Here is a 144,179-nt window from a genome sequence, read left to right as displayed (position 1 = left end):
AGAATAATAATAATTTAAAGTTTTTAATTCAATAAAAGGTTTACACTACCTAAAAAATTACCACTGTTTACAACATCGTCGCCAATATTAAATAAAAACAAACGTCAAATATAAGCACGTGACTATGTCAATGTGACGTGACATAATCTGGTAAAATGTAATGCATTTTATGCTTTGAGAGGCGGATCAAATGAATTTCAAAATGATGTGTATTCAAACGTCATACATATATTATATTGAATCTTTTAACAATGTTTTGCGTATGTTCTGTTTGGCATCGAGAAAACGCCGTCTAAGAAAAGTACCTTATTGTTAGCGTAAAGAAAACAAAGTAATGCTGTCTTGGGGTTTCCCGTAGGGATCCGGGTTAGAATAGGTCATCAGTATCCCTTCCTTATCATCTTTCGGATGAGACTGCAAAAACCGAGGCCCCATGTCATAGCAGGTGTGGCACGATAAAGATCCCTCCTTACTCAAGACCTTTAGCACCGAGCATAGGCCTAATGTTTGCAGCCTTTCACCGGCAATAGTGACGTCTCCATGATTGATTGATTGATGTTTTCCGCCACACTCAACAATTTTTAAGCTATCTGGTGGCGCCCAGTTTTTATTGATGGAACAGAGAACCCAGATACAATGTACCTGGGAAGAGACCACCGACCTTCCGAAAGTAAACTGGGAAACTTTCTCACTTACGGGCGCGAGTGGGATTCGAACCCGCGCCGACAGAGGTGAGAGGCCATGTGATTTTGAGCGCGATGCTCTAACCACTCGGCCACTCTCCACAATTGAAAATTTCTCAACCGGAACGTTAAATAATATACAACCAACCAAAAAAAGCATATTGTACACTATAAATGGTTTTGTTTTTCTGAGTGCTTAGCCAATTAAAGAAGGTGTTGCACAGAAGCGGGAATTTTCCCTAATCGGAGCTCCGTGCCAACATTCGTGACGTAGAACTGACCTTCATTCATATTTATACTCATTGCGCATTTGCCATTTAAATACCTGAAGGATTCCCCAGTACTAGGGACAAGCCTAATATATTTTATGTGTCAATACATTATACATGTAGTCTAAAGATAATTTTTGAAATCGTGAAAATTAAATTGTCTTCTTTTTTTTCCTGAGTATCAGATACAATGTATACGGTTACATGTTACGAGTGTATCATAAAATATTCTATACTACTACAGTCCAAAAGCTCTTGCCTTACCAAAATGTAAAGTTTGCTGCAAATTTGCCGCAAGTTTGCGGCAAACAAATCAGTGTGTCAGAGCTGTTTGCCAGAAATGTGCAGCTAATGCCACTAGCGGCATACAGTGTGCCATTAGCAGCACACAGTGTGCCACTAGTGGCACAGTGTGCAAGAAGTGCACCACAACTTTTCCTAAATGAAACAGTTTGCCAGAAGTGCACCACAACTTTGTCTTTGGTATTCAGAATCAAAACTGTGTGCCAGAAGTGCACCACAACTTTTTCTTTGGTATTCATAATCGTGTGCCAGAAGTTCACAACTTTTTCCTTAAAATTTTAGAACTGAAACAGCAAAGGCACCAAAGTTCATGACTTTTTCTTGAATATTTAGAATAAAAGAGCCATTTCAATATATCCATCACAACATTTTCTATAATAGAACATAGGCAACATTTCTTGCACCCCTTCCATCTTATTGTCTTAATGGGAATTAGTGGTCATTTTGTCACCAAATATTGAATTCAATGAAAGTTGCCCTATAATAGATATTATATATTAAAGTAATAATTATGTTCCCCAAACAAAGTTTGGGAACATATTGTTTTTACTCTGTTTCTTCTTATTTTCTTCTTCTTATTCTTATTATTCCTCTTCTTTAGTGAGAAATTTATCCGACCGATTTTGTGAAAGTGCTTCGACAGATCCACTTCAAACTTTGTGAGCTGATAGGGGGTCACTAGGAGGGGTGCATTCAACTTTTCAAATTTTCAAAATGGCCGCCGTTTCAAGATGGCGGTCAAAAAACGTCAAAAACTCAAGGTTGTCGAATTTCAACCAAATTCAATTTCTAGGGTACTTTAGTGACTCCGAGTCCATTTCCACCATCAAAATTATTTTTTGAGTCGCCATTTTCGAAATGGCCGCCATATACCGAAATATTTCAAAGTGTTGAAATTTTTACAACATTTGGGTTCTGGGGTGAATTGAGGGTCCACAATTCATTTCTAACATCAGTATTTCCTTCCAATCTATTTTCAAATGTTTCAAAATGGCCGCCATTGAAGAAAATGGCGGCCAAAGTCCGTCGGATTTCAACCAAATTTAGTCTCTAGGGTTTTTAGAGGATCCTGAGTGCATATCCGGTATCAAAAACCATTTCTGACATGGGGAGGTGTTCGGAGACATTTGTGTTGGCATCCCAACACAGTTATAGCTCGTTATTATTATTATTTTCTTCTTATTTTTCCTCTTCTTTAGTGAGAAATTTGTCCGCGCGATTTTATGAACATGCTTCGACTGATCCACTTCAAACTTTGTGAGCTGATAGAGGGTCATTAGAAGGGGTGCAATCAATTTTCAAAATGGCCGCCGTTTCAAGATGGCGGCCGAAAAACGTCAAAAACTCAAGTATGTCGGATTTCAACCAAATTCTATTTCTAGGGTAATTTAGTGACCCCGAGTCCATTTCCACCATCAAATTTTTTTTTGAGCCGCCATTTTCAAAATGGCCGCCATATACCGAAATATTTGAAAGTGTTAAAATCTCTACAACATTTGAGTTTTGGGGGAAATGGAGGGTCCACCGTTCATTTCTAGCATCAGTAATTCCTTCCAATGAATTTTCAAATGTTTCAAAATGGCCGCCATTGAACAAAATGGTGGTCAAATATGAAGTCCGTCGGATTTCAACTTAATTTACTCCTTAGGGTTTATGGAGGATTCTGAGTGCATATCTGGCATCAAAAACCATTTCTGACATGGGGAGGTGTTCGGAGACATTTGTGTTGGCATCCCAACACAGTTATAGCTCGTTATTAAGGTCTTCCGTCTCAACGGAAGACCTTATAGTGATTCTTATGTTTCTTTTCCTCTATTATTAAGGCCTTCCGTCTCCTGCGGAAGACCTTACTATTATTGTTCGCGTTCTTCTTCATTATTATTATTAAGGTCTTCCGTCTCCTGCGGAAGACCTTACTATTATTGTTCGCGTTCTTCTTCTTCATTATTATTATTATTATTATTATTATTATTATTATTATTTTCCTTGGTAGTACACGCGTTTTTCTCAGCCATTTCTCGATCGATTTTCACGAAATTTTCAGGAAAGATGTCGTTTGGTGACGAGACTTTGCTTGCAAAATTTCGTGCTTGACGTCACTTCCGGTCAGGAGTTATCTCTCTTTTAGTGACTTTTTGAAGGGCCTTGTTGTCCACGCATCTCCTCCGTTAGTTTTGAAGCTAGAGTCTTGAAATTTCTACACAAGATAGAGTAAACATTTTAGAAGATTTGTGGGGGATTCGATTTTACCGGAGGCGATTTGCCTAAACGCTCGCCTGGACCTGAAAAAATGGATGCCAAAATTCTTCGCCGATTTCGGCCATTTTTGACCTTTGATCTCCAATATCTTTTTTCTTGCAAATATTTTGTTAAGACATGTAGAACAAAAGTTGTGCACATTTACGAGATCTTTTCGAAAATATCAAGATTTAGGGGCTAGCCCCTTAAATTAGGGATCTAGAAGGGCTCAAAGTCTAGATCAAATATCTCAAAAATCGTTAATATTTTGGTATAAGTCAAAGAACAAAAAATGTTCATCTCAACAATCCAAATCTATTCATATAAAAATTTAGGTCATATGTTACGTAATAAGGGATTTTAAGGGCCAAAACCATAAATTTTTTACCCCTTGTATCTCGAAAACGACAAATATTTTGAAAAGGAATAAAGAACAAAAGTTGTTCAGAATGATGATCTGAACAATATGCATATTTCGTTTTTACCCTATGTGGCCCCGTTAGGGAGCTACAGTTTGGCCCCTAAAAATTACTTCTAGAAATAACTCGAGAACGGTAAAGAATTTCCAAATACTTGTTGAACAAAAAATGTTTGAAATGTCATGACCTTTCTTACGATATCAAGCAAAAGGGGCTGACCCTTTAAATTAGGGGCCCAGAAGGGTCCAAAGGTTTAGGAGAATATCTCAGAAACTATTAATATTTTGTAATAAGTCATTGAAGCGGAAATGTTCATCTAAACGAGCTTGTTCTTATCAAATCAAAAAGTAGGTCATATGTTACGTAATAAGGGATTTTAAGGGCCAAAATCATAAATAATTGACACTTCATATCTTGAAAACGACAAATATTTTGAAAAGCATTATTGAACAAAAGTTGTTCAGAATGATAATCTAAACAATATGTACATTTCGTTTTTTCCCTATGTGGCCCCGTTAGGGAGCTACAGTTTGGCCCCTAAATATTTCTTGTAGAGATAACTCGAAAACGGTAAAGAATTTCTAAATACTTGTTGAGCAAAAAATGTTTAAAATGACAAGCCCTTTCTTACGATATCAAGCAAAACGGGCTGGCCCTTTAAATTAGGGGTTCAGAAGGGTCCAAATGTTTTTGAGAATATCTCAGAAACTATTAATATTTTATAATAAGTTGTAGAAGCGGAAATGTTCATCTCAACGAGCTTGATCTTATCAAATCAAAAAGTAGGTCATATGTTACGTAATTAGAGATTTTAAGGGCCAAAATCGTAAATATTTGACACCTCATATCTTTAAAACGACATATTTTTTGAAAAGCATTATTGAACAAAAGTTGTTCAATGTGTCATAACCTATCGATCAATATCAAAAAATGGGTCTGTGGGCCTCATGGCTCGCCTGTCGAGTCGATTTTTGTCGATATCAGTCGATTTCAAAAACTTGTAACTGGTAAATATTTTGTAAGGACATATTGAACAACAGTTGTTCAGTTTATCGAGATCTATCGATTGATATCAAGAAATAGGCCTATGGTCCTAATGGCTCGCCTGTAGAGTCGATTTTTTGTCGATATCGGTCGATCTCAATAACTTTTTACAGGTAAATATTTTGTAAAGACATATAGAACTAAAGTTGTTGAGTCTATAGAGGGCTAACAAATGACATCAAGAAATAGGCCTGCGGGCCTTATGGCTCGTCTGGAGAGTCGAATTTCAAACGAATTTCACCGCAACTTTGCTTCAGAAGCTTATGATATGAAAAATTGATTATATCTAAAGTGTCTTAAAGTTGGAAACTAAATTGGGACTCATTTGTCTTTTTTTTTTTTTTAACTCCGAGTGCATCAACAAATCGGACGGAAGACCTACTCGTTGCTCGCAACGAGATCGTGTCTAGTTATTATTATTATTGTTCTTTTTCTTACCGATTTTGTGCACGCGATTTCTCAAAAACGGTTGGATAGATTTTCATGAAACTTTCAGGAAAGATGTAAAATAGGATTGTCTAGAATGGTCTTTCTTTGGTTTTGCTAAAATCACTTCCGGTCGCAAGTTACGGCTGTATTTCCGTTTTTCAAATGACATTTTGTCCGGGCGTTTTCTCATAAACGGTTAAAGATTGAGTCTTCAAACTTTTAGGGATGATAGATGGTGACTTGTAGCTCTGTAATTATTATCCGTCACTTCCGGCCGTTACCGGAAGTGAACAAAAGAAACGCCAAATTTCAAAATTATGCTTTTGAAACAAAACTTGCATAGATTAATTAGGTCTCTTGTGGCGTTTCAGAAAATGTTAGTCTTACCGGAAGTTTAACCAGCAACTTCCGGTTTTCAGAGAAAAACTTCGGAAAAATGGTTTTTCTTTGCTATCATATCTCTCGCTTATAAAGGAAGTGTTTTTGTGATTTTCAAATATATAATTGACATTATCCATCTTCAGAGTATAGTGAATTATTGTTTTTTTTTTCAAAATTCACTTCCGTTCGTTAAATATGTACGATTTCCGGGTTTTTTTCTCCAAGTGTTTTCTCATAAATACTCAAAGATTGAGTCTTGAAGCTTTCAGGAAAGTTAGATAGTGACTTGTAGATGTGACATACGTGTTTCAACTTTCTTGCTGTCACTTCCGTCATCCGCCGGAAGTACTATAAAAATATGTAATATTTCATTTTTTAAATTCTAATCCTCATAAAATTATTTAATAGAGTGTAATAAGTCATATCATTTCCACCGGAAGTTGGTTGTTTGAAACCGGAAGTTGGTTGTTCGAAACCGGAAGTTGTCCAAAAACTCAGTATTTTTTATGGAAATTTTTAGTGTGGGTTCCTACGTGGTTCAATTGGAATTTTTAGTCGTTTTATGGACTACTGAGATACTTGAAAGTGAATGAAATAAAACTGAAATTGTTTACAATTGATAAATCACGTCTTACATGTATGTGTTTATTTCTTTCATGTATAGTCGTTCTTCACTAATTCACAAATTGAATTCTTCCAGTCAAGGTCCTATCTCGTCAGAAATTGGACGGAAGACCTATTCGTTGCTCGCAACGAGATCATTTCTAGTTATTATTATGTTCCCCAAACAAAGTTTGGGAACATATTGTTTTTACTCTGTTTCTTATTATTATTATTATGTTCCCAAAACAAAGTTTGGGAACATATTGTTTTTACTCTGTTTCTTATTATTATTATTATTATTCTTTTTCTCCGGTACTTTTTTGTCCGGTAGTGTTCTCAGAAACTACAAAAGGGATCGATATGAAACTTTCCAGGATGATAGTATAGCGTTTGTAGATGTGCATGGTGATAGTCATTTTGTCTGCAGGCGCATGCACGCGCGCGCACGTGCATTGCAATTTTGGTACAAAAAATGGAAAATCAGAATATTGAAGAAATCGATATAAAACCTAAATAGGATGATAATATATCATTTGTACATATGAAAAATAATAGTTATTTTGTCAGCACGCGCACGCATGCGCGTGCACGCGCATTACAAAATTTGTACATTAACTTTGGAATCAGTCTAACTTTTTTGTTGTTCATTGAAATGGCTTGAAATTTATATCGTAGGTAGATATTGAGACCCTTAACTGATTTGCATGGTCAAAATTACCAATTTGCACGCGCATGCACGTGCGCTTCAATTTGATTGGATAATACTCAAACGTTTGTAACTATCTTATTTATGAAGCGAATGAGATGATATTCACAACATACGTAGACAATATGTGTATCGACATATTGGTTTAACAAAAAAATGCCAACGCACACGCGCATGCGCGTGTAACGTTTTTTAAATGTTCAATTTTTAAAGGACGACAACGTTTTTGTTTTTCATCAAATTCTATTGATATTAGGGGTTTTGATGTGTCTTGGTACTCCTTACAAATTGCTGTGGTTAGAATTACTGCTCATCACGTGCATGCACGTGTGCTGATTTCTGATTGGACGATTTTAAACTCGCTATAACTTCCTTATATTTGGTGGAAACGTTATGAAATTCATACTGTGGGTATATGATACAAATGCATGTTGAACGACATCAACAAAAATTCGGAATCATACAGGTGTGCGCGTGTATGCACGTGCAACGCTTTCTTTCATTTCTTGGTACTGAAATGACCATATTGAACGTACTACATGTAATTAAAGGCTAAAATAAAATGATTTTTTGCTATAGATTCACAAGGACATCACTTTTTAATTGGGGGAGGTTTGGGGAACATCTGTAACGGTCCCCGTTACAATTAGAACTAGTTATTATTATTATTATTCTTTTTCTCCGGTACTTTTTTGTCCGGTAGTGTTCTCAGAAACTACAAAAGGGATCGATATGAAACTTTCCAGGATGATAGTATAGCGTTTGTAGATGTGCATAGCGATAGTCATTTTGTCTGCACGTGCATGCACGCGCGCGCACGTGCACTGCAATTTTGGTACAAAAAATGGAAAATCAGAATATTAAAGGGATCGATATGAAACCTAAATAGGATGGTAGTATATCATTTGTAGATATGAAAAATGATAGTTATTTTGCCTTCACACATGGGAAGAAAAATCCTATAGAAAGATTTCTCCCATGGGATTTTTCATGGGACAGCTGATAGGAGTGAAAATCCCACAATAATCCCATGGGGTTTTATGATTTCAGGTAAAATATCTTAAAAACTACAACAATTACAGGTGTAAATTTTGGTGAATGTCTTGAGGGCAGAAAATCCAATCATTTTTTGTGAAGGATATACTTGTATCCTTGATAAAAGGGTTGGCGAAAGTCCGGACTTTTGTCGTGTCCAGAGTTAAATGTCGCACTGTTTGATACTTTTTCACTAGTACTCAAGTGACCGATAAGGCCTGTGAGCCTCTTGTTAGAAAATTGAGGTACAAATAACTTCCTCATGGATATATATTTGAGCAAATAGTATTTTTATTCAATAACTCATTACCGTATGTAGTTTACAATCATTGGTGGAGGAAATTGTCCATAATGTTCATTGCATGTTACGCGTTTCTCTTCAGTTTACACTGTACTCATTCAAAAGCTGGACTCGGGGTAGGAGTCTGCGGTCGGTAAGTAATGATTACCAAAAATAAAATGTAACTAAATAACATGATTGAGATTTGATAAAACTTAGAAACAATCAACCTTACATTTAGAAACAATCATGCTTATATTTAGAAACAATCATGCTTACATTTAGAAACAATCATGCTTACATTTAGAAACATTCATGCTTACATTTAGAAACAATCATGATTACATTTAGAAACATTCATGCTTACATTTAGAAACAACCATGCTTACATTTAGAAACAACCATGCTTACATTTAGAAACATTCATGCTTACATTTAGAAACATTCATGCTTACATTTAGAAACATTCATGCTTACATTTAGAAACATTCATGCTTACATTTAGAAACATTCATGCTTACATTTATAACGTCAGACACAAGTCGTGTTAATACCGTGGCTTATTTGTAGTGATCCTTTGAGATGTTGTCCGAATTATCGACAGTGGGATACATTCTGCAATCGTAAGCAATTCACTTTTGTTTTTCAATATTTTAAAATCATTGTAGTGGGTAAATATGTATTGCTACGTCATCCTATTTTCATTCCCTCGACAAATTCATTGCGAAACGGATATATTAACGGGACCGTTCGTGAGTGTGTGAGTATCTGTAGCCATATTCATGTTTGAGAGAGTGTGTGTTTGTGTGCAACTCTCCAAATAAATGCTGGATTCATACTTCACATGTAGCTTTATTATCAATAGAAAAACCCTTGATTTTCGATCAAATGTTCAATACAGAACTAAATATCAAAGGCTTGCGCACTCCATGGGCTACATTACTTTACACTCAATTGATTTGATACATCACTTGAGAAGTAAAATCTCTTTCTAAAGCCTTCAATGCAACATTTTGATATACATTTATCTACTACGTTTTATCTATTAGTAAAATTCATATTCATTCATATTTGAATCGGTATATTACAGTGAAGTCAACGTAAAAGTCACCACAAAGTCTATCACACGTGCTTCATATTTGGATATTCTATAGCACATAAATTTTATAGACAAACTGACAGCTCAACTTCATGACAAACGGGATGTCTTCAGCTTCTCCATCTTCAATTTGAACCGATTGTAAAGTCGAATGCTCACTTGTTTCATACCAATTGTTAGACCCTTCTTTACACACTGTTTATAAGTACGGGTTACTCCGTTTACCTGATCAAGCTATAGGCTCACGACGGATGTGACCAGTCTACAGGGGATGCTTACTCATCCTAGGCAACTGATCCCGCCTCCGGTATATCCAGGGATCCTTATTTGCTCAACTCTATTTTGTATTGCCTATATTAGTTATGACTTGTGAGATTGATCACTGTTCGTTATCTTCATCTTTCATATAGCAATATTCTATTGTCACCTGCATGTAATGTATTTGTCTGAGCATCTCCTGTGTGTGACCAATTTTAAAATCGAGGCAATCTACTGACAAAAAACTTGATGTTAATGTGGTTTCAATAATCTCGTTGGAAGTCAGCATTTCGTTAATTCTCTTTCGTTAGAATGATCTTATTTGCAAACACAACATGTTGTAAAGTTTAATGCTTACTTGTTGCATAACAATTGTTAGACCGTTCTTAAATCACTGATTTTGAGTACGGGTTACTCCGTTTACCTGATCAACCTATAGGCTCACGGCGGTTGTGACCGGTCAATAGGGGATACCTACTCCTCTAAAGCACCTTCACCCACGTCTATTGTGTCAAGGAGTTTGTATTAGCCCTACTCTTAATTATTGTTGAATTTAAGAGATTCGTCTATGTTCATTATCATCACTTTTCTTGTAGCTTTGTTATCAAGAGTGAAAAACACTATTGAGTTAAGGATAAAAGGGCAAGATCACTACGATACCTCATAGCGAAAACTTGTAGACACTCATTGTGAAAACTCTTCTTATTGTTTTATGTCCCATTCTCGACATTTTTAACACATAAAGATACGTCACCAGCCTCTTGTGAAATACCAGCAATTTTGATCTATGCATGACGTTTACCTCATGTCCTACTGCAGAGAAAAATCTAAGCATTTGATTGCACGACAAACCGGAAATATAAGGCCCTATATTATACCCTGCGAAGAATAGATGGAGTACAGAATGGCTTTTTCGATAGATCTAGATATATACTTGACCGCTTCGTCAAATAAACATCTTTTTAAAAAGATATTTTTCGCAGTTTCAGAAATTTAATAGTAAAATCACATTTATTTTCGTTAAATGATAAAAGTAATCGTTACGTAATAACGATGTTTACCAGGTAATGTGTGTTACCGGTCACAAATCCCTCTCATCTTTAGCTGTGTACCAACGCATATCCAGCCGTGAGAAAGGAAACTATGTGATACACTATTTCTAGCAAGTTTACACGACAATCCACATCAGCATTCTAACATTAATAGAAACGCCATTTATCATTCCACCATCAACTCAAACTCTACTTTCACTCCACACACATCGATATTTGCCTGTACAAAATTCACAACTCGATGACATAAAACCTCGCTGGTATTGTACCCGATTTCGGACGACCCTTTATCCAGCACCGACTACCAAATATCCCATCCTTGAAGGGATTTTCACAGTTCAGAATCTAAACATAGATGCCGTAAGTTCATGAATCAAAATGATGGCGATCAACAAGTTTACTGTGTGTGACGTCACAGCTGCTGCCGCATCGTTTGGGTTTAGGCTAAAATGATAAAGGCCTATACATGCATATTATATACATGTACACGTATATAATTGGTAACTTTCTCACTTCAAATGTAAAGTTAAAATTTTTAAAAATGTAATTGTTCTTTAAAAGTTGTTTCTTAAATTAGTTCTCAAATGTATAAAAAAAATTCTAATAATTTCTGTCCAGCTTTGTTTTTCAGAACGCACCCCCATCTTCATTGTCCGATTTCTACATTGATCGCTCTGCAGTAAGACATATTCGTTATATGGATTCTTGGCAGGGTATATGGACTCACATTTCCTGTCAACGTATATAACAGCTTGGGAGAATGTTAACTTTGACAGGGAATGCGAGTCCGTACCAAGAATCCATCTAATGAATAATGTATCGTGTCAAAGCCTTCCGTGACACTAGAACTCTAAGGTCGCTCGCAACACTTTTCACATTTAAAGCTGGTGTTGTTAATAAAGACTTTTCTCCCCCAAAAATGAGCTAAGCATAGCATTTCCCCTATGAAGAATAAACCCAGACCCATCTTTTGCCCTAGGTAGAAGCACCCCAATATAGAATCTCACAACTCTCCGTTTCCAGCAGAGTAGCCTTTCCCCACAATAGTTATCCTATTCTCGGATTATATACATGTAGTAGGAAAAGTACTAGATAATAGACTCTCCCCATAGTTAGGTTTCGCCCACCCCATTTTGGATTTAATTTTAGTAATATGTTCTTCGGATAACCAATTGCGTTGTCAACTATTACTTATATATTGCGTACAAAAGTATGAGGGTTTTTTTATGAAGAAGGATTTTGATGTTCATCCTTCCGTCTGTGTACAATACTTCCAGATGATATCCTTTATAGATATCGAGTCTTTTAATGAAATTTTATGTCATGAATACTTCAGGTCAGATAAGGCTATTGATTTTGAGAGAGTTAGATAAAAGATCAAAGTAAAATTATTGTAAGTTAGAGAAATTGAGGACTGATATCAGAAATTTTTGTTCATGAAATTTATGATGATGTCTCTGTGATACTTTAGAAAAGACATGAATGATGCGTAAACTAAACTATTAAAGAAGTTAGAGTAAGACTAAAATATTTTATATGCACCATTTCAAAAATATTTTCGCGAATCGACTAGCAAAAATCAAAGATAATTGAGATTTACATTGTTTATTTTGCAATGGACGATGCTTTTTTAAATCTATAATGTGAAGTACCCGTGGAATTCCAAGGGATACAGTTAATTGATAAGACCTTATTGATTTTGAGGTCAGATAATTGAATTAAAGCCCATTCCAAAATTGTTCTTCCGCAGAAAATCAGCGGTTATGGCAAAGGAATGTAATAAAACTCAAATATCACAAATAGCAGCTTACATGCAGAAATTTGGAGGAATGATTTAGAGTCTCTGAAAAGGGAGGAATTCACTATAACAAACCTCAATTGGGAACAGGAAGCACCGATTCCTTTAAATAAATACCAACTAATTAATACTTTTTCACCTTAAGCCGCACCTAGTGAAGGCCAATGAGCTTGTACATTTTCCTATAGAGTAGTTTCGAAAAAAGGGACGGACGGTTGTGTATGACTTTAAATCGGATTTAGTCTTATCTACTGTCGCGTGTGCATGCACTTGCGTATGTGTGTTTGGTTTTCCTAGCTATTTTTGCTTTATTCATTTCTTCCGATAACCAAGTAAATATTTTAGATACTATTGCTGGATCGAGTAAATGTTCTATCAACCCCCAATCTTTGCTACTCATGAAAATATTAACAGCTGTGAAAGAGACACTTTTAACGCACTGTCGCGCAACATATGCCAGAAGTGGGGTAAATCAAATGCGGATTCTAAAACAAATCTACAGAACTTTGAGTATATTTAAAATCTCAAAACCCTTTTCAAATTAACAACATCAAAATGTATGACTTTTCAACTATTTACCCCACCATTCCTCACGCTAAATTAAAGAATAGAATTTGACATCATAGACAGTTGCTTCGTCTACAAAAATGGTAAAAGGAAATATTCTGATCTAGCAATCAGCCACACCAAAGACTACGAAGAATTGTCAACGAGGAACTCCAGCATCTTTCAATATGCTTGTGCGTAGAATCAGAGTTGTGTTTGACAAAGTGATTTAATCAATGACTGATCTTAAGATATGAATATTTCCCTTTTCCATGTTTATTGAACAAGCAACTGCCTATGATGTCAAAATGTCAAGTGTGTGAAGGACTAAAATATTTAGAAACTGATGAGGGTTTTTATCACAATACACGCAAAAAATCTATCAGTTTTTCCAGGAAAATTTCAGGTTTGATTTAACATTTCAATCGACTCAAATTAACATCCTCATTTCGAAATACATGTAGCTGCTTAATGAGAACAGTGGGTCACGTGATGTCGTGAATTCACATATAACAATTGCATCTCTCACCAATCAGCTTATTATGAAGAAATCCAGTATTATTCAACTTCGTTTGATACCACTGTGATATATGTGTTTCTTTTACATCAATGCTTTTATTAAATACTATTCCTCTATTAAAACCCTAACATTTTTTGTCAACACAAAAACGAGGAATGGAATTAAGAGGATTCAACTATAGAGCCTACTGCATATCGTGCAAACTAATGTACACGCACCTATTCGTTTGTTTGTATTATTTATGATTTACAATCATTCAATTAATTAGTTATGTTCCTCGTTTATATTACTTAAAATAAACTATTTCGTATCTATCTGAATATTTTCCTCCATAATCCATTGAACAGTCAAGGATCAATCGAACAGATGTTCAGGGGAGAATGATGTAACCATGGCGAGATCAAAGTAAAAGCAGTTGCTAAAAATAATACCTGAATTAGGCAGATGTTTTTATTGTCATATATGATATATATTTAATCTTTAATTATGTATGTTGTCATAGCTAAATTAGACACAATGACCCCTTCCTAAAAATGTGTAAACGACGTTGCTCAATGAGGATTCAATTATCTGTCTGAGAAAACTTTGAATATAATGAATACCTGTTTAAAAATCACGCTTTATGGTTCAATCGAGATTTTACGTTCTATGTAGGAAAGAAATATGGATGTTTCTCCACAGAGATAGATGCAAGGTGAAGATAACGAACAGTGATCAATCTCATAACTCCTACAAGCAATACAAAATAGATAGTTGGGCAAACACGGACCCCTGGACACACCAGTTATTGTATTTGTAATAATTACAGTAGTGGTCTATACCATACCACCCCCTAGCAAAATAAAACTATAAACATTTTGTCAGTAATAATTGTAGTAGTTGTCTGTATCATAACCACCTGTTTTACTAGAGGTGGTACGGTATAGCCAGTACTATTACTATCACCTCCAGGAATTCCTCGTTGATCAGAATACAAACAACATCAGGTATGTATCCAGTTTGAACTTCACGCAAGTGATTTGAAAAGAAACACTAAAGGACATATTGTAACATAAAGAAATATTTAATTTGTGACAATAAAAATCGCAGCACATCACATATGCATAATATTGCAAACCACAATTATAACATCATCACATTCCGTGGGGATCCGGATTGAAATAGGTGCACAGTACCCCTTGCTTGTCGTAAGAGGCGGTTAATGTTGTATGGTCAAAATTACGACAATTTTTCCCATCTTGCAAAAACGCTATTAAATCATCGCACGTATGTAGTTATGAGGATGTATGACATGTCATACATAATTTCACCTGTTTTAACTAATTTTAAATCTGTATTTACAAATAAACGCGTCACTCTGCCATTTCAAGTGACAGTCACGTGATCAGTTCAAACTTTCAAATTATCAGTGGTCTTGTCTGTGTAAATATGTGTATTTTGTAACAACAGTACCTTGCCATAAGTTGTAATAGAAATAAAACTATAAAATAGCTCTTAGTAATTCATTGTTTTACGCTCTTTCAACCTTCAAATTGTACAGAATACGGCATGTTGGGATTCCACTGACGCGCGTGGGGCTATTTATAAACACCTAATAATTAATAACTTATGCGTCATCCGGAACATCTCGAGCCTTTCACCGTAAAACACCGTGTTTTCGGTGAAAAGCCCGAGGTGTTCCGGATGATTTTATTTTATGTATCCTTGGACGAATTTGACTCCAGTTTTGGCACTCTAGTTTTCCTTTTAGCTCTTACAAATTTTTTGTTATTTCGAATTTCCAAAATTTCGGCTTGAGCATCACTGAAGAGACATTATTTGTGGAAATGCGCATCCGGTGCATCAAAATTGGTACCGTATAGATTTTACATTACGACCTCTTGGTCGAGGTATCTGCTGGTGTACTGTTAGTTTCCGAGGGTCTCTACAGCCTAATAGCCAAGTACTTCGTTACTAGCTTGGAAATACGGATGTATATTTAATTTCTGGGATGAAATTTAGAAATTCATTTTAAAATTAAGGATTATCTCCTATATGTATAACTCTTATCTTTGGACGAATTTGGCTCCAGTTTTTTTTTGCACTTTAGTTTTCCTTTTAGCTCTTACAAACATTGCTATTTCGAATTTCCTAAATTTCGGCTTGAGCATCACTGAAGAGACATTATTTGTCGAAATGCGCATCTGGTGCAACAAAATTAGTACCGTATAAGTCTTACATATACCACACTTGTTTACTCTCTAAATAATCTAATCACTGTTTTCAAACAAGTAATTAAGGAAAAGTTAATAACTTTTAACATTAATTGATCTGCTTGAAAGTAATTATGTACAAAAATGATACATGAACATCAGATCATACAGCTTTAACTTGGGTGAGAACACAATAAACGAGGTCCCGTATCACAGCAGATGTGGTATGATAAAGAGTCCTCCCTACTCAAAGGCCGTAAGCATTGGTCATATGCCTAAATTTGCAGCCCTTCACAGGCAAAGATTAGTGATGTCTCCATATCAGTGAAAGATTCTTTTAATTTCATCAATAAAATATGTTCAAAACAAAACAAAGATTCTCGAGAGGGACGTCAATCATATAATCAATCAATATATCACCATCAAGAAATGTCTCCGTGGTTTGATGCTTAATACTTAGGTCGTCAACAGTCACCAAACAGTAACACGTGCAAACCTGGTCCGTCTTGTGGAAATGAGTTAATTTTTATTTAAATAAGCGAAGGAAGAAGTGGTGGTCTATAAAGATATGCCTCTGCTGGACAAGAGGGAAACTGAAGACGGCGTTCCATTAAGTTGGTGCGCAGAATCTCCTATAGTCTGAAGATGTAGTGAAAATTCTTATTGAAAATATAAGTAGCATCAAAAGATTTTATATTAATTGAATATTATTTATATTCATTAATCAAAATTAATAGAAGTACAAATTGTATTTCAACAGCATATAAAAGTATGGTGATGACTTGAGAATTATAAAAATGTAGGTGTATAATAACTTATCATAGCTAATTGGAGTTTTGTCAGGTATCACGACTATGATATCCCCTTAAACTCAAATGCCACCGTGCTGCTCCAGTCGTCCTAGCTTGTTATCAGGTGCCATTTTCGTTGGAGTGTAGGGTGGCGACACAGAATCTGAAGAATATACATTAGAACATGTTGATATTGTTCCTATCATAGTGCCCTTTGTAATATTCAGATGCCAATGAGAGTTCATGTAGAAGCTTTCCTAATCTTGATTCTGATACAAGGAACATCTTTTGGCTTCACTTTCAGTCGCAATGGGAAATATTGGGAGTCCTCATTCTCACTATCACTTTCCTCGGGAGCATCATAGTAGGGATCTTGATAATCACCCTCGTCACTGTCAACATCTTCATCACTGATTTGATCTGACTGGTGGACTGTCTAGACTGTTGATGTGATGGTAAAAGACCAACAGCCACTTTTAAAGGCATTTCATCAAACAGACTCGAACACTGAACAACAGTATACACTGTAGTCACAATTGATGATAGAAACGGTACTTGAATGTGTCTTGTCCGTTGAGAAACTGGGATGAAATCTTGACACCACTTGCAGCGGGTTTCTATTAACCCTTTCTCTACCGGTACTTTTTAGAGGTTTTTAAAAACAAGATGACAGTGTCTTTTAAATCGATTTAAATCAATATGTGCCTTCATTTGATGTAGGCATATGACATATAATTTTGTTCACAATTGGACGGGGAACAATTTTCTAAAAATGTTGTCAGGATATTCCATGACCTTAAAGAGGTCTACAGGGTCAAAGGTCAAATAAGTGCAGATTTTTCAAACATTTTTTTCCAGAAATATATATATCATGACCCCTCTCACTAGATTAGAACCAAAAATAGGAAATTCTAAATGTATGAGCTGATGTGCCTTTTAAAATACTACAACAACATTACAATCAAATTAATTAATTTTATTGACATATAAATATTTTTGGTTGCTAAGTAACAACATTCGCAGTGCAATTTTGACCAAAATTTGCCTTTCTGCAGCCATTTAATACAATTTAAACATAATTGCATATCATGGTTATTAGTAAATGCCACATTATTTTGAAAATATAATATGTAGACAGATCTTAATGATTTTAATTTTTTTTTAACAAACATTATGAACACATGGGAGATAATTAAGGTCAAAGGTCATAAATTCAAAAGTTGTACGTAATGTACATTGACATCGTTTTTTAACAATATGATATTCTGTGAATATCTTCCACTAGATAGAATACTGCAACATGAAAAATAAAGATCTTTAACTGTTCATTCAAAATAATTTGATTTTTTTTACATCAAATATATTTGGTTGCTAAGCAACAACACCGTAACAAATGTTATCATAAAGTACTACCCGTTTTTCCTCTCCACGTAGGAATGTTCAAGTACATGTACATGTACTTGCTTTGAATCACTATATCTAACTGCACTTGCATCATGTTTAACAAGAATGTGCTTATCATATGCAACCTTTTAAAACCTCTGGTGGTTAATTACACAAGCCATTTAACATATTGAAACAAAAATGTACATGCAGTAAAATATTCCAGATTTTAAGAACTACACACATTTTATGTGTATTGCATTACATTCACTTGTGATAGCTCTGACATCAGAAAAAAATATGCATTGAGAACACAGTATATTCATAATTTTCTCTTTTTACATGACAAATTTGCACAATTTCTAACATGTTCCCCTTCTTTACTGTGCCATTTTTTAAAACAATTTCTGTCATTTGATAAACAAAGAGGAACTTGACATGATACACAAAATACAGATGTCTTATAACTTGGAACCTTCTCATTCATAAAAATTGCCTCAGCATTACAAAATGTACAGTCTTTCCTTTTATCTAAAAATTCAGGTATACATGCAATAGGACTTTCTTTTGATACACACTTTTCATTTAAACCCATCAGTGACATGGCAAGTGATTCGCGGAATTCAAGTTGTCCATATACAGAAGAACAATTTGTAAACTGATTGGCATGTAATTTTCTAAATTCTTCAAAAATAATATAAGAATTAACAACCATGATATCAAGCAAATGAAAAAACAGAACTTTCCACCAATGATACTGTGTTCTAATATAAGACGGATATTTACTTGTAAACTGGTTTGAAAGATCTACAGCTCCCATACATTGATTGTAATCATTAGCAACTACAGGTTGTACAAGTCCTTTTTTGTTCCAAGTTAATCTAGATTTCATAGTGCGTTCACAAACAGTTGTAGCTGAGCCATGGTGTAATGGCGACATAAAAGTAACTACCTTACAATCTTTCCATTGCACAAATACAAATTCATCAACTCTGTGCCATCTAAAATCACCTCTAGTGGCTACTCTTTCCCACATTTTCACATTTCTAAGTTCATCAGGTATAGACAAGCTATTAGATTTCAGTACACCAATAAGATAAATTTTCCTAGCAAGTAATTCTTTGCCAAGAGCTATAGATGTATAAAAACAATCAGTAAACAACCTATATCCTTAATCAAAAAGAGGTTTACACAATGTAATAGTGACATTAAATCCAATACCCTTTGTTTTATCTGTAAAAATAGTATTATTTTTACCAAGATAGACAAAAAAGTTGTATGTATAGCCAGACATATTACATGCTACAACCCAAAGCTTTATTCCAAAGCGAACAGGTTTGTCTTTAATGAACTGACGAATGCCCGAGAACTTATGCTTAGAGGCGACCATTCTCTCATCTACCGCTATTTCCCTGTAAGGCTGGTATAATTCCTTCGATTTCTCACAAACATGATCAACCAATGACTGTATGCGTGTTAACTTCTCAGCTGATGAAATAAAAAAATAAAACATAGCATTGTAATACGTGCTTTACTGTACAAGAAATCATTAGAAATGATATACAATATATTAAATATAAAATGCAATAAATGTAAATGCATTTGACAAACACCAATGCCTTTTAATATCAGCAAAGTTAAAGTCACAAAGTATAAACATTTGGTAACACCGGAAAGTTCTTTCCAAATGCATACAAATGTAAAATTGTTACCCATTCAAAAGCTGTGGCTTTTAGCATAGACAAACAGACAGACCAAAAACTATATGCCATATAAATTTTTTTGCCGATACATTTTCGAAAAGAAATGTTACCAATTTATATATTTGCGTTTTAGTGTATGCATGAATCTCATCATATAATATATAACGAATTATTCACATAAATCCCGCACATGCAAATATTATAACTGAACATTTCATAAAATGTGCAATAAAAACAGTAGTAGAAACCTTTGTTGATATCAGCTGGTGGAGTTACTTGTAAGAAGGACAAAATAGCCTGGAATCTATTTCTAGACATAATTCCTGGTACTGGGTTGTTCCGATATAGGGCATGCGTTGACCAATACCTATCTATCGACTGGAACTTTACGACAGACATATATAAGATAATGCCCAAAAATCTGAAACAAAAAGTAGTTATCAAAAGTAAGTTTACTTAGCATGAAAATAATTGAATACGCAATTGGCTGTGTAAATGTTTCCTATAATCAACTCTTTCTGAAGATTATACATTTATAAACTTATGATAAAATTTTATCAGAGGTAATTGCAGTACACATCATATGAACATGTAAGATGTATAGCCAGATTAATTGTGGTAGAGGGTAATTTTATTGCAATGCAAATTATAATTCACTTCAACCTGAAAATCATTGTAACAATACTGGTACTTTAGAACTATTAATACCTATACAGTTCCTCTTCAGTGAGAGGCTGCCAACTTCCTTGGGAAGCATACGACAATCTTTCCCCTCTAGATATGGCCATCTCAGCATAATGGTTGGTGGCAACACAGATGGAAAAAACAGCTTCAAAAAATCTACTGGTTCTCTGAACAATCTGGCCCCATATCTAAAAGAAAATTCCAAATAAAATTAGTATTAGCCGTCATTCCCTATTTCATGCTAAAACAAATCAGTTATAGACATCTAAAAATTCTGTGCACATGCACGCACGTGCTGTTGAGTAATTTGACCATGTTGATGTATTTCAAGTCTAAATATACATGTATGACTACAACAGAAGTTTCACAACAGTTCAATGAAAAATGAGAAATTAACAGCACCTCAAAACTACGAGGACCAAAATCAATGCATGTGCGCATAAGTAAGACACATTATTTTTGTTGATGCTATTCAATAGGTATTTGATCGATATACTTACAGTATAAATTTCATATTGTTTCCATCATTTAATATAAAAAAGTTATGGTGATTTGAAAATCGACCAATCAGAATTTAGCACACGTGCATGCACGTGCTGGAAAGTAATTTTGACTATAGATTTGAGTTAAGAACATCAAGATAAATTTTTAACCTAAGTTTCAAAAGATTCTGTTGAAAAACAAAGAAAGTCATGGTCATTCAAAGAAATGAACCTTCAAACGACAATGCACGTGCATGCGCATGTGCATTTGCAATTTTTATTACACCGATCTGTAGATATTTGGCACGTAGACAAAAAAGTCACAAGAAGAAGGAATAATAATACTAAGAAACAGAGTAAAACCAATATGTTCCCAAACTCCGTTTGGGGAACATGATATGTTTTTGTATCTTCTATGTTTCGCATGTACATTTATGTGATATCTAGTAATGCAACAATGGGTTTCACCCTATACACAACCTCAAGAGTCGTCCCATCTGAATGCCAGGTTGTCGTACCGGGTGAAAAGCCACAGTTCTTGGATCCGGTGCCCCTGTGTCCTCTACATTAGCATCCTTCCAATGCATGTCTGGATTTGCCAATGGATCCTCGCTAGCGGAAGATAACTGGGAACTTCCCACTGAGGACTGGGATTCCAATACCCTTTTTAAAGTATTAAACATTTCTGATCTAAGCTTTAAAGCAATGTAAGCTTCAAGGAAGCAGTGGATAACTTCGCTTGGAAGTATTGGTCAATTCATTTACAAATAGAGATGCCCAGTGGCGGCTTTAAGGGGGATGCAGCCTCCCACCCCCCTTAAAATTTTCAAAATTAAGGTAAATCGTGGTATTGTGCTCAGAAAAATGTACTAAAGAATGTAAGAAGCAATAATTTCTTCCACTCCCGGAGAAATAAATAACACAATCTAATGATTTCTTGAATTACTTTATTGGGAGAAGTTAATTTTTTTCAAAAACTATTAAAATTTGCGTCATTTTATTAATTTCACCTCATAAAAAAATGATAGAAAATAGTACAAAAGACTAAATAGGAGATATATTTAGTCAAAATTAGAGAAATCTAGGCAAGATGGGGCACTTGCTCATCATCTCATAGCACACTGGTTTTGAATAATCAAACTATGTCTCAGTAAAGGCCTCGGTTCCATAGGACATAATCATTTCAACGATAGGCCTAGAGCATTCTAATACTAACAGCACACCTGCCACACCAGCACCAGCAGGTATGGATAACATGTGATTTATTGTCATATATGATTAACTACATGGGTATAAAATGCATGTACTTAGATACAATGTAAAAGGGAACCATGATTTTTCTATTAGCCTTTCGAAAATCGACCCCCCCTCCCCCCCCCCCCCCCCCCCCCCGCATTTCGTTTTTGCTACGATATGAAAAAAATAACTCAAATTATGATAATGAATTATATCATCACAATATGATTTTTCCTAATTATTCATGTTTGAATTTTTTTTTTGAGGAAATAGAAAGATAAGATTTTGATCAACATAGAAAATCAGCACACGAGCGCCCATGAATGCCGGACCCGGACAAATTGAACACATTAAATCATATATGTTCAGCTCTTAATAAAGAGTTGTATGTTGCATACTTGGTGTAGATATCATACATATAGATACTTTCTTTCACGAAACGACAAATTATGGCATCATATTGTAAATTTCCATAAAACGACAAAACCACAAACAGCTTTTCGCGCACTTTTTCCTAGTCCTCTGTGACTACATCAACTTACATGTCATTTATAGTGAATGCAGAGTCGCTTGGATCGTCATCAAATGTATCCTGCAAAAGGAGGTCCAATGCATCTTCTTCATCTGACGATATCAGGTCGTTTTCCATAGTGAAGGTTGTATATAAGCGTTAAAGCGTTGAAATCTTAGCGTTCGCTGTGTTGTTTTCAGTCAAACGGAAACACGTGTTACTCCTGCACACTCAGTAAACCCCGGATCCAGATCACGAAAAAAAGCGTCGGACTTGTTAATTTTTTTCTTTGTTTGGCAGAAAAAAATTATAGCTGTACCGAAAAATGTTACATATTTATATCTAAATCTGATGTATTTTTTTTTTCAATGTATACGTACTCTACCGATACATTCTCAATATGTGTTTCATGAACTTACAAATGGTTTGTGTAAAGTTCTGATATATAGATCTACTTGTATCAATAATGGTTTTATTGGGTTTGTTTTTTTTAAAGCAGAGAATACCAGGGTAATTATTTCATACATGTGTGTATATTGATTTAGTGTATCAAAAGCAAGTAACCAATAGAGGTCAATACACATATTTTACACTACCTTATTGTGCGACGCGGGTCGATCGGATTCAGTGACGTCATTTTGTCAGTAATTTTGATAAAAACCGCACCGCATGTCCCAATTTCATTTTATCGTTGTATAAAAACTACCAAGAATTATAACACGAATAAGGGCTCATAAAAAAGGAAATTCCCTCTACTTTTACAGGCTGTATTTACTTTTCCCTATTTCAATATACGAATATAGGTAAAACGCCGATCTGTTTTAAAATTGAGAAATTAAAGCGTAAGAACACGTATGTGTGCAAACAATTGCTATTTTCTTATTACATTGCCGGGCATTATAAATAATTTTTATATACACTGAAGGCAGGGAATATATGCTTTTCAAACATATAAAAAATATTGCATTCAGAGGGACAATAAAAAAAAATGGTATCGAGGGGGAAAATGACCTTGCGACAAAGCGTTGCGTCATATTTAGACGAAGCCATCTTTCACTTTAAATGCTTTTATTGATTTCATGGCTTTATTTACTTAATTAAAATTTACATAGTTAAAAAATAGAGAAAATTTCCAAAAATATGATATATAGATCATATATCTTATGGACGTAGTTTCATAGATTTAGAGGCACTCTTTTTGCGTAGTCTTATTTTTACGCGCCATCGGTCAAATTGACCGGTACGGTAGAGAAGGGGTTAAACCTATTCTTACTGAATTTATGACTACATATTTCTCATTCGTTATTGTTACAGAGTTAGCCTGGACCACACCCGACACTGTGTCTGTAGTAGATACTTTGTATGCGGTTGCCTTAGGGGTACTGAAATGGATGGAATCCAGGTTCTTATCTGTCGCATTTTCAACTACCCCCAACTCTTGGATTTTCTGAAATGAGTTAATAGTGTTTAAAAGCAGACATAAACTGTATATTTATAGATACATGAATAATGTATCATGCCATACAGTTTGCATAGAAAAAGTACGGGGGATACTTGTTACAAATGAAACAGATCTAATCTAATCCCTGTCATATTCTTTATAATTATCAATTTTCTAATGAAATCTTTATAAGTTGTTATCTTAAACTTCAATGTTGTAAGATATTAAAACTTCATTTTTAAAGGGAGGGCAGCCGAAGAAGAAAACGGTGATTTATTTAAGTTACAAAAAGACAAGCAAATAATAACAAACACAAAAAAATAAGTTTTCTCTAATCAAATTTCTAATTCCTAGTGAAGGAGGGGGGGGGGGGGGCAGGATATCCTTATTTCCTTCACAACCTCATTTTGTTCGATTGGGGGAGATAGCACTCGTCCTTTGGTCTTCGAGCTTACATTCTTAGAATTTTCACTACCACTTTTAAAAAGTAAAGGGGTCACTTCAATATCTCATTTCATATGAATAGAAATGTTTTGAAAGGTAGGGGACCCCTTCACTGTATCTACGTGCCTCATTGAGATGGGGTATTTGAGCACTTCACCCCCACCTGCTGACTACGTCTTTAAAAACGGTACACTGCTGAGTAGTACAGCTGTAGGTTTAAAGAATGCTCCTATACCACTTCAAACCCAAACATTCCATTCTTCATTTAAAAAAACTTCCAAACAAAGATACATTCCTGGATCCAGTAAATGTTCTACCAAGCCCCTATCTTTGCACCTCACAAAATTATTAACAGTTGTGAAGGAGAAACTTCAAACGTACTGTGTGACTACATATATGCCAGAAGTGGTGTAAATCAAATGTGGATTCCAAAAATTCTTAAGAACTGTTAGCAAACTTGAAATTGCAAAACTTTTCTCAAATCAAAAACTTCTCTAGAGTGTCCAGGGGTTTTTGTTTGCCCAATTCTCTATTTTATATTACTTATAGGAGTTATGAGATTGAGCACTGTTCGTTATCTTCATCTTTCAGTGATTAACATCTGGGGCAAAATGAAACAGTCTTTCTGATTGATCAGTGTACATACGGAAACCTCATGAACATGTATGTCTAAAAATGGAGGAATGTCGAAAAAGGACGAAGATAACGAGTAGATCAATTGTAAACAGAGTTATCCGTAGTCAAACTGTGCCAAGAACAGCCCAACAATGATACATGTCAGACAGCATTTGACCTAATGATAGGTTGCATTGGCAAACAAAAAGATGCATCTGATGCAAAAACAATGTCAACTGCTTCTGCGACATTACCCCATAATTAACTTTATGCTCAAAGTGGTGTGTAGAAATAAGAAAGAGGAAGAATGAAAATGTAGGACACAAATCAACTGATACCAATCTATACGATGTCCTTTATTCTATTTGCGTTTTAAATGAATTAATTTATTATGATTATCTACGTTTCGTGGACGAATGATAAAATTGCTTTAAATGAAAGGTAAAGATAACAACCAGTGAGCAATCTCATAACTCGTACTAGAAACACCATAGGTGGGAGCAGGTGCCTAGGAGGACCAAACATCCCCTGTCGATCGGTCACACCCGATGTGAGCCCTATATCTTAATCAGCTAAACAGAGTAATCCTTAGTCAACATTAATTTGCCAGGAACGGCCTAACAATCGGTATGAAATACGTCAGACAGCATTAAGCAAATGATGGACTGCATTTGCAAACTAGATCAGTTTAACGACCATGAAAGTTGCTATCAATACTGCGAAATATGATTTGAAAATTATCATTTCGATGATGACTCATCAGCCCAATTTACCCTTTTATGAAATTGTGTCTTCGTTTATCAACGTATTTTGACTTCAATAACGTTTTGTTTATTTTCATTTCTCTGTGGTGTGTTTCTATGTAACGGTGGTGATGAATCTTTGTACAACTTCAAACGATATACATGAGATTTGCATGAACTGACGAGCGATGTTCCATGTCATCATTATAGCACCGTAACCTAAATGAATGCTTTTAGTTTACCTTTGGACTTTCCAATTAAGGCCCGAGCTTATGTTTATTTCCCGGTTTTAGTTTCATAAGGTTACATGTACGTAATACTTGACCCCTTGATTGAAATGGAGGAAAAATTGATAATTTATCATATAGCTCTTTATTTGTGTTGTGTACCTCTTCAACAATTTCTTCTTCAATGATTTTCACTTTATTCATCACATTTTGTTTAAGCGCTTAATCAAACTATTCAGAGAGTATTTAAGCAATATGATTTCTAATCTCAAATCTGTCACGATTATGCCAGACAATTGGTTGAGTATGAAACAGAACTTGATACATTGTCAGAATGGATAACAGAGGAATATCACAATCACGCATAAACACACCAAAACAAAAGTGCGTTCTTCTGTGTTTAGTAAACGAGAAATGATCAGATAGGTGACATGAGGATGAAGTTAAATGTTGACAAAGCTTGTAACAACATCTCCGTTCTTTGTATGACTCATGATTACAACTGTATATTAATCGAACTTGGCATTTTTCCACATTTGGTAGTCGTACATATACTCCAACTTTCCTTTCAAACGATGAAATTTTTCAGTTAAAAAAAAAGATATCACAATTAATAGTACGGATATATGTATGAGTTACCGTACCTATATTGGATTCATAAACTTCCCAAAATCCCTCAGAAGTATAGATGCATTGCAGGATCCAATAAATGTTCTAAGTCCCTATTTGTGCTCCTCACCACAATGTTAACAACTGTCAAGGAGAAACTTCAAACATGTTGTGCTATGACATCTGCCAAAAGTGGTATAAATCAAATGTGCATTCTCAAAATTCTAAAAAAAAAGTTTAGTAAATTTAAAATCCTAAAATGTTTCTCAAATCAGCCACATTAAACATGACTTTTTTTTCAACACTTTACATGATCATTCCCCATGATAAATCCAAGATTTGACTTTTTGACACCATAGAACTTTGCTTCTCTAATAAATAAGAAAAGAGGAAATATTCATATATTGTGATCAGTCGTTCAAAATATTAATTTGTTAATCACAATTCTGATTCTATACACAAGTATATTAGTGTTAGAGTCTTGCATGATAATACCTTCGTACTATTTGGTGATCAGGTCTTCCAATAGTCTATTGGAATTCCCATGAACACGAATTGTGCTGCTTGCCTAGATGGTCGAGCGGTCTAGCGCGATGGTTACATCCTGCTAGGATATTTGGTTCCGCAGGTCGTGAGTTCAACCCCGGGTAGGGGCGGAAGTGGGTATCCAAATAAAGTGAAATTTTCTGTGCTTTATATCAAATATTTCTTCACTTAGGGCAGTTATGTTCATTTAAGAGTTCATTGCTATTTATGTGCTTTATATATATATATATATATAGATAGATAGATAGATAGATAGATAGATAGATAGATAGATAGATAGATAGATATGTAAAACTTATACGGTACCAATTTTGATGCACCAGATATATTTCGAAAAGTATTTTAATGTCCACTTTTTTTGGGCTATATTTAGCTCTAACATTTCATAGTTATTTCGGATTTCAAACATTTCGGTTGAGCATCACTGAAGAGACATTATTTGTCGAAATGCGCATCTGGTGCATCAAAATTTGTACCGTATAAGTTTTACATTATGAGCCCTGGGTCGAGGCCTCTGCTAGTGGACTGTTAGTCCCCGAGGGTCTCTACAGCCCAGTAGTTGAGTACTTCGTTACTAGCTTGAAAATACGGATGTATATTTAATTGCTGTTATAAAATTTAGAAATTCTTTTCAAAATTAAGGATTATCTCCCTCATGCATAGCTCTTATCCTTGGACGAATTTGGCTCCACTTCTTTTGGCTATATTTAGCTCTAAAACTTCATAGTTATTTCGGATTTCAAACATTTCGGTTGAGTATCACCGAAGAGACATTATTTGTCGAAATGCGCATCTGGTGCATCAAAATTGGTACCGTATAAGTTTTACACACACACACACACACACACATATATATATATATATATATATATACTCAGGCTGATGAAAGGTGAATATTGTGGATCAGTTCTTTGAATATATATATATCCTATTTCGCTCCGCTTTAACAATGAAAACCTACATATGTAAAAATCCAAAAACATGTAGTCTGTGGTGTAAATACGTTTGTAGATTAGTGTAGTTGAAGTGCTAGTTGTTTTTATATGCACTTTTTATTGTTTTGTTAAATTCTTTGTTAATATTGACAACATTATATAATTCTTTTCGTTTGTCATGAAGAAGGGAAAGGTCGTCCCGAGACAATTTGGTTGTTCTTGTCGTTGGTCATTTTAGTGCTTTGTATAATGTTTTGTATTTGACCTTGTATCCACATTGTTGATCCAACACTTCTAGGTATCGGGTGTTGTTGGAACGTGGTGATTTACGCTTTCTGAAATACTATATACTAATATTAGTGAATATCAGCCCACACTTAAACGTACGCTTGATTTACGTCTACGAATTTCAGTAAATATGGATTCAAACATCTCACCTCTGGTGTCCCCAGTGGCTGGTGATTGCCCTACTTTCAATTTTGTATTCTAAATAAGATTTCATGAGACTGATCACTGTGGTCTTGAATTTTTCATTTTCGAAATAACTTAATTCAGCGTTAAATTTTTCATTTTTTTAATATGAAAAATTAATTGTTTCAATTCAGACATTCGACGCAGAATGTAAATGTATAAATACAACTTTTATCATTTTATAAACTAAAAATATGAACATGGAATTGTTAAACCAATAACCAATGCTGAATTATAAAACGTAAATACCGGTATGTGAATATAATTATTAAATAAATTGAATTAAAATCACAAACCAATCAATAAAATAAAATTCATACTCAGAAGTTAAAGCGCAAGCTCAATAACTATAAAATTGTTGCACTGGTATCTGTCTATACTATGACTGACAATCATAACAAAAACTTAAAATTCCTGTACATTTTTCAGCTTGTGATACAGGTACCTTTGGACACAATTGCTCTGAAGGTTGTGTTCATGGATCGTATGGATTTGGATGTTCAAAGAAGTGTAACTGTTCACGTGATCAGTTTTGTGACGCAGTTACAGGATGCTCATATAATACCACTGGTAAATATATACTCAACGAATTCGTTTTAGCAATGTATATTAGTTATTTGCATTTTATGTCACCTGAGTCATTCAATTCTTTATTGTCCTTGAGTTATACAATTCATCGGAATGCATCTAGTGCATGTACATGTATATACACAATGTGTATATAATTGTATAAGATAAACAACAGGTGATTGAACAGGAGTTAGGTACCTATGGACACAATTGCTCTGGAGGACGGTGTGTTTATGGATCGTATGGATTTGGATGTTCAAAGAAGTGTGACTCTTCACGTGATCAGTTTTGTGACGCAAGTATAGGATGCTCATATAATACTAGTGGTAAATATTTACCCTAAAATGCTAAAATGAAGTTTAACAATACATATACATGCTATATTGCTGCCGACCAGGCATATACATGTATATCTATTCATGATCATCCATATATGATACTATACTGATAAGATTAGGATTGATTTCTGGGTTAGTGAAGCTTTGTTTGGCCTCCTACAGTCTGTAGACTATGGAGTAGCGTCTGATGAGGTAGCTGTTGGAGTTATCTTTCCATGACGTACCTGGACTGTTTTATGGAGGTGTCGTATCACCCAGAAAACTATCCCTCCCGGTCTTCCTGATATGATCCAGAGGAATGGAAGATCCAATACATCTGGTATCAGGTTGACTGTTGGGACTGCCAAAGAGAGCACCATGTTGATGGGACTATCCGCTTATAGGGCTCTACTCCAGATTTTTCTGTCGGGATTGTCTCCCTTAGCCTGTGGCAATACAACGCCGAACCACAAGGCAGTGTTCTTTCTACTTGACCCAGTAGGAGGGGGTTACTTGATGGACATTAAATTGTTTTCCATCCTGAATTTTATACATTAGGCAGTATTTCCTTCAAGTACCTCTATATCATTATGTTACAAATTTTCCTATCAGTTCCTCTCAATTCTTAGGCAATCAAAAAGCAGTAATACGGCCACTTGAAGCTTTCGCCATTTGTTTGAAAACAAGCAGGATTTTCTCAGCGACGTTTTTACACTTTTGATTGAAGTTTAAAAAATACTACCTATTCCATTTATATTATAAACTGCTTGCGTTTTATCATAGATTAATTGGTGCATACTAAGGTGCATATATAATGTGTGAATTTAGTGCCCTGTAATGTAAAAAATCAGCACCTTTCACGGCAACTTGTTCGCATGTGTCTTTGTTTTGCGGTCTCTTTTGTGCCACTTTTTGATAATTAGTAGTGTTTTTTACATGTATATTGGCTGGGATCAATTTGTGTAATTTACATGTTTATTTGCTCATTTGCAAACCTAGTCATTAGTAAACGGTTGTTTGTATTAAGCTGTCCCAGGCAATTAATTTTGTATATGTTGGTATATTACGTCATTTTGTTTGCACTTGGTTTATTACGTCGTTTGTTTGATCATGATAATAAATCACATGTCGGCGCGGGTTCGAATCCCGCTCGCGCCGATAAATGAGAAAGTTTCCCAGTTTACTTTCGGAAGGTCGGTGGTCTCTTCCCAGATACATTATATCTGGGTTCTCTCTTCCACCAATAAAACCTGGGCTCCACCAGATAACTGAAAAATTGTTGAGTGTGGCGGAAAACATTAAATCAATCAATCAAATGCTGTGTTATTTCATTAGACACTTCAATGATTGTCCAGTAACAAAAACCGAGCTATGGAATGCCAGAGTTTTTGCTCGTGTATGGGTTTTTCTATTTCAAAATTGCGGAATATAAAAATGTTTGTTTTGTGTGTACTTGTATATAACATTTTGAGATATCCGTATGTCTTTTTTTAGTACATTGTTTGTAATAATAAAATATTATGTAATGGTTTTTAGCACAACAGTTTTACCATTAAATAACACACGTCACTGCTATCATGTGTATATCTTGTTGCAGGCGAAACAGAAACAAGTGGAGGTATGTAATATCAATTTCTTTTTCTTAAAAAATGAAATGTAGAGTTAGGAAGAATTCAAATATACTAACCTTTACTCATACTCGGAATTGTAATGATAGTCATTACCTAACGAATGTGATGCAGTTGGGAAAAAGGAGCGTATTAATCTGAATAAATAGTTCGTCTCTAAATTCACGGCTGGGAATCCCCATAGTTTTGAGAGAATCATGGATTGATTGTATGCAAGGTGAAGATAACGAACAGTGATCAATCTCATAACTCCTACAAGCAATACAAAATAGATAGTTGGGCAAACACGGACCCCTGGACACACCAGAGGTGGGATCAGGTGCCTAGGAGGAGTAAGCATGTATCTTGCTTAACGTCTCGCTTGAGAATTTTTAACTCATATGGAGACGTGTATTAAACTGCATTAAAAATCGTCTCTAAATTAATGGCTGGAAATTTCCATAGTCTGAAAGAATCATGAAAGTAGCCAAGTTGATAGTAACTATCAGAAATATATATATATATATATATATATATATATATATATATATATATATAAGCACTAAAGTTCCAACAACACCGATACCTCAAAGTGTCGGATCCACAACATGGTAACAATGTCAAATACAAACATACAAAGCACTAAAATGATCAACGACACGAATAACCAGATTGTCAAATTTTCGGCACTAAATGCACTAAATGCATAGTGATGAAGAGCAGGAAGGCCTCTACCAAAATTGTAAATTTCATGATCCCCGGGGTAGTGGTTCTGACCCCAGGGCGGGGCGAAACTTAGTATATATTGTTCATGTGTAAAACACTTAGATAATATCTTCTTTAGTTCTATTGATACTAAATTGAAACTGAATGGATATTTAGAAAGAACAGGTAGTCCTTTACAAATATCGTGTTTAGTGTAATTAATGTATCTGAACCGATGATTTCAATACATGTAATAGATAAGATTTGTTTCCTTTTAATATACAATAGAGTAGATAAAATGTAATATTTTGATACTTCGTCATAACGTAACCATACGTATGAAATGTTTAAAGCAAGAGAAGGGTTGCAAGAACGCAGTTCTGAATTCTTCTTGCCGAAACAACGCTTAGGAAATAAAGATAAACAGGTTTCTTAATATTTGTTAATCCCTCCATTTTTTAAAAATTGAAATGCAGAAGTGTGTGTGACAAAGGTAAAAAAAATCTCAACAAGTTGTATTAAACGTGTTGATTTTAACTAATTTTCAGCATTCGTGTATAAGCTCATAAATTCTAATATTTTTCGATGATTTGTTAATGACTTATTATACAAGGTACAACCTCGAATCACTAAAGCGTCCAAACTGTTTAACATCGATCGACCAATTAATTAGACAATGAAGAATTTGTAGCAAACCCGCACTTACAGCAAGGAAGCTAGTTACAGGTATACAGACATACATGTACATCCCATTTTGCGTCTGTGTAAACAATAGCTTTACTTGTCGCTCCATTGACCACACATCGCCATTATACTCGCCGCTCCAATGAAGAGATATCGCCGTTACAAATCTTCTAATTTTGTCGACGCCCCTCCCCAATTCCTTCATAAGTTTAAATAATCGTGAATTAAATTTTCTCTATGACTTTGAATTAGTGAAAATTTAATTAGCGTAAATTTAATACACTATTTAAGGTTCCGATTTGCGGGGAAAAAACATGACGTGAAAACCCCCTGATATACGGTAATATCTTCTTTAGTGCTCTTGATTCTGAAATGAAGTAAATAAATGTTTACAAAGGGCAAGTAGTCATTTACTAACATTGTATATTTGATGATCCCAGGGATAGGGGTTTTGGTATCAGATTGGACCAAAATGACCAGTTATTAAATGTGTGAATAATACACCATATTTAACTTCTTTTTGATAAGTACCATTGCAATTCCTTTTAATTTTGGTATGAAGCATATTTAGGACAAGGGGACATAATTCGTAAAATACAGGATTCCTGAACCCCTGGGGCCTTAGGGTGGGCAAAAATTGACAAATTTTCAACAAAAAGAAGAAAAAAACATGCATAGTGATGTATAACAGGAAGGCCTCTAACAAACTTGTAAATTTCAATGATCCTCGGGGTAGACGTTCTGACCCCAGGGCGTGGCCAACCTTGGTACATGTATATAGTGCTTATGTACAAAACACTTAAATAACATCTTCTTTACTGCTATTGATACTAAATCAAATTTCCATGGATATTTTAGAAGGGCAGGTAGTCCTTTACCAAAATTGTAAATTTTATGATCCCATGGGTAAGTGTGTGGAATAGATTGTCAATTTCAGGACTACTGCACCATTGGGACCTTAGGGGTGGGACAAAAATTGACCAATTATCAAAAACCTTCTTTACAACCATAAATGTGTAAGAAAGGTTCAGACCCCACGGTGAGGCTTAGTATTACATGTATATTGTATATACACTGTATGTGTAAAACATTTAAATGATAAGTTCTTTGATGCTATTGATACTAAATTAGAACTATATAAATATCTTCAATGTAGGAGTAGGTCGGCCTTTACCAAAATTGTAAAGAACAAGGGACGTTATTGGCTAAAATTGACCACCCTTCAAAAACCGATCAAATTGTAAATTTCATGATTCCAAGGGGTAACGGTTTTGGTTCCAGGGTGGGGCCAAATTATCATAGTGATTATTGTATTTACCATTTGAAAGACTTCTTTGTGTTTGCTTTTACGGTATAAAAACTATCCGCATATATAGGTAAAGCAGGAACGCGAGTACCAAAATTAAGAATTTTATAACATTAGGGTTTTGACTCTAGGACAGGTCCAAATTAGTCATATCATGTTAATGGTAAAGCCTTTCATTAAAGCTTTTCGAAGAAATTAAGTTTTAAGAACACATCTTGATTTATACTGTTGATAAACATCAGAATTTAGCTTAGATATGCAGAACAGGTTTTCATAGCCCTTGTCACTAGTCAAGTGATACTTTTTAAAATTAATAATCAGGTGACCGATATTGGCCTCTTGTTACTTTATTGTTATTGACACGGTGGCCCAGTTCCACCTTAGGCCTCCTTGGACTTGTGTTCATTGGTAAATACATGTAACACACCGGGAAACACGGAGGACACGATGGACTTCCGTGTATTTTCCACCATGGGATTTTTAAAACTCGTGTCGTGTACTTTGTTATGTTGTATGTGTGTGTGCGTGCGTATCTTGTTACACGTATCCATTTTGTATTTTGGGGAATACCGTATAAGCAAATAGCGAAGACTTAAAGGGAAAGGCAACCCAAAAGCTTTTTACATGATAAATGATAGGATTAATTAAATGATAAAGTCTGTTGTTATACGGCCTAGATAAGCGTCAGTACTAATTTGAAAACGTTAAAAATTGAAATTCCCGCGATCTACAGAGTCTGCCATGATGTGTAACGCTTTTGTGTTCAAGACCAAAAAAAAAAAAATCAGTAATTTTGACGTCACACCGTCTGTTCCGGTTTTTATGAGATTCTAAGATCATCAAAGATATGCATGTGGTAGATCTTACGAATAGATAGATTGATGCCTTCCTGTCAAGCAGTTAATTACACTAATGCAAACGGGAAATGTGAAAAAAGTTTGTTTTTTTCTCTCGAAATTCCCGACCCAACCAAGTCATTTGAAAAGAAAAGACTATGTAAACTGTGGATCCATCATTTGTGTAATGAGAATTTGAGATTCGAAACATTTGTATGAAGAAATGTTTGCCGTCTGCCTGGTTTGCGACTCGACTGAACGCATTTTCTCAATTTCTTCTTGCGAAAGAACGGGCTGAAATCTATACAACTCAAAACTTAACTGTTCGTTACTTGTCATGTTTACAAGGCTACTGATGAAATAAACCGGAACAGACGGTGGGACGTCATAAATTAAACATCAATGGCCGCTCACTTAGCGGCGGGTAATTTAAAATATATGATAGATTAATATTGACTTAATCGTTAAGCAAGGATTTTTGTTGTTAAATTTACGATAGCACGATAGCAATTAGTGATACTTTATTCATAAAAACAACAATGTGATTCAGGTTTTCTTTCCCTTTAATTATGTTCCCCAAACAAAGTTTGGGAACATATTGTTTTTACTCTGTTTCTTATTATTAAGGTCTTCCGTCTCAACAGAAGACCTTATAGTGATTCTTATGTTTCTTTTCCTCTATTATTAGGGTCTTCCGTCTTCAGCGGAAGAACCTTCTGTTATTGTATTGTTGATTTTTCACTTTTCTTATTATTTGCATTCTTTTATTTTTCCTTACCGATTTTGTGCAGAGGATTTCTCGGAGATGGTTGGATCGATTTGCTTTGCTTCAAATTTTCAGAGTTGATGCGTTGCCATCTGAAGTTTATATTTCCGTTTCAATTTCTGAAAATTCACTTCCGGTCGCAAGTTACGTCCGATTTACCGTTTTTTAAAAATGACATATTGTCCAGACGATTTTTCATAAACCGTCAAAGATTGAGTCTTGAAACTTTCAGGGATGATAGATGGTTACTAGTATCTTTGTAATAAGGTATATCATTGCGATCCGTCACTTCCGGCCGTCACCGGAAGTGAACAAAAGAAACGTCAAATTTTAAAATTATGCTTTTGAAACAAAACTTGCATAGATAAATTAGGTCTCTTTCGGCGTTTCAGAAAATGTTAGACTTACCGGAAGTTTAACCAGCAACTTCCGGGTTTTAGAGAAAACCTTCAAAAAAGTAGGTTTTTCTTTGTCCTAGTATATCTCGCTTATTTATCAAGTTTTTAATAAAATGTTTACAGAAGTTATTGGCAATTTCCATATCTAGAGTACCCTTTAGTACTTTTTCAAAATTCACTTCCGGTTGTTCGTTAGAGCTAAATTTCCGTTTCTCAAATGACATTTTGTCCAGGCGTTTTCTCATAAACTGTTAAGATTGAGTCTTGAAACTTTCAGGATGATAGATGGTGACTTGTAGCTCGGTAATAGGGTTTATCATTGCGGTCCGTCACTTCCGGCGGTCACCGGAAGTGAAAAAAGACATGTCATATTTCAGAGTTATGTTTCTGAAACAAAACTTGCATAGATTTATTGGGTCTCTTTCGGAGTTTCAGAAAATGTAAAACTTATCGGAAGTTTAACCTAAAACTTCCAGCTTTCAGAAGAAAATGGGTCTTTCTTTGTTCTCGTATATCTCGCTTATCTACGCAGCTATGTTAAGGCTTCCGGGAGTTTGAAATGCGTTCAAAACATACATTGGATTGCGAGGTCGGTTTTTGGTTTTCAATTGCAATTTATATACTTAAGTACAGACAATTTATATAGAAGGTTCTTTCGGCTATATATTAACATATCTGTTATGATATCACATGACTTTGTTGATCACATGACGGTCATTTATAATTGTTTAAAGTGTTTCACATAAATCGCTTCAGCGAAGCTCATTTAACAATTATTTTTAACTCTTTGTTTGATAAGTGAACTCACCGTATCCTTGTGTACCCGAAATGTGCTTGGGAAAAATGGTAGTATTACTTGCGTACAAAATACACGTATTTCATGAAAAGTTCAACTTACTGACACACTTACCTACACATTTGAGAGTAATCTGTATTCAAGCAAAGCCATCATACATTTAACCAAGCAAGATTCAGATAGAGAACAAACTCCTCTTACGATTTCCGTAATAGATCTCAAATGAATCCTCATAAATTACATGTACCTGCGCTAGACTCTTTTATAAACAAATCATAAATTGTACCTCTTATCACTTGTATAAAACAGAGTACATTTCAAAAGTATATTTTTCGAAAGTATTGTAAACACGCTGAATTTAAATCAAGGGTAATTAAACAAATTATTTTAAATTATTCGGACATATAAGATATTAAAATACAATTCAGACACGTGAATTTTGCAATAGCGTTCTGACATCTGATAGGCAGTTTGAAATAAGGTCTAGAGTTTTTGACACTCTCCCCGTCATAACAGCTCAAGTTTCCAGTGACGACGTCATTTTCCATTATGACGTCATATTGGTAGTTCAGAGAAGTGAATCCTTAACCTACCCGCGTATCAACTTTATATTACGATGTTTACAGATATTATTGACATTATCAATCTCTAGGAAACCTTTAATAATATTTCAAAATTCACTTCCGGTCGCGAGATAGGGCCGAATTTCCGGTTTTTTAATGACATTTTGTCTGGGCGTTTTCTCATAAACATTTAATGATTGAGTCTTGAAAATTTCAGAGATGATTATTGGTGACATGTAGCTTTGTAATAAGATTTATCATTGTCATCCGTCACTTCCAGCCGCCACCGAAAGTGAACGAAAGTAACGTCAAACATCAAATTTACGCTTTTGAAACAAAATGTGCATGGAATAATGTAGTGTCTTTTGGAGTTTCAGAAAATGTTACACTTGCCGGAAGTTTAAACAACAACTTCTGGTTTTTAGAGAAAAGCTTCGAAAAATTGTTCTTTCTTTGCTATCATATCTCTCGCTTATAAATCAAGTGTTTGATATAATTTTCACATATATAATTCATATTATCCATCTTCAGAATATAGTGAATTTTTTTTTAAAAATTCACTTCCGTTCGTTGAATATCTACGATTTCCGGGTTTTTTTTTTCTCTAGACGTTTTCTCATAAATAATCAACAATTGAGTCTTGAAACCTTCAGGAATGTTTTATGGTGACTTGTAGATGTGGCATACGTGCTTCAATTTTGTTGTCTTTACTTCCGTCATCCACCGGAAGTAACTTAAAAATATGTAATTTTTCATTTTTTAATATTCTAATGGTCATTACATTATTTAATAGTGTGATAATCATACCATTTCCACCGGAAGTTGATTGTTCGAAACCGGAAGTTGTCTGAAAATTCAACATTTTTCACGGAATTTTTAGTGTGGGTTCTTACATGTACATGGTCCATTTGGAATTTTTAGTTGTTTTATGGACTCCTGAGATACTCGAAAGCAAATAAAATAAAACCGAAATTGTTTATAATTGATAAATCGTGTCTTACATGTACGTGTTTATTTCTTTCATGTATAGTCCTTCTTCACTAGTTGAATTCTTCCTGTTAAGATCCTATCTCGTCAGGAATTGGACGGAAGACCTATTCGTTGCTCGCAACGAGATCATTTCTGGTTATTATTATTATTATTGTTCTTTTTCTTAACGATTTTGTGCACGTGATTTCACAAAAACGACTGGACAGATTTGCATGAAACTTTCAGAAAAAGAATGTAAAATAGGATTCTCTAGAAGTTTTTTTAGTTATGAAAAAATCACTTCCGGTCGCAAGTTACGGCCGAATTCAGTTTTTCAAATGACATTTTGTCCGGATGTTTTCTCATAAACGATTAAAGATTGAGATTGTGGGTGTATGGTACAAATGCCTGTTGAATGACTTCAATAAAAGTGCGGAATCATACACGCGTGCCCGTGTATGCACGTGCAACGCTTTCTTTCATTTTTTGGTACTAAAATGACCATATTGAACGTAGTACGTGTAATTAAAGGCTAAAATAAGATGATTTTTTGCTATAGGTTTACAATGACATCACTGTTTAATTGGGGGAGGTTTGGGGAACATATGTAAAGGTCCCCGTTACAATTAGAACTAGTTTTGGCATTATTAGCTAGAGTAGTGAGATCGCTAAAATTGAATGATGCTAACAATTTAGTCCATATCGAAGGTAATAGGCATTATAAAGTCGCTAAGATTAGCTCTCACTATATATATATATATATATATATATATATATATATATATATATATATATACATACCCATTTCTACGCAAAAATCGCTAAATTTGTGTCTCATTAACAATACCACTTATACGCCATGCTATTTATATATGTCTCCATATTGTTTGTCTTAGGAATATGGACGGTGAATGTACCCATCATGGCCGTCGGTTTTGCCGGAGCAGTCCTTTTGGTGGCTATTGTCGTTATTCTTGTGAAGAGGTAAGTTGGTCATTGATTAATCTAATGGTCTCCTTGGATGATCGTCTATTCCACTCAGTTATACTTCGAATGGTTGTTAATGTATTGTATTCAAAGTAAATGTTTACAAATCGATAAATAATTGCGTTTTGATAATCGAAATCTTCAACAATAATGTTCATGTATCACATAGATGTACACAACAGTGAAATGTCAGCGTTTTTGTCCTACATTCTTCGTTTCAATTCAAATTGATACTGTGACAATGTAATATAAAATTAGATACTTCGGAAATAGAAAGATAGTATCTGACAAAAGATTTACAACTGAATTGATTACAGGATGAAAGCCCACACATATTTCAAATAAGATATCACTCATATGTTGAATTGATGTATTCCGAGTCGTTCACTTCTGCTTTCATCTTCGCTTGCCAAGGGTTTACGATCCGCTCCGCTTCTCTACAACCCTAGGCTGCGTTACCGCGATTTTCGTGACAACAATTTGCTACATATGATTGGATGCAGGCCAAGTCCATTGCAGAGAGCGTGTTAAGTCAGAACACGTTCAAGACGGAGGAATGTGTAAACAATTACTTAGTTTTAGTTGTCTTCAAAACGCTTCCATTTAATCAGCTTTTTATAGTCTCCATACAACATGGTGGTGTGTAGACTGTGGAACGAGCTTTTGCCTACAAAAAAATGTGTAACTCACTGGTTGCAGCTATTTTTATTTTACAACACACAAAGTGTAGCTGAAAAACGCATTTTCATTGGTTGAACATGATGTAAACCAAACAGTTTGTTTTCTCCATCCGCTAGAGGACGCCACTCAAAGCTAACGCAACCAAGAGTTAGACCTACTTTTTAAAAAAATTAAGCTTGCTAATAACTTTTGATTAGTGCTAGAGCTTTGATATTTCACATAAGTACTCCTTGTGACAAGACCTTAGCGTGGGTACTAACATTTTTGACCCAATGATCTTGGAGTTTTTGAAACCTTCCTAACAACCTTTGAACAGTAAGTGCTAGAGTTCTCATATTTAACATGAGTATTCCTTATGACAGGGTCCCGTGGGGATACGGGTTAGAATAGGTACTCAGTACCCCTTGCTTGTCGTAAGAGGCGACTAAATGGGGCGGTCCTTCGGATGAGACCGCAAAAACCGAGGTCCCGTTTCACAGCAGGTGTGGCACGATAAAGATCCCTCTCTGCTCAATGGCCAAAAGCACCGAGCATAGACCTAAGTTTTGCAACCATTCACCGGCAGTGGTGACGTCTCCATATGAGTGAAATATTCAATCAATCAATCAACCTTTCCGTGGGTACTAAAGCTTTTGACCTTGGTATTTGACCTACTTTTTAAAAAAATGATATTGGTCATAACTTCTAAACGGTAAACATTAGAGTTTCATTTTGTCCATGAGCATTTGTTGTGACAGGACCTTTCTACTGTTACCAAGATATATGTCCTTGTGACCTTGGCCATCTTTGGAATTGGCCATTATCGGGGGCATTTGCGTTTCACAAACACATCTTGTTGAATTTTTGAACTGTACTTCAAGATGAAGAAAATTCATATATCATGTTAATTATGTAAAACTTACACGGTACTAATTTAGACGCACCAGATGCGCATTTCGACAAATAATGTCTCTTCAGTGATGCTCAACCGAAATGTTTGAAATCCGAAATAACCAAAAACTTGATAGAGCTCTTTTAGGGAAAAACAGAGTGCCAAAAAGTGGAGTCAAATTCGACTAAGGATAAGAGCTATGCATGAGGGAGATACTCCTTAATTTTGAAATGAATTTCTAAATTTTATCACAGCAATTAAATATACATCCGTATTTTCAAGCTAGTAACGAAGTACTTAGCTACTGGACTGTAGAGACCCTCGGGGACTAAGAGTCCACCAGCAGAGGCTATGCAACCTGTTGCAAAATCTCAGAATTAAACATCTGCAATGACATTTTAGATTTTATGATTGATTATTTCTACACATACTTAGAACAAAATCAATATAGATCAAAGGAACGAGACTGCAACTAATGTTGTCTCTTTGAATCTGAAACCAAAGGAGACCAGTCAAGCAAATGAAAATTGATGATAATCAGATTTTTAAATAAAGTTATCAACTGCTGATAAAAAAATAATGAAATATGTATTTATTTCAGACAGAGAGTGATGAATGTGACTACCCAAGGATTTTATCTGGGAGTAAGCAGGCAAGTTGCTGATACCACCTCTGAAAGCTATATGAGAGTGGAAGAAAATATCTACGATGAACCTGAACTTGTTTCTTTGGATTACATTGATCCTGTTGATGATAGCGATAAAAATAACTATATCACGAACAGGCATGACAGACCACGAGAAGAAAGAGAAGATAGGACGAAAGAAAAATCTACAGTACTGTCCCTCCTCATGAGGAAAAGAAAGGAATCTGAATTCGATAAAGTGGACAAGGAATACATAGATATTATGGAAATTGGTTCCGGTACGGATTCGCTTCCAGCATCACCACCACTGAAAACATTAACTACAACATCAACTCTCCCACTACAAACGACATCACAATTAACAACAGAACCACCAGTACGATTTCCACCAGTAGAAAAGAAAAAAAATCAATTGACGACAGCACTTTCAAAAAAATTTCACCAATCAGTAGCACGTGAGACAAACACCACGACACAACCAACTGTCGCAAAAGCAAATACAAGCACATCACCTTTAGACTCAGCAATAGATACACAATCACCAACATCTCTTGGAGTGAAAGTAACAGAACAGCCATCATCTCCAATCACCATCACAACAGAAATAGTAACACGGCCACATTCAGCAAAACCAGAAACAACCAAGCTATCATCAGTAGCACTGATAAAATTACCGTCAGACACCCTATCAGAACCAACAAAAACGACAGATTCAACCACACTACATATACCACGTACGAGAAAAAACGTAAAAACAAAGACGTTTTTGCAACCACAACCTACTACAACAGGACAACCAACGACAACAAGACAAACCAATTCAAAAAGCATACAGCATATGATAGATTTTCACGAAACCGCACAGAGAAAAAAATAAGTTACATTTCATATTTCAAGACTTATAATACATACATATGTGGACGTCTATGTATACATTCATTATGATATGTGTGTACATTGTATATACATGTACAACACTTAGCTTTCGCTTACTGTTCCAGAAATAATTTATGCGAATAGTGTAGAAAAATATTTTCAATTGAAAATACATTTCCAAATCATCAGCATCATCATTAATAAAAGATAGTAATGAGATGGTGGCAAATTGGTTTCGGTGGTAAAATGTTCTCGATAATAGTTCTACCTGTGTGCAAACCTGGCGCTATTTCGACTTCTGTCAATTGTGTTTGGAGAAGAAATTAAACAACGAAATGCATAACGGGGGAATTGAACAAGAAACTACACATATTAAGATTGGTCTAAGCTTGAAAATTCTTATTCTTCTGTTTCTGTCAATCTTTAGAAGGATGACGAGGCCCAGGTCTCACTGGTAGGACAGACACCGTTTGAAAATTGCAAGGAAAAATACTTTTTCCCCCAACAAATTCTAAATTCTCTGCGGTTTTTTCCTATAATACTTTTATCAACTATCTGCTGAAAGTCCGCTGTGACAATAGTAGTTCTGGTGCGTATCAGATGACATATTTGTCATTGGTTGGTGGATGCAAAAAAAGATTTGGTTTTGGAAAATATCCCACAATGTGTAAACTCACAAGGATGAACAGTGGATTTCACACATACAGGTTTATTTCCTTATTTTTGTTTATTACCTGCATATATTCATCCCTTTGTTCTCTGGTTATTATTGGTCATTAACGACATATTAAATTCATAAACTGCTCGTGAATTGTTTTTAACATTCTTGGCTTTTACCATTAAATTTATCACTACTTGGTACAATGTGACATTCATCTCACTGAATATTAGTCACATATTCTAGTGTACATGTTGGGATTGTGGCAGAGGTTTTCCATATAATTTAAAGTATGGCTAAGGTGAAAGGAAATAATACCGCACCATGACATCAATCTGTACTTATAAATTAACACATTTTGCCAATAAACTCCGAAATGCTTTTTCCAACGTTACTGCTTTCACCTTTAATATTGTTTCATATGTGAGGTGAAGTCCCTAAGCTATGATAGAATCTTATTTCATTAGAGAATACCGTAAAATTAATCAAAAATCTAATTTCGTTTTCGATCAACTACCCCGAAATAGCAAAAAAGTGGCGGATTTAAGCCCGTTTCATTTCTTTTGTTATTATGACAACTTAATATAAAATTATATGAAGTTATTCTGTAGTTAATCGATGCTTGATTTTGATGTTATAGAGGATATAAGTTTTGATCATTGTCGAATAAATAAGATATGCCTGTTCGTTTCCTCAATCTGTTATTTTAGTTTTGAATCAGCTTATGGAAACTTCCAGAACGAGGCGAGGCAACATTATACAACCAATCGCACATTCACGGGCCTTTCCGGCAAGCGTAGAAGTTGCGATTGGTTGACAACATGATCAGCATAAAATTTTGTGGGTTTTCAGTGTTAGTTATGATAGTTTTGGCTAGACCCATATTAATTATTTTATGAAGATTTATAGTTATATTATTCATGTATATCTCATTCAACTAATGACCCTTCCTCCCCTCCCCTTTTTGATGTTCTTAACCTTTTCCGTGTTTATAGAAGTCTGTTATAACTGAATTTTTGTAATGATTTATTAACATGTACTGATATGTACAAACAAATGAATAAACACAAAAAAGTTTTTAATTTGGTTGAACATGTTTTGTGATGACATAGATCTTGAAAGTAAGTAATAAGTTGAAAAATATCCAATATGTCAGATATCGAATGATCCGGGACAGTTCTTGGAAGTTCGCGCCTTATAACTTACAAGGTTTTATTAAAATTATGTTGTATACTATCTCACAATGTCTAAGAAATCATGACACTGTTGACAATATAGCAATTTTTCTGTTTGTCAATCCAGTGGCGCATCCAGCGGGTCGGAAATACCCTCTTTCGTCAGAAAACCTTGCTACAAAGGGTAAAAGTCACGCATTGTGATCCCCCTTTGAACACCAAAATTAGTGGTAGAACCCCTTTTTAAAAAGAAAATTTCTGGACACGTCACATGCATTCATATACATGTGGTGCATCATGTTTTTCATTCTTGCATTTGACGAGAAGAAACGACATGAATCCATAATTTCACCCTTAAATTGTTGCACTGGACAAAAACTACCATTGTAAACACATTCGCATCACCGAGTTTGAAATTATGAACAACCGTTTATTTTGTCCTTCGTCAACTATTTGTCATGATGGATTACAAGTGCATTCGTTAAATCATTATCTAATTTTCAATGCGGAGAGAGGTCATCTATCCCACCTCTGGTGTTTCCAGGGGTCCGTGTTTTCCCAACTATCTATTTTGTATTCCTTTTAGGATTTATAAGATTTATCGCTATTCGTTATCTTCACCTTTCATATGGAATATTTAATTTGGAACTCCAAGTGACTTCCTAATAATCAAGTTTTATTTACTGTATATGCTGTCGATAAATACAACATAACTAATGCGCTCAATTATTTAAAAAAAAATTCATTTGAATTAAAAATATCGATCAATCCATTCATGTGCGCAATAATTCTAGCACACATAAAAAATTCCTCTATGCAATATTACTTGATTCTGGGATTTCATACAAGGTGAAGATAACGAACAGTGATCAATCTCGTAACTCCTATAAGCAATACAAAATAGATAGTTGGGCAAACACGGACCCCTGGACACACCAGAGGTGGGATCAGGTGCCTAGGAGGAGTAAACATCCCTTGTTGACCGATCACACTCGCCGTGAACCATATATCCTGATCAGGTAAACGGAGACATCCGTAGTCAAAATCAGTGTGCCAAGAACGGCTTAACAATCCGCATTGCATGTGATGTATTTTGATAAAACATTTAATTTCATATTGTGGTTCCATCCTACTCCTTGGGGCCATTATTTGAGTAAACTTGAATAGTCACCACCTAATGATATATGTATAGTTGCATATTAATATGCAACTAATCCAGACTGCTATTCTTGAGAATTTTTTTTATACTATATCCAATTTGAAACTTCCATCTCTCATTGTTTTTCACCACACATCCGGTAACTGAACAATTTTGAATCGGTATTCTTTAAGGATGTTGTCCATAACATAAGTTTTGTCTTTTGTGGCCCAGTAGTTCTTGAGAAGATGATTTTGAAAGAATGCCACAATATATTCACCATTTCTTAATTATCTCTCTTTAAAGGAGGCGTGATCCTACATATGGACAATTGTAGATTCCCTTTTTCCAATTATGCTTTATGGCAGGTTTGGTTGAAATTGGTCTAGCAGTTCTGGAGAAGTTCCAATGTGTAAAGTTTACGAACACTGGGCAAAATGAGATCAGAAAGGCTCATTTGAGCTTTTACCTCAGGTGAGCTAAACAGAGAAATTTTTTTCTGAAAGAAAGTAACCGCAACAAAACATAATTCCTTCCAAATATTCCGTGAAGTGTAACGTATTATTTCTGGAAGTGAAATATTGGATGAATACATAATTTGTGTACAATGTTAAAACACAATATTAGGTCTTCATTTAAACATCTTACATACGCATACAACACCTTTTAGCAGATAAACTTGTATTAATCAAAAAACGTCCTTGTATGAAATTACATTTTAAAAATATATCACCAACATTCATAAATAACAAATCAATCATTAGAAAAAACAAATAGCCTCGCAGTGACCTCCATGCACACCAACAGCTGGGTATATTTCTAGGGGGAATACTTGTATATTTAAATACCATATTGTAATATTTCTAAATACTTCAGAAGCCTTTTCAGTCACATATATCTATTTTACACATGTTGTAAAGTTGTTGCTCATTCTAAACTTTTTATGATTTCAGTCCCCATGTCCTTAAAGAATTGCACATATATATTACTGTTCCTGATTTTCATCGCATGCATACTAATCAACAAACACAATTTGTTAACCTTGAGAGTATTATTAAAACACCTACCTGCTTTGATCAGAGTAAGGATCTGTAGCTACTGACAAATTTAGTTGTAAAGATCTAGACCTATATGCTATTCTTAACAACAGTCACTGATTGTACAAACTGTACTATATACAATGAAATATGTTGAAGTCTAAGAAAAGTACGTGAATTTGATTTGGAAGACAGAATAATACATATGACAGGAGCAAGGCTGGTTTATAGTCCATCTTCCAAAAAGTAAACACAGACCTAAATAATCGCTAAAATACTTTTGTTTCTAATTTCAACAACGCCTGCCTGCAAAAACATCAACAGCGACAATTTTATCTTATGTATTTTTGTTTCTTTCTTCTTTCTTTAGCACGTAATAATGTGAATGAAAATTTGGCAGAGTGTCATCATAAGTATCCGAACTTTCTGTTTGTGGTGTCGTCAATAGGCTATTGAAAGTACCGTTTGAATTTTGTCCTGTATCCTCCTACTCATTAACAGCTACTGTAATATAGCTGTCACCATCCTTATCATCAGCTGCCTTCGTAGCATAAGAATGTGCATTCTTCTCAAATTCGACGTCGATCATCCTTTGGTTCCGCTGAAGAGCAAGTGTTACGTAGCTGTCCTGAAAGTCATCGTTTCTGTTTCCGACAACAGCGCCACCTTCGTCGTAGACGTCTTCTTCCTCAGTGGCGTTGAAAGTGGAAATTGCGTTGCGCCTATTAAAGTTAAGTACGTTGTAACTGTTAGATACTCTTGTCATCTGAGAGTAGTCTTCCTGAGGCTCGTCCGAATTATGGGTGGCAGAGTTGTTAAAGACACGTCTGGTCCTCAACTCTTTAGAAGTACATAAATTATTAAAATAAATTTCTGTGTATACTTTGAATGCATCCTATTTAAGTATTTGGTTGTACATGTTATTCAACAACTGCAGAAATAATACAAGCCTGATTAATTGCACGGGTAACACACGATGGTCCATGTCGTGACAGGCGTTGACACAAGAAAGAACCCTAAACGTTTATCATAGGTTTAAATCTGTACTCACCTCCAGCTAGTGACGTCGCAATTTGAATGAAAAATTCTGGAAGGGACGCAAAGCAAAGGAATAAATAAACAATTGCACTGTATATAGAAAGTAAATACATTGTACTCTGTTTGATGCCTTTGTGATATAAATTTATAGGGTTCATAATGAACATAGAAACCTGAGAAATATTGTCCGAGAAACTTTAATCTGCAAATAGAAACAGGAATATATTTATTATTCTCATATATTCCGTGACGCACGGTACAGGGATACACAAATGATATCGTGCTAGAACGTATATGTTGATCTTGCATGGCAACGCTTAATTGTATGTGCTATGTTACCAAACTCACTTTCACAAAATGATGTATTTTAAGTATTTCATCAAATAAATTGTGTTATCTTGTTAAATACCATTCCCAAACATGCTGTTCATTTGTCCTGTTTCGTGATATAAGGATTATATAAAAAGAATTAAATATAAAAAAGAATTAACCTTTGATTGTACAGTTCGACGATGATAACTAAGATTGATCCGGCGCTGAATATCACAGCCAATAAAACAGGTAAAATTATGCGTCACTTGGGCAACTCTTGTATTCAAATTAATGATTGCTAAAGACGATGTATTTCTGATACAAAAATGTCTGCCTGATTTGAAAGCTATTTTTCAGAATGAAGTTAATACCCTAGTACCAAAAACATATATTATTGGATTAAATCTATGATGTTTTTTAGTGGAGAAATAACAAAACAGGTTAATAAAGTGAAAGGAAGTTAATAAAGTGAAAGAAAGTTAATAAAAAAAATGTATGCACGTTTGCGGATATTTACTTAATTAGATTTATTATTTTCGTGTCATTAAAACAACGGACCACTATACAATGATATAAATAATCACAATTAATTTATGCATTCATTTCCAGACAATCATGGAGTAACATTTAGCCCCTCCCCCTTTTGGGTTTAAAATTTTGAGGTTTGATCTAAGATTTTTCTCCGTTTCCTACCCATCCCTTAACTTTCAAAATCGACAATAAACTGTGCCTGGGCTCACTATATCTGATACTAATTATAAATAACCCTAAGTGCTCGTCTACTGAAAGTGCCCAAGTTATCGCAAAAAAGGTAATCTCATTGGGCATACTAAAGATAAAAACCGCAACGGAATCGTAGACGAAATAATGGTTGCGATATTCCGTATTACCGTTACGCAATACTGATAACGTGTGATTCCACCCCGCTATTATGTTATTGTGTTACCAGTTATATAAATCTTTAAGCAAGTGAGTCGTTCAAATATTTTTATCTGCTAGACCAGCTTTAACACTACTGTCTACGGTTCCAAATTATTATTATTTACACATACACTGTAACACAATAGTCTCCTAATAATAAAAACACAATTCATCAAGTCATGCTCAGCCGAAATGATAGAAGACTGCATCCGATGTTAACAAACGTTATCGAGGATTCAATGAGTTTTCAATTTAAAAATATTACATTCGTGAGGGTTTTTCTGTTATCAAACATTACGGACCTATTTCTTTCATGGCGATACATAAGGTTTTCTAATATATTCCAAACAGCAATATGAAATCAGCGAACATTCATGAACATGTGTAAGCACTCACGAAAAAAGACATGATAGGTGCCTACATATTGGACGGGCCTTATATAAACAAATTCAAAGTTTACCATCAATAAAACTTAAACCTGTTTGATCCTAGTATTCTTACTCACCTCAGATTCGCATGCAGTCCTTTTCTATATTAACATCAAAACACCATCAAATCTTCTATATCAACTTTTTCTTTATTGACATGTGCTTCGAATGAATGGAAAATATGGCGCCAACTTCTGACGCAATTTATCACGTAATAATAACGATGTCATTAAGCCCGAATTGTCAGATAGCGGTCCATATGTAATTTTGCGCTTTATAAATGAATAAAATAATAATAATAAGATAAATCTGGATGAATCTCATTCCTCTCAAATCCGGTGCATGTGCAGTATTCTTGTTAATTACAAAGCCATCATCTTATGAATCGAGAAAAGTAACATATCATTAATTGGGAATTACCTTCGTGTATATTGATTGATTGATTGATTGTATCTCTCGGCCACCGCGGCGTCTTCGTGTATATAGCACAGATTGTTATTGTAAAGGCTTCAATACCTGCTTATAATCATAAACATTTAATTTTGATAATAAAAACTCAAATGTCTTGATATTCTGCTTGCACATTTCAGCCACTAGGATCCCGTGTATATACAGGAACGCCCACAGGCCCACAGAAGCGGCATCTTAAGACAGTTGCTATAAATAGTCACCGTCTTAAACAAACCGACACATATTCATTTTGTTTTATTGCATGTTTAACCCAATCCGTCGCCCACACTCACATTTATTGCTTTTTAGAAAATTCAGGTAGAAATAACTTCCTGATGGATATGTATTTGAGGAAATATTATTTTTTATAACATAATTCATTACCGTATGTAGTTTACAAGCAATGGTGGAAGAAATTGTGCATAAACCATGATGTCCATTGCATGTTACGTATTGCTCTTCTGTTTACATTTTGTTCATTCAAAAGCTGGACTCGGGGTAGGAGTCTGCGGTCGGTAAGTAATGATCACCATAAATAAAATGTAAACCATTTAACATGATTGAAATTTGATAAAACTCAGATTTGGAAACAATAATGCTTACATTTAGGAACAATCATGCTTATATTTATAACGTCAGACACAAATCGCGTTAATATCGTGGCTTATTTGTAGAGATCCTTTGAGATGCTGTGTGAATTATCGACAGGAGTATACATTCTGCAATCGTAAGCAATTTAACTTTTGTTTTTGAATAGTTTAAAATCACTGTAACCATATTCATCATTTCTCCCACCAAAAAAGGTGATCGGGTATACATGTATCGCTACGTCATCCTATTTTCATTCCCTCAAAAAATGCATTGCAAAACGGATATAGTAACGGGGCCATTCTTGTGTGGGTGAGAATGTTTCAGAGAGACTGTGTGTGTGTAACATTGATTGATTGATTTAACTCTCAACTGTAAAATTAGTTTTGTATTCCTTAGTTACAGGAGTTGTGATCGTTATCTTCACCTTTTCACTGAGCTTGTAAACACTTTACAGACAGCATTTTCTGCTTGATTCATTCTTCACATGTAGCTTTGTTATCAAAAGAAAAATCCTTGATTTTGGATCAAATGTTCAAGATCACTACAGGACTAAATAGCAAAGGCTTGCAAACACTACACAGGCTAAATTACTTTATGCTCAATTGATTCAATACTTCACTTGAAAAAAATATCTTTCTAAGGCCTTTAACGCAACATTTACATTCATTGGTATTTCGGATTTCACATATTTCGGTTGAGCATCACTGAAGAGACATTATTTGTCGAAATGCGCATCTGGTGCATCAAAATTGGTACCGTACAAGTTTTACATGATGACCCCTGGGTCGAGGCCTTTGCTGGTGGACTGTTAGTCCCCGAGGGTCTCTACAGCTCAGTAGCTAAGTACTTCGTTACTAGCTTGAAAATACGGATGTATATCTAATTGCTGTTATAAAATTTAGAAATTCATTTCAAAATTAAGGATTATCTCCCTCACGGATAGCTCTTATCCTTAGACGAATTTGACTCCACTTTTTTGGCACACCGTTTTCCCCTATAATAGCTCTAAAACTTCATTGTTATTTCGGATTTCAAACATTTCGGTTGAGCATCACTGAAGAGACATTATTTGTCGAAATGCGCATCTGGTGCCGTATAAGTTTTACATTTAGATATACATTTATCTACTACGTTTTATCTATTAGTAAAATTCATTTTTATTTATATTCGATTCGATATATTACAGTCAAAGCGAAAGTCACCACAGAGTTTATCACATTTGCTTCATATTTTGATATTTTATAGCACATCAATTTTATCGGCAAACTGAGAGCTCAACTTTATAACAAACGGGATGTCTTCAACCTCTCCATCTTCAACTTGAACCTGTTGTAAAGTCGAATGCTGACTTGTTTTACACCAATTGTTAGACCCTTATTTACACACTGATTTTGAATACGGGTTACTCCGTTTACCTGATCAAGCTATAGGCTCAAGACGAATGTGACCAGTCGACAGGGGATGTTTACTTCTCCCAGGCACCTGATCCCACCTCCGGTATATTCAGGGATCCTTATTTGCCCAACTCTATTTTGTATTGCCTATATCAGTTATGACTTGTGAGATTGATCACTGTTCGTAATCTTCATCTTTCATATAGCATATTCTATTATCACGTTTATGTGATGTATTTGCCTCTCAACGGATTCGATACGCTAGAGCATGTTCTGCGTGTGACCAATTTTAAAATCGAGGCAATCTACTGACAAAAAAGTTAATGTTACATTGGTTTCAACAATCTCGTTTGAAGTCAGCATTTCGTAAATTCTATTTCGTTAGAATGATCTTATTTGCAAATACAACCTGTTGTCAAGTATGCTTACTTGTTGCATAACAATTGTTAGGTCGTTCTTTACACATTGGTTTTGAGTACGGGATACTCCGTTTACCTGGTAAACCTATAGGCTCACGGCGGATGTGACCGGTCAATAGGGGATACTTACTCCTCTAAATGACCTTCACCCACGTTTATTATGCCCGTAGGTTCGTATTATCCCTACTCTTAATTATTCCCTGTGGGATTTAAGAGATTGGTCTATGTTCATTATCTTCACTTTTCTTGCAGCTTTGTTATCAAGAGTGAAAGAACACTATTGAGTTTGGGATCTAAAGATCACCACGGGACCTCATGGAGGAAACTTGTAGGCACTCATTCTGAGAACTCCTATTATTGTTTTATGTCCCATTCTCGACATTTTTCACACATAAAGATACGTCACCAGCCTTTTGTGAAATGCCAGAAATTTTGATCTATGCATGACGTTTACCTTATATCCTACTGCAGAGAAAAATCTAGACATTTGATTGGACGACAAACCGGTAATATGAGGCCCTATATTATATTCTGCCAAGAATAGATGGGGTACAAAATAGCTTCGATAGATCTAGATATATACTTAACCGCTTCGTAAAATAAACATCATTTAAAAATATTTTTTTAAATCCATCGTTTAGTTTTCGCAGTTTCAGAAATTATAGTAAAATCACATTTATTTCCGTTAAATAATAAAAGTAACATAATAACGATGTGTACCAGATAGTGTGTTATCGGTCACATATCCCTTTCATCTTTAGCTGTGTACCAACGCGTATCCAGCCGTGAAAAAGGAAACCATTGGATACACTACTTCTAACTATTTTTACAAAACAATCCACATCAGCACTCCAAGATCAATAGAAACGCCATTTATCATGCCACCATCAACTCAAACTCTACTTTCACTCCGCACACATTAATATTTTCCTGTACAAAATTCGGAGCTCGATGGCAAAAAACCTCGATGATATTTTCCCCGATTTTTGCATGACCTTTTATCCAGCAGCAAATACCAAATGTTCCATACTTCCAGTGATGCATAATTCACAATTTAAACACAGATGCCGTAAGTTAAAGAATCAAAACGATGACGAACAACAAGTTTACTGTGTGACCTCACAGCTGCTGCCGCACCATTTGGGTTTAGGCTAAGGTGTTAAAGGCCTATACATGTATAATATATATATTATTGATAACTATCTCACATCAAATGTAAAGTTAAAATTAAAAAAATAAAATGCAATTGATCTTTAAAAGTTATTTCTTAAATTAGTTCACAAATGTATAAAAAGAATTATAATAATTTCTTTCCAGTTTTGTTTTTCAGAACGCACCCCCGTCTTCATTGTCCGATTTCCACATTGATCGCTCTGCAGTAGGACATATCCGTTATATGGATTCTTGGCAGGGTATATGGACTCGCATTCCATGTCAAAGTATATAACAGCTTGGGAGAGAATATAAACATTGACGGGGAATGCGAGTCCATATACCCTACCAAGAATCCATATAACGAATAATGTATCATGTCAAAGCCTTCCGTGACACTATACCTTTAAGGTCGTTCGCAACACTTTTCACATTTAATGCCGATGTTGTAGATTAGACCTTTCTCCGAAAAAATGGGCTAAGCATAGCATTTCCCCTAGGAAGAATAAACCCAGACCCATCTTTTGCCCTAGGTAGAATCACCCCAGTGTAGAATCTCACAACTGTCCGTTTCCAGTAGTGTAGGATTTCCCCACAATAGTTATCATATTCCTGGAAACCTGGCTGTATACAAGTAGTAGGAAAAGTACTAGATAATAGAATTGCCCCATAGTTAGGTTTCTCCCACCCGATTTTGGATTTAATTTTAGTAGTATGTCCTTCAGATAGCCAATTGCGTTGTCAACTAATACTGTATATTGATTGATTGATATTTTCCGCCACACTCAACAATTTTTCTGGTGGCGCCCAGATTTCAATGGTGGAAGAGAGATCCCAGATACAAAGTACGTGGGAAGAGGCCACCGACCTTCCGAAAGTAAACTGGGAAACTTTCTCACTTACCGGTGCGAGCGGGATATATTGCATACAAAAGTATGAGGGTTTTTATACCCCCCGCAACAAGTTGGAGGGGGGGGTATACTGGAATCGGGTTGTCCGTCTGTCTGTCCGTCCGTCCGTCCATCCGTCTGTAGACGTAATGGTTTCCGGGCTCTAAAGCATTATCCTTTCCACCTACCGTCACCATATCATATATATGGACTACCCATGGGATGAAGATGTTCCCTATCGATTTTGGGGTCAAAAGGTCAAAGGTCACGCGCACTGGACATCGAAGTAGCAATATGGTTTCTGGGCTCTAAAGCGTTATCCTTTCCACCTACAGTCACCATATCATACATATGGACTACCCATGGGATGAAGATGTTCCCTATCGATTTTGGGGTCAAAAGGTCAAAGGTCACGCGCACTGGACATCGAAGTAGCAATATGGTTCGGTTTGTCATGCCATTTGTTTTTTACACTCAGAAAAGAGATAGTTTATACCTATTACCAACACCCTTTGGGAGATTGGGGTAAGCTGGGGGTATTCTTAGTGAGCATTGCTCACAGTACCTCTTGTTTTTAATGAAAAAGCATTTTAAAGTAAAACTTATACGGTATAATCTTTACTCCTTACACCCCGCACTTTTAAATCTACACAAAATAACTACCATATCATCGTAACCCAGGCGAGCTTGTTGGAGCAGCCGGCGTTTATTATGTAACGCCATACAAATGCACATATATACATACAATGCCATATTTTTTATGAACGACGCCAACATATACAGTATTACGAAAATATTTGAAACGAAAATATGAAGTTCTGCTTTGTATTAAGTGTTTAAATTGTTAACCCCATCACTGACATTAAAAACCGCCCAGGAAAAACCATAGATGGTTAACTATGGAAACCTCTGTCCGTGCAAGTGTAAATAACATCTTTAGGGCAATGCCGGACGAGCATTTAAGCGGAACTACCGTAGTAAACATTGAATAATGATAGTAATGTGAGCTAAACTTTGATATTTAAAAAATAAAGCTCGAGCGCCTCGTGTGAAGCGTTGGCTTAGAATAACCAAACACAAGACTATTACTCGAATTCACTAGAATTTTATTGGCCTTTCTATGGCCTCGCCTACTTTTTTGGCGCTTTAATACGTTTCTATCATACAATATTTTCCCAGTATTCTACGGAATGAGGGGAAAATCTAGTATAATTTTTACTCCTTACACCCCTCACTTTTAAATCTACACAAAATAACTACCATATAGCCGTAATCCAGGTGAGCTTACAATTTTAGTCGTCCAAAAGTTAGATATGAAAAGCAAAATGAATAATTTTCCCACAAACAGGAAAATATTAACCATTGATGTCACAAGATTTTTTGAAAATGACATCTGATTTTCAATACTGTCTTTGACATAACTGTCTTTTGATGAATCTGAAATCTGACGTCCGTGCTTTTTTTCAAATTCTGTCATTAACGTTAGAGTTCGCTGCGGTAGTAGCTCCACCAGAACGCAAAAATGCAGACCGATATTGACTTTATAAGAAATTCGCAAAGTTTCTTTGCTAAGAGGGCGTTGTCCGAGTCGTCCAAGGCAAATCCAGTGGAACTCACGATGTCCTCAATGTTCCTCTCCAATCTTAGCTCTGAAAATAAATATATGAACGAAAATAAAGCTTTAGTCAAATAATAATCTTACTATTATCGTATCGAAGATGTTGGAACTCCTAAGTGTTCCGTTTTCTCCCTTGCCCTTTTGGGTAATATAGGACGTAAAACACTTTTTGTTTTTAACACCATTCTCCCATGTATCCCCTTTTTTAAGCATTGACCAAAAAGGTGCAGATTTCCCCAACGGAATAGCTAAACTTCCTCTCCCCAGTCTGATATGAGTTAATTTATCAGTCCCTTACCGACGAAGTCGAAGGGGACTTTAGGTTTGCACTCCGTCCGTCCGTCCGTCTGTCTGTCCGTCAGTCCAGTTTTCCGCACTTTTTTCTATGTTCTTGCAGACATTTATTTTATATTTGGTACATGATATGGCGTTGTCATAACACGTTACTGATCAAGTTCGAATTTGGTCCCGGTCCGTTGATTTTTTTTACTTCGTTATGGACCTTGGACTTAATTAGAGAAATAGTTTGAATTATCAGTTTTCCAGACTTTTTTTGGTTGTGCTTGCAGATATTCATTTGATATTTGGTACATTGCTTTGCTATAGCAAGTTACAAATCAAGTTCGAGTTTCGTCTCGGTCCGTTGATTTTTCATTAAGTTATGGCCCTTGGACTTTAAAAAATAGCATGAATTATCAGTTTTCCGGACTTTTTTTGGTTGTTCTTGCAGATATTCATTTGATATTTGGTACATTACTTTGCCATAACAAGTTACAGATCAAGTTTAAATTTTGTCTCTGTCCGTTGATTTTTCATTAAGTTATGGCCCTTGAACTGAGAAAAATAGAAAAGAGTACTACACTCATTAAAACTTCTAGCACAGTAATACAACATATTGCTAAATTATTCATATCACCTACATGTCAGTTTATTGACTTGGTTAAATACCTAATTAAACCTAATTATAAATTTCTCTTTTTCCCCTGGTCTTGTCTCTACTCGAATAGTAGTTGATTCCTATCCTGGTTTCCCAATTTTCCCTTTTATCATAACCTACATAATGAACTTTGAATTTTGTTGTGGTAGAGTAAATTTTGCAACTGGTAGGGACTATGCATTGCCATGCAATACTCTCAAAATGCTTGTTGTTTTACAAATAAGTCTAGATGGAGGACTACATGTAGCCAGTTATTTTCCTCTCCCCAAAATTGCTTTAAAGCGTCTACCTCACTGGTGTTATGACACCACCATCTTGAATTAATTTTAATATACTTGGTATTATAATCTGTTGCGAACCTGTCGCATGTGTGAGGCCTCCATAAAGTATCCATATCTTTGAAAATGTGATTTTTGATCCCCCAGTCATCAATATCATAACATCTACTCAATGTATCCGCATGAACATTTTTATTTCTTGGTACCCAAACACAGTTAAGTGCGACATTGCTGCGAGAACATTTCTTACGAATTTCTTGTGCAATCCTATGCAAATGAGCCTTTCTACTGCCCACCTCTAATATTCTACTGACATTTTACTGTCTGTGTGCCAATCTACACTTTCACCGTGATTACTTTCTCCTATAGTATTCAATGATCTATTAACCGATTCTAGTTCTCTCCAAGTAGAACTCTCACAGTATTCGTCTCTTGTCCACAATCCTATAACTTCTGAATTATCATTGCCTTCTATAAATGCACCATACCCAGTATCAGATGCATTGCTATAAACGTTCAAGTTCGAGTTACTCTTGTGAACTTGAATATGATCTGAATTAAGGCTCAACAGATTTCAATTCCTCTGCTGACCGTGAATTCAACTCAATATAAGAGTGCCAACTAAAATTTGACAAAATATCTTGATACAAACACCTTGTGTAAAAATTGATCGCGTGTCCTACCGCGGCTTCCATAGATATGTAACACCTCCAAATTGTGTTGTAGTTCTTTATTCCATGGTGATGAAGTATATGTACAGTGTTCCCTAAAATATACATCAAGATGTCATTAAAATCTTTCCCATACAAGTCAATAGCATTCTTGATTAATCCAAAAATAATTCTATACTTTTTTATTGTTTGACTTACAATCAATGACCTCAAACAATATTCATATAACTGTATTATGTATATCACCATTACACAAATATTAAAACTTTGTACACAACACTTCCATCAAAATACACAACAGCAATATGCAAACACATACCCTAAGTAAGGTGCAAACGTGGTGACTAACAGCTATGGGCACTTCCCTTCTGAATAGTGTTGTATCGTACATGTAAGATGTACTATATCAAAATAAAAATATCAAATACAGACTCTATACATATTGCATGACCTTAGACTAATTATTACACTAACTGATTTCCATACATGTGCTATATTTAAAGTAACAATTAAATCATCTCAATACCCTTGTCTGTATAACTTTAGATGTAAACAATGAACTGCTGACACATACGGTGAACATTTAAACATGAAATTTATCTTCATAATTACTTCAAAGAACCGGTGCATCTATACCTAGAAAACTACATACTATGTTACTTGTTCGAAATATACAAAGTGCTAGTTGCATCACTATAATACAAATTTTCACAGTACCTTAGACCATTTCCTGTCAACTAAATGGCCACAAAAATATCACGAGAAATGACCAGCATGCAATGCACTGTTTCATATGACATTATAAATATTAATCAATAATTAGTTTTATGTCAAAGGTTTTCTTTAAATAACATAGCCCGAAATAATTTTCAACAAATAATGAAACTAAGAAATGATTACAAATAAATCCAATATTTCCAAACCTCATCAGCTTATCATTTAATGTTACATAATTTCACCCAATATGCCAACACTTAAAATAAAATGGTCAAGAGATAACGACCTCGACCCCAAATAAAGAGGTCCCCGGTTCAAATCCAATCATCACACAATATTTTGTTAAACTTGAAATTAAATTTCCTCTCTCTTAGAAATATAAGCTGACATGTGGCTCTAGCAATAGCCCTAACGTAGAACGTGTTTTGACCTGTTTGAATTAGTTTTAAAACATTTTTATATACTTCATTACCATCTTAATTCGCTCAAAAGTAACTTTCAAATTACCTGTCTCTGTATTCCACTCCAAACCCAACCAAACGGGGGTTTTGGATGCCATTCACACTTAGATTCAACGATCACAAAACCCAATTCAGAAAGATCCTTTCTTACAAGTCTACTAATAGACTCTGCCTCTGAAAAAGTTTTAGATCCTGCCAAACCATCATCCAAATATATGATTACGTGTAATCTTAAATTCCTCCAATACTGAACACCTTTTCTCAAAACGTTTGTAAAAATAAAGGCTGTCGAAGAAATGCCAAAAGGTAAAACGTTAAACACGTAATATTTTTTCTAACCATAATGCTCCTAATGAAAACCCAAATATTTTCTGTGTTCTTCAAAAATTTCTATATGATGATATGCAGACGTAAGGTCGAAACAAAACGCAAAAATATCCAGTATCAAAAAGTTCCCGAGCAGTTCTAGTATCTTCCATCCTAAATACAAAATCATGAAAGAACTTATTGATGTGTATGCAATCTAAGACCAAGCGTGGTTTACCTGATTTATTGAAAGCCACGGTCAATGCATTGGCCATAAAAGAAATGTGAGTTACCTGTGTTATGCAGCATTTCTGAATAACCTTTTGAATTTCTTGGTAAACAATACTCACATTGTCACTGGCAGATTTGTTGTTGTTAAAAAACTCACTTGATGGAACGTGCTTAAATGGAATTATGTAACCATTCTCTATAATACTCAAGACATAATTGTCTGTGCACATACTCTTCCATTTCGACAAATGCATTTTCAAACGTAAATATGGACTGACATATTCAGTATCATAATCTTTTTTAGAAACTATAAACTGATTTTGTGCTATATCAGCTTTAACAGAATTACTATTGTAATGAACATTAGCATTTTCATCTAGAATACTAGTACTTATCTTAATTAGCGTTTCCTTGTTACAATCCCGTGCCCAATGCTCCGGGAAACCGCGCTTGTAATAGGTCCCTGGCTTCTTGTTGCTGTAATTTTTGTTTGACTTCTCAGGTGCTGATTTTGCGGGAGTTGTATAAGGTGTGACTCTGGCTTTTTGAGCTCGTTCCTCCTTCAATTTCTTTTCCGCGCGCATCTCTGCTTTAAATATTCTTTTCTCGTCTTCCTCGTCCGATGATATCTCGTGTTGAGTATATTCTTGTACGGTTCTCCAACCATTTTTGACGAGTCAGCAAGTTTTACTAGCCTTTGTATGTCGTCTATAAGCTCTATACCTTCCGTAATGCTTTGGAAAGCGGCTTCGGCTTCACCGTCGTTTATGTGGGTGTTGGCCTGTACCATTTTATCTCTCACAGTGTTGTTAAACTTGAACTGTGCCTCGTTGCCTTTTCTTTTAAAAACGAAAGTCTTATCGGAAGCTGCTTGAATTATGCACATTTACTGTTCGTGCTGTTGCTTTTCTTGCTTCGAGATCTTCACCTCTAAAGAAGCCAATTTGGAATCTATAACGTCTGACACTCTAGATAACAATATATCCATTTGTTGGGACTCCATTTTGCTGCTCCAAAAATAAAGCTCGAATGCCTCGTGTGAAGCGTTGGCTTAGAATGACCAAACACAAGACTATTACTCGAATTCACTAGAATTCTATTGGCCTTCCTATGGCCCCGCCTACTTTTTAGCGCTTTAATACGTTTCTATTATACCATATTTTCCCGCTATTCTACGAAACGCGGGAATAATCTAGTACCAATTTTGATGCACCTGATGCTCATTTCGACAAATAATGTCTCTTCAGTGATGCCCAACCGAAATGTTTGAAATCCGAAATAACAATGAAGTTTTAGAGCTATTATTGGGGAAAACAGTGTGCCAAAAAAGTGAAGTCAAATTCGTCTAAGGATAAGAGCTATGCGTAAGGGAGATAATTTTTAATGTCCATCCTTCCGTCTGTGAACAATATTTCCAGAGGATATCCTTTATAGACATCGAGTCTATTAATGAAATTTTATGTCATGAATACAATTTTTGGCAATGGAATTTATGATGATGTCTCTGTGATACTTTAGAAAAGACCTGAATGATACGTAAACTAAACCATTACAGAAGTTAGGGTAAGACTCAAACATTTATATACACAGTTTCAAAAAACTATTTTCGCAACTTGACTAGAAAAAATCAAGATGATTGTGATTTACATTGTTTATATTGAAATGGATGATGATTTTTTAAAATCTATAATGTGAAGTACCTGTGGAATTCCAAGGCCTACAGTTAATTAATAAGACCTTATTGATTTTTAGGTCAGATTATTGAATTAAAGACCATTCAAAATTGTTCTTCCGCAGAAAATCAGCGGTTATGGCAATGAAATTAATGTTATAAAACTCAAATAGCAGGGTACATGCAGAAATTTGGAGGAATGATTTAGAGTCTCTGAAAAGGGAGGTATTAACTCAATTGGAGACAGGAAGCACCAACTCCTTTAAATGAATGCAAACTAATAATAGTAAATATTAATACTTTTTCACTTTAAGCCGGACATAGTGGAGGCCAATGAGCTTGTACATTTTCCTATAGTGTAGTTTTATAAAAGGACGGACGGTTGTGTTTGACTTTAAATCGGTCTTCTCTTCTGTCGCGTGTGCGTGCGCTAGCGAATGTGTTTGGTTTTGCTAGCTATTCTTGCTTTATTCATTTCTTCCGATAACCAAGTACATATTTTAGATACTATTGCTGGACCGAGTGAATGTTCTATCAAGCCCCAATCTTTGCTCCTCATGAAAATATCAACAGCCGTGAAAGAGACACTTCAAACGCACTGTACCACAAAATATGCCAAAAGTGGTGTAAATCAAATGCGGATTCTAAAAACATCTACAGAACTTCTAGTATATTTGAAATATCAAAACCTTTTTAAAATTAACAAATTAAAACGTATGACTTTTCAACTATTTACACCGCCATTCCTCACGATAAATTAAAGATTAGAATTTGACATCATAGACAGTTGCTTCGTCTACAAAAATGGAAAATGCAAATATTCGTATTTAGCGATCAGTCACACCAATGACTACGAAGAATTATCAACGAGGAACTCCAGCATCTTTAAATATGTTTCTGTGTAGAATCAGAGTTGTGTTTGACAAAGTAATCTTTTCAATGGCTGATCTCAAGATATGAATATTACCCTTTTCCATGTTTATTGAACAAGCAACTGCCTATGATATCATAAAGTCAAGTGTGTGAAGGACTAAAGTATTTAGAAACTGATGTTGGGTTTTATCACAATACACACAAAAAACTATCAGTTTATCAAGGACAATTTCAGGTTTGATTTAACATTTCAATCGACGCAAATTAACATCCTGATTTCGAAATGTGTGCTTAATGAGGATAGCGGGTCACGTGATGTTGTGACCCCACATATAACAATTGCGTCTCTTACCGATCAGCCTATTGTGAAGAAAAACAGCATTATTCAACTTCGTTTGATACCACTGTGATAGATTCGATGTGGCTTTTTTTACATCAATGTTTTTATTAGATACTATTCCTCTATTGAAACCCTAACAATTTTTGTCAACACGAAAACGACGAATGGAATTAAGAGGGACTCAGCTATATAACCTACTGCATATCGTGCAAACTAATGTACACGCACCTACTCGTTTGTTTGTATTATTTATGATTTAGAGTCATTCAATTAATTAGTTATGTTCCTCGTTTATATACTTAAAATAAACTATTTTGTTTCTATCTGAATATTTTCCTCCATAATCCATTGAACAGTAAAGGGTCAATCGAACATATATTTAGGGAGAAATGATGTGAACATGGCGAGATCAAAGTAAAAGTAGTTGCTAAAAATAATACATGAATTAGGCAGATGTTTTTATTAGCATATATGATATACATGTATATTTAATCTTTAATTATGAACATTGTCATGGCTAAAATAGACATAATGACCTCTTCCTAAAAATGTGTAAACGACGTTGCTCAATGATCATTCAATTATCTGTCAGAGAAAACTTTAAATATAATGAATACCTGTTTAAATATCACGCTTTATGGTTCAATCGAGATGTTTCGTTATATATAGGAAAGAAATATGGATGTTTCTCCACAGAAATAGATACTTGTTTTTGTAATAATTACAGTAGTGGTCGATACCATACCACCCGCTAGCAAAATAGAACTCACAGGAACCGGTAACTTTGTCAGTAATAATTGTAGCAGTTGTCTATATCATACCACCTGTTTTACTAGGGGTGGTATGGTACATGTATTGCCAGTACTATTACCATCACTTCCTGTGATTCTTCGTTGATCAGAATACAAACAACATCAGGTATGCATTGAAAAGTGGGCATTTCTATAAGATCATCATTTATTGAGAACCACCAACAACCAGTTTGAACTTCACGCAAGTGATTTGAAAAGAAACACTAAAGGGCATATTGTAACATAAAGAAATATTTAATTTGTGACAATAAATATCGCACCACAGCACATTTGGATAATATTACAAACCACAATTATAACATCATCAAATCCCGTGGCGATCCGGATTGAAATAGGCCCACAGTACCCCTTACTTGTCATAAGAGGCGATTAAAGTTGTATGTTGTATTACGACAATTTTTTTCCATCTTGCAAAAACGCTATTAAATCATCGCACGTATGTAGTTACGAGGATGTATGACCTGTCATACATTTTTTCACCAGTTTTAACCAAACTAATTTGATTTTAACCAAAATTATTTCATTTTAACCAAAATTATTTGATTTTAAATCTGTGTTTACAAACACACGCGTCACTCTGCCATTTCAAGTGACAGTCACGTCATCAGTTCAAACATTCAAATCATCGGTGATCTTGTCTGTATAAAGCTGTGTATTTTGTAACAACAGTACCGTGCCTTAAGTTTAATAGAAATAAAAATATCAAATTCCTCTTAGTAATTCATCGTTTTACGCCCTTTCAGTCTTACAATTAGACAGAATACAGCATGTTGATTCCCGTGACGCGTGTGGGGCTATTTATAGACGCCTGACAATATATAATTTAAAAGTCATCTGGAATACTTCGAGCCTTTCACAGTAAAACACCTTGTTTTTTCGATGAAAGGCCCGAAGTGTTCCGGATGATTTTATTTCATATATCCTTGGACGAATGTGGATCCGGTTTTATGACACCCTAGTTTTCCTTTTAGCTTTTACAAATTTATTGTTATTTCGAATTTCCAAAATTTCAGCTTGAACATCACTGAAGAGACATTATTTGTCGAAATGCGCATCCGGTGCATCAAAATTGGTACCGTGTAGGTTTTACATTACGACCCCTGGGTCGATGCCTCTGCTGGTGGACTGTTAGTCCCCGAGGATCTCTAAAATCCAGTAGCTAAGTACTACGTTACTAGCTTGCAAATACAGATGTATATTTAATTGCTGGAATAAAATTTAGAAATTCATTTCAAAATTAAGGATTATATCTCTGATGCATACCTCTTATCCTTGAACGAATATGGCTCCAGTTTTTGACACACTAGTTTTCGTTTTAGCTCTTACAAATTGATTGTTATTTCGAATTTCCAAACTTTCGGCTTGAGCATCACTGAAGAGACATTATGTGTCGAAATGCGCATCTGGTGCATCAAAATTGGTACCGTATAGGTTTTACATGTACCACACTTGTTTACTTTCTAAATAATCTTCTCGCTGTTTTCTTTCACATGCAAATGTTTTCAAGCATGTGATTAAGGAAAAATTTATAACTTTTAGCACTAATTGATCTGCTTGAAAGTAATGATGTACAAACATAATACATGAACATCCGATCATACAGCTTTAAATTTGGGTGAGAACGCAAAAAACCGAGGTCCCGTATCACAGCAGATGTGGTATGATAGAGATCCCTCCCTCCTCAAAGACCGTAAGCATTGATCATAAGCCTAAATTTGCAGCCCTTCACATGCAATGGTTGGTGATGTCTCCATATGAGTGAAAGATTCTTTTGATTTCATCAATGAAATATGTTCAAAACAAAACAAAGATTCTCGAGAGAAACGTTAATCATATAATCAATCAATGTAACAGCATCAAAATCTGTCTCCGTGTTCTGACGCTAAATACTTAGGTCGTCAACAGTCACCAAACAGTGACACCTTGTCCGTTTTGTGGAAATGAGTTAATCCTTATTAAAGTAAACGAATTAAGAGGTGGTGGTCTGTAAACATATGCCTCTGCCAGACATGACGGAAACTGAAGACGACGTTCCACTAAGTTGATGCGTAGAATATCCCATAGTCTGAAGATGTATTGAAAATTCTTATTGAAAATATAAGTAGCATTAAAAAACACTTTATATTAATTGAATATTATTTATATTCAATATCAAAATAGAAGTACAAAATGTATTTGAACGGCATATATAAGCATGTTAATGTAATGACGTTGTTTGACTTGAGAATGATAAAAATGTAGGTGGATAATAACTTAACATAGGTAATTGGAGTTTTGTCAGGTTTCACGACTACGATATCCCCTAAACTCAAATGCCACTGTGCTGCTCCAGTCGTTCTAGCTTGTTATCAGGTGCCATTTTCGTTGGAGTGTAGGGTGGCTACACAGAATCTGAAGAATATACATTAGAACATGTTGATATTGTTCCTATCGTAGTGCCCTTTGTATAATTCAGATGCCAATGAGAGATCATGCCACAGATGCCACATTTCCGTAGAAGCTTTCCTAATCTTGATTCTGATACAAGGAACTGTCGTACATCGTTTAGCTTCACTTTCAGTCGCAATGGGAAATATTGGAGTCCTCATTCTCACTATCACTTTCCTCTCGAGCAGCATCTTGATAATCACCATCACCACTGTCGACATCTTCATCACTTATTTAATCTGACTAGTGGATTGTCTAGACTGTTGATGGGTAGCTGCAGAACTGTAGCTCTCTGAAAAAATATTTTGACATAACAGAGAGCTACAGAGCCACCCCTTATAAAAACCTTCGATTTACGGCGCACAAAAAGCTGCGCACGGTTGAGGCCTTATATCGTTAAGAATTTTCCTACTATACTTGTGTCTAAACATACCTTCAAATATTCATTAAAGCCCCACACGACCTGAAAACTCCCAGCTTCAAATGATTTCGTTTGTTGACGTAGCCATGTTAGGTAGCCGGTTAATTCGAATCCTGGTTAATTTCCATACTTGCACAATAACGTCTAGATGTGAACTAATATCCCCACAAATATTTTAGTTAAATATTTTAAATAATATATCATCCCAGTGCCTTTAAATAATAATTATTCAAATAGCTAAACTCACGGCAATGCGGCTTTCATTAGTCTGGTGCGGTCTCCATCCCTGCCACACGAGTGTTAAGGACTTTAGTAGCATTTTCATGAATCAAGAGCTTATTTTACCTTTAGAAAAACTTTATTTTTTTAATTTCTATAGATTATTCGTATTGATAATAAATGAAGAGCGAATACATAACATATAACGAATTTTATGAATATATACTAACAACAACAGGGTACGAACTGACCCGGCTACCTAACATGGCTACGTCAACAAACGAAATCATTTGAAGCTGGGAGTTTTCAGGTCGTGTGGGGCTTTAATGAATATTTGAAGGTATGTTTAGACACAAGTATAGTAGGAAAATATGTTAAGAATTTTTTGATATTAAATTCATGAGACAGTAACTCAAGAATACAACGATATAAGGCCTCAACCGTGCGCAGCTTTTTGTGCGCCGTAAATCGAAGGTTTTTATAAGGGGTGGCTCTGTAGCTCTCTGTTATGTCAAAATATTTTTTCAGAGAGCTACAGTTCTGCAGCTAGTTGATGGGATGGTAAAAGACCAACACCCACTATTAAAGACATTTCATCAAACAGACTCGAACACTGAACACCAGTAGACACTGTAGTTGCGATTGATGATAGAAACGATACTTGAATGCGTTTTGTCCGTTGAGGAACTGGGATGAAATATTGACACCGCTTACATCAGGTTTCTATTAAACTTACCGGATTTATGGCTACATATTTCTCCTTAGTTATTGTTATAGAGTCAGCCTGGGCCTCACCCGACACTGTGTCTGTAGGAGATACTTTGTATGCGGTTGCCTTAGGGGCACTGGAATGGATGGAATCCAGGTTCTTATCTGTCGCATTTTCAACTACCTCTAATACGTGGATTTTCTTAAATGAATTAATAGTGTTTAAAAACATACATAAACTGTATATTTATAAATATATGAATGTAAAACATATAAGGTACATGTATCATGCCATACAGTTTGTATAGAAAAAATACAGGGGATACTTGTTACAAATGAAACGGATCTAATCTAATTCCCTTCATTTTTCTTAAAGAGTTTTATCACTGTTCGTTATCTTCATCTTTCATTCATGTAGGTCTAAATTTGTGGTACTTAACCTAAAGCTGTTGGTATCTTAAAATAAGAAATGAGTGAAAACTCCTCAACCAGTCGTAAAAGCAATCAATCATTAACCCTTCCCTCTCCTGAATTTTAAAAGGTGTGAAAAACTATATATTGAGGTATAATAAGTCGTATGCCACTATTTAACCTTCATCCATGCATTTTAAATTTGAAAGATTTTGAATATTAGTCAAATGAACATGTTAGGATTTGTTTGTTTTGATATATCTATTTATTCTTGTCAAGAATTTTAGACAAAGTCGTGTGAAGGCATCTTCTCTGACTATCCACCCCCTTTCCCTGAAAAACGATGCTACGTCAATATAGAATTGGGCACACACGGACCCCTGGACACACCAGAGGTGGGATCAGGTGCGTAGAAGGAGTAAACATCCCCTGTTGAACGGTCACATCCGCCGTGAGCCCTTTATCCTGATCAGGTAATCGGAGTAAATCTTAGTCAACATGTGCCAGGAATGGCTTACCAATCGGTATGAAACACGTCAGGCAGCATTTAACCAAATTATCAATTGCACTGGCTCGGTTTAACGACCACTCGATTTGCTATAAATACTGCGAAATATGATTTGAAAATTCCCATTTCCATTTTGTCTCAACAGCCCAATTATTTTATGAAATTATGTCCTCGTTTATTAACGTTTTTTTTTTACTTCAATAACGTTTTGTTTATTTTCATTTCTCTGTGGTGTGTTTCTATGTAACGGTGGTGACGAATCTTTGTACAACTTCAAACGATTTGCATGAGATTTGCATGAACTGACGACCGATGTTCTATGTCATCATTATAGCACCGTAACCTAAATGAATGCAGTTAGTTTACCTTTGGACTTTCCAATTAAGGCCCGAGCTTATGTTTATTTCCCGGTTTTAGGTTCATAACGTTAAGTAATACTTGACCCCTTCATTGAAATGGAGGAAATGTTGTTAGTTTATTACATATCTCTTTGTATGTGTTGTATACCTCTTTAACAATTTCTTTTGCAATGTTTTGTACGATTTTTTACTTTATACATTAAATCTTGGTTAAGCGCTTAATTCAACTATTCCGAGAATATTAAAGCAATATAATTTCTAATATCAAATCTGTCAAGATTATGCCAGACAATGGGGTTGAATATGAAAAAAACCCACTAGATACCTTGTCTAAATGGATATCAGATATAAAATGAATATTAAAATCACGCATAAACACACCCAAAAGTGCGTACTTCTGTGTTTAGTACACGAGAAATGATTAAAGGATTAAATAGGTTAAACGAGGAATATGTTTTAGTTGCAGTTGACAAAGCTTGTAACATTTTCTGTCTTTGTATGGCTCATGATTACAACTGTATATTAATCGAGCTTGGCATTTATCCACATTTTAAAATTGTACGTATACTCCAACTTCCCTTTCAAAAGATGATTTTTTATCAGTTAAAAAAAATTAATATCGCAATCATTGGGACGGATATATATGAGTTACCGTACCTATATTGGATTCATAAACTTCCCAAAAACCCTTACAAGTATAGATGCATTGCTGGATCTATTAAGCCCCGTTTTGTGCTCCTCACGAAAATGTGAACAGTTCTGAAGGAGAAACTTCAAACATTTTGTCAGAATGGATAATAGAGGAATATCAAAATCACGCATAAACACACCAAAACAAAAGTGCGTACTTCTGTGTTTAGTACACGAGAAACGATAAAAGGATTAGATAGGTTCCATGATGAATATGTTTTAGCTGCAGTTGACAAAGCTTGTAACAATATTTCCTTTCTTGCTTCACAAAAACCCTTACAAGTATAGATGCATTGCTGGATCCAGTAAATGTTCTACTGATAAGTTGACGATATAGGGTTTCCAATAGTATCGTATTACGTCAACATTTCGCAAATTTTATGATCGTTATAACGATTTAATTAACTTTTAGAACCTGTCATTGGGTAAAATGTTTTCTGCCACGTTTCATATCAGTTGAGGCCGTTTTTTGTACATTGAATTTGACTACAGATTACTTTGCCCGAGCGATATATAAGGCTCACGACGGGTGTGATTGGTCAACAGGGGATTATTACGTGTACTCCTCCTAGGTACCTGATTCCACCTCTGGTGTGTCCAGGGATCCGTGTATGCCCAAATCACTATTTTGTATGGCTTATAGGATTTATGAGATTGATTACTGTACGTTATTTTCACCTTTCATCAGCCTATTGACATTGATTCTTTTGACAGGAAGCGCGAAGAAATTCCCAGAGAGTTGAATTTATACTTTGATACATTGCTTGGTGTCAAGTCTTGTAACCTGAAAAAAGTTTGATACTGATTTGCATATCTATCTATCTATATATATATATATATATATATATATATATAAGTATGGCACGCACAATTAATTTTTAATTTTTTAAATTGAATATCTCAATTCAGACATATAACGCAGAATGTACATGTAAAAATACAACTTTTATCTTTTTATAAACTAAAAATATGAACATGGCATTGAATTGTTAAACCAATAACCAATGCTAAATTCTAAAAGGTAAATACCGGTATATGGATAGAATTATTAAATGAATAGAATTGAAATCACAAACCAAACGAAAAACAGAACTGATACTCAAATAATTAGAACTAGAACTTAAAGTGCAAACTCAATATAAATCTTAGTAACCATAAAATTGTTGCATTGGTATATGTCTATACTATGACTGACAATCAAAACAAACACTTCATTACATGTTTCAGCTTGTGATGAAGGTACCTATGGACACAATTGCTCTGGAGGACGGTGTGTTTATGGATCGTATGGATTTGGGTGTTTAAAGAAGTGTAACTGTTCACGTGATCAGTTTTGCGACGCAAGTATAGGATGCTCATATAATATCAGCGGTAAATATTTACCATAAAATGCTGAAATGAAAAAAGAAGTTTAACAGCACAATTACATGCTAGATTGCTGCATTTTGATAATGTTATTATCAAAATACAAGTCTTCAAGGGGGAAGGGAGATACTTTTGTTCATGTGAATGATGTTATTGTTAATTGAAGCAGATGATTCAATATCTTGTTTACGTTCCATTTACAACTTTATGAAAGTGATATTTTGAGGTTTGAATAAACACATTTACAAATGAGGAAAACTAGATTTAAAACGAGCAAGTATTGAAAAATATAGATTTATATCAGGCGTATATAGTATTTATGGTCATCCATATATAATACCATACTGATAAGATCAGAATTAATTTCTGGGTTAGTCAATGTTTGTTTGGCTTCCTTCAGTATGCAGAGTATGGAGTAGCGTCTGGTGAGGTAGTTGTTGGAGTTATCTTTCCATGACGCAATCCTGGGCTGTTTTGTGGAGGTGCTGTATCGCCCAATAAACAATAACCCCTCCCAGTCTTCCTGATATGGTCCAGAGGAATGGAAGAATCAGTACATCTGGTATCAGGTTGACTACAGGAGCTGTCAGAGAGAGTATCATGTTGATGGGACTGTCCGCCTGTGGGGCTCCACTCTAGATTTTTCTGTTGGGGCTGTCTCCCTTAGCCTTTGGCGATACAACGCCGAACCACAAGACACTGGTGTTTCTACTTGACCCAGTAGGCGGGGGTCAGTCGATGGGCACCAGGGCATATTCACACACCGGTGGGTCATGCATGTTACTCCTGAGGGACTGACCACCTTTCTTGTCAAGTTATCCCGCCCAGCACCCGGTCGCTCCGTCAGTAGACTCTGTGCATAACCGACTAGAAGGTGCTACTGAGGACACAATTGTACAAGAGAGTCATACGAAGAGGGACCACCTGGCTAAAACATCGCATATTATTGCCTTCTAAGTTAGCGGGTCGTCCAGCCCAGACCCCACAGCTACCCTAGGTAAACTGCAGATATACGGTATTTTCGTTTTTATATCCAACAAAATTCTTAAAAATCCTTTGCTCTATTGCCCAAACGTACTGTGCGACTACATATGTCAGGAGTGGATTCAAATGTGGATTCTAAAAAAAGAACTTTTAGTGAACTTAAAATCACTTTGAATCTGAACAAACTATCAGGGGTGACAAATGATGTGAGATCTTTATCCTCGACCCTCATAGGAATTTGCCAGTAACCGTTACACAGATCTACTTTTGCAAAATACTTACTCTATCCAATCTTGGCAAAGATTTCCTCGGGATCAGGCATTGGTTCTGCATCGAACACACTCACCTTGTTTAGCTTTCTAAAGTCAATGCATATTCGCTTGGAACCATCAGCTTTTTTTTTGCAATTACAATAGAGCTGGAGTATCGAGACTCGGACGGTTCTATAATGTCCATCTCAATAATTTCTTGATTTCACCCCTAACGGAATCACGTAAAGCAAATGGAATCTGACACGACTTGTTACGGATAGAATCTCATGTTGTCAGATGAATCTCATGTTGAGCTAAATGAGTACGATTAGGTAGATCCGATAAAAACATCTTTGAATTCTGAAAGAATCTCTCTGATGTCTCCTTGTTGTTGTGTCGTCAGATTCTTATCAACATGCACGTCGTCAAATGTTTCCTTAGCTTCGGCAGGCGGTACCTCTAAAGGAAAATCACCCTCGCTATCTGAATTCTCAAATACGTCTTCCTCTATGACGGCGCAAGAACTTAGAACTTCACGAGTATCTATTTTTCGTTCGATGTATTTTTTCAAAAGGTTGGCGTGGAAAGTCTTGATTTTGCCCTGAACATCAACTTTGTAATCAACCTTACCAGATTTAGAAACAATGGTAAACGGACCTTTCCATTGCATGAGTAGTTTATTGTTGTCTGTAGGGAGGAGGATTAAAACCTTGTCTTGGACACTAAACGAACGTGACTTTGTTTTCCGATCTTAGTATTTCTTGTAGCGCTGACTGGACTTCTGTAATGACTTTTTTGCTAATTCACATGTTTCTTCTAAACGTTCTTTTAAGTCTAACATATACTGATAAGTGCTCTTGACCTCTGGATCCTTTAGTTCCTTTGTCCACATCTCTCGTAGTACTGACATCGGTCCACGAACTGCTCGTCCATATAATAATTCAAACGGGGAAAATCCCATGCTCTCTTGAGGAACTTCGCGATATGCGAAAAGCAACGGTGCTACATACCTGTCCCAATCCTTGGGTCTTTCAGCGGCCATACGTCTTAGCATTTGTTTGAGTGTTCCATTGAACTTCTCCACCAAACCATTGCAAGCGGGATGATATGGAGTTGTTGTTAGCTGTGCAATAGAAAGTAAACGACCTACCTCTTTCATCAGGTGAGATGTAAAATGGGTTCCCATATCTGACAGAATCTCCTTAGGAATACCAAGTCTAGTGAAGAATTCAAACAATGCTTCAGCAACACGTCTTGTCTCGATGCCCTTGAGTGCAACAGCTTCAGGATATCTAGTACTGTAATCAACCATGGTAAGTACATACCTGTTTCCATGATCGGTTGCTGGAAAAATGGGTCCAATCAAATCTACAGCAACTCGCTCGAATTGAGTATCAATGAGGGGCATGGACTCTAGCGGAACAGGAAATACCTTACCTTTTGGTACGGTTCACTGACACACATCGCAAGACCTACAGTATCTTCCTACGTCTCCTAGTACTCCTGGCCAATAAAAATTTGACAACACTGTCGTCTTTTTCACTCCCAAGTGACCAGACAATACACAATCGTGTGCAAGGTTCATGACTGTAATACGATGTGGTGATGGAACAACAAATTGTTTAAAGTTTTTTTTTGCTACTCACCTTAGGAGATTGAAAATATCAGAACAGCAAATTATCTTCCATGACAAACCAAGACACACTATGTTGTCCTGTGAACTTTCGCGTACCAGTCCTTGCATACTCCCAATACTTATCTAGTGTAGCATCCTCTTTCTGTGCAAGTCTCATACCATCTGCTGAGATCAAATTGTCAGTGATGCTCGTTACCTTCAGTGATTTTTATTTCACCTTTTCCTTCTGAATGTGACTTCTAGTCTGCACGGCTAAGCCTTTCACCATTTCCTGCGGATTTTTTTTTCTACATCCTTATAATTTCTGTAATTGTCCCATTCTGGGTCAGGATTTGTTGGATCTCCAGCGCCAATAATGTTACCTATGATTAAACCATAGACTGGATTGTTCATACATAGAGCTTTTACCTTACCTGATATGAAAGGTGTATACGTTAATATATACCTCTGGAACTCTCCGGACAGTTCCGTTAATGAGAACACATTCCACACTTCGTCCTGTCAGCTGATCTTGAGAAACGAGACTGTGTTTTACCACAACACCACTGCATCCACTATCTCGCAGAACCTCGACAGAATGATTACCTACATACCCATCTAAAACTGGCATACCATGAGAAAGCCGACAAGCTCCACCAATGACAGGTAATATATGTCCACAACGTAATGTTACTTGGTTGTCCTGTATGCAACAATCTCTTTAACTTATCCGACAATATACACAAAGAACCAACATGTTTACCTGACTTAAAGGATTGATTTCTTTGTTGATTCTCATCCCTAACATATATTTTCGGGAGTTGTGCCTTTCCAGATCGGGAAGTGGTTTTAGAGGTTGCACCAGTAGTTAACATTGCCGCACACTTGTTAGCGTTGGGACGATATCCTTTCTTTAACCTATCAAAACAATCCCTAGCTATGTGACCTGTACGTCCACATTCGTAACTTTTTTTCTTTCTTACCTGCACTTGGCAAAGATTTCTTCTGAACCTCTGCTGAAACTGATCTCACATCATCGGTCTCTACTCGATAATTTGTGCGGTCATAAGAAAATGAAGAACCACCGTGCGCTTCAATAAACTGTTCAGCTAAACGCGTCATTTCTTTAATGTCTTTTGGATGACGTTCACGCAGAAAGGTAGCAAGTGTCTTGCTACATCTTGAAAGGAATTGCTCGCTCAACATTAGATCTTTTAACCCTTCAAACGTAGGTGGGGATTTCGCGAGCTCCATCCACCTTGTTAAATAATAGTCTATGCGCGCGAGGAATTGAGGAGAATTCTCGCCCTTATCTGACTTAGTACCTCTGAATTTCTCACGAAACCCTTCCTCAGATAATCTAAATCTCTGAAGCAATGAACATTTTAGCTTGTCATAATCAAATGCATCTCCAGCCGACAAACGAGAATAAACCTCAAGAGAAGTACCTGTGAGCAATGCACTAAGGTTTATTGACCATGTATCCCTAGACTACTCAGTATTTTCTGCAAACCTTTCAAATCTTTGCAGATAAGCATCAATACAATCTCTTTGATCATTAAAAGGAGGAAGCTTTGGCAACTTAGTACGACCTTGAACACCTGGGGCTATGGGGACACCTTCATGTTTAGAGTTAATTTCTAATGCTAATGCTTCTGCTTTAACTCTCTCTAACTGGATTTGTTTCTCTAACAATGACATTTGATTATTTGATTCTTTCATTTGCATTTCCATGCTTAACTCTTTTTCTTTTCTCTTCGCTTCTCGCTCACATTGTACTATCTGCAAATCCAGTTCCTTCTCTTCTCTTTGTACCTCTCTTTCCCTTGCTCTCTCCTCTCTCAACAGTTTATCTTCTTCCATTTTTCTCTCAGTTTTCTCTAACATAGTCCAACAACTTATTTCCTTGCAAACCTAACTTCTGCCCAAATTCTCTAACTCTTTCTCCATTTTCAAAGCTCAGTTTAATCAGCGTAAGGAAGTTGTTATTCAAAATATTTCCATCCCGGACGAGCCCCCAATTGTCACAATTTGTGATATTGGCATGGAAATAATCCCTCGCTGCAAATCGTTCTTTGAAGAAAGATCAAGAGTATGTGCAAATAAGTTTATTATCGTGCTCACTAATTTAGCAAGTAACATCTACACTCATACACACGCATGCACACAACAACTCTCATACAAACAAAAACAACAAAAAATATAATAAAACAAAAAAATATGAATTTACAGACGATTACACGTGTACCCGACTAAAGCTAAATGTTAAGTTATGTTGCCTTATGTAGGAAAACCAGCAGACTTGTCTCTTAAATTCGAAATAGATTACATAGGATGGCAAAACACAATACGTTGACTAAAGAGTTCCCACACTTTACACAAAAGTCGTTGGCTGTCTTCAGACACGTGGTGACACTTTGTCCATCACTCGCTCAACGTTTCTGTAGCCGTACACGTATTTCCTGTATTTCTATAGGTCGTTCTCCAACGATGTTCATCAAATATCTCAGAACGCCATAATATACATGTTGCGAGCACCTTCTCGAGCCATACAATAACACACACACACACAGAGCTGGTCACTTATAATTACACAGTAACAGTCGGGGTTTTTACATATACATTATATACACTGAAAACTTGCATATGTCGGGTATATTGTGTAATACAAATAATTTAAAAAGAGTAACAAAATTTCCTAATGTAAACAAAAATAAACAGTTCACACTCACCGCTGTCGAAATGCTCAAAATTGTGTTCTCACTTTCCACACAGGAACATCATTCGAACACCCGTACTAAATGTACATACAATGCAGGCCCAGTAAACCACACAGGTAAAACTCTCGACCACACAGGTCTATCATTTTCACACATTGGGCGGACACACGTTCCCATTTCCACGGCCTGGTCAGAACTAACACGTAAGCATTTACAAACCGGTTTGACAGCCGTGACCAGCTATCCGTAACGACTATATGGTGAGAACAAACTATGGAACGTCATAACAAGCATAATAAAACAAACTCAAATTGTGACAATCATTAATTCAAAATATTGATCAGACAATCTCTTCCTATGTCACGAGTGGATTGAACATGTGACCTAAAATCAATAGGGGCCATCTACTCTTTATGCTGTACCAGTGTACCAAGTTTGGTGTCAATCAAGCAAATAATTCTTAAAATATAGGAGACAATATATTACTATTTTCAGTTCAACAATTGACTTTTGACCGTGTGACCTCAAAATCAATAGGGGTCATTTTCTCTTGAAGATGTACCAGTGTACTAAGTTTGATGTCTGTCAAGCAAAGGGTTCTCAAGATATTCAACGGACAGTATATTCCTATGTCCAGTTTGACTCTTGACCTTTAACCATGTGACCTTAAAGTCAATAGGGGTCATCGTCTTCTGAAGATGTACTAGTGTACCAAGTTTGATGTCTTTCAAGCATAGAGTTCTCAAGATATTCCGCGGATATTATATTCCTATGTCCAGAGTAGATTGACCCTTGATTTTTTACCTTTTGTCCTGAAAAACAATAGGGGTCCTCTTCTATTTATAACCAGCCCACATATGAACTATCATTTTCATCACGTGAATCGTTCTCAATATATTGAGCGAACAACATGTGGTCTACCGACCGACCGACAGATGCAAACCAATATGCCTCTCTTCTTTGAAGGGGGGCATAATAATATTTTTCATTCATATGCCGATTCGATGTATCCAAGTGAACTCAAAATAAAATACACCACAGAGTCATCCATTTCTACTTCATACTTAGATATTTCATTGACAGTAGATATTAACGGCAAACTAACCACTCAACTTTATGACAAACGGGATGATTTCAACTTCTCTATCGTCAACTTTCCATATTTATTTAGCAATATTCCATTAACACTTTGATATAGTGTTTATATCTCTCAACTCATTCGATACGCAAAAGCTTTTTCTGCTTATCGTCAGTGTTTAAATCGAAGCAGGCTACTGACAAACAAGTCGATGGTGCAGGGTTTCCAACAGGCTCGTTTAAAATCAGCATTTCGCATATTTTATGGTGCCTATGTTGGCAATTTCTTTCCTTATTCTTATGTATTTATTGAGCAGCCAGAGTATTTTCTCTCTCTATCTTATTTCTCTTTACTTCTATCTCTGGTATGAAAGTCTATCATAAGTGTGAAAGTGAGTGTTTGTGTATTTAACATTGAGTTCCTATACCCACTGGTCATGTAGGGGCAGTTGTAAAATTTCTGACTAAAAGAATTGAATAAATGTGTTGAACAAAACAAATTATGGTGGTTATAACGATCTAGTTTGCCAATACAACCTATTATTGGGTCAAATGCTGTCTAATGTTTTCATAACGATTGTTAGACCGTTCTTGGCAAACTGATTTTGACTATGGATAACTACGTTTCCTGATCAAGATATAGGGCTCACAGCGGGTGTGATCGGTCAACAACAAATGTTTACTCCTCCTAGGCACCTGACCCCACCTCTGGTAAATCCAGGGGTCAGTGTTTGCCCAACTTTCTATATTCTATTGCTTATAGGAGTTATGAAATGGATCACTGTTCGTTATCTTCACCTTTTATGTATCAATTTACTGGAATCAATCTTTGTAACTTACATGTTTATTTGCTCATTCGCAAACCTAGTAATCAGTAAACGGTTTTTTGTATTAAGTTGCCCCAGCCAATTAATTTTGTATATTTTGGTCTATTACGTCATATTGTTGTTCCCCGCCGTAACGCGGAAGGGGACAGAAATACCGGCGTCCGTCCCACTTTATTTTGTGGACCCGACTCCTCAGATACCGCTCAACGGATTTTGGTCATATTTTGTAGGATTGTTAGTAACCATGTGTAGTTGATCTTAATACGACGCCATTTTGATTCGACAATTTTACAGGAGTTATGGGACTTTGTTGAATTTGTACATGCTACACTATAGGAACACTTTGTGGACGTAACTCTTCAGAAACCGCTCAACAGATTTTGTTCATATTCTGTAGGATTGTTAGTCACCATGTGTAGTTAATCATATTGTGCCGGCATTTTGATTCGACAATTTTCACAGGATTTATGGGACTTAGTTAGAATTTGTACATGCTACTCAATAGGAACACTTTGTCGATGGAACTCCGTAGAGACTGCTGTACGGATTTTGTTTAAATTTTGCAAGATTGTTACTCACAATATGTAGTTGATAACATTCCACCACAATTTAGACTTTACAAATTTTACAGGAGTTAAGGGACTTTTGTGCTTCAACCTATTTTTAGGCGGCGGGGGACATATGGCTACGCGTAGCAATCTTGTTTGAACTTGGTTTATTACGTCATTTTTTTTATCATGATAATAAATGACATGTTCACTTGAAATGTTGTGTTATTTCATTGGACACTTCAATGATTATCAAGTAACAAAAACCGAGCTACGGAATGCTAGAGGTTTTGCTCGTGTATAGGTTTTTCTATTTCAAAATTGCGGAATATAGAAATGTTTATCTTTTGTGTGTACTTGTATAACTTTTTGAGATATCGGTATGTCATTTTAGTACATTGTTGGTAATCATAAAATATGATGTCAGAATTGTTGTTAGCAATTTTAATTTTTACCATTACATAACACACGTCATTGATGTCATGTGTATATCTTGTTGCAGGCGAAACGAAAGCAAGTGCAGGTATGTAATATCCACTTCGTTTTCATAAAAAATAAAATGCAGAGTTAGATGAATTTAAATATACAGACCTTTAATCAGACTCGGAAAGGATTGATATTGTAATGATAGCCATTACGTAACGAATGCGACGCAGTTGCGAAAAAGGAGCGTATTAATCTGAATGAATAGTTCGTCTCAAAATTCATGGCTGGGAATTCCCATAGTTTTGAGAGAATCATGAAAGTAGCCAAGTAGATGGTAACTATAGCGCATAGTTTAATTTACTAAACGAGTGTTTCAGTACTCAATTTGGTAAATATCGCGTTCAATTCGCCTTAATGGCAGCCTAAGCGACGCGTGCTTAGCAACTAATTAGAATTTCTTGCAATCATTGACAGCATTCATTATATTGAAACAGAAAAAACACATTGGATTTTGGAATAAAATTTTGATTGAGATATGCCTGTCATGACTGAAAATGATTGTTAGCGTGCTATTGGGATGCTGGAAGCTGGGGTGTCTCAAAGCAAAGTGGCAAGACAGTTTGGAGTTTATATTAAAACTGTAAATGCTTTATAGAGACGATATCAGCAAACTGGTACCGTACGAGACCGCCCACAATCAGGACGTCCGGGTATGACGTCACATTGGCAAGATACGTATTTATGGACGCTACATTTGCGTAATCGATTCCAATCGGCTTCTTTGACCGCTAGGGCATCGACGGGTAAATCCCCTGTATCGTAAAAAACAGTTTGCGAGAGGCAACATCCGTCCACAACGTCCTACTATTCGTCCAGTTCTGCTCTAACGTCAACGTGCGAGGTTAGCGTGGTGTATGAGGCATTGTTGTTTCAATAACAGATATTGGGCGGTTTACAAACGAGTCGATAGTCTTATTCGGCTTACCGTCGTGCCGGGTAACGTTACATTGACGCCTACGTTATTCAGCGCCGCCAATTCGACGGAGGGAGCGTTATGGTCTGGGGTGGAATTACAACACATAGAAGAAGGACAATTTAACCGGCGTACACTACCTACCGTGACGAGATCGTACGTCAGCGCGTCATTCCATTAATTAATTACAACCAGCGTAGCACCATTCTACAGGAGGACAACGCACCACCACACGTGTTGTTAGTGACTATCTACAGCAGAAAACCTTGAGTATGTCACTCTGGCCTGCGATATCACCCGATTTATCGCCTATAGAAAATGTTTGGGATGAATATGAACGATGTGTACGTCAAGAGCCAAATCCCCCTGCTACGTTAGATGCTTTGCGTCGTTCTTTATTGCGCATATGGCGAAACATTCCCCAGGTATTTCTGCACAACTTGATTCAATCAATGAGCCGTAGGTACAGTAGATGTGAAGAATGCATCGGCGCAAATGGCGGTCATACATGCTATTAAACTTGTGAAACGTTTTTGCATCCCCTTGTTTTCAGTGGCTGTTCGTATCAACCATAATGGCCATAAACGTTGATTTGATGTTTGAATTGAAAGACAATGAATAAATTTACATATACTTTCTAATCCTTTAATAAAATGCATTAGAGATTTTTAAATTGATATTTGCTTATAAATGCAAAGACCGAATCACTAAAGTTTGTTGGGCGTATGAACACTGTCAGCCATGTCGTCTGCATCTCGGCCCACAAGAACCGATAATTTTGTAATAATAGTAGGGGTCTATATCATACCACCCATAATAAAATTGTTATTATCCTTTATAAGGGGTTGGTATGGTAAAAACCCCTACTATTATTATTACAGACGAAATTACCTGTTCCTGTGCACGGCCGCGCACGTGTGCAAAATTATGACAGATTTGTTGCCAATTCCCATATCAGACAACATAAGTGCACCACATTCGATGCCTAGAGAAGTTTATCATACCTTTAATGTGGTTAATAGTACCAACTAAACACAAGGCATTAATCCAAGTGCGGGATTTTTCAACAATGCTTGGTTCAGTAGTTGTACTTTCCATTTCTCTAAATTACAACACGGTCAATTGGCACCTATACTGACTACATCTGTTTACAATTAGATAGGGGATGCTTACTCCTTCTAAACACGTGATCCTACCTCTGGTATATCCAGGGGTCCCTATTTGCCCAACTCGCTATTGTGTATTGCTTATACGAGTTATGACATTGATCACTGTTCGTTATCTTCACCTTTCATTTGAAAATATATGAACTGTTTAAAGTTCAGATTGTACAGCTTTGTTTAAAAATAACTGTTTATGATATTTAATGGAAAGTCAGTTCGAAATTGGATTATTACATTTTTCCAGCATTGTCCACTCTTTTCATTTCCGTTACGACATCACATTTTCCTGTTCCAGGGCTGTTCCGTTAATCACTACTTACATAATGAATTAGGCGGAAATTTAAAATATATATAAAAACCACACATTAAAAAGGTTTAAATTTGTTAATATAAGCAATAAATTATTATTTTTGAAAAATGTGGTCTTATAACTGAAACGATGCAAACAAATTTTCTTAATGCTTCTTTTTTAGCTAGTATTTATATTATTTAAAAGAATAAAATCCAAAATGACCACAAAATAATCAACGATTGTTAATAGATAAAACTTCGTCAATATATCTAAATGTCGAGTTGAAGCAAAAAAAAAAAAAAAAGGATTTTTCTCATGTAGAAGCATTATAATAAACTCTTCTTCATGAGAATATAAAAACAGGTCAGCTAACAAAGTAGCACAATTCAACAAACTGTTGGAAGACCTGATCACCAAAGACTACGAAGATATAATGAGGAAGCCCAGGATATTTTTGGTTCAACTTTAGAGTACATTCGTTGGGCAAAATTGTGATTATATATAAACATTTATTGGTACTACAAATTGTTTTATATTCAATTTCTTAAGTTTCGTAATGATGTAATGTAGCTGAAGAAAGTTTGCAATTTTCACTAATTATTCCCTGTAATGCCTATTAGAACTGACCGCTATAGGATGTCACTGACCAATCAAATTAATTTATTGCTTATGACGTATTCAATTCATTCCGGCAAATTTTTCCTTTGTTTTCAAGCCACGGAAATTTCCAACAACTACTACTTCCCCTCCCCCTTTTACTATGCTTGTGGGGTCAATTTTCTGTATTTTGTGTGGGGTCGGTTTTGTGCATCACCTTTTTTGCAATAGTGATTTTTAGCATTTGTACATGATTTATTAACTAGGCTGCTTTGTGTCATGTGAGTAGGCAGCCTGTTTTAAACTCAATCGAGTCAAGTTGTACTTATTAGTGAATTCTCTGATAGCCCAGCCAATTAATTGTTAAGTAGGATGATGTAGTATGACATTTTAGTTGCTAGTCATTTGTTATTTTAATACATGACAAATTCACACAACAGTATTCTTTCTTATCTTTTCATTTGTAATATACAGCAAAAGAAGCTGAAAATTGCCAGATTTTTTTCCCTATTCTTTGGGCAAAATTTTCTATTTTTGACTGAGATGAAGTTGAACAAACACGTTTTAGAAAGGGGACGGAAGGTAGCGAGCTAACTCTGATCCAGATAATTTAACAAGTAAAACAAAATGGATACCACGGAGGAATTTCATTTTAAGAATACAAGGTTGACTTAAACCAATGTCAACGTGCATAATCTGCGATTTGAACATTCATTGAAACGCTGGACGATAATCACTCCTTACGTACAGTGTACGTATTCTTTAAAACAGATTATGATTACCTACACTAAATCATAATGTAGTTTTTCTAATACACAGAGTCGTCCACTTCTGCTTTATACTTAGAGATTTTATTGAAAGTAGACATTAATGGCCAACGGACAACTCAATTATATGACAAACGGAATGATTTCAGCGTCTTCATCGTCAACGTCCCATATTTATATAGCAATATGCCATTATCACCTGCATATGGTGTTTATATCTCTTAACTGATTCGATACGCAAGAGCTTGTTCGACAGGGGATGCTTACTCCTCCTAGGCACCTGATTCCGCCTCTGGTGTGTCCAGGGGTCCGTGTTTGCCCAACTATCTATTTTGTATTGCTTCTAGGAGTTATGAGGCTGATCACTGTTCGTTATCTTCACCTTTCATTATAGAATGGTACATAAGATGGCTTTTTAGTGTTCAGACAATCATGGATTTCTTCGAATACAAAAAATGTTTTACGATATCATTGTGTTAAATCATAATTTACATTCAGGATGTAACAAATTATTTACAATGAGTTAAAGAGACACTACAGCTCATTTTGCGCAAAAATCATGAAATGACAATTTTCCCAGCGCTTTTTCAATTTTTGTTGCATTGTTGAATGTATGAACTTTGCGAAAATAACACTTATCTAAAGTCAAAAATTCTCGTTTTAACGTAAAATTTAATACTTTTTGATGGCCTATACAAAAAATATCGAGTCTCCTCCTTTCGGTCTTCAGACGCATGCGCATAGACAGTAAACAGTGCAGCATGTCGTCCAGTGAGAGAAAGTGTAGTGGATGGATAGATCCAGAATTTTGACAGATTCTGTAAGAAAAGAGGTAAAAATTAAATGAGATAAAACTAATATGTGAAATAAAATTGACCTTGCGATCAGTATGACTGTTGGAAAAGAAAGGGCTAGGAGAAACGATTGTAACTCAGTGGCGGATCTAGCTAGGATTTCCGAAAGGGGATGAGAAAGTCAAATATTAGCCAAAGTAATCGGCTTTCTGGGTGCAAAATTTGTATTTTCACTCACAATTTGTGGCGAGAGGGAGGGGGATCCTGTCCCCTCCCCCTAAATCTGCCATTGGGACTAGCCGCGAAGACACTGCTTTAAAAGTAAACTTGTGCTATTTTTATCTGAACACGACACGTGTTAGTTGTAAAAACATCGGTCAATTGGAACATGGAATGGTTTCTGTTTAAACAATGATTTATATAATTACTTATTATAAGGAGCAGGGAATAATCTTATACTTGAAAGGTGAGTGTGGACCCCCTTGAAGGGGAATTTAAATAATTTCCTACACAACACCTTTGCTGTCATTCAAAACCACGTGATGTAAATAAGCATTCAAAAGTCCGAGTCAGCATGAAGAAACCTTTGAGTTCCGGACGATCTTCAACGCGTATTTGAGAGTAAATTGATGCATCCAATTGTTCAAAATCGTCAGTATCGATATGATATTTATCATTTTATCAATACGTGTTTTAAAAAACTCTTTATTAAAATGTGGAAAATGAGCTGTAGTGTCTCTTTAAGTAACTTTAATTGAAAAATCAAAAATTAAACCGAAATTATCAAACAGCTGATGCGGTAATATTTCTACTATCTTTTTATTGTAATTGGTATGTACCCCTCATCGTGCGGCGTCCCTCAACAATCGAACATTTTTTAACTTCTTGATAACTACGATTCTAATTCTTTACAAATTTGGTGTGATGCATCTTTGAGACAAGGGGACGTAAATTGTAAATATAAGGACTCTAGCACCCCTGGTGCCTTAGGGGTGCGGCAAAAACCTCCAAAAATTCATCAATATTCAAAAATATTCTCTAAACCTGCACATTATTAAGAAAAACTAAAACTAAATGCATAGTGATGTATAGCAGAAAGAAATTTCCTGATCCCCGGGGTAGAGGGTTTGACGTTTGGGAGGGGCCAAACTTGGTATATAGTGTTTATGTGTAAAACATTTAAATAATATCTTCTTTAGTAGTGTTGATACTAAATTGAAACTGAATAAATATTTAAAAAGGGCGGGTAGTCAATTATTAAAATTGTACATTTGATGATCCCAAGGATAGGGGCTTTGGTATCACGTTGGACCAAAATGGTCAGATATTAAATGTGTGAATAATATAACATATTTAACTTCTTGTTAAGTACCATTGGAATTCCTTCAATTTTGGTATGAAGCATATTTACGACAAGGGGGATATAATTTGTAAATTACAGTATTCCTGCACCCCTGGGGCCTAAGGGGTGGGGCAAACTTGATCAATTCTTAACAATATTCTCTACAACTACGCGTTTGAGGAAAACAATGCATAGTGATGTATAATTGATGTATAACTGTTCGTTATCTTCACCTTTCATAGCAGGAAGGCTTCTAACAAAATTGTAAATTTCAATGATCCTTGGGGTAGAGGTTTTGACACCAGGGCTGGGCCAAACTTGGTATATAGTGTTTATGTATAAAACACTTAAATAACATCTTCTTTAGCACTATTGATACTATATCGAAATTCAATGGATATTTAAAAAGAGCTGGTAGTTCTTTACCAAAATTATAAATTTCATAATCCCATGTGTAAGGGTTTTTGTACTGGTGTGGGGCCAAAATGGTCAGTTATCAAATGTGTGAACAATAGTACATCTTTAACTTCCTCTCTATAAGTACCATTCCGATTCCTTTCAATTTTGGTATGAATCATCTTTGGGATAAGGGGACATCAATTGTCAATTTCAGGACAACTGCACCCTGGGGCCTTAGCGTTGGGCAAAAATTGACCAATTATCAAAAATCCTCTCTACAACCATAAATGTGTAAGAAAGGTTCTGACCCCAGGTTGGGCTTAGTATTATATCATATATATATTATCTATCTATCTATATATATATATATATAAAGAGGGCCTCCGTCACCGAGTGGTTAGAGCATCGCGCTCAAAACACACGGCCTCTCACCTCTATCGGTGCGGGTTCGAATCCCGCTCGCGCCGGTAAGTGAGAGAGTTACCAAGTTTACTTTCGGAAGGTCGGTGGTCTCTTCCCATGTACATTGTATCTGGATTCTCTCTTCCACCAATAAAAACTGGGCGCCACCATATAACTAAAAAATTATTGAGTGTGGCGGAAAACATCAATCAATATATCTAGAAAGAGTAGGTCGACCTTTACCAAAATTGTAAATTTCAGGATCCCAGGGAGTAACGGTTTTGGTTCCAGGGTGGGGCCAAAATTATCATAGTGATTATTGTCTTTATCATTTGAAATACTTCTTTATGTTTGCTTTTAGGGTATAAAAACTATCTGCATATTTAGGAAAAGCAGTGTGTACCAACATTAAGGATTTTGTAACCCTACGGTTTTGACTCTAGGACAGGTCCAAATTAGTCATGGTGAAGCCTTTTATCAAATCCCCTCAGGACATTTAAGTTTTAAGAACACATCTTGATTGATACTGTTGCTAAATATTAGAATTTAGTTTAGATATACAGAACAGGCTTTCATAGCTCTTGACACTAGTCAAGTGATACTTTAAACTAATAATCAGGTGACCGATAAGACCTGCTGGCCTCTTGATACTTTATTGTTATAGACACGGTGGCCCAGTTCAAAGTGTCGGATCCACAACATGGGTACGTACAAGGTCAAATACAAAAAATTATACAAAGCACTAAAATGAACTATATATATATATATATATATATATATATATATATATACATACAGTACATACATATATATATATATATATACATACAGTACACGACACGAGTTTTATACACCCCCACCGTGGAAAGACCACGGTGGAAAATCCACGGAGATACACCGTGTACTCCGTGTTCCACGGTGTGTGTTATTTGCGAATACACACAGCTGCTAAGAGCTTTGTTCTGGCCACGGGCCTTGCGGGAGATGTGAAAATGTGCCGTAGGCCAAATAATCAAGATAAGGATGGAATTTTAAGAAAAGAAAAAAATGTCAATATTTTCCCTCCGGATACTTATATTGTTTTTCAGCATTTTGTGCCAATTCCAACGATACCAAACACTATATATTATGTTTTTAAGAAAATCTGGTTTGGAATTTTTTTCTTTTTAGTCTTCTTTCTTCATTAAAATATTCTTAAATTCTATGTTTAAATAATGCGTACTTGCAGGCAATTCCTGTTTTGAATGCGAATTAGTATATTCTGTAAATGAAAATCATACATGCATGTACAACATGTGATAGGGATATTTAATAATTACCGATGTGCTCTCTCTCTCTCTCAAATGCACTGTTTAACATAATTACTTCCATCATATTGTGTTAATATGCATCTTGACGAATATAACTTGATCCAATATAAAATTACAAACCATCGAATGATTGATTTTTTAAATCCCGAGTTAATTACATTTGACCGAGACTTATGTTCGATGTACTTTGATAGAGGTTTTCATAAAAAAAAATGTTCATCGGGAGTGTCTGGATAATGCAATGATTTTTGTATAGTATATACCATGCAAATTCCTAGTGTCTTTGTCACAGTATAACTAAATTATGGTTAGCTAGTTTGGGTTTTGACTTCTTATGAAAAGTATGAAATATATTGGGTCGGCGCGATATCAGATCTAGTCTAAGATCACGGGTATCTTGCGCCGACCCAATATATTTCACACTTTCCGCAAGAAGCTAAGCACTTCTGTTGATTTCAAATACACGGATTAGCTCACCCCCATTGTTCTACTGAGGCGAAAAACCCTTCGAATTTGCATGGAATGTACAAGTTATACACAGGTCATTGTTATAGTCATACATCAGAGTACCGCTAACCCGACAAACATTTTTTTTAAATTTTGTATGAGTTATTGAATGACGAAGTATGACCAAACTGCAGATAGAACTTTATAGAGCCCCGTGCTAACATTACTTATATTTTTCAATGTATCAGAAGGGGTATGTTGCCGGTTAAGTTGTGTAAATTTGTTGACAAGAAATAAACTAACAACAAAAATGGTGCTTTTGTCCGATTACGAAAACCTTAAATTGGGAGCATGTGTGTGTGTGTGTGTGTGTGTGTGTGGTGGTGGTGGTGGTGGTGGTTGGGGGTAGTCTGAAACTGTCTCGACCCCCCCACCCCCCCCCCTTCTGACTTCAATTTCTTAAATCGTGCATTGGGTAGGTCGCTACAAGCTACAAGGCTAAATCCTTAACTTTCAAGTTTTCAGATTACACCCTCTCCGATTCTACGTGCTTGTAATCAATATTTAAGGATGTAAATCCCCCGCGTCAAATGCAACTAGTTCATGAAAAAAGACTAATGTCAATATAAACAGAAATGACTTGACGATTATTTGCTTTTATTCATATACGCTATCGATTATTAAAATCTTTAATGTAATCTTTAGATGTATTAGATGAGAGAGAGAGAGAGAGAGAGAGAGAGAGAGAGAGAGAGAGAGAGAGAGAGCATTCTGGTAATCATTGATTATAATATTCATGAATGTATGCAGATACGGGAAGTTTATACGTTCAGTATAAATCTTGAAATTACAATTTCTTTCTGATTAATTATCCATCCCCTTTCATTCTGATATTGTATACTGCAACATCATTGGATTTACTGGATAATTCTTCGATTTCACCTTCATAATACATGTTATACCCCCATCACACTAGGCCACGTTCGCACTACGACCATGTAAAAATTGATGATCGTAGTGCGATCGGGTACGTCGTAGTAAGGTCGTAGTAAGAACGTAGTAAGGTCTTTATGGTCGTGATGGTCGTGGAGCAACTTTGAACATGCTCAAAACAAACGTAGTACGGTCGTGGTCAAATTTGATCGTAGTGGAAGCGTAGTAAGGACGTACTAAGGTCGTATTTAGATCGGCATGGTCGTAGTAGCATCGTAATGGGATCGTGATGCAGAAGAAACCGACTGCACTGCGATTCCACTACGCTCTCTATACGACCATCCCGTTTTCACTACGTTCTCATTACGATCATCCCGTTTGCACTACGTTTTATTCACGCTTCCGCTACGATCACGGCACGTCCATACTATGTTGTTGAAGACTGTAGTAAGTTTCTACCAAGATCATCCCGTCCTTAATACGTACTCACTACGATTTCACTGCGCGCAAGCCACGACCGAATCACGTTCTGTTCTCCCCCACACACTGGTATAAAAACTGAACAAAAGTTGCATATGACCATTGCTTCTTTGGAATCATGGAAAGGCCAGACCAAGAAATATTGATGGAGATGTTGATGCATATTCAGTATATGACACTTAACGACCAAGCTGCTATATTGTTACTAAGGCGAAGGAGGAGGAGAATCGTAAGGCAGCGTAGATCTTGCTGGGTACGACCTTGGATTTCTGTTGAAAGACTTCAGTTTGGCCATTATGTTCAACTGATGAATGAATTGAGGATGGAGGATCAACAGTCCTGAAGGTTCTGAGCTGTATTTATACTGAATCTGGATCTGATTCACCTGCTGCAAAGCGTGGCGACATCGGCGCGGAAACGTGGTAGAACCGTAGTAAGATCGTGGTAGAAACGTAGTAAGATCGTGGTACAATCGTGGCAGAAGCGTAGGAAACTCGTGTTGCAGTCGTGGGAGTCGTGGTGAGAGCGTAGTTAGAACGTGATGGACGTAGTGGGAGCGTAGTAAGAACTTGATGAACGTAGTGAAAACGTGGTGAAATCGTAACAAGGCCGTAGTTTAATCGTAGTGGAGTCGTGATAAGAGCGTAGTGAGGACGCCGTAACATCGTGAAGACAGACAAAATTACAAATTCATGCCGTTCGCACTACGATCTCACCACGATCTAAAAAAAATATAGAACGTAGTGAGGTCGTGATGGTCGTGATGTAGTGTGACAGGGCCATTAATGCAAGCGGACTATCTAGGCTTTTTTTCCCCATCTTCGCTAGCCGAGATTATTCGTTCACGAAGGCACAGTTGACTCAAAACCCATTGCTAGCGGAGATTAGATGAATTTTACCCCCGTATTATGTTATAACTGACCAAAACCTAGTACGTTTGTTTTACAACTTTCATTCAGTAGACGCGCAAGTCACTGAGTTACTGAATAAACGAGAAAACGTCTGCATTTTTATTTCAATGGTTGTCAACTCTATACTTTGTGATATTTCAAGACTACATGTACTCAATTCAATTTATTGGATCTCATCACCATTGTGCAATGGTATACGAAAATATAAAGACAAAAAGCTGTTATATATACATTTAGTAAATAATACATGCGTGTAATAAAGTATTCATCAAGTTAGAAAAAAAAAAACTAAAAAAAACCGTGTTATTATTAATGTGAAGGATGGGCATTAATAGGTAGGGGAGCACATTTTATTTTATTATTTTCTTAATGAAAGTACAGAGTTTTCTAAAGGTTTGTTTAAAAGTAAAGATATTCTTATTATTTATTTGTTTAGGTTATAAAAAGTTGATTCTTTGCTCACATTGCTTCACAGTTGAGTACATAATGAAATTCATCTTCAATGTAAACATGTACATGTATATAAATGACCTTAATCACATATTCCTAATTACAATGGAAACTTTACGTAAAAATAAACTATTGCTTATGGTACACATTTCTTTGAACTGCTATTTATCAAATTGAAATTACTGGCATGTGATTGTCGTTGTTCATGACCCTTCTTTTATTTGGTGAAGTTGTGCTGCACGTGCCGTGAAACAATGTACCGACGAGTGGTAGGAATAACACAGGTGTTTATATACAGGATGTCGAGAATTTGGGCGTTTCATAGAGAGGTGTGAACGTCTGCAAGGAAGTCTACATACGGATATGTACCGAAAACACCAACGTATCATTAAACAACAATTACAAGAATTGAATGATTTATAGCTAATTTCTAAATAAGTAATGGTGTGGGGACATGCATGCTGGCCAAGCGAAAAGGTTTCTTTGGGGTGAATCATTTCGGAAATTATTTCTTTGTTTTATCACACGGAGGTACACGGTGGCATCGACGGAGGTACAGGTGAGATGCGCGGTGGCATCCACGGAGATCCTCCGTGGACTTCAATGTCTAGCTCGCGCGGAAAAAATAGGACTTCAAAGGTGCCGACAATTTTAAAGGTCCACCGTGTTTGGGTGGGGCAAATTTGTTCCACCGCGTAGCGTGGAACACGCATATAACTCGTGTCGTGTACTATATATATATATATATATATATATATATATATATATATATATATATGTATGTATGTATGTATGATATATATATATATATATATATATATATATATATATATATATATATATATATATATATATACATATATATATATGTGTGTGTGTGTGTGTGTATTCAATGAATTCTTTTTTCGTGGTATCGGGGTAGAAAAAAGTCAAAAAACCGTTATTCCCTATTCTTCAACAATCAGAAATATTAAATGACCTCATTCAGCCCACGGATATACTCCACAGAAGACGTCAACCACCAAATTTGAAAACAATTCTCACTAAAGCCAAATTTACATCAAACCCCGAAAAACCAGCAGTCTTCAAATGCGAGGATTCACGATGCGGTACTTGCCAATTTACACAAACCGGCCACTCCATAACTTTCAAAAACGGAATGAACTTCAATGTAAATTCAACTATGACGTGTAAATCTAAAAATCTACTTTATTGTATGACGTGCCCTACATGTGGAGAAAACTATATAGGTCAAACAGGAACCAAATTGGCTGACCGTGTTCGTGTACATAAACAACAGATCAGAGATCCTACAATAAGAAGCACACCGTGTAGCGGACATTTTGATTGGTGCGGGGAAGGCAGTTTTTATATTTTCCCATTTTGCAAAGTAAAAGAGGAAAATGAACATTTACGCAAAGCCAAGGAAAACTATTTCATAAAAGTGTTTAAGCCGAAACTAAACGGTTAATATTTTTACTTCATGTTATTTAACATGTACATTTTACATAAAATGTCTCCTTTAATGTACAGGAATTCAGAGGCGCTTAAAACTTATAGACTGAACTGTTTTAAATATGTCTGTATTTTTAAAAGTGCCTAACATTAACATTGTATAATGTTCTGACGTCACAATCAGGACTGTATTATGTTTAACGTTGCCCACATAACGTCACGAGGATGACGTCATAATGGAACTTGTTTACATTGTTTAAAAATCTACTGACGATCCCTCAGGGCGAAAGCGCTATAGATAAAAGTTTGAGTATTGGATTTTATTTTTTGACTTTATATATATATATATATATATATATATATATATATATATATATGAGTTGCATCAAGCGAAAAGGGACCTTCGGGACAATATTTTCAAAACTGGGTTTTTATTATTTTCTGAAAGCACATATCTTCCTGATTATTTTGATACCAAAGTTTACCTTGAACGTTACACCTAACCCATAGTAACACTGATTTGAAATGCATGCATTGATCCTGAGATAACGTTATAAATCATTTGATAACGTTATATAACGTCTATATCGTTGGAACATCATTGTAAAGAAAACAAAGACTTAAATATTCAATGCAAATGAATTTTATCAAATGTAATTAAAGACTATACCACTGGTGACCATTTTAATGACTATATAAACAATGCTAAGTTGATTTCTGAAATAGTGATCAATTATGGACAAGAAAAATGAGTATTGTAAATTATCAACAACAGAATTCCAGCATCATCACTCTTCAACATTTGGACAAGTGCGTGGTATCCTTGTTTGTGTCACGGACCATGCGGAACAGGTAGCATCGCTCCAAAGGCAATCCGCTCGGAGGATTGTCAGGCATGAAGTCCTCAGGTCCGATGGTGGGTTTCAGCAGAATGATTTTTTTCTGTGTATCTTCTGCACCACTCTTAACAAACAGCTTCACTGTGTATAGATTGATCTATGAAGTATTCCAAAACGACAGTTGTACAAATATTACGAGTAAACCATGGATATGGAATCTTAATACTACCCTATATGGAACTATCACATCAAATATATTGACATTTATATGTAGACAATCCGCCATGCAAACCTGGAGATGAAAATTTGAGGTCTTGTAAGTTGTATTTTTCGTATGCCTTTGACGGACATGATTCAGAAGCAGAATTCAAGGTAATGGTAAACGTATTCCAGTCATACCACTTTCATGAAATCTCACCTGGATTTCTCAAAGAAAACTTTCATATGTCGAAACTTTGACTTAAGGTGGAGATTTTACTCAAATTTTGACTGCTCAAATAAAAGAAAACTCAAACTTAAGTTTTAAAGAAATACAAGAATATTTGTCTGCATCATTAGTGTATACTTATGATGAAGATGTTGGACTTCCCACAACATCTATGACCCGAAAAAGACTTCACACTGTAATAATAGCCTTTATTTATCCAGGATGACACAAATTAGCATATAGCTAGTTCCCAGTGTGGTCCTGCAAAAAACTGAAAAAAGTGCGTACTGCTGCCAAAACTCTGAAAGTTTACCAAAAATAATCATATCTCTCTCTCTTGATAATTCACTGGTAGTCAAGATGGAATTTCGTACTTCTTTTGAATTGTCATGACCTAGACAGTTCTCTCCACATGTGCAAGATTTTTTAAATACTTTTTCTTTCAAACTCTACATGGCATTATATCCATTGCATGCTGTTTTCATCGCTGTTTTCTGTGCAAAGGTTTTGCCAAATTTCCTTATTTTCTTCCCGAGATCCTCATTGTGAGCTCTGTCGATTGAATGTCTTATGTCCAAATCACTATTCTCCTCATCAATGGTGCAGATTCAGGAATTGATTTATGACGAGTTAGGAATTCGTCAATCAAGTTGTCTAAAGCTGGTATTAAAGCATGTAATTAGGTATATATTCGATTTGTATGATCTATTAATTTTTATATCAAAGTTTTGTTTAAAAAAAAATAGTGCACACAGTAAAAGATAAAGCATATAAAGAAGCAGTATATCTACTCTACATTTTTTTTAGTATGTGTCATAATTTTTTGTTCAAAATCACCAAACAATTTAAAATCCTGCATTAATATGCCAGTACAGTGTATCATATATGTTGTTCATGCTACGAATTGTCATTTGAATCTTTTGCATTAGAAATATTTTATATTTTCTTTGACCAAATTTCACACAAAATGAAATAATTGTATTGAAATAATACATTTCCAGGTCGGAGCATATTTGCCAGCTGATATAATGCTGGAGCTATCTAATCAAAATTAAATCCTCAATGTTGGAGCAACAAATAATTTCGTTTCATTTTCAAAATTTTAATGATCTATCTATAAATAACATGTTATAATGAATATTTTCCCTGCCACAGGTATATAACATTAAATATATAGGAAATCACACATCAACACTGGTAATGTCTTCGACCCTTTGAAATGGATAGGTATGAATGGCGAATAAATATTGTTATTAATAAAAACAAAACAGAAAAGACAACAGCCCCATACTGTATTTTTTATTATTATTATTTACTGGGTGTGTGTCAATACAAAATTAATGTGTAGAGTGATTAGGATATATTGGATTGTTAAAAAAATTGCCAATCTAATGCGTGTATTTGTTCATCTAATTCTTTTACTTTTGTTTTATGTTGATTTTAGAGTAGGCCTATTTCATAGTTATGAAAATCAGCTTTCTTTTGGCAACACCATATATTTAGTAATAACGTTTAAAATATATATATTTGGATTTTTAAATTGTGAATGGCTTTAACTACAGCAATTTTGAAGTGTATGTAAAATCAATTCAAAAGAAATCATTGTTTAAATTATGTGAAAAAATAATTCATTTGATAGAGTAACATCCTCTGAAAATTGATACTATAAATAATGCTTAGGCCAAAAGATATATATATATGTTGGCTTCCACTTTCCCTACCTACCCTAAAAATTTCTGCCGACCCTAACACATTTTTTTCCCATTCTCACAGATTTTGCAAATGTCATCACTACAACAAGAGTTTATTTATTTATCAAGTTATTTATTATGCACTAATACTAGACAGATTCCAAAACACAGAAACAGTTTTTGTTTACAGGAAAGTAAAGAAATGTATTGATTCATCATATAAATTTTATTTGATTACTAAATAATCACTTTATTTTATGCATAGTAGAATACTAAATCATTAGAAAATTATTCAACCTATAAAATAAAAAATTAAAAAATCACTGCATACCTACCGACCCTTAAAAATTTTGAGATGAAAGTGGAAACCAACATGTAGGCTCTATATATATATATATTTATTTTTTTGGCCTTAAGACTACATCTAATAATGTTTATATTACCTTTGAAAAATAAAATAATGAGTGAACTTAAAAATATAAATTATTAGAAAAAAAATTGCACTCCAAAAAAAAAATTAAAAAAATTGCACAGCCGCTAAGAGAATTGAACCCGGACCGCCCGCATGACAGTCGAGAACGTTACCTCACAACCAAGTTGACTTTGTGACCGCTGGGGAGAAAATAAGATAAATTATATTAGGAAAAGAAGAATAGATAAAGGATTTAACTGTGGTCAAATCTTTTGATTAATAAACTTTATATTCAATAGTTCTATAAGTCTATCCATTGATTATGCATGTTTTCCCGTTCTTACACTTGCTCTACATCTTTTATCATCAACGCAATGTTCGGTGCCGCGCCGACATCACGTCGGTGCACATAATAACGTCTGTTTGTAAACATTAATTTAATACAAGACTTGGCCTATTGCAAATACTTTTAGTTTCCTTTCCATCGTCACCGACTGTGGTCTGTACATTGTTTACATCAGATTTATTATTTGCATCATGTCACTTATAGGCCTATACACACAAGCTGCTTACTGTAGACTCCTTGTTACGTAAGAATCATTTAGCCAGACTAGGCAAATGCTACCTTCCATGCAGAAAACGGATAATTTTTGGGGACACATGTGAAACACAATTTAAATGACTAATTAGGTGTTATTAAGCTAAATATAATACATTACCTGCCTATCCATGGCGTTTGCTGCATGGTATTTTCTCTGCTAAAAATTCTTCTTTTTTCGCGTTGAGATTTTTTTTCGGTAACTGTCGGCTGTAACAACGTTACTTTTAGGATCGATTGTGACGTTATTCTAAGCATGTCACGAAGGGCCCTTTTCGCTTGACGCAACTCATATATATATATATATATATATATATATCCATCTATCTATCTATCTATCTATATATATACCCATTTTTATGGGGAAATCGCTAAATGTGTGTCTCGTTAACAATTTCACAATATGCTGTTGTTAAATGTATCCATATTGTTTGTCTTAGGAATATGGATGGTGAATGTATCGATCATGGTCGTCAGTTTTGGCGGAGCAGTCCTTTTGGTGGCTATTGCCGTTATTCTTGTGAAGAGGTACATACTGTAACTTGGTCGTTGATCAATCTTATGGTCTCCTTGGATGATCGTCTATTGTACTCAGTATACTGCCTCCGTGGCCGAGTGGTTAAAGCATCGCGCTCAAAATCACACGGCCTCTCACCTTTGGTCGGCGAGGGTTCGAATCCCGCTCGCGCCGGTAAGTGAGAAAGTTTCCCAGTTTACTTTCGGAAGGTCGGTGGTCTCTTCCCAGGTACATTGTATCTGGGTTCTCTCTTCCACCAACAGAAAGTGGGAGCCACCAGATGACTGAACACTTGTTGAGTGTCGCGGAAAACATCAATCAATCGAATGCTTGATTAGGATATTGTATTCAAAGTAAATATTTGCAAATCAGTAAATATACATTTATTGCATGATAGTGAGGGAGATATGAAGATTTATTCACCCAAGAAAAATCATATTCCCCGAGATCAACGCCCGAGGGTAATATGATTTTTATTGGGTAAATAAATCTTCATATCTCCCGAACAGTCATGCAATAAATTGTTAATTATACCGAAACAAAGCAAGACTCAAAAGTGCATTTGAAATTGGAGTCCTCTCATCTATATACATTGTATGTAGCTGACATCGTCTTAACGATAACACCGCGCCGTCAACGTATTACGGTAGAAGGTACAAACAACTAAATACAGTGATAATCAGATATGATAACCAGTTTTTGTAGTTCCATTCTCTTTGAATGCTGATTTACTTGCTTGTTTTTGTATCAACCCAAACTATGCATTCAACTGTGTATCAGAGACCCGCATATTTTGTGCCTTACGAAGTATGAAAGTAGAATGACTCGGACTTATTGTGACGTCACAATACACTTCGTCTACCTTCACGTTAAATTTATGGAAAATACACGAGGCTGCCCAAGGGGTAAATATTTATAGGTTATAGACTTTGTATGGGAAAATATGACGACCGAGTTTTTTGGCGCGTAGACGGACCGAGCTTGCGAGGTCCGTTCGCGACAAAAAACGAGGTCGTCATATTTCCCATACAAAGTCTATGACCTTTTTATTATATACTTTCAATTTCATTTAGAAACTAACAATAATTTTATTTTTAACAATAACTTTATCGGTTTAACTGAGTAAAAGATGAAAAACACGAAAAATTTGCAAATTAACGGCGTAGAAATTTGATTGTGACGTAATGTTTGCGGGCCGGAATGTTTCCGGGCATATATTGTGTGATATATGCCCGCAAACTTTTGAAGAAAAAAGAAGAGATGAAATTGAAAGTATATAATAAAATAGGGATATATGATGTTTGAGGGGGAGATATGAAGTTTTGTCATCCCTGACATGTGACTGTCTAGACCAATCAGATTACACGTTGCATAGAATTCTCATACTGAGGTATAATAATTGCGTTTTGATTATCAAAATCTTCAATAATAATGTTCGTGTATCACATACACAAGAGTGAAATATCAGAGTTTTTGTCTTACGTCCATCGTTTCAATTCAAATTTATACTGTGACAGTGTAATATAAATTTAGATACTTCGAAAATATAAAGATAGTTTGATGGTATTTGGCAAAAGATTTACATCTGAATTAATTAGACATTTCAAGTAATATATCATTCATATATCGAATGGATGTATTCCTGTGAACTCGAAATAAAAGACAGCACAGAGTCGTCCACTTCTGCTTCATACTTAGATATTTTATTGAAATTAGATATTAACGACAAACTAACAACTCAACTTTATGACAAACAGAATGACTTCAGCTTCTTCATCGTCAACTGCCCATATCTATGTAGCAATATTTCATTATCATCTGAATATGGTGTTTATATCTCTCAACCGATTCGATACTTATCTCTTGCGTATCGATTCAATTGAGAGACATAAACATCATATGCAGGCGATAGTGACATTTTACTACATAACTATGGGAAGTTGACGATGGAGGAGCTGCAATCATATATTTTGAATTTTTGAGCTGTACTTCAAGATGAAGAAAATTCATATATCATGTTAATTATTAAGTTCAGATAAACATTGAAGGACCTATGCAACTTGTTGCAAAATCTCAGGATTAAACATCTGTAATGCCATTTTAAATTTTATGATTGATTATTTTTACATATATTTAGAACAAAATCCATATAGATGAAAGGAAGGAGACTGTAACTAATGTTGTCTCTTTGAATCTAAAGCGAGAGTAGACCAGTGAAGCAAATGAAAATTGATGACATTCAGATTTTAAAATAAAGTTATAAACTGCTGATCAGAAAATAATGAATCATGTATTTATTTTAGACAGAGAGTGATGAATGCGACTACCCATGGATTTTATCTGGGAGAAAGCATGCCAATTGCTGATACAACATCTGAAAGCTATATGAGAGTGGAAGAAAATATCTACAATGAACCTGAACTTATTTCTTTGGATTACATTGATCCATTTGATGATAGCGATAAAAATAACTATATTTCGAAGAGGCAGGAAAGACCACGAGAAGAAAGAGAAGATAGGACGAAACAAAAATCTACAGTACTGTCCCTCCTCATGAGGGACAGAAAGGAATCTGAATTCGATAAAGTGGACAGGGGATACATAGATATTATGGAAATTAATTCCGGCACAGATTCACTTCCAGCATCACCACCACTAACAACATTAACAACAACAGCGACAACATCTACAATGACAGTATCAACCCTCCCACTACAAACGACATCACAATTAACAACAAAACCACTACCACGATTTCCACCAGTAGAAAAGAGAAAATTTCAATTAACAACAGCATTTCCAAAAGAATTACACCAATCAGTAGCACGTGAGACAAACACCACGACACAACCAACTGTCGCAAAAGCATATACAAGCACATCACCTTTGGAATCAGGAATAGATACACAATCATCAAGATCTCTTGGAGTGAAAGTAACAGAACAGCCATCATCTCCATTCACAATCACAACAGAAATAATAACAAAATCAGAAACAACCAAGCTATCATCAGTAGCACTGATAAAATTACCGTCAGACACCCTATCAGAACCAACAAAAACGACAGATCCAACCACACTAAATATACCACGGACGAGAAAAAACGTAAAAACAAAGACGTTTTTGCAATCACAACCTACTACAACAGGACAACCAACGACAACAGCAGTCACAACAAGACAAACGAATTCAAAAACTATACAACATATGATCGATTTTTACGAAACCGCGCAGAGTAAAATTTAAGCTATATTTCATATTTGAACGATTTCAAGACTTATAAACTGTGACATTCATCATCTCACTGAAGGAGTCGCAAACAGATTCTAGTGTACATTTTGGAATTGTGGCAGAAGTTTTCTATCTGATATTATTAGTTACACAGTTAGTTAGTGACCTGATACGGAAAAATACATGGTGTGAAAAGAAAACCCGTATCGGGCTCGGCTTCGCCTCGCCCGATACGGGTTTTCTTTTCACACCATGTATTTTTCCGTATCAGGTCACTAACTGACTGTGTAACGAATTAATCACGCCGAAGACCTCTAACTGTATATGTGGGGGTCTATATCATACAACTTAGTCAAATGTCTTTCCTTTTGAAACGGCTGCAAGTCGAACCCGACGATAAATAAAATTACTCGCCCAATACGGATTTTACTCGCATGATACGGTTTTTTTCACGGCGTCATGTGACCAAGATCTGACCAATCAGATTTCAACAATTTTGTCTGAGGCGTGATAAAAAGTATTGCTAAGATCAAAGGAAAGAATACCGGACTATGACATAAATCTATACTTATAAATTAACACATTTTGCGAATAAACTCCCAAACGCTTGCTCTAGAGTTAAAGCTTTCACCTTTAATATTGTTTTATATGTGGGGTAAAGTTCGTAAACTATAATAAAATCTTTTTTCATTAGAAAATATCGTAAAATCAATTAAAAATCTAATTTCGTTTTCGATTAACTACCCCGAACTAGCAAAAATGAAAAGTAAAGTGGCGGTTTCTTTTGTATTATGACAACTAAAAAGATAATATGATATAAAGTTAATCCGTTGTTAATCGATACTTGGTTTTGATGTTATAGAAGATATGTTTTGATAATTGTCGAATAATTAAAATTGACCTGTTCGTTTCCTCAATCCGTGATTTTAGTCTTGACTCAGCTTATGGAAACTTCCAGAACAAAGCGAGACAACACCATACAACCAATTCACATTCTCGGGCCTTTCCGGCAAGCCGAGAAGTTGTGATTGGTTGACAACATGATCAGCATAAAATTGTGTAGATATTCAATGTTAGTTATGATAGTTTTGCGTAGACCCATATTTATTATTTTATGAAGATTTATAATCTATTATTTACGAAAGCCCAGAACGCTCATTCGAGATTTGAAATTCAATATACGAGATTCAGATTTCGGGATTCAAAATCCTAATTAACCAATCAGATAGCTTATTCTCCTAATATGTTTACGAAACATCGAAACATTTCTTTTAAAACTATAAAAGTTATGATGTATACATAGCATGCAGACAGGCCCGTAGAAAGCGGGAAGGGAGGGGAGGAAAACTTGTTCCAACTCCCACATATTAATTATGTACTGTATATGATAACGAGGTCAAATAATGACGAATACATCTCATAATATACCTAAATTGAAATCGTATTTGAAGCCTATTAATCGATGATACCCTGCCAACAATTGATCCTAGTTTGATTTTTTTCAGTTAAGTACTAATCAATAGGTTAAATACTAGTATAATCCATATGTAGGCCTATTTTTTCTTTTAATATCATTACGTTTTATTTTCATTCTAATCCATTTAATTTTATTGATCTATTTTCATTAGAAGATCTACAAGGAACGTACTCCTGGACGTTGACGGAGGCTGTGGGTGTATGGGTCAAGAAAATTCTATATACATGTATAAACAATTCAGGAATTTCAAACCATGAATAAATATTTCTTTCCGATCTATACCGTTTTTTCTACATTTTTTTAGGTTCCAGGAAAAGGGTCCTGAACCAATGCACCTGTGTCATTATTAACTCAAACAAGTACAGTTATTTTCATTGAAAATAACTTCTATGAATATGATCATTCAGGCAGAAGAAAATGGTATGTGGGTAAACCGATAGATTAATCTAAAATCAGAATCCATTGCCACAGGCTGTCATCAGTTAATATTCTTCATATAACCTTCAATTCTATTTTTAGATAATTCAATGTTTACTATTTGAGGTGCATTCGTCATTATTCGACCTGGTTCCACCCCACCCCCTTCCCGCTTAATGACATGATTCCCGTATAATGACATGATTTATAATGTCAAAATATTTCTATCAATCCAAGGTAACATTGTCATTATCATTGTACTCAATTGTTACTCTGATGAGTCAGCTGGCTCAAAGAAATAAAAGAATCTGAATCTGAGCTGTTTGTTTCCATTGAATTGTAACAGAAAGCATGACTTAAGGTGTAAAAACTTGTTTCATATTTAAATTGACGGAAAAATGAAGTCCTATAGATAAATACAGGGGAAAAAATGTCTAGGAAATATAAGATTATTGTAAAAGATATATATGAAAATTCCATCAAATTATTTTTTTTTTACAAGGGGGTGGCAATTCAAAGCTTATTACTTCCCTTGTATATTTAGATTGATTGATGTTTTTCGCCACACTCAACAATTTTTCAGTTATCTGATGACGCCCAATTTTTGTTGGTGGAAGAGAGAATCCAGATACGATGTACCTGGGAAGAGACCATCGACCTTCCGAAAGTAAACTGGGAAACTTTCTCACCTACCGGCGCGAGCTAGTTATTTTTGGCCACATCGTCCCACAAAAGTGGTGCATAAAATCATAATGGCAAATAAGTGTTGTTGTTGGGTGGGTTTTTTTTGTTTTGTTTTTTTGTTTTTTTTTTTTGGTTTTTGTTTTCGTTTTTTTTTTTTTTCGTTTTTTTTTTTGTCTGGTAAAATATTAGAATAAATCCAGCGATTACTATACCGATAATTATTTGATTTGTTGGAAATTCAAAACATAGTAGTTCTCTTATACTGGTAGAAGGCCAATCTCTAAAGCTCACAAAAACGTGTACGGAGAAATTATCGTCGCAAAAAAAATCAGAGAAGGTGGAAGGTGTTGGTAGTAGTATCGATACTTCAGGAGCCTATGCAAATAATTTCCCCACCCGTTCCATCCTTTATAGGCGTCTGTGTGTAAACAATGGAGGAAATTCGAACCATGAATAAATATTTCTCTCCGATCTATGTTGTCTCTATTTATAATTTAAAATAAAAATATTTTAGTTAAGTTTATTTATAGGAAGCTTGATTTATAGTCTTAAAAGAAATGTTTCGTTGTTTGGTTAACATATTAGAAGAATTACCTTTCTGTCATATTCAAAGTTTATATGCATGTATCCTCTAATTTTAATCTTTTGTGACCTGCATTTTCATTGATTAATTTGGATTTTGAATTTTGAAATTCAAATCTCGTATTTTGAATTTATAATCTCGAATGAGCCTTCTGGGCTTTCGTAATTATTCATACACATCTCATTCAACTAATGACACCTCCCCTTTTCGATGTTCTTAACCTTTTCCGTGTTTATAGAAGTATGTTGCAACTGAATTTCTGTAATGATTTATTAACAGTTACTGATGTGTACAAACAAATGGATAAACACAAAAAAGTTTTTAGTTTGGTTGAACATGTTCTGTGATGACATAAATCTTGAAAGTAAATAATAAGTCCAAAACTGTCCAATATGCCTGATATCGAATGATCCAAAACTGCTCTTGGAAGTTTGCGCCTAATAACTTGAAATGTTATATTCAAATTAATTTATTCAAATGTTCTCTACTACCTCACAATGTCCAAGAAATCAGGCCACTGTTTACAATATGGCACTTTTTCTGTTTACCATTCCAGTGGCGCATCCAGGGGGGGGGGGGGGGGTCGGAACCACATCCTTTCGTTAGAAAACTTTGATACAAAGGGTAAAAATCACGCATTGTGACCCCCCCTCCCTTGAACACCAAAAGTAATGGTAGACCCCCTTTTTAAAAAGATAATTTCTGGACACGTCCCCTGCATTCATATAAATATACATGTAGTGCATCATGTTTTTCATTATTGCGTTTGAAGATAAGAAACGACATGGATCCATAATTTCACCCTTAAATTGTTGAACTGGACAAAAACTACCATTATAAATGTATTTGCATTACCGAGTTTGAAATTATGAACAACCGCTCATTTTGTCCTTCGTAAACTATTCGGCATGATGGATTAAAAGAGCATTCGTAAAATCATTATCTAATTTTCAATGCAGAGAGAGATCGACTATCCCACCTCTGGTGTGTTCAGGGGTCCGTTTTTGCCCAATTATCTATTTTGTATTGCTTATAGGATTTATGAGATTGATCGCTGTTCGTTATCTTCAACTTTCATATGGAATATTTAATTTGGAACTCCAAGTGACTTTCTAATAATCAAGTTTTATTTAATGTCTATGCTGTCGATAAATACAACATAGATAATGCGCCCAATTATTTAAAACTGTTTTTAAATTCATTTGAATTAAACATTTCGATCAATCAATTCATGTGCGTAACAATAAAAGCACACATAAGAAAAAATTCCTCTATACAATATCATTTGATTCTGATTTCCCGCGCATACGCAGGATTTCATCTAGTGAATACATATTTCATTACATAGGGCGTCCAGCAATAAGATTGTGGAAATAACTCGCATTTGTTAAAAGTACACAATTTTGACAATGTTACCGCAACGGGAACAGGTGAGAGATGGTCATCCCGTAATGGGAACACAGTTTAACTGTAAAATACCGAGTTCGAAATAAAGAATCCGCATGGCATGTAATGTATTTTGATATAAAATTTCATTTCATATTGTTCCACCCTACCCCCGGGGCCATGATTTGAGCAAACTTGAATCTCCACTACCTGTATAGTTGCATATTAATATGCAACTAATTCAGACTGCTATTCTTGAGAATTTTTTCATACTATATCTATCTTAAAACTTCGATCCCTTATTGTAATTCCACCATACTTCCAAGATCTGAACAACTTTGAATCGGTATTCTCTAATGATGTTTTCACATATGTTTTGTCTTTTCTGGTCCAGTAGTTCTTGAAAAGAGGATTTTGAAAGAATGCCACAATATATTCACCATTTCTTAATTATCCCTCTTTAAAGGGGGCGTGATCCTACATATGGACAATTGTGGAATCCCTTTTTAAAATTATGCTTTATGGTAAGTTTGGTTGAAATTGATCTAGCAGTTCTGATGAAATTAAAATTTGTAAAGTTTACGGATACTGGGTAAAATGAGACAAGAAAGGCTCACTTGAGCTTTTAGCTCAGGTGAGGTAAAAAGATAGTTTTTCTAATAGAAAGTATCCACAACAAAACATAATTCCTTCCAAATATTCTGTGAAGTGTAATGTATTATTTTATGAATTGAAATCTTGAATGGGTACATAATTTACAGGGATTTGCCCCATTCCCAATGCTAAAAGCAGGTATTTTCCCCAATTTTTGCTGTGAAATTACCAAACAATGATAACAAATCAAGGAGGGTAGTCTAATTGTTCATAAATCTTCTTCATACAGATTAGAAATTTTGATTCAAAATTATTAAGTAAACCTAATTTTCTTACCTCTGCTTATTTGAATGAGGTAAACTTTGACCAAATTGAAAGGCAGGAGTCCAATTATACCCTAATGCACTCTGGATTGGTTTTCTTCCTACTTCTTTGTAAGAAACATTTTTCCCAATTTCAAGCAAATGTCACTATTTTTTCCAAATTGCAAAGGCACTGGCCTTTGAAATCAATACCTTAAAAAACCCTGATTTATGTACAATGATAAAACACAATATTAGGTCTTTATTTAAACGTCTTACATGCGCATTTATCACCTTTTAGCAGATAAACTTGTATTAATCAAAAAACGTCCTTGTATCAAATTACATTTTAAAAATATATCACAAACATTCATGAAATAACAAGTCAATCATTAGAAAAATCAAAACAACATTATAACCTCCTAGCGACATTCTCCATGCACACCAAAAATCTGGGTATATTTCTAGGGGGATACCTGTATATTTGAATACCATATTTTAATATTTCTGAATACTTGAGTAGCCTTTTCAGCCACATATATCTATTTTCCATATGTAGTAAAGTTGTTGCTCATTCTAAACTTTTTATGATTTCAGTCCCCATGTCCTTAAAGAATTGCACATATATATTACTGTACCTGAGTATCATCGTATGCATGCTAATCAACAAACACAATTTGTTAACCTTGAGAGTATTATTAAAATACCTACGTGCTTTTATCAGAATTAGGATCTGTAGTTACTGACAAGTTTAGTTGTAAAGATCTAGGCCTATATGCTATTCTTAACAACAGTCACCTATGTACATCTGTACAAACTGTACTATAAATAATGAAATATGTTGAAGTATAAAAAAGGTACGTTAATTTGATTTGGAAGACAGAATATACGTATGACAGGAGCAAATCTGGTTTGTAGTCCATCTTCCAAAAAAGTCAACACAGACCTAAATAATCTCTAAAATACTTTTGTCTCTAATTTCAAAAACACCTGCCTGTACAAACATTAAGAGCGACATTTCTATCTTACGTCTTTATGTTTGTCTCTTGTTTGTTTAACATGTAATAATGAGAATGAAAAGGCAGAGTGTCATCATAAGTATCCGAACTTTCTGCATGTGCAGTCATCAATAGGCTATTGGAAGTACCGTTTGAATTGTCTCCCGTAGCCTCGTTATCGTTGACAGCTAGTGTAACATAGCTGTCATCATCCTTATCATCAGCTGTCTTCGTAGCAGAAGAATAAGCACTTTTCTCAAATTCGACGGCGATCATCCTTTGGTTCCACTGGAGAGCAAATGTTACGTATCTGTCCTGAAAGTAATCGTTTCTGTTTACGAGAACGGCACCACCTTCGTCGTAGATGTCTTCTTCCTCAGTGGCGTTGAAAGTGGAAATTGCGTTGCGCCTATCAAAGCTGAGTACGTTGTAACTGTTAGATGCTCTTGTCATCTGAGAGTAGTCTTCCTGAGGCTCGTCCGAATTATGGGTGGCAGAGTTGTTCGAGACACGCCTGAACCTCAACCCTCTAGAAGTGTATAAATTATTAAAATAAATTTCTATGTATGCTTTAAATGCATCCTATTTAAGTATTTGATCCTATATATTATTCAGAAATTACATAAATAATTCAAGCCCGATTAATTGCACGGGTAACACACCAAGGTCCCTGTCGAGACAGGCCTTGACACAACAAAGAACCCAAAACGCTAACCATAGGTCTAAAGCTGTACTTGTCTCCAGCTGGTGACGTCTCAATTTGAATGAAAAAGGGACGCACAGCAAAGGAATAAATTGCACTGTACATAGAAAGTAAATAGATTGTACAATTTTCATTTGATGTCTTTGTGATATAAATTGATAGGGTTCATAATGAGCATACAAACCTGAGAAATATTGTCTGAGAAACTTTAATCTGCAAATAGAAATCGCAATATATATATTCTTATAGATTCTGTTACACACGGTGCAAGGATACACAAATGATATTTGTGCTAGGACGTAAGTGTTGATTTTGCACGACAACGCTTAATTGTATGTGCTATGTTACCAAACTCACCATCACAAACTGATGTATTTTAAGTATTTTCATCAAATAAATTGTGTTATCTTGTTAAATATCATTCCCAAACATGCTGTTCATTGTCCTGTTTCGTGATATAAGGATTACATAAAAAGAATTAAATATAAAAAATAATTAACCTTTGATCGTACAGTACGACGATGATAACTAAGATTGATCCAACGCTGAATATGACGGCCAATAAAACAGGTAAAATCTTGTGTATGATTTCCTGATCTTTGTAGCTCTTTTCGTCTGCTAGAATGCATGGAATCACAATCATGATTATAAAAATATATTTTCATATCCTTAACCTTCATTATACAACGATTAACAGATTATAGCTCTGATCTTATAGTATGAGCCTGGATTAAATTTTAATGCCCAAATGTTACCACATTCTCTCGTATTCGAACCTTCTCATATGAAGACAAATTCATATGACATTGATGAGAACTACAGACTGTGGACAAAAGTATCGGAACGATTTATGACGTTGTCCAGTTTGCAAAAATACTTGCGTTTGATTCGATGCTAAAAATAACCATATTTCATAAAGAATACTAAAAATAAATTGCCACTATTTTAAAGAGAAGACAATTTTGTATCTCCCTGTCCAAAAAATACCTTATTCATCAAAACTTACTTTAATATTTCGTGATATAGCCTTTGGCTCTCCGTACTGCAGTGATTCTCTTGGGGAGGGATTGGTACAAATGTTTAATAGTTTCACAATCGAAACGGGTCCAAATTGAATAAATTTTATCATATAATTGTTCCACAGAGGTAATCTCATCCATTGATTGTTCTATCTTTTTTATAATCTTTAACCATACATTTTCTATAATGTTTATATCTGGGCTCTGTGCCGGCCACTCCATCGTGTTGATATGGTTATATTCCATGAATGTTTTAGTAGCCCTAGAACGATGAACTGGTGCATTATCATCTTGAAATATATAATTATTGTCAGGAAAGTGTCTTGCTATTACTGGCCATAGATTGTTGTCTATGATTTGAATATATTTATCTGAATTGATGTTCCCCTCCACACGTGTTAATGTGCCGACGCCATGATAGGTTATGCAACCCTAAACCATCACGGTAAGTTTCTTGTTTTTTACAGGTGAAATACATTCTGGTCTAAAGGCCTCGTCACTTTTTCTCCAGATATACACTTTTGTATCACTACCAATAACAATTTGACTCTCGTCTGAAAAAATAATTTTTTTCCAGTCATCGTTTGTCCACGTTGATTTGGCTCGACACCATGCCACTCTTCTCTGTCTGTTTACATGGGAAATCCTGATTTTGTTCTTACAGACACATCGACTATACCTCTGATTCTTAAGAAAACGCCACACTGTCTTTTTGGATACATTTCTGTTAAATTATTCGTCACATCGGCCAATGGAGTTTTCCTGTTAGCCTTCACTTGCCGTAACATTTTCCTTCCGTCACGATCGCTGAGACTTTTCTTGCGACCTGTTTTAGGGGTTGTTTTTACAGTTCCTCGTTCACAGAAATTTCTGTAAATTCGATGCACAGATGTTTTAGCCATATCTAACATATCTGCAACTTTCTGAAAAGAATTTCCATTCTGAACTAATGTAGCAACTGACTGTTTGATACCATTCGATGCATATTTATGTTTCGAGGCCATGTTGTTTGGAGAGGTCTTTACTTACTTTATGATTGCAGACGACAAAAATAACGTAGTTAGTGTAAACAGGAAGTCATCATCATTATGAAAATACCTAAGGTGTAGTGTCAAATCGTATCTACACTGAAAATGCCTGCCGTAAATAACACGAACAGTTTCATTCTTGTGTAACGCCACGTAAACCGTTCCGATACTTTTGTCCACAGTCTGTACATGTATTATACCCATATATCAGTGGAGGATTTAAAGGGGGCGCAGCCTGCGCGCCCCCCTAAAATTTTCAAATTTAAGGTAAATCGTGGTATCCTGTTTTGGAAAGAGTACTAAACGATAAAAGAAGCAATAATTTCTTCCACTCCCGGAGAAATAAATTACAAAATGTTTTGATTCCTTGAATTACTTTATTGGGAGAACTTAATTAAAAAAAAAAACAACCTTAAAATTTGTGTCATTTTATTGATTTCACCTTTAAAAACTGATAGAGGATAATACAAATGACTAAATAGGAGAAATGTTTCAAGCCCCATAAAATCTGTAAAATCCAGGAGCTTCCGGGGGCTTCGCCCCCTGGACCCCCTCTAGGACTTCGCTCTGGACCCACTGCCTCATAAAGTGGCGCCCCCGTAACCGCAATTCCTGGATCCGTCCCTGTATAGATCATGTTGACAGGTTTTTCATCAGTAATCACATCTTGTGAAGTAGCTGTGAAGTAAATGACAACACACTGAAAACCATTGCATTTTAATGTTGTTGTTTTCCAAATCAACAGAAAACGCAATGTCATCAATCAATTTCAATTTAAAGTAAAGGACGTGCAAAAATTTTAATCGAAGGTTTCTTAAAAAATATATGAAAGGTTTTTTAATTACACGTGTTTCATTTTTAGTATAGCTTCATTGATTCTAAGCTTTCGTTGGATATTTGATCTCCGTTTGTTTAATCCCTGCACTACTGTAAGCATAGGCTTATTTAAAGGGGCCCCGGGACCGCTTAGTCCTACAGGTAAGAGTCTCGGTTAATGTTCCTGCGCTCCTACATATATATGTAGGTCGGACTCTTACATCCGAACGCCATTTTTCAACGACCTCGTTCTGACTGAATTTTGGTCGGAAGGATTTCTACTGTATGTCAAATTCGCACAAAATACATGTATGAAAGGTGAAGATAACGAACAGTGATCAATCTCATAACAGTGGCGTAACCATGGTACTTTTGATGTGGACGCCCGAGTATAGGCAGGGGGTTTGGGGGCCGCCTTAAGGCGAAACCCCAGGAAGCTGGTAAATTTGAGACGATTTCGATGTGTATATTCGACCCTCCTGAACGCATTTTTCGTACACTTTATAACATTTGTTACGCAGCCATATTCGAAGTCTGACCTGGACCTGGAGTAAAAATTTTGCACGTCCTTTACTTTGAATTGAAATTGATTGATAACATTGCGTTTTCTGTTAATTTGGAAAACAACAACATTAAAATGCAATGATTATCGGTGTGTTGTCATTTACTTCACAGCTACTTCACAAGATGTGATTACTAATGAAAAATTTGTCAACATAATCTATATGGGTATAATACACGTAGTTCTCATCAATGTCATATGAATTTGTCTTCAGATGAGAAAGTTCGAATACGAGAGGATGTGGTAACATTTGGGCATCAAAATTTACTCCAGGCTCATACTATAAGATCAGAGCTATAGTCTGTCAATCGTTGTATGATGAAGGTTAAGCGTATGGAAATATAACATTGACTATATATTAATTGGAAATATTAGGTGTGATATACATGTAGCATGCACTAGATATCCAAGTTAGCTGACTTCTTTTATTTTTGAAAGGGTCATGAAGGTTTTCAGGAAATAAATTGCCAACAGACGGCAGCATTTCTTGATTTAGATGCATTTCTCTTCATGTCCTCTCCTGAAAGTTTTTCCATGATGTCTCAGGGTTAGGATTGGGATGCAGGATGTACAGTATATATATAAGATGTAAGAATATCCATTGTTTGTACATTTAATCATTTCTGTACTTACAAAGTTTTTAAAAATAAAAATCAATTATGGTACATATACATGTACCATAACCGATATAATGAACTTTGAATATTGTTGTGGTACAGTGATTTTTGCAACCGGTAGGGGACTATGTATTGCCATGCAAGGTGAAGATAACGAACAGTGATCAATCTCATAACTCCTACAAGCAATACAAAATAGATAGTTAGGCAAACACGGACCCCTGGACACACCAGAGGTGGGATCAGGTGCCTAGGAGGAGAAAGCATCCCCTGTTGACCGGTCACACCCGCCGTGAGCCCCATATCCTGATCAGGTAAACGGAGTTATCCGGAGTCAAAATCAGTGTGCCAAAAACGGCTTAACAATCGGTATGAAACACGTCAGACAGCATTTGTTCCAATGCGAGGTTGTATTGACGAACTAGATCGTTATAACGACCATAGAATTTGCGAAATGCTGACTTCAATCGAGACTGTTGAAATCCTTGTACCATCAACTTGTTTGTCAATAGCTTACCTCGATTTAAAAACTGACTATACCCAGAACAAGCTCTTGCATATCGAATCAGTTGAGACATATAAACACCATATGCAGGTGATAATGGAATATTGCTACATAAATGTGGGAAATTGACGATGGAGAAGCTGAAATCATCCCGTTTGTCATACAGTTGAGTTGTTAGTTTGCCGTTAATGTCTACTTTCAATAAAATATCTAAGTATGAAGCAGAAGTGGACGACTCTGTGGTGTCCTTTATTTCCAGCTCACAGGGATATATCAAATCGACATATGAATGAAAGCTATCATTGTTAATAGACAAAACGTCATCGATATATCTAAAAGTCGAATTGAAGGTCACAGCGAGAGATTTTTTCTTCTCACGTAGAAGTTTTTGAATAAATTCTGCTTCATATGAATATAAAAACAGGTCAGCTAACAAAGGAGCACAATTCGTGCCCATGGGAATTCCAATAGACTGTTGGAAGACCTGATCACCAAAGACCACGAAGATATTGTCAATGAGGAACTCTAGCATATTTTTTATTTCAACTTCAGAGTACTTGTGCGTGGAATCAGAGTGGTGTTTAACAAAGTAAGTTTTTGAATGACTAATCACTAGATATGAATATTTCCGTTTTTGTTGAAGAAGCAACTGTCTATGATGTCAAAAAGTCTAGTCTTTAATTTATCGTGAGGAATGGTCGTGTATAGTGTTGAAAAGTCATAGGTTTTAATGCTATTGATTTGGGAAAAATTCTGTGATTTCAAGTTTACTAAAAGTTCTTTAGAATTTTTTAGAATCCACATTTGATTAACACCACTTCTGGCATATGTAGTTGCACAGTAAGTTTGAAGTTTCTCCTTCACAACTGTTAAGATTTTCGTGAGGAGCAAAGATAGGGGCTTGGTAGAGCACTTACTGGATCCAGCAATGTATCTTTGTTTGTAAGGGTTTTTATGTAGTTTAGGAATCCAGTATAGGTACGGTAACTCATATTCATTCGACCCATTGACTGGAATATTAGATGTGTCTAAAACTGAAGCATGGTTTTGAAGAATTTCGTCTTTTGAAAGGGCAGTTGAAGCATAAGTATGATTACCAAAAGTGGAATTAATGCCAAGTTCGTTTAAAATACAGTTGTAATAATGAACCTTACAAATGCAATACTCTCAGAATGCTTGTTACTTATTGTGACCCCATCCTACCACCAGAAACCATGGTTTGAACAAATCTAAATTTGCAGAAACTGAGGATGCATTTCAGTAAGTATCCTATTTTCGACCCAGTTGTTCTTGAAATGAAGATTTTTGTATGACTCCACCAAATATTCACTATTTTTTAATTAAAAAGTCGAAAATGTTATGGACGGACGCCGAACAAAATGTGATTAGAAAAGCTCACATTTCAGTGACAATGAAATTCACAACGTTTTTGTGTCTTTCCCCATATATACTCATTGAATAGCAAACAGGAATTTCCAGAGAAGTTTATTATGTCTAATTGTTAACGCACAACGGACGTCTGAAGACGAACGACGACGAAACGCTTTATGTTGACTGCATGACTCAAGTGACAAAATGCAAATAGCTAACATACATTGCTAAAAAGAATTCGTTGGGTATATATTTACCAGTGATATTATATGAGCATCCTGTAATTGCGTCACACAACTGATCACGTGAACAGTTACACTTCTTTAAACATTCAAATCCATACAATCCATAAACACACCGTCCTCCAGAGCAATTGTGTCCATAGGTACCTATATCACAAGTGAAAAATGTAATGAATTTTAAAAGTGTTTTATATGGGTTCCTGATCAACATAGGTTTGTTACTATTGGTAAACGTGATCGGTGTCACTAACCGTGAAATAATATTAGTGTGCAAGAAATACGAAGTCTGAATTTTTAAAGAAAAAAACCCAAACGTTCATGAATATTGAACTGAGTTGGCTTGGAGCATTATAAAAACAACCGTTGGTTTTCTCAGTCGGCCAGTATTCACCTATACACCAACTAAACAAGTCAGTTGAACGTAGTTATCATTACAACTCCGCCAGTACAAGACATCCTAATCATCAATTGTTAACTAATAATTGTTGTTAATTTAGTACGAGCATATCTTGAAATCTTAGAAATTAATTCAATTTAATAGATTTCTATACTTCGTAAGAGCATTCTAATATTGTCATGAATGGTGAAGATAACGAATAGTGTAGTTGGGTAAACACGGACCCCTGAACACACCAGAGATGGGATCATGTGTCTAGGAGGAGTAAGCATCCCCTGTCGACCAGTCACAACCGCCGTGAGCCCTATATCCTGATCAGGTCAAAAGAGTGCCATGGACTGACCATTACCATAATGACTTGCATTAGCCTAGTGACTTTGTAACCGGCACGCCAGCGTTCGATTATCTACTTCAAAATTTCACATAGTGACTTCCTTTGCTAAGTACCGGTGTTTGTAGCATACTAGACTCCCCCCCCCCCGCCCCGTATAGAATTCCCCGGGAAAAACGGGCTCCAGTTAGACTTCACCCCATGGGGAAAAATCGTTCCAGTATATCATTTCGCCCAATGGACACATTTAGTACATGTATAATGTTTTCATCTGGGCAAAAAAAAACCTCTTGGGATAGAATTTCCTAATTTAGCGTACCATTCGTTACCACAAAATTATGTAGTTTGCCGTAAGTTTCGTTTTAAAAAAAAATACAAATTTCATATGGATTTAATATTGAGACGTCACCAGCTGTAGGTGATGTATCATAAATTTAGACCTATGCTTAGTGCTCAGGGCCGTACAAGTGAGTGTTCTTCAATCTTCATCGTACCAACGCCTGCCGTGACTCGGGACCTCCGTTTTTAAGACCATATCCGAAAAAACCTGTGATTCTCACTTCTAAATCCCGAGCGTTTGCCGAAGGGGCAAACACTACCTATTCTAACGTCTTAGTTTTTGACGCGGCCAGGGCAGGAGCAGGGCTAGTATTCACGACCTCTCGATTACGAAACGAACGCTCTACCACTGAGTTACCACGACCGGTGTGACTTAAAGACGTAATGAACCAAAATCGCACATCATATAAAGATAGAATCACATGACATAATGAAAAAAGCACATGACATAATGATACGTGAACATGGCAAAATGAGAAAAGCACATCATATACACATGTACACTGTAATGACATAAAAATGCACATGACATAATGATAAATGTACGTGACATAATGATGACACACAGCATAATGATTAGAGCACATGACATAATGAAAGAAGCACATGACATAATGAATAAACAAAATGTAAACAGAAGAGAAATACGTAACATGCGATGAACATTATGCACAATTTCCTCCAACATTGCTTGTAAACTACATACGTGAGTGAGTCATGCAAAAAAAATATACTATTTCCTCTAAATCTATTTCCATAAGGAAATAATTTCTACATGCATTTTCTAAAAACCAATGACGGTGAGTGTGAAAGATGGAAGGGGTAAGAAAACAATAAAACAGAAACAAGAAATAAAACAGAAACAATGGCTGTCTCTTGTTTGTTTTACATGTACGTCCCTTTTATTTACTGATTTGGAAACGTCGCCAACTGTAGTACACATACCTATCTGATTTTGATACGTCACAAACTGTAGTACACATACCTATCTGATTTGGAAACGTCATCAGCTGTAGTACACATACCTATCTGATTTTGATACGTCATCAGCTGTAGTACACATACTTATCTGATTTTGAAACGTCACCAGCTGTAGTACACATACCTATCTGATTTTGATACGTCATCAGCTGTAGTACACATACCTATCTGATTTTGATACGTCATCAGCTGTAGTACATATACCTATCTGATTTTGAAACGTCATCAGCTGTAGTACACATACCTATCTGATTTTGATACGTCATCAGCTGTAGTACACATACCTATCTGATTTTGAAACGTCACCAGCTGTAGTACACATACATATCCCTCCGTAGCAGCGAGGATTCTTTAAGTAAATTTTCTTCTCTTATTCATTTGGTGCGTTGAGATGTGATATTTTGTATGCAACAACTACATAATGTATGAAAGGCGAATATAACGAACAGTGATCAATCTCATAACTCCTACAAGCAATACAAAATAGATAGGGTCATGAACAACGACAATCACATGCCAGTAATTTGAATTTGATAAATAGCAGGTCAAAGAAATGTGTACCATAAACAGTGGAGTGTTTTTAACGTAAGGTTTCCATTGTAATTAGGAATAGGTAATTAAGATCTGCTATATACATGTTTGAGATGAATTTCATTATGTACTCAACTGTGATACAATGTGAACAAAGAATGAAATTTTTATCACCTAAACAAATAAAAATCAAAAAATATCTTTACTTTTAAACAAACCATGTCTAACAATAAATACTCTCTTCTGTTTTATAGAAAACACTGTACTTTCATTAAGAATATAAATAAAGTGTGATCCCCTACCTAAAATGGCCATACTTCACATTGATAATAACACGTTTTTCGAACTTGATAAATATTTTATTTCACGCATGCATTATTTACTAAATGTATATATAACAGCTTTTTGTCTTTATATCTCTGTATACCATTGCATAATGGTGATGAGATCCAATAAATTGAATTGAGTACATGTAGTATTAAAATATCACAAAATATACAGTTGACAATGATTGAAATAGAAATGCAGACGTTTTCTCGTTTATTCAGTGACTCACAAACTTGCCCGTCTTCTGAATGAAAGTTGTAAAACAAACGTACTAGGTTTTTGGTCAGTTAAATAACATATTACGGGGGTAAAATTCATCTCATCTCCGCTAGCCATTAATTTTAATAATCGATAGCATATATGATTAGAAGCAAATCAAATGCAAATCGTTAAGTCATTTTTGTTTATATTGATGATAGGTTTTTTTCATGAACTAGTTGCATTTGAAACCGAGGTTTTACATCCTTAATTATTGATTACAGGCACGTAGAATAGGAGGGGGTGTAATATGAAAGCTTGAAAGTTAAGAATTTATCCTTGTAGCGCAATTTAAGAAATTGAAGTCGGAAGGGGGAATTGAGACAGTTTCAGCGGATGAAGTCTACTACCCCCACCCCACCCCCAAACACATGTACACAATTTAAGGTTTTCATAATCGGACAATTTGAGCACTATTTTTTGTTGTTATCTTATTGCTTGTCAAGAATTTTACACAACTTAACCGGCAACATACCCCTTCTGGTACATTGAAAAATATAAGTAATGTTAGCACGGGGCTCTATAAAGTTCAACCTGCAGTCTGGTCATACTTCGTCATTCAATAACTTTTTTAAAATAAAAAAAATGTTTGTTGGGTTAGCGGGACTATGATCTATGACTATAACAATGACCTGTGTTTAACTTGTACATTCCATGCAAATTCGAAGGGGTTTCCCCTCAATAGAACAATTGGGGGTCAGCTAATCCGTGTATTTAAAATCAACAGAAGTGCTTGGCTTCTTGTGGAATGTGTGAAATATATTGGGTCGGCGCAATATACCCGTGATTTTAGACTAGATCTGATATCGTGCCGACCCAATATATTTGACACTTTTTATAAGAAGTCAAAAACTGCTGTCAATTTCAAATAACCGTAATTTAGTTACATGTATACTGTGACCAGGACAATAGGAATTTGCATGGTATATACTTGTTATACAAACCTCATTGCATTATCCAGACACACCCGATGAACATTTTTTTATGAAAATGAAAATCAAAGTACATTGAACATAAGTCTCGGTCAAATGTAATTAACTTGGGATTTTGAAAATAAATCATTCGATGGTTTGTATTTTTGCTTCTATTATTTATATAATAAATTGATTCCAATTTATTAATCATCGACATTGCTCCAATTTGTCTATTGGATCAAGTTATATTTGTCAAGATACCTATTAACACATGTACCTAAAACAACGCATTTGTCAGAGAGAGAGAGAGAGAGAGAGAGAGAGAGAGAGAGAGAGAGAGAGAGAGAGAGCACATCGGTAATTATTGAATATTCCTATTACATGTGTTGTACATGACTAAATATACTAATTCGCATTCAAAGCAGGAATTGCCTGCAAGTACGCATTATTTAAACATAGAATTAAAGAATATTTTAATGAAGAAAGGGATTAGAAGACTAAAAGAAAAGATTTCAAAACCAGGCTTTCTCAAAAACATAATATATAGTGTTTGATATCGTTGGAAATGGTTCAAAATCCTGAAAAACAATATAAGTATCGGGGGGGGGGGTATTGACATTTTTTCTTTTCTTAAAATTTCACCGTTTTCATGGTTATTTAGCCGGCGGCACATTTTCACATCTCCTGTAAGGCGCCCGTGGACACAACAAAGTTCCTAGCACCTGTGTGTATTGGAAAATAACACACACGTGGATCACGGTGGACATGGTGTTTCTCCGTGGATTTTCCACCATGGGATGTATGAAACTCGTGTCGTGTACTGTACATGTAATAGGCATCTTTTCTGGCATTATAAATTCGCTAAGATTAGCCTTCACTATATATATATATATATATATATATATATATATATATATATATATCGTTAAAGGTAATATGAAACGATTTCTAACAGTGGTATTTTTTTAAAAAACGAATTCTTGTTTCATAAACCTTGATTAATGACTTCCCATACATAACTCAATTCTTCAGATTATCGTTTCATATGACCTTTAAATGTGTGTCTCGCTAACAATTCCACGATATGCTGTTGTTATATGTCTCCATATTGTTTGTCTTAGGAATATGGATGGTGAATGTATCCATCATGGTCGTCAGTTTTGCCGGAGCAGTCCTTCTGGTGAGTATTGCCGTTATTCTTGTGAAGAGGTAACTTGGTCGTTGATCAATCTTATGGTCTCCTTGGATGATTGTCTATTGCTGTCAGTTATACTGCCTCCGTGGCCGAGTGGTTAGAGCATCGCGCTCGAAATCACACGGCCTCTCACCTCTGGTCAACGCGGGTTCGAATATCGCGCCAGTAAGTGAGAAAGTTTCCCAGTTTACTTTTGGAAGGTCGATGATCTCTTCCCAGATACATTATATCTGGGTTCTCTCTTTCACCAATGAAAACTGGGCGCCACCAGATAACTGAAAAATTGTTGAGTGTGACGGAAAACATCAATCAATCAATCGAATACTTGATGAGCGTATTGTATTCAAAGTAAATGTTTGCAAATCGGTAAACAATTGCGTTTTCATAATCGAAATCTTCAATAATGATGTCCATGTATCACATCCACAACAGTGAAATGTTAGAGTTTTTATCATACGTTCTTCGTTTCAATTCAAATTTATACTGTGACAGTGTAATATAAAATTAAATCCTTCGAAAATAGAAACATAGTTTGATAGTATTTGGCAAACGATTTACAACTGAATTAATTAGAGGATGAAAGTCCAAACATACTTCAAGTAATATAACATTCATATGTCGAATTCATGTATCCCTGTGAACTCGCAGTAAAAGACATCACAGAGTCGTCCACGTCTACTTCATACTTAGATATTTTATTGAAAGTAGATATTAACGGCAAACTAACAACTCAACATTATGACAAACGGGATCCATCGTCAACTTCCCATATCTATGTATCAATATTCCATTATCATCTGAATATGGTGTTTATATCTCCAAACCGATTCGATGCTTACCTCTTGTGTATCGATTCAGTTGACACACATAAACATCATATACAGGCGATAATGACATTTTGCTACATAACTATGGGAAGTTTACGATAGAGAAGCTGCAATCACTTATTTTGAATTTTTGAGCTGTACTTCAAGATGAAGAAAATTCAGATATCATGTTGATTATTAAGTTCAGATAAATATTGAACGACCTATGCAACTTGTCGCAAAATCCCAGGATTAAACATCTGTAATGCCATTTTAAATTTGATGATTGATTATTTTGTTTTACATATATTCAAAACAAAATCAATATAGATGAAGGGAAGGAGACTGCAACTAATGTTGTCTCTTTGAATCTAAAGCGAGAGTAGACCAGTCAAGCAAATGAAAATTGATGACAATCAGATTTTAAAATTACGTTATAAACTGCTGATCAGAAAATAATGAATTATGTATTTATTTTAGACAGAGAGTGATAAATGCGACTACCCATGGATTTTATCTGGGAGAAAACAGACCAGTTGCTGATACAACATCTGAAAGTTATATGAGAGTGGAAGAAAATAGCTACAATGAACCTGGACATGTTTCTTTGGATTACATTGATCCATTTGATGATAGCGATAAAATTAACTCTATCACGAACAGGCATGACAGACCACAAGAAAAAAGAGAAGATAGGACGAAAGTTATTCAATAGTGTCGCTCCTCATGACGAAAAGAAAGGAATCTGAAGTCGATAAAATGGACATGGGATACATAGATGTTATGGGAATTGGTTCCGGCACAGAATCCCTTCCAGCATCATCACCACTAACAACATTAACAACATCTACAATGACAACATCAATCCTCCCACAACAAACATCACAATTAATAACAGACCCACCAGTACGATTTCCACCAGTAGAAAAGAAAAAAATTCAATTAACAACAGCACTTCCAAAACAATCTCACCAATCAGTAGCACGTCAGACAAACACCACGACACAACCAACTGTCGCAAAAGTAAATACAAGCACATCACCTTTAGAATCAGCAATAGATACACATTCATCAACATCTTTTGGAGTGAAAGATACAGAACAGTCATCACCTCCATTCACCGTCACAACAGAAATAATAACAAAACCAGAAACAACCAAGCTATCATCAGTAGCACTGATAAAATTACCGTCAGACACCCTATCAGAACCAACAAAAACTACAGATCCAACCACACTAAATATACCACGGACGAGAAAAAACGTAAAAACAAAGACGTTTTTCCAACCACAACCTACTACAACACGACAACAACAGTCACAACAACAAGACAAACAAATTCAATAAGCATACAGCATATTATAATATATTTTTACGAAACCGCGCAAAGTAAAAAATAAGTTATATTTCATATTTCAAGACTTATAAAATGTGCCATTCATCATCTCACTGAAGGAGTCGCAAACAGATTCTAGTGTACATGTTGGCATTGTGGCAGAGGTTTTCTATCTGATGTAAAGTATTGCTAAGATCAAAGGAATGAATACCGCACTATGACATAATTTTATACATGCAAGGTGAAGATAACGAACAGTGATCAATCTCATATAAATTAACACATTTTGCTAATAAACTCCGAAACACTTGCTCTAGAGTTACTGCTTTCACCTTTAATATTGTTTTATATGTGAGGTGAAGTCCGTACGCTATAATAGAATCTTACGTCATTAGTAAATATCGTAAATTTAATTAAAAATTTAATTTCGTTTTCGATTAACTACCCCGAAATAGCAAAAATGAGAGTAAAGTGGCGGATCTAAGCCGGTTTCCTTTCTTTTGTTTTATATGTATGACAACTCAAGATAACATGGTATAAAGTTAATCTGTTGTTAATCGATGCTTGATTTTGATGTTATAGAAAATAAAGGTTTTGATAATTGTCGAATAAATAAAATATACCTGTTCCTTTCCTCAATCCGTAATTTTAATCTTGATTGAGGTTATAGAAACTTCCAGAACGAAGCGAGGCAACATCATACAACCAATTGCACATTCACGGGCTTTCCGGCAAGTCGAGAAGTTGTGATTGGTTGACAGCATGATCAGCATAAAATTGTGTAGATGTTCAGTGTTAGTTATGATTGTTTTGACTAGACCCATATTTATCATTTTATGAAGATTTATAATTATATTATTCATATACATCTCATTCAACTAATGACACCTCCTCCCCTCCCCTTTTTGATGTTCTTAAACCTTTTCCGTGTTTATAGAAGTCTGTTACAACTGAATTTTTGTAATGATTTATTAACATGTACTGATATGTACAAACAAATGGATAAACACAAAAAAGTTTTTAATTTGGTTGAACATGTTTTGTGATGACATAGATCTTGAAAGTAAGCAATAAGTCGAAAATTGTCCAATATGTCAAATATCGAATGATCCGGGACTGTTCTTGGAAGTTTGCGCCTAATAACTTAAAAGATTTTATTGAAATTATGTTGTATACTACCTCACAATGTCCATGAAATCAGGCCACTGTTTACAAAATAACAGTTTTTCTGTTTGTCATTCCAGTGGCGCATCCAGGGGGTCGGAACCACCCCCTTTCGTGTGCACCCCCCACCCCCTTGAACACCAAAATTAATGGTAGACCCCCTTTTTAAAAAGAAAATTTCTGGATACGTCCCCTGCATTCATATAAATATACATGTAGTGCATCATGTTTTTCATTATTGCGTTTGACGATAAGAAACGACGTGGATCCATAATTTTACCCTTAATTTGTTGCACTGGACAAATCTACCATTATAAACACATTCGCATTAACGAATATGAAATTATGAACATCCGTTCATTTTGTTCTTCGTAAACTATTCGGCATGATGTTCTTCGTAAACTATTCGGCATGATGGATTACAAGTGCATTCGTAAAATCATTATCTAATTTTCAATGCGGAGAGAGGTCATCTATCCCACCTCTGGTGTGTCTAGGGGTCCGTGTTTGCCCAACGATATATTTTGTACTGCTTGTAGGATTTATGAGATTGATCGCTGTTCGTTATCTTCACCTTTCATATGGAATATTTAATTTGGAGCTCCAAGTGACTTCCTAATAATCAAGTTTTATTTATGCAGTCAATAAATACAACATAACTAATGCGCGCAATTATTAAAAAAAAAAACTGTTCTTAAATTCATTTGAATTAAAAATATCGATCAATCAATCAATTCATGTGCGCAACAATTCATGCACACATGAGAAAAAACTCCTCTATGCAATATTATTTGATTCTGATCAAGCGTGGGATTTCATCCAGTGAATACATATTTCATTACATAGGGCATCCAGCAATAAAATTGGGGAAATAACTCGCATTTATTAAAGGTACAAAATTTTGACAATGTTACCGCGACGTGAACAGGTAACTGATGGTCATCCCGTAATGGGAACACAGTGTTAGCTGTAAAATACCGAGTTCAAAACGATGAATCCGCATTGCATGTAATGTATTTTGAACTAAATTTTAATTTCCTATTGTGATTCAACCCTACCCCCTGAGACCATGATTTGAGCAAACTTGAATCTCCACTACCTAATTATATTAATATGCAACTAATCAAAACTGCTATTCTTGAGAATTGTTTTCATACTATATAGATTTTAAAAGTTCGATCCCTTATTGTGATTTCACCATACCTCCGCTATCTGAACAACTTTGAATCGGTATTATCTAAGGATGTTTTCCATCACATTAGTTTTGTCTTTTCTGGCCTAGTAGTTCTTGAGAAGAGGATTTTGAAAGAATGCCACAATCTATTCACCATTTCTTGATTATCTCTCTTTAAAGGGGGCGTGATCCTACATAGGAACAATTGTGGATTCCCTTTTCCCAATTATGCTTTATGGCAAGTTTTGTTGAAATTGGTCTAGCAGTTCTGGAGAAGTTCAAATGTATAAAATTTACGGACACTGGGTAAAATGGGACCAGAAAAGCTCACTGAGCTAAACAGAGATTTTTTTCTAATAGAAAGTATCCGCAACAAAACATAATTCTTTCCAAATATTCTGTGAAGTCTAACGTATTATTTTTTTAATTGAAATCTTGGATGAATACACAATTTATGTACAATGTTAAAACACAAGATTATGTCTTTATTTAAACATCTTACATGCGCATACAGCACCTTTTAGCAAATAAACCTGTATTAATCCAAAAACGTCCTTGTATCAAATTACATTTTAAAAATATATCACCAACATTCATAAAATAACAAATCAATCATTAGAAAAAACAAAGCAATACTATAGCCTCCTAGCAACCATATCCATGCACACCAAAAGCTGGGTATATTTCTAGGGAGAATACCTGACTGTATATTTGAATACCATATTGTAATATTTCTAAATACTCCAGTACACCAAAAGCTGGGTATATTTCTAGGGGGAATACCTGACTGGCTATTTGAATACCATATTTTAATATTTGTAAATACTTCGGTAGCCTTTACAGTCACATATATCTATTTTACACATGTTGTTGCTCATTCTAAACTTTTTATGATTTCAGTCCGCATGTCCTTAAAGAATAACACATATATATTACTGTACCTGAGTATCATCGCATGCATGCTAATCAACAAACTCAATTTGTTAACCTTGAGAGTATTATTAAAATACCTACGTGCTTTCATCAGAATATGGATTTGTAGCTACTGACAAATTTAGTTTTAAAGATCTAGACCTATATGCTATTCTTAACAACAGTCACTGATTGTAATGACTGTACTATACATAATGAAAGATGTTGAAGTCTAAAACAAAAGTTCGTTAATTTTATTTGGAAGACAGAATAATACGTATGACAGGAGCAAATCTAATTTGTAGTCCATCTTCCAAAAAAGTCAACACAGACCTAAATAATCTCTAAAATACTTTTGTCTCTAATTTCAACAACGCCTGCCTGCAAAAACATCAACAGCGACAATTTTATCTTGCGTATTTTTGTTTCTCTCTTCTTTCTTTAGCATGTAATAATGTGAATGAAAATTTGGCAGAGTGTCATCATAAGTATCCGAACTTTCTGTTTGTGGTGTTGTCAATAGGCTATTGGAAGTACCGTTTGAATTGTGACCCGTAGCCTCGTTCTCATTGACAGCTAGTGTAACATAGCTGTCACCATCCTTATCATCAGCTGCCTTCATAGCATAAGTATTTGAACTCTTCTCAAATTCAACGGCGATCATCCTTTGGTTCCGCTGAAGAGCAAGTGTTACGTAGCTGTCCTGAAAGTCATCGTTTCTGTTTACGACAACGGCGCCACCTTCGTCGTAGATGTCTTCCTCCTCAGTGGCGTTGAAAGTGGAAATTGCGTTGTGCCTATCAAAGCTGAGTACGTTGTAACTGTTAGATGATCTTGTCATCTGAGAGTAGTCTTCCTGAGGCTCGTCCGAATTATGGATGGCAGAGTTGTTAGAGACACGCCTGGTCCTCCACTCTTTAGAAGTACATAAATTATTAAAATAAATTTCTATGTATGCATTGAATGCACCCTATTTAAGTATTAGGTCCTACATGTTTTTCAGCAATTACAGAAATAATTCAAGCCCGATTAATTGCACGGGTAACACACGGTGGTCCCTGTCTTGACAGGCGTTAACACGACAAAAAACCCTACACACTAATCATAGGTCTAAATCTGTACTCACCTCCAGCTGATGACATCTCAATTTGAATTAAAAATTTTCAAAGGGACGCGAAACAAAGGAATAAATAAACAATTGCACTGTATATAGAAAGTAAATACATTGTCCGTCTTTTATTTGATGTCTTTGGGATATAAATTTATAGGGTTCATAAAAAATATACAAACCTGAGAAATATTGTCTGAAAAACTTTAATCTGCAAATAGAAACCGCAATATATTTATTCTTATAGATTCTGTTAAGCACGGTGCAAGGATACACAAATGATACTCGTGCTAGAACGTAAGTGTTGATTTAGCACGACAACGCTTAATTGTATGGGCTATGTTACCAAAGTCACCATCACAAAATGATGTATTTTAAGTATTTCATCAAATAAATTGTGTTATCTTGTTAAATATCATTCCCAAACATGCTGTTCATTTGTCTTGTTTCGTGATATAATTATTATATAAAAAGAATTAAATATAAAAAAGAATTCACCTTTCATTGTACAGTACGACGATGATAACTAAGATTGATCCGACGCTGAATATGACGGCCAATAAAACAGGTAAAATCTTGTGTATGATTCCCTGATCTTTGCTCTCTTCTTCTTCTTCTGCTAGAATTCAAGGAATCGCACAATTATAAAAATATATTTCCATTTAATTCAATTTGAAGCACTTCACCGGTCTTCGTGACGTCTCCATATGAGTGAAAAATTCTCGATGGAGACGTTAAGCAAGATCATACAATAAATCAATCGGAATATCCATCATAAGGTACTAATGCTTAATGTCACATACCTGTGTGATTTGGATTGGATTATGCTGGAGAAAAGGGAATCTTAATTGAAAGTGGAATAAGTCGGACGTTTCATTAAGCAAACTATTTCCAAGCCAAACATGTTAAAAAATTACAGATGAACGGGTAGACTGACGCCTGACTTAATGATAAAAAAGCTCACTTAAGCTTACAGCTTTCAAATCTAAAATCTTGAGCCTTTACTATAATACAACCAATCATGGCACTGCTGTTCTCCAACCCTACCCCGGGGTGCATGATCATGAGGTGCTTGTATATTAACATAACTAATCGTGCCTTGCTGTCCCTGAGAATTCTGTTTTTCCTTTATATTGCCTTGCCTATCTTTATTTTACCCCCATCCTACCACAACACAGAAAAAAATTGAAAGACTTCTACTACCTGAGGATGGTTGCAAAATTGCAGTATTATTTTAGAGAAAAAGATTTTTTCTTATACAACCCATGTAAAACGTTGATTCCATATTGTGGCCCCACCCTCCCCCCAGGGTCTGAGATTTGATCAACATGAATCTGCACTATCTAAGGATCATGACCTTAGTGTTCTTCAGAAGAAGAGTTTTAAAGATTTTCCCTAAATATTCCATTGTAAAACTTTTATTCATTATTGTGGCCCCGTCCTACCACCAGAAACCATGGTTTGAACAAATCTAAATTTGAGGGTGTTGCACAGAAGCGAGAATTTTCCCTAATCGGAGCTCCGTGCCAACATTCGTGACGTAGAACTTACCTTCATTCAGATTTATACTCATTGCGCATTTGCCATTTAAATACCTGAAGGATTCCCCAGTACTAGAGACAAGCCTAATACATTTTATGTGTCAATACATTATACATGTAGTCTGAAGATAATTTTGAAATCGTGAAAATTAAATTGTCTTCTTTTTTCCCTGAGTATCAGATACAATGTATATGGTTACATGTTACGAGTGTATCAAATATTTAATATTCTATACTCGTACAGTCCAAAAGCTCTTATACTCGTATGTTTTATTTTCTACAACCAACAATTGGCAACTGTACATGACTCAAGCCACAAAACAATATATGGGAAGTTTAATACGCATTAATAAAATTCAACATTATTCAAAGTACATGCATATGTAAAAATTGATTCAACATAGCAATTTGCTGCTGGAATACATATAAACTCAAACTGTTTAACGTTTATTTACATTGTTTCGCCTTAAAGTTTTTCTTCCAAAGCTTTGCAAAGTTCACAACAGTTTTTCGTAAAAGGCACCATGCCTTTGTCAACAACTTTCATTCCGAAAAACATACAAGTTCTCGTTAGCAGCCTTGACTATCAAAACACAGGTATTGCATTCTGTATTCGGCGTGTTTGTTGAGAATCTTATTCACAAACTAAACAGTGTCCAGGTTGGAAGCTTATTTCAAACTCGGAACATGGTAATAAACAGAGATTTGACATGAAACATTTATAATAACTAGAATCGTGTTTCAATTAAAAAAAAAATCTAGATGGAAAAGGAATATGAAAAAAATATGTTCGTGAGGGAGTTGAACCCGGTAGTTTTAAAAATCTTTACATTTAAGAGTCAACGACCTTATCCACTTAACCACTCAGTAGCCCATACGTTACTGAGGAAAATTAACGCGACAGTTTTTTTTAGAGGAAAACTCGAAGAACATGTTCATACTAAATTCATTTTGTTTCACGGAGACAGTTTTTTCTGAAATTCGGGGATACCCCTCCATTTTAACGCTAAATATCATATAAATCGCTTATTGCTTGATTTAAACTCGAAATATTTTGGCTAATTTTTTCGGACGCCGAACAAAATGTGATCAGTAAAGCTCACTTTTCAGTGACAATGGAATTCACAATGTTTTGTGTCTTTCCCCATACATACTCATTGAATAGCAAACAGGAATTTTCAGAGCAGTTTATTATGTCTAATTGTTAAAGCACAACGGACGTCTGAAGACGAACGACGACCAAACGCTTTAGGTTGATGTCCATTTTACAACGATTTGAGAAAGAAATACATGTATATCAAGGGTTTTTATTACACACAACCAAGTGTTTTTAACTTAGTTAAGTTCCTTAGTGTAGACAATACTAAAGAACTCAATAACGTGGGAAAATTCTTAGTACAAGCTTTGAAAATACGAAGTTTAGCATTGTAAGTCAATAATGTAATTATAGTATTTTTCTAATAACATGTGCATCTCATAATGTAATTACATATAAATTATTTTATATTTGTAATTTCTTCTCCTCCTATCTTCTCCTGTCCACTCACATGTTGTTTATCTTATGCAATTAGATCTATATTGTGTATATACATGTACATGCACTAGATGTATTCCGATGAGTTGTATAACTCAAGGACAATAAAGAATTGAATGACTCAGTTGACATAAAATGCAAATAGCTAACATACATTGCTAAAAAGAATTTACCAGTGTTATTATATGAGCATCCTGTAATTACGTCACAAAACTGATCACGTGAACAGTTACACTTCTTTAAACATCCAAATCCATACGATCCATAAACACACCATCCTCCAGAGCAATTGTGTCCATAGGTACCTACATCACAAGCTGAAAAATGCAATATTGATTGATTGATTGTATCTTGCTTAACGTCTCGTTCGAGAATTTTTCACTCATATGGAGACGTCACCAAGACCGGTGAAGGGCTTCTAATTTAGGCCTATGCTCGGCGTTTATTGCCATTGAGGATTTTTTAGCGTGCCACACCTACTGTGACACGGGTTATCCGTTTTTAAGGTCATCTCCGAGGACCCGTGACATCCACACCTGATGCCGAGCGTTTGGTGATGGAACTGTCACTACCTGTTTTAACGACTTAGGTCTGTCGCAGCCGGGATTCGAACCCCGGCCTTCCACATGCGGGGCGAACGCTTTACCTCCTGACCACTGCGGCGGTTACAATTAAGAAGCACGTGACTTACTGACAAATGCATATGACATAATGAGAGAAGCACATGACATAATGATGTATACACATCACTAAATGACAAAAGAACATCAGAAGGCAGTTAAGGTGTTCCATATATACCTCCACTCTTTCTTTGTGGGTATTAATTCAAAGAATGATGAATATGGCTACAATTATTTTAAACTATTAAAAAAACAACGTTAATTGCTTACGATTGCAGAATGTACCGTCACGTCGGTAATTAGGACAGCATCTCAAAGGATCACTACAAATAAGCCACGATATTAACACGACTTGTGCCTGACGTTATAAATGTAAGCATGAATGTTTCTAGATGTAAGCATGATTGTTTCTAAATGTAAGCATGATTGTTTCTAAGTTTTATAAAATTTCAATCAAGTTATTTGGTTTACATTTTCTTTATGGTGATCATTACTTACCGAGCGCAGACTCCTACCCCGAGTCCAGCTTTTGAATGAACAAAATGTAAACAGAAGAGAAATACATAAGATGCGATGAACATCATAGTTTATGCACAATTTCCTCTATCACTGCGTGTAAACTACACACGTACGTGAGTCATTCAATAAAAGAAGTACTACTTCCTCTAAATCCATTTCCATAAGGAAATAATTTCTACATGCATTCTCTATAAACTAATGACGGTGAGTGTGGAAGAGGGGAAGGGTAAAAAACAACAACAATAAAACAGAAACAAACAATAAAACAAAAATAAACAATGAAGCAGAAACAATGTATGTATCTTGTTTGTTTTACGGCTCTTTTATTTACTGATTTTGATACGTCATCAGCTGCAGTACACATACCTATCTAATTTTGAAACGTCACCAGCTGTAGTGCACATACCTATCTGATTTTGAAACGTCACCAGCTGTAGTACACATACCTATCTGATTTTGAAACGTCACCAGCTGTAGTACACATACCTATCTGATTTTGAAACGTCATCAGCTGTAGTACACATACCTATCTGATTTTGAAACGTCATCAGCTGTAGTACACATACCTATCTGATTTTGAAACGTCACCAGCTGTAGTACACATACCTATCTGATTTTGATACGTCATCAGCTGTAGTACACATACCTATCTGATTTTGATACGTCATCAGCTGTAGTACACATACCTATCTGATTTTGATACGTCATCAGCTGTAGTACACATACCTATCTGATTTTGAAACGTCACCAGCTGTAGTACACATACCTCTCTGATTTTGAAACGTCATCAGCTGTAGTACACATACCTATCTGATTTTGAAACGTCATCAGCTGTAGTACACATACCTATCTGATTTTGAAACGTCACCAGCTGTAGTACACATACCTCTCTGATTTTGAAACGTAATCAGCTGTAGTACACATACCTATCTGATTTTGAAACGTCATCAGCTGTAGTACACATACCTATCTGATTTTGATACGTCATCAGCTGTAGTACACATACCTATCTGATTTTGATACGTCATCAGCTGTAGTACACATACCTATCTGATTTTGATACGTCATCAGCTGTAGTACACATACCTATCTGATTTTGAAACGTCACCAGCTGTAGTACACATACCTATCTGATTTTGATACGTCACCAGCTGTAGTACACATACCTATCCCTCCGTAGCAGTGAGGATTCTGTAAGTATGTATTCTTCTCATATTGACTTGGAGCGTTGAGATGTGACATTTTGTATGCAGCAACTACAGAATGTACATGTATACATAAATGTTTCCGAGAAACAGAAACGTGGATGTCGCGATACTTGTTTTCATGTGTAGATTAACTCTTTTCATGCCACAGAATCACGAAATTTCATTAAAATACGTATTCATTATATTTCTGATTCATTACACATTTTGTCTTTATTTGCAGCACAATCACTATGTACACATCTAAATGTATTTCTCTGTGTACATCAATAAATATTACAGACTCAATGAGATATGAGGCGGACTGAATTTCCTGTGTTAGTTCTAAATTATAGCAGCACATGAATCGTTGTTTCTGTCACACTTCGACTACAGCGAGTTTTTCGACGTTTTATATGATAACACTGATGTAATAAGATTCATAAGAATATCTAATGATCAGTCATCCAAAAATTATTTTGTTAAACACCACTATGAGAACGCGAAATAAAAGACACCACAAAGTCGTCCACTTCTGCTTCAATGTAACGTGCGCCGAATACACAAATCTATTTACAGCGAGTTCAATTGGCACACTTACAACACCAGTGAAAACGATTTGAAACTTTTACAAATTTTAATTCTACATAATTAGTCACAAATATATAAATATACAATGATACAAAAGTACACAACACAGATTCAAAGTTCTACTCAACTCGTTTAAATAATTATGGTAGTATCGATCTATATTATCTCCATTTCATTATTTTCTACTTACTTGTCTACGTAAATTCCTATCTTCGTATTCGAGTTGTTTATTTCATGAAACAAGAAGAGAGTTATCTTTTATTTTCAAACGTTATTTATTACAAAACTTCTCATTGGTTACTTCTAGATTTATTATCAAATCACATTACAGGTAACTTTTACTCTCATTCTTTTGTTAAGAATAGTATTTAAACCCGAGCACAACCGTGTTCGGGGCTTCTGCTGAGCCAATCCTTGCAACAAAGTAAATATCAGGAGTTGCATCACCCTGTATTTTTGATTATTGTTTCTTTATTTTTCCTATTTAGTTATATTTTTCTCTCAAGCCACATTCATTCCCCGGGATTATTATTTTGGTATTTATCATACAATTGTCGAACTTTATTAAAGGTTTAAAACTTTATTTATTATTTTATTGCTAGCCTCACTCTAGGCGGGCTCAAACTTACCTGGAAAAATCTAAAGGGTTGAATAATTTACACAACACGTATCATCATTAAAAAAAAAAACACAACGCGAAGTAAAAAGAACATATCAATAGTAGTGGCAGAATGTCCAACTACTACATAATGATCAGCATCTCCGTGAATCAGTTAAGGAATCCTCGCACACACGTTACATATACGGATTGCAGATCAGATGCGCGATCCTAGCTAAATGATCGGGCCAGGCACTTCCACGGACCAGCGGATTACAAAGTGTTTCCATTATAGCGAGACTACTGCCATCTTCTTCTCCAGACACAACAACACTCCTACAGACGATCACGCACTCTACTCGCCACGTCATCCGATCACACACGAAGCTTTCCAAGTGACGTCACAGAGACACAAAAACAAAACAGCTGATGCAACAGCTTAAATATATAACCAAATATCGTAACACCTCCCCCTTTAAAGAAAAGTTTGAGTGTATATGAAAACTTTTACACAAAAACAAATGCACATACCATTAATTCACATAAAATTTCAACAAAATCACATCAAAAATTATAACATATCACTCTACAGGTACTTTCGACAATGCATCGACAATCATATTTTCTCTACTTTTGATATGACAATGTTATGTTCTTGCAACTCTAAACTCCACCTCATTAATCTCTGATTTTTTGTTTCTCATTTTGTGTACAAAGGTAAGAGTATTATGGTCAGTAAATACAACAACTGGATGTACAGATGAATATAAATAGACATCAAAATATGCAGTGCCAATAACATAGACAAACACTCTTTTTCTATGGTAGAGTAGTTTCTTTAACATTTTGAGAACTTTTTAGAAAAATAAGCAACAGGATGGCAAACAAAATTTTCATCTTCCTGTAATAACACAGCACCACATCCTACATCACTAGCATCAATTTGCATAACAAATTCTTTATCAAAATTGGGAGATGATAGAACTGGAGAGACCACGAGAATGGCTTTTATTTTTTCAAAGGCCTGTTGGCATGTTTTATTCCATTTAAACTGACTATTCTTTTTTAAAAGACATGTCAATGGATTAGCAATGGTTGAGAAGTTTGGACAGAACTTCCTATAGTATCCAGCCATTCCCAGGAATCTCATGAGTTCTCTCTTACATTGTGGTACAGGGAAATTTGTAATCGCATCAACCTTAGCTAGGACAGGCTTCACATGGCCATTACCAACAATATGACCCAAATACTCGACAACTGCATGACAAAATTCACTTTTAACAAGACTAACAGTCAAGTTTTCATCTGATAATTTCACAAACAAGGGCCTAATATGTGACAAATGTTCTTCAAAAGTATTGCTATGCACTATCACATCATCAATATAAGCTTCACTGTGATCTAAGTTACACAACAAATGATTGATCATCCTTTGAAAGGTTGCAGGTGCATTCTTTTTCCCAAATGGCATCACCTTATATTGGTAAAAGCCATCTGAAGTGACAAAAGCAGAACTTTCTTTTGCTCTCTCTGTTAGGGGAACCTGCCACTACTCTTTGAAAAGGTCAAACTTACTCACATACTTTGCACATCCTATCTTATCGATGCAGTCTTCAATCCTTGGAATGGGATACGAGTCTGTTTTAGTAATTGTATTGACCCTACGAAAGTCTGTACAAAACCGAAATGAACCATCTGGTTTTGGAACAAGAAGACAAGGAGAGCTCCAAGGGCTGTTACTATGCTCAATAATATCATGTTCCATCATATATGCCAGTTCTGCACGACAGTGTTCTTGTTTCAAGGGGTTCATTCTATAGGGATGTTGTTTTATGGGAGATACATCTCCAACATCTACATCATGGTATACAAGAGTTGTTTTAGTAGGAACATCTGGGAATAAATGTGAAAAATCCCGTATCAGAGCCATGAGCTCTTTTTTCTCTTTATCATCCAAATGACTAAGTTTACACTCTATGTCAGACAAAACGTCTGAATTTTTCAATCTCGGAGTAACATATGTTGGTCTTGATTTGGTGTAGTGACCTCAGTTCCAGTAGTGGCGACTGATTCTACTTTGGGATGATTGGCGTCATTTCTGTCATGGTATTGTTTTATATTAATGTGGCAGAGCTGTTTACTCTTGCGCCGACCAGGAGTTTTTATAATGTAATTCAATTCATTGACCCTTTGCTCAACTTCAAATGGGCCAAAGAATTTGGCACGCAATGGATGGCCTGGAATAGGTAGCAAAACAAGGACCTTGTCTCCTGGATTAAATGTTCTGGTCTTGGTATGTTTGTCATACCGCGTTTTCATTTTTTCTTGACTAGCCTTAAGGTTTTCTCTTGCTAGTTCCAATGTTTGGGATTGTCTATCTTTAAATTTCGCAACATAGTCCAATAGGTTGGGCTGACTTTCTTCACCCAACCATTTGACTTTAAGCAACTTCAATGGTCCTCGCACAGTGTGACCATAAACAAATTCAAAAGGACTAAAACCAAGCGATTCCTGCTTTGCATCCCTTACAACAAATAAAAGAAAGGGGATTCCCTGATCCCATTCTTTTTTCATTTGACAAACAATAAGTTCGCATCATATTTTTCAAAGTTTGATGAAGCCTCTCCAGAGCCCCCTGTGACTCTGGATGATAAGCAATAGATGTATGATGCCTAATCCCTAACTCCTGCATCACTTGTTTAAAGACCTTTGAAGTAAAGTTCGAACCTTGATCACACTGTACTAATTGGGGTAAACCAAAATTTGTGAAGAACTTAGTCAAGGCATTGACAATTGTTATTGCTTTAATATTGCGAAGCGGAATTGCTTCTGGGAAGCATGTTGATGCACACATAATTGTGAACAGGTACTGATTACCTGTCTTGCTTTTGGGTAAAGGACATACACAGTCTATAATGACCTTGGGAAATGGTTCATCAAAAGCAGGGATAGGCTTCAAAGGAGCGCGAGGGATTTTTTGATAAGGTTTCCCTACGACTTGGCACACATGACAAGACTTACAGTAGTCCACTATACCCCTTCTCATATTTGGTCAGAAGAAGTGAGCCAAGATTTTATGGTAGGTTTTCTTGACACCCAAGTGACCCGACATTGGTGTGTCATGGGCGAGACCTGTTTTACGACTGTTTTACGGTATGCCCTAGGTACTATAATCTGATGGTGAATCTGCCACTCATCTACTACTAAAGCGTCTGGGGGACGCCAATTTCTCATGAGAATACTTTGATTTTTATAATAACAAACAGGGACCATATCTGTCTCCTCTGGAGACAAAACCTGTGCCACGAACGGCCCTACGATCGGTATGAAATACATCAGACAGTATCCGACCCAATAACAGGTTGCATTGGCAAACTAGATCGATAGACCGGACGTTATCTTTCTACGTCCTTGGTAGGAGCAGGGTTTGGATTCATGACCCCCTCCCTCTCCCCCATCCCGGTCACGACGCGAACGCTCTAACCACTCAGCGATATGGCGCTAAAATAAGTGCCACCGAAGGAGGTTTAGTCTACATACACGATCGCGTGAGCGATCGGTAACATCGTTAAAACGACAAAAATCGCAAAATTAAGACCAAAATGAAGTTTAAACAAGAGATGTTTGTAAAACATATATGCCCCCATGGTGCAAAATTGAAAACAGTTATACACACGCTTCATTTAATTGATAGTAGTACCACCAATTCAACATATTGAGCAGACAATATATTCCTATATCAAGAGTGGATTGACCATGTTACCTAAAATTCAATAGGGGTCATCTACTCCTTATGGTGTACCAGTGTACCAAGTTTGATATCTGTCAAACAAAGGGTTCTCAAGATATTGAGATGACAGTATCTTCGTAAATCCAGTTTGACTCTTGACCTTTCACCACAAAATCAATAGGGGTCATCTTCTCTTGAGGATGTAGCAGGGTACAAAGTTATGTCTGTCATGCAAAGGGCTCTCAAGTTATTGAGCGGACAGTATATTCCTATGCCCAGTTTAACCTTTGACTATGTGACTTCAAAATCAAAGGGATCATCTTCTCTTAAAGATGTACAACTTTGACGTCCGTCATGCAAAGGGTTCTCAAGATATTGAGCGGACAGTATATTCCTATGTCCAATGTGACCGTTGACCTTTGACCATGTGACCTCAAAATCAATAGGGGTCATCTTCTAAAGATGTAACATCGTACCAAGTTTGATGTCTGTAAAGCAAAGGGTTCTCTAGACATTGAGCGGTCAGTATATTCCTTTGTCCAGTTTGACCCTTGAACATGTAACATCAAAATCAAGAGGGGTTATCTACTCCTCACAATCTACCAGTGCACCAAGTTTAATGTCTGTCAAGGAAACCTTTCCCAAGATAATGAGCGGACAGTATCTTCCTGTGTCCAGAGTGGATTGACTTTTGACCTGAAAAACAATAGGGGTCGACCCTTCTTCTACACATACCGATCGACCGATAGGTGCAAAGCAATATGTCCCTCTTTTTTTAAGGGGGCAACAAAGTGGCTTTCAAACAAGTTTTAATATTCGAAATAAAAACAGAAAGCAATCAAAGTACTGATAGACGGTGCGATGGGTTGGGAAAAGCTTAACTAAAGCGACCCTAAAACTGTAACTGTCTGGTTGATTGATTGATTGAATATTGTTTAACGTCCCGCTCGAGAATATTTCACTCATATGGAGACGTCACCACTACCGGTGAAGGGCTGCAAAATTTAGGCCTATGCTCGGCGCTTATGGTCATTGAGCAGGGAGGGATCTTTATCGTGCTACACCTGCTGTGACACGGGATCTCGGTTTTTGCGGTCTCATCCGAAGGACCGCCCCATTTAGTCGCCTCTTACGACAAGCAAGGGGTACTGAGGACCTATTCTAACCCGGACCCCCACGGGACTGTCTGAATGAGCAATCAGTAATGGTGATTCGTTTTATAATAATTCAGTAATGGTAAAACAAGATAAACGAGTTCATAGAGAGTTTAGTAAATCCAAAACAAGAAACATAATTAGGAGCTATGAGATTGATCACTGTTTGTTATCTTCACCTTTTTATTTAAAATTCAAGAAAGCAGAGGTGAATAAGCTCAGATACCCCACGCTCCAACATTGCTTGACAATGCCTCACATAATGAATGGTAATCATACATGGATTACTGCAAGAACAGCAGAGACGGGCCCAAAATTCTAAGTTCAATAGGGGCATAACTCCCACAAAAATTATTGAATAAGAATTTTCTGGGAATATGCACATCTATACAGTGTGTCCTTATTAACTACAAAGTTTTATGAAATTCTGTTGAGCAGTCTCAGAGGAGATGACAAGAACGGCACAGGCGGGCTCGAAATTCTAAGTTCAAAAGGGGCATAACTCCCATAGAAATGATTGAATCAGAATTTCCGGGGAATATGCACATCTACACAATGTGTCCTTATTAACTACTAAGTTTCATGAAATTCTGTTGAACGGTCTCAGAGGAGTTGCACTGACAAGAAAGGGACTGACGGACGGATCAAAAACATTATACCCTCCGCAACTTGGTTGAGTAGGGTATACATACAGTTCCCAAAATTGAATTTAAAGCAATACAAGCTGTAACTGACGGTGTTTCTCAACTATCCAATTATGCACCGAATAACACCTACCGGTATAACTAATATAATTCATAATATCTGGAGAAAAAACCAGCAAAATAAACAAAGGAATATTGTTTGAGAGCATACCTACAATTAGCGTTTCGTATTAAACCGCCATTCAGTCGTATACACGGGCATGAAAACGATGATTATCGAATATTATCTGGTTGCTGAGACCGAGGTCACATACATAGACTGAAACTGACATGGATAACTACACGTGTCGTTTGTTTTGAATTATTACATCGAATTTCGTGGGGATCCGGGTAAGAATAGATCCTCAGTACCCCTTGCTTTTCGTAAGAGGCGATTAAATGGGGCCCCGTGTCACAGCAGATGTGGCACGATAAAGATCCCTTCCTGCTCAGAGGCCGTAAGCGCCGATAATAGGCCCGAATTTTGCAGCCCTCACCGGTATTGGTGACGTATCCATATGAGTGGAAAATGTTTGATAATTAAATGCGAAAATCTGGTTATTTATATTCGATAAATCTTGATTTATTTTCGACAATTGTGTTACTTGTATTAAATGAATTGAACAAGATTATCAAATATCAATTTAGATTATCGAATATACATCAACATTTTCACATATTGATATCAAGATCATCGAATATACATCAAAATTGTCGCACATAAATGTCAAGATTATTGAATATATATCAAGATTTTCGCATATAAATCAAGATTTGTATGATATTACAAATATGATATTTTACACGCCATACTGCACCCATTTCATCGGAGTCAAGAGTCAGAGGAAAACAAAAATGACTCGGATAGAATTTAGCGGGCCAGACCACAGGGAATTGGTAATGTTCTAATGAAAGATAGCCTTTGTATTAAAGAATGGCGAGGGGATATAAAGCATACAACGAGTTGGATATATCATATCAAACCATGGGATATTATTTTTATCACATCTTAACCCCACCGGTTTGTTTTCAATTTACTAATCCCATGGTTTAACATGATATATCCATGGTGATTTAATAATCAGTGCTCGGCCTTCAAAGCCGCGTAACATTCTACGGTACTATTCCATGTACGAATAAAGAAAAAGTGCTACATTACAATACACAAACAAATCACGTCTCAGAAGATTTCTTGTTATTGTAGAATTAGAGTAAAAAAAAGTACAAAGTGAACATTTTACTCTTTAAATGTACTCTTTAATTACTTTTCCGTACCAAGTCATTCATCGTAGCCGTAGGCCTAGATCACACGCGGTATTTTTGTAAAAGAATTTTTGGATGACGAATTTGAATCGTTTTGGAAGTTTACAATTATTTTCCCATCCGTAATGTTACATTAACGTCTCCATATCAATTAAAATCAACCCTGTCACATGTATAGTTGTGCGCCTCTGTTATTTAATGCGTCTCGAAAGGCAACATTATTTCGAGTGAATTGAAACTGGTTGTTGTAAAGCAGTTGAAATTGAAAGAGTTATCGAAATATATCTGTGTAGATTTTATTGAAACTGCTGTAGCTGTTGATTGGTTGGATATTTTTGTGGCTGAATTGTGTGCAAAATTTGATTGGCAGGTAGGCTATTTTTACTTAAGTTTTTAACTAAGTCGTTCGAGAGCAATGATTTGTTACTCTTATCAGCTATTCTCAGAATGAGTTGTAATATTCAAGTTAGGAATACAAAACTAGAATTATCTTTTTATCTTCAAGGATTTAGATTTAGTTGATAGCGTTGGATTCCCTCTGTGAATACAAACATCTTGAACACTCGGGGATAATGGACGAATAGTTATGACTGGGCAAAATTACTTCTCGAAATTCGAGTGATTTACATTGCTACAATTTCATTCCAAATAAACCTTTAAGAAATTCATTTTTGAAACAATAAACACGTAGTTATTCCAATTTAGTGAAAAACAAAACAATTCTTATCTTAAAGGCTTGACGTAATCGAAAGCAGTAGACATTGATTTACAATACAAACAACTACCGATGATCATTGAAAATTAGTAGTCTTCCTGAGGCTCGTCCGAATTATGGGTGGCAGAGTTGTTCAAGCTCAGCCGAAATTATGGAAGACTGTATCCGATGTTAACAAACGTTATCAAGGATTCAACGAGTTTTCAATTTGAAAATATTACATTCGTGAGGTTTTTTTCACTTATCAAACATTAGGGGCCTATTTCTTTCATAGAGATACAATGTACCCGAAGTTTTGTAATATATTCAAAGCAGCAATATGAAATCAGCGAACATTCATGAACATGTGTAAGCACTCAAGAAAAAAGACATGATAAATACCTAAATATTGGACGGACCTTATATAAACAAATTCAAAGTTTACCATCAATAAAACTTAAACCTGTTTGATCCTAGTATTCTTACTCACCTCAAATTCGCAATCCATTTCTAAATTAACATTAAAACACCATTAAATCTTCTATTTCAACTTTTTGTTTATTGACATAATGGAAAATATGACGCCAACTTCTGTCGCAATTTATCACGTCATAATAACGATGTCATTAAGCCCGAATTGTCAGATAGTGGTCCATATGCAATTTTGCGTTTTATATATGAATAAAATAATAATATCAATCTGGATGGATCCCATTCCTCTCAAATGCAGTGCATGTGCGGTATTCTTGTTAATTACAAAGCCATCATCGTAAGAATCGAGGAAAGTAACATATCATTAATTGGGGAATGCCTTCGTGTATATATCACAAGCTGTTATTGTAAAGGCTTCAAAAACTGCTTACAATCGTAAACATTTAAAGGCCAGCAATTTGGTATAAAAGCAGCCAATCGGTGAAAATGGTGGAATATATGAAAATTTTGGTCGCATTCAGATTGCAGCACTTATTTTGCAAAAATAAAGATTAAGCTGTTGTACTGAAATTTTTAAAATGAGTATGCTTGTTTCCCTCATAACTGTGCATATATTGGCCATATCTATTTTAGAAATAAATTCTCATGAAGTTTTAATTTTGGCCTAAAAAATCTGAAGCAGAGCTAAATTTGTATTTCAAACTAGAGATTGGCAGTTTGTGGGTGTGATTATCTTTTGTTATTGTTTACACCGGATGTTGACTCACATGTTGCACGAACATGCTTGTCTAGTTCTAGATAAGGGGGATTGTACCAAAGGAAACATGTAATAAAATCACTGTATAACGTGGAAAAAAAAGTACTTACTCATATATCATTGGTAAATCCAGATTTTATTTTCTAATTATATATAATCACATTCCTTTAAAACATTGGGTAACTTTATAAAAATAACTCATTAGGTCTGATCGCTGTTTCAGAGTTTTGCAGGATTGCTGGTACATTTTCTCGAATAATGTCAAGCATGATGTTTGTCTGATTAAGCAACAATCTCCTAGGCCAGTTGTGTAACTCCCATTGTCTCTCACCAATGATGACAAATGTCCAATTGATCAATCATCACTCTAAAATTACTCTCAATCTGGACTCTTACGTGTGTCAAAAGAGACAATCACAGATAGTAGGTCTCCAACTGCACAACTACAATTTCCCCCCAAATTCTTCTCATAATTGAAAGGCACCAAGAGGAACATCATAAGTATTAGTATATCATATATACCAATATTTGTGAATATTATCAAAAAACTACGTGTTTTAAAAGACATGCATAAAACAATGATGAATTCATTTTGTAGTTCCTAGGGTGAAGTTTTGTTAAAGTAAAAACATATCCTTTCAGTGCCTCACAGATTGAGCAGAGTGGTAGAAAAATGCGGGAAAACTTCAGTTTATTTTGATAAATCATGTCAGTCTCCCTGTTCAAAATATCGTCTGCTACAGAGCACGTGTAGAGTGCTGCTTATTCTGATAACACTGCTAAGCGCTGCCCTCTTGCCATATATGCTTAATTGCTGTAGGGGTCTAAATTGTTCTAGGTTACTCCCGGTCTTTAATTTTGATAATAAAAACGCAAATGTTTTGATTTTGTGCTTGCACATTTCAGCCACTAGGATCCCCATATATATATATATATATATATATAGGAACGCCCACAGGCCCACAGAAGCGTCATTGTAAGACAGTTCCTATAAATAGTCACTGTCTTAAAAGAATGACAAATATTCATTTCGTTTTATTGCATTTTTACCTAATCCGTCGCCCACACTCACATTTATTGCTTTTTAGAAAATGTAGGTAGAAATACCTTCCTGATGGATATATATTTGAGGAAATAATATTTTTATTCCATAATTCATTATCGTAGGTAGTTAACAAGCAATGGTGGAGGAAATTGTGCATAAACCATGATGTTCATCGCATATTACGTATTTCTCTTCTGTTTACATTTTGTTCATTCAAAAGCTGGACTCGGGGTAGGAGTCTGCGGTCGGTAAGCAATGATCACCATAAATAAAATGTAAACCAATTAACTTGATTGAAATTTAATGAAACTTAGAAACAATCATGCTTACATTTATAACATCAGACGCAAGTCGCGTTAATATCGTCGCTTATTTGTAGTAATCCTTTGAGATGCTGTCCGAATTATCGACAGAGGAATGCATTCTGCAATCGTAAGCAATTCACTTTTGTTTTAGAATAGTTTAAAACCACTGTAGCCATATTCACCATTTCTCCCACAAAGAAAGTGATGGGGTAAATATGTATCGCTACGTCATCCTATTTTCATTCCATCACAAAATTCATTGCGAAACGGATATAGTAACGGGACCGTTCTTGTGTGGGTGAGTAGCTGTAGCCATATTCATGTTTGAGAGATAGAGTGTAAGTGTGTGTTGTAACACTCAACTCTCAAATTAATTTTGTATTCCTTATGAAAGGTGAAGATAACAAACAGTGATCAATCTGATAACTCCTATAACCAATTGTCATCGTTATCTTCACATTTTCACAGAGTTTGTAGACACTCTATGGATAGCATTTTCTGCTTGATTCATTCTTCACATGTAGCTTTGTTATCAAAAGAAAAACCCTTGATTTTGGATCAAATGTTCAAGGTCACTACAGGACTAAATAGCAAAGGCTTGCAGACACTCGAGACTGCATTATTTTATCCTCAATTGATTTGAGAAGAAACATCTTTATCTAGGGCCTTCAACGCAACCTTTAGATATACATTTATCTACTACGTTTTATCTATTAGTAAAATTCATTTTTATTCATATTTCATTCGGTATATTACAGTGAAGTTAAAGTCTCCACAGAGTCTATCACATTTGCTTCATGCTTCATATCTGGATATTTTATAGCACATAAATGTTATCGGCAAACTGATAACTCAACTTTATGTCAAACGGGATGTCTTCAGCTTCTCCATCTTCAACTTGACCCTGTTATATTGTCGAATGCTCAATTGTTTCATACCAATTGTTAGACCCTTCTTTACACGCGAATTTTGAGTACGGGTTACTCCGTTTACCTGATCAAAATATAGGTTCACGATGGATGTGACCGGTCGACAGGGGATTCTTACTCCACTTAGGCACCTGATCCCATCTCTGGTGTGTCCAGGGGTCCATGTTTGCCCAACACTATTTTGTATTGCTTATAGGAGTTATGAGATTCATCACTGTTCGTTATCTTCATATTTCATATAGCAATATTCTATCATCACCTGCATGTGATGTATTTGTCTCTCAATGGATTCGATATGCTAGAGCATGTCCTGCGCGTGACCAATTTCAAAATCGATGCAATCTACTGACAAAAAGTGGTTTCAACAATCTCGTTTGAAGTCAGCTTTCGTAAATTCTATTTCGTTAGAATGATCTTATTTTCAAATGCAGCCTGTTGTAAAGTATAATCGTTAGTTGTTACATAACAATTGTTAGGTCGTTCTTTACACACTGATTTTGAGTACGGGATACTCCGTTTACCTGATCAGCCTATAGGACCACGGTGGATATGACCGGTGAATAGGGGATACTTACTACTATAAAGATAAACTTTGAATGGGAATGCGAGTCCATATACCCTAGCAAGAACCCATATAACTAATATTGTATCGTGTCAAAGCCTTCCGTGACACTAGACCTCTATGATCGTTCGCAAGACTTTTCACATTTAATGCTGGTGTTGTAAATTAGACTTTTCTCCGAAAAAATGTGCTAAGCATAGCATTTCTCCTATGACGAATAAACCCAGACCCATCTTTTGCCCTAGGTAGAAGCACCCCAGTATAGAATCTCACAACTGTCCGTTTCCAGTAGAGTAGCCCGCAGTAGTTATCCTATTCCCGGAAACCTGGCTATATACAAGTATGTAGTAGGAAAAGTACTAGATAATCGAATTGCCCCATAGTTTGGTTTCTTCCACCCGATTTTGTATTTGATTTTAGTAAAATGTTCTTCGGATAGCCAATTGCGTTTTCAACTAATACCTATACAATTGTATACAAAAGTATGAGGGTTTTTTATGAAGAAGCATTCTAATGACCATCCTTCCGTCTGTGTACAATACTTCCAGCTGATATCGAGTCTTTTAATGAAAATTTATGTCATGAATACTTCAAATCAAATAAGACTATTGATTTTTTGAGAGAGTTAGATAAAAGGTCAAAGTAGAATTATTCTAAGGTAGAGAATTTGAGGACTGAAATCAAAAAATTTTGGCAATGGAAATTATGATTATGTCTCTGTGATACTTTAGAAAAGACCTGCATGATACGTCAACTAAACCATTACAGAAGTAAAGCTTTTTCACTTTAAGCCGGATGTAATGGAGGCAAATGAGCTTGTACATTTTCCAATAGTGTAGTTTTTTAAAAAAATGGACGGATGGTTGTGTCTGACTTTAAATCGGTCTTCTCTTCTGTCGCGTGTGCGTGCGTTTGCGTATGCGTGTTTGGTTTTGCTATCTATTCTTGCTTTATTTATTTATTCCGATAACCAAGTAAATATTTTAGATACTATTGCTGGATCGAGTAAATGTTCTTTCAAGCCCCAATCGTTGCTCCTCGTGAAAATATTAACAGCTGTGAAAGAGACACTTCAAACGCACTGCGCCACAACATATGCCAGAAGCGGTGTAAATCGAATGCGGATTCTAAAAAATCTACAGAACTTCGAGTATATTTGAAATCTCAAAACCTTTCTCAAATTAACAACATCAAAACGTATGACTTTTCAACTATTTACACCACCATTCCTCACGATAAATTAAAGACTAGAATTTGACATCATAGACAGTTGCTTCGTCTACAAAAATGGAAAAAGGAAATATTCGTATCTAGCGATAAGTCACACCAAAGACTACGAAGAATTGTCAACGAGGAACTCCAACATCTTTTAATATGCTTGTGCGTAGAATCAGAGTTGTGTTTGACAAAGTCATTTTTTCAATGACTGATCTTAAGATATGAATATTTCCCTTTTCCGTGTTTATTGAACAAGCAACTGCCTATGATGTCATAGAGTAAAGTGTGTGAAGGACTAAAGTGTTTAGAAACTGATGTGGGGTTTTATCACAATACATACAAAAATCTATCAGTTTTTCAAGGAAAAATTCAGGTTTGATTTAACATTTCAATCGACGTAAATTAACATCTTGATTTCGAAATATCTGCTTAATGAAGATAGCGGGTCACGTGATATCATGACCTCACCTATAACAATTGCATCTCTCACCGATCAACTTATTGTGAAGAAACCCGTTATTGAACTCTGATACCATTGTGGTAGATGCGTTTCTTTTACATCAATGACACATTTGTTTTTATCAGATACTTAAAACCCTTTAAAAAATTGTCAACACGAAAACCATGAATAGAATTACACATGTAAGAGGGACTCTGCTATATAGCCTACTGCATATCGTGCAAACTAATGTACACCCACCTACTCGTTTGTTTGTATTATTTATGATTTACAGTCATTCAATTAATTAGTTATGTTCCATGTTTATATACCTAAAATAAACTAGTTTGTATCTATCTGGTTATTTTCCTCTATAGTCCATTGAACAGTCAAGGGTCAATCGAACAGAAGTTTAGGGGAAAATGATGTAAACATAGCGAGATCAAAGTAAAACAAAATAATACCTGAATTAGTCAGATGTTTTTATTATCATATATAACATATATTATATCTTTAATTATGAACGTTGTCATAGGTAAAATAGA

At 35.5% G+C, this 144,179-nt stretch overlaps 5 protein-coding genes and 2 long non-coding RNA genes across 8 annotated transcripts; 2 read left to right on the top strand and 5 right to left on the bottom strand.

Moving 5' to 3' along the window:
- Positions 1–17,524: 17,524 nt before the first annotated feature.
- LOC125647707 (piggyBac transposable element-derived protein 4-like) lies at positions 17,525–22,925 on the bottom strand. The gene is made up of 5 exons (XM_056144582.1): positions 22,677–22,925; positions 21,417–21,561; positions 20,441–20,604; positions 19,981–20,153; positions 17,525–19,517 (listed from the first exon to the last, which is right to left on the bottom strand). The coding sequence occupies exons 1-5, from the start codon at positions 22,781–22,783 to the stop codon at positions 19,201–19,203; spliced, it is 906 nt and encodes a 301-aa protein (XP_056000557.1). The 5' UTR covers positions 22,784–22,925; the 3' UTR covers positions 17,525–19,200.
- A 16,170-nt stretch (positions 22,926–39,095) lies between these two features.
- LOC130054072 (mucin-2-like) lies at positions 39,096–43,059 on the top strand. The gene is made up of 2 exons (XM_056162408.1): positions 39,096–39,177; positions 41,334–43,059. The coding sequence occupies exons 1-2, from the start codon at positions 39,116–39,118 to the stop codon at positions 42,253–42,255; spliced, it is 984 nt and encodes a 327-aa protein (XP_056018383.1). The 5' UTR covers positions 39,096–39,115; the 3' UTR covers positions 42,256–43,059.
- Positions 43,060–49,790: 6,731 nt separating this feature from the next.
- LOC125679329 (uncharacterized) lies at positions 49,791–100,515 on the top strand. Its single transcript, XM_056162302.1, has 6 exons — positions 49,791–49,926; positions 50,086–50,138; positions 69,744–69,887; positions 78,406–78,426; positions 95,452–95,539; positions 97,832–100,515. The coding sequence occupies exons 1-6, from the start codon at positions 49,841–49,843 to the stop codon at positions 98,772–98,774; spliced, it is 1,335 nt and encodes a 444-aa protein (XP_056018277.1). The 5' UTR covers positions 49,791–49,840; the 3' UTR covers positions 98,775–100,515.
- Positions 54,525–57,914, bottom strand: LOC125679509 (uncharacterized). Its single transcript, XR_008802376.1, has 3 exons — positions 57,681–57,914; positions 57,345–57,456; positions 54,525–55,506 (listed from the first exon to the last, which is right to left on the bottom strand). It is a non-coding gene; the product is annotated as an uncharacterized LOC125679509 (long non-coding RNA).
- Positions 100,516–104,455: 3,940 nt separating the features above from the next.
- Positions 104,456–106,008, bottom strand: LOC125679446 (uncharacterized). The gene is made up of 2 exons (XM_056144576.1): positions 105,916–106,008; positions 104,456–105,782 (listed from the first exon to the last, which is right to left on the bottom strand). The coding sequence occupies exons 1-2, from the start codon at positions 106,006–106,008 to the stop codon at positions 105,228–105,230; spliced, it is 648 nt and encodes a 215-aa protein (XP_056000551.1). The 3' UTR covers positions 104,456–105,227.
- Positions 106,009–106,087: 79 nt separating this feature from the next.
- On the bottom strand, positions 106,088–112,935 carry LOC130054110 (uncharacterized). Its single transcript, XR_008802387.1, has 4 exons — positions 112,079–112,935; positions 108,393–108,628; positions 106,404–106,521; positions 106,088–106,116 (listed from the first exon to the last, which is right to left on the bottom strand). It is a non-coding gene; the product is annotated as an uncharacterized LOC130054110 (long non-coding RNA).
- A 9,282-nt stretch (positions 112,936–122,217) lies between these two features.
- LOC130046566 (uncharacterized) lies at positions 122,218–128,293 on the bottom strand. Of its 2 annotated transcripts, none has more exons than XM_056162427.1 (6): positions 128,030–128,293; positions 127,802–127,854; positions 127,085–127,228; positions 124,335–124,455; positions 124,019–124,047; positions 122,218–123,643 (listed from the first exon to the last, which is right to left on the bottom strand). In XM_056162427.1, exons 1-6 carry the CDS (start codon positions 128,113–128,115, stop codon positions 123,096–123,098), a joined length of 981 nt encoding a protein of 326 aa, XP_056018402.1. In that variant the 5' UTR covers positions 128,116–128,293; the 3' UTR covers positions 122,218–123,095. The 2 variants fall into 2 exon arrangements, with proteins under 2 accessions (XP_056018402.1, XP_056018406.1); XM_056162431.1 differs by having other exon boundaries at positions 124,335–124,452.
- Positions 128,294–144,179: the final 15,886 nt, after the last annotated feature.

The sequence above is a fragment of the Ostrea edulis genome, chromosome 1, assembly GCF_947568905.1.
Source record: "Ostrea edulis chromosome 1, xbOstEdul1.1, whole genome shotgun sequence".
Lineage (NCBI taxonomy): Eukaryota > Metazoa > Mollusca > Bivalvia > Ostreida > Ostreidae > Ostrea > Ostrea edulis.
This window is presented reverse-complemented; position numbering and strand designations above follow the sequence as displayed.

What these genes read in the sequence shown, in the direction of transcription:
- LOC125647707 (XM_056144582.1), bottom strand. Translation starts at nt 22,783, where the DNA reads ATGGAAAACGACCTGATATCGTCAGATGAAGAAGATGCATTGGACCTC. An exon ending in GCATTCACTATAAATGACAT is followed by an intron (nt 21,562 to 22,676) that starts GTAAGTTGATGT and finishes TACTTTAAAAAG; the next exon opens with GGTATTGGAATCCCAGTCCT. An exon ending in ACTGAAGAGGAACTGTATAG is followed by an intron (nt 20,154 to 20,440) that starts GTATTAATAGTT and finishes TTTTTGTTTCAG; the next exon opens with ATTTTTGGGCATTATCTTAT.
- LOC125679446 (XM_056144576.1), bottom strand. Translation starts at nt 106,008, where the DNA reads ATGTACAGTGCAATTTATTCCTTTGCTGTGCGTCCCTTTTTCATTCAA. An exon ending in AGTACAGCTTTAGACCTATG is followed by an intron (nt 105,783 to 105,915) that starts GTTAGCGTTTTG and finishes ATACTTAAATAG; the next exon opens with GATGCATTTAAAGCATACAT.
- LOC130054072 (XM_056162408.1), top strand. Translation starts at nt 39,116, where the DNA reads ATGGCCGTCGGTTTTGCCGGAGCAGTCCTTTTGGTGGCTATTGTCGTT. An exon ending in GTCGTTATTCTTGTGAAGAG is followed by an intron (nt 39,178 to 41,333) that starts GTAAGTTGGTCA and finishes TATTTATTTCAG; the next exon opens with ACAGAGAGTGATGAATGTGA.
- LOC125679329 (XM_056162302.1), top strand. Translation starts at nt 49,841, where the DNA reads ATGATGTCCATTGCATGTTACGTATTGCTCTTCTGTTTACATTTTGTT. An exon ending in ATGCTCATATAATATCAGCG is followed by an intron (nt 69,888 to 78,405) that starts GTAAATATTTAC and finishes ATCTTGTTGCAG; the next exon opens with GCGAAACGAAAGCAAGTGCA. An exon ending in CGAAACGAAAGCAAGTGCAG is followed by an intron (nt 78,427 to 95,451) that starts GTATGTAATATC and finishes TGTTTGTCTTAG; the next exon opens with GAATATGGATGGTGAATGTA.
- LOC130046566 (XM_056162427.1), bottom strand. Translation starts at nt 128,115, where the DNA reads ATGATGTTCATCGCATCTTATGTATTTCTCTTCTGTTTACATTTTGTT. An exon ending in TGACGGTACATTCTGCAATC is followed by an intron (nt 127,229 to 127,801) that starts GTAAGCAATTAA and finishes TGCATTTTTCAG; the next exon opens with CTTGTGATGTAGGTACCTAT. An exon ending in GTCGTACTGTACAATGAAAG is followed by an intron (nt 124,048 to 124,334) that starts GTGAATTCTTTT and finishes TTCTATTTGCAG; the next exon opens with ATTAAAGTTTTTCAGACAAT.